A 109,884-nucleotide genomic window follows, 5' to 3' on the forward strand; every position below is an offset into this window, starting at 1 on the left:
GTGCAGCTTGCAAGGTACATGAATTTTGAATCTTGAGGCTGCTTGGAGGTTTGTAGCCAAAACATGAGCTGTTCTTACAGGTGAATCAGAGCTTAATTCCATCCTCGATGGCTGAGCGTGGGGATGCTACCTTCCCCTACCCCCCACTTCTCTGTTCTTTGTTCTCTGAAGGCAGATTTGCTGGCAGTGCATGGTTTGGTGCAGAAAACTACCACTCTCTCAGAAGAAAAAAGATGAGCCTGCTCTGTGGATGGATTTAAACTGTGCTATGCTGCCTCCTCACCTCATTTTCTTCCCCAGCCCCCCACTACTTGACCCTGGTTCAGCAAGCCAGTGTGGACCTGGGTCTGAGCCGGGCTCTGACATGGCCACTCTGCATGACCCTTAGCCTGGGCCTCATTGTCTCATCCATGCAGCGATGAAGTACAGGAATATCATCACCTCCACCTCGGTTACACAATAATGATGCTATGTGTGGCATGGATGCTCAGAGACACAGGGTCCTCTGTGCACTGACTAAGACCCCAATTCCAAGGGCCTTACCTGGGGGCAGTACCATTCCCCATTTGTGGGCTCACAGTGGCAGATGGGCGCACCTCATCCTCACACATCCCCGAGGATACATATCTGCCCACACCTGCCCAGAACAAATGCTGGGAAAATGAAAATGTCAATTAAATGGTTGCTATGGCAACCCGAGCTCACGTTTGCTGCTACATTGGCAGTGTCGTGATTATTTTTCTCCCATTGGGTTGATTGATTTCCTCAGTTGTTGCCTCCTTCCCCGTCTCTGTCACCCTTTCAACACACACGGTCACACACTCACAAGTACTCAACACACTGTACACACTGGTTTGTAACAGAGCAGATGATGCACCTTTAAAGGGCTGAGATGAAAGCCAGGAAAATGATTTTGGAACAGGCGGGCACGTTTTTGCGTTCTTTTTGTGGCTTTTTGGGGTAGTTCAACGAGATAGACTTTTCAGCCTGACACCCGAAAGACTTTCCTATGAAAATTCCCTTTTTGACCTTGCACGAGTTCTTCAACTTCTTGAGCGGGTGGTGTAGCTCTTTCTCAAGAGAACGTAATGCTCTTAGCCCTACGCGGGAGGGGAGGGAAGTCTAATAAAGATTGACAAGAAAATGCCTGCAACCTTTTTGCTCCCCTGAGGAGTGACCCACACGCTGGTCGTGGCTTGGTTTCACTCTGGAGTCCAGTTTGGCCTGGGTGAGGGGCCAAGGGCCTGGAGACAGGTGCCCGGGTTGGAATCCAGTTTTATTAGCTACGAAACTCTGAGTTAGTCTCTTAATCCCTCTGTTAGTCTATGAAACGGGGCTGACAAGAGGAGCGCTACCTCATCGGGCTGTTCTGATAATTAAATGAAATGCCATGGAAATCGTTGGCATGGAGTAAGGACCCCACAGATGATCTCTCGTTCTATTCATGCTGGTCACTTCCGGAAATCCACGAAGGAAAAGTGTACCATCCAGTTGTCATCACTGGAAGATATGTGCTTTAACTTTCCGTTTGTGTGTCCTTGCTGCTTTTTGGAATTCATTGCGGCTTCTTCGTTCAGAGCTGGTTGGGATGCAGTAGACAAACATTCATTTTTTTCTCCCTGTTGATAAATGAGTTGATTTGATTTAGTAATTTTTAAATTTTGTTTTTAAAAGAAAGTGTTTTTTCTTTTTCCTGTTGCCGAAACTTTCTGATGATGAAGTCCCCTATCACCGACTCAAATATCTCAAGTGCTGAAGTGCCTTGCAGGGAAGAGGCAGCATTTCTCCCATGACGTGTGCCTAGAAAAAAAGAGGGAATGACTCTCCCCCTGGTCTTACTCACAGGGAGGAGGGACCCGGCAGGGATCCAGTCTTGGCAAAGAGGAAAGCCAAAGAAGGAAGCTTTTTGTTGCCTTTTTTAATCCTTCTGAACTTCACTATCAGAGGCAGGTATCTCCCACCGTTTCCTAGATCTATTTCCTTGGGGAAGAGCACGAGGCTGCAGGGAGGGAAGGTCCGAGCATCGCTAATTAATTGCTGCTTCTGCGGAGCAGAAGGCAGTAGAGACACCAAAAGGTAACTAACCCCTATTCTAGATGCCACCTGCAGGTGTTTTTATTTTACAGAAATTTCAGAGTTTGAACACTGAAAAAAAAAAAAGCAAGGTGAATATTTTACTGAATATTGAATGAACTGTATAATGTGTATAACCTTTGCAGTATATTTTTTTAATGTTTAAAAAATGTAAGGGAGCACAGTTTGCTCAGGGGCAACCTGATGTTTCCTAGGCCTCGAATAGTTGAAATGAGGAGAGCTCCACTAAGAAACAGCAGTAAGATTACTTTAGCAGATGGTAACCTTTAGCAAGTTTTTATCAAACAATTTATTTAATCATGTGTGCCTAAACCACCATACGTGTATTACTTTAAAAGTAAAATGGTAAATGCTCTCCTAAATATTGAATATTATTAAACTAAGTGTATGCAGTGGGTAGGACACCGCTTTAAAACTTGCCAGTGATGCACTCCAGTTCTGTCCCCAAGCTCCCTTGGGGAGCAGAAGGGTGGCCTTAAGTTCCTTTTCAATAATTTTGGGGCCTCCCCTCCTCCCAGGTATCATCAGAGAGGGGAATTCACCCAGAGGCGGGGGCAGGGGCTCTGCTGGTTGATGTTCTGGTCTCTGATGCTGACACCATGGGTGTCCCGACCTTTGGGTCCTCTTGTGGGGTGGCGGGTCCCTGCGGGCTGCTTCCAGGTGGAGCGTGCTTGGGACAAGGACCTCAGGAAGTGGCTGGAAGCTCCTCCTTGAGGTTGGCCCTGCCTGCCTGCCTCAGTGGGTGCACAGCCCTGCTCCTCAGCACCAGGCTTGTCCCCATTGGTGAGAATGGCCAAGGGTGCTTGGACCTGCATCCCCAGAATGCTATGGCTAAGCTGTCTATGTTCAAGAGTTAGGGGAGGGGGTCCTGGTGGAGTTGAGGGGGGAGGCTGACGACCCCCAAGCTTCACTATTCCTGCTACCACATCTCACCCAAGATGGGAAGAGGGAGTTGCTGTCCCCTCCCCACTCCTGGGTCCCTGGGCTGATATTTTCATGAAAGAAAAGAAGAGTCACTCCAAGATGATTCTGCAAAAATCCCTCTTTTTTTAAAAAATAAATTTATTTATTTATTTTTGGCTGCATTGGGTCTTGCTGCGTGCGGGCTTTCTCTAGTTGTGGTGCGCAGGCTTCTCACTGCGATGGCTTCTCTTGTTGTGGAGCACGGGCTCTAGGCGCGCGAGCTTCAGTAGTTGTGGCTCACGGGTTCAGTTGCTCTGCGGAATGTGCGATCTTCCCGGACCAGGGCTCGAACCCGTGTCCCCTGCGTTGGCAGGCGGATTCTTAACCACTGCGCCACCAGAGAAGCCCCAAAAATCCTTCTTTAAAAATACTTTTCCATAAACATAAGCAGGGGAGTCCTAAGTGGGGAGGGGTTAGGAGAAGGGGTCATGGGAGCAGATTTGGCTTTATTAGAGCCTTCTGTTTCTAAAAGGAAAGCATCAGATGACTGCAATTAGTTGTCATTTAAAATCTCTGGGGCAAGAGAGCACTGAAGGGTCTTGCTACCTGCCTGAAAAGGGAGTGCGTATGTTGGGAGAAAAAATAATTAACCTTTCACAAATTATCCTGCCACTGATATTTACATTTAATTCATTTTGTACCCCATTCCCCCCCCCAATAAAGAAATCGTGAGGGATCTAATTTATAGTAATGCTACTGGTTCCTTGAATCCCAAGTTCTGGAGTGCAAACTGTTCAGGGTCCCTGGTCTACCTGGCGAAGGGCAACCCCAGGTGTCGATGGGACCAGAGGAAATTCTAGGTCCTCATCCTCGCCAACTGCATCAGCATCAGCCCAGGAGCTTGTCAGAGATGCACAATCTGAAGCCCCACTGAATCTTAAGCTGCATTTTTTTTTTTTTTTTTTTTTTTTGTGGTACACGGGCCTCTCACTGTTGTGGCCTCTCCCGTTGCGGAGCACAGGCTCTGGAAGCGCAGGCTTAGCGGCCATGGCTCACGGGCCCAGGCGCTCCACGACATGTGGGATCTTCCCGGACCGGGGCACGAACCTGTGCCCCCTGCATCGGCAGATGGACTCTTAACCACTGCGTCACCAGGGAAGCCCGTAAGCTGCATTTTAACAACGTCCCAGGTGACTCATGTGCGTGGTGCTGCTTGAGAAGCGCTACTCTGGGGGAGGAGGCTGGTGGTGCTGTCATCAGAGAAGGCTGCCTTCTGCCAAGGGCTTTGGGAACACCTTGAGAAACTCATGTTGTATTAGCAGGGTTCAGCCTCCCTGCCGTGCGCAGCTGTGGTTCTAACTACTGCACTGAACTTTGGTGTGAGACATGCTCACCTGATAGGCAGCAACGCTGCTCACCTGGAGGGAACCCTGGGTCTGCTCATTACTCACGCCAATGGTCTAATTTCATGGTTTCTGCCTGCAGTTGTGTAATCCTGGACTTGTCAGGCTAAAGTGTGGCGAAAGTCACCAGGGCTGATGAATTTCTGACTCCGGTGATGCCTTCATCGGAAGTGACATTCCCCTTTCACTGGTAAGGTTCCTTCTAAACTGTCCCCTCAAAGACCTGGAGGAAAAGGAGGCTGATCTCACGGTGTGGCCTAGGTTACGGTGGCTTTGGTTACTCAAGACCCTAGGGATGTTGGGATCAATTTTTTTTTCTTTCCCAAACAAATGAATATTCTTCTGGCTTTTACTAGTTGCAGTGATTTTCTATATAGAAAGCATTTTATTTCCACCAATTCTCACTACAACCCTATTGGGGTATGTGTATGGAGGAAGGGGAGTTGTTATTATTCCACTTTCCAGAAGGGAAAACAGAGTCAGAGAAGTAAAGTAACTTTCTCAAGGTCACAAAGCAAACTAAATGACAGAGTGGGGACCCAAACCCAGGTATGTGTGACTCTCTGTCCACCTGGGCTATACCAAGTCTTTCAAACAGAATTCCCACAGTCCAGGCTATCTATCTATTGTATTCTTCAGGTGAGGAAGAAAAGCTGGAATGTTTTTCCAGATGATCTTTGTCATTCTTCTGCTTCTCCCAGGCAGGCACCTCCAGGGGCTCACGTTCTCCCCACGAATGACTCGGCCCCTGAAACATGGCTGCTCTGTTCCAATAGCTTCTTGGAGGGCAAGAATTAAGCTTGGGCGGACTGCCCACCAGGGATAGTGACGAGTAGGGTGAGTGTCCGTGGCTGAGTGGCTGTGGACCGGTGCACACTGCAGCTCCCAGGATGGCCCTGGATGCTATTCCTTTTTTTTTTTTTTGGCTGTGCTGCTCAGCCTGCAGGATCTTAATTCCCCGACCAGGGACTGAACCCAGGGCCCGACAGCAAAAGTGCCAAGTGCTAACCACTGAACTGCCAGGGAATTCCTGAGTGCTGTTCCTTTGACACCAGGGGAGAGGCTGGACGGTTCTTTGGTAGCTCTGGCTTTAAGAGGGGATGGATCTAGGTTCAAGGTTCAGCACCGTAACTTTCACAAGCCCTAGGCACTTTTGCCTTTGTGGACCCCTTTCTCTTTTTGTTTAAAAAGAAAAATCTAAAAATATATTTACTGCGATGTTGGCGTAAAGGTAAATATTTTGTTATATGTTAAACCATTTTCTTCATCCTGAATGTTTATTTTTTTCCGTCTGATTTTAAGTGAAATTATAATATTTTCACGGTCCCCTAAAAGTACTGTAGGTCTTGGGCACTGTGTCTCCTGCACCTACTGGATATGTTGGTCTTGTTGCTTTACTGGGTTTGTGGTGAACTTGAGCTAGTTGTTTGACTTTCCTGAGCCTTGGTTTCCTCATCTGTAAGATGGGTGTAGTGACAGCGTCTGCTTTGATCCATAGCAAGCAGCTTGCATAGAAGTAGCCCCAGCCCCTGGCATCTAGTTAGTGCTCAGTCAGAGGTGCTGCTGTCCCTGCCCTCTGCTGGGGGGCGGGGGTGATGGGCTTGCTGTCAAGGCGGACTGAGTAGCTTCCCTGGGGGTGGGCTGTTCCTCAGGCACATATTCAAAGGTCAGTATGGGTGAGGGTTTCTGCCTTCAGCCCTGCTTCCCACTCCTGCATCACAAAGCATCACGGCCAGAAGGGTGGGCAGAGCCTGCCCTCTGCCCAGGCCTGTGGAGAGACTGGATCTGTCAGGGCAGAGCCGGGACGAGAAACCCAGGCTCGGACCCCAGCCCAGAGCCGTTAAGCCTCACCCCAGGCTGTCTCTTCAGGGAGACAGTTACAAGCAGATCTTGGCAAAGACACGGACCAGACTTTACTGCAAACGTAGCTCCCGCCGTCTACGTTGCAAAAGCTTTCCCCCTCCTTGCTCTGTTTCCTCAAGGCCACGTCCCCGCGTGGACTGCAGCGTGCAGTGCCCAACGAGGGCCTGGCTTTTGACCGCCAGCCTGGGGCCGAATCCCAGCTCTGCCACCGAGCTGCTGGGCAGGTTGACTTCAGGTCGGCTTCCTCACCTGTGAAAGGGACATAAAAAGTGAAAGGGACATAAACACACTTTGTACCTCACGGGGCAATTGCAAAGGTGGCACGATGACACAGGTAAAGCAGTGACAGCACACCCGGGGCTCCATCCTGAGCAGGAGGAAGGGCGTGGAGCTGTTCTCTCCTCTCCTCCCTTCTCCTTCAGGAAGCCGCTCAGGGGAAAGCCCCCAGGGGTCCCGGGCAGAGCTGCCTGAGCTACAAATCCAAGCGGGATAACCCTAGAACTCACATCAAGGGGCTGTTGGAGGGATAAAAGTGAACACACCTGGAAACGCTTATGTCGCTACCTGGTATGCAGTGAGTCCTCAGTAGACGTTAGGTAATTTTTTCTCAGTGCCTGAGCCATGGATGGCAAAATGGCTTTAGCCTTCAGGACAGAACCTTCTAGAACTTACATGGGCTTCCGGAAATGCGAGTTCCCAGTTCCTTCCTCTCCAAACTTCCCACTGGAAGGTTTGTAGCTCAGGGAGCACAGGGGAGTTCCTGACCATCCATGGCCTCCTGGCTGTTGATGAGTTCTCCTCAGGCTTGTACCAGGAGGCTGTCATCCCGACAATCCCCGGGACGGGTTGTACGGGCAGCATGAGGCTCTGCAGCGAGTTTGAGCTCCAGGAACTTTGAAGGAAAGAGGGAAGGACGGGAGGGATAACAGGTGTTGAATGCCTCCTCTGAGCCAGGCACCGGCCAGGCGGCTCTCTGGCTCTGCTCTGGATTTGTGGAAATGGCCTTGTGTGAAGCTCTGTCAGGGGAGTGGCCTGGGAGACAGTCAGCCAGGGCCCTTGGCTCTCTGGCTTCAGCTCTTGCCATGTCCTCACTGTGGACAGTGCCCTTGGCCTTAGAGCCAGCTGGACACCAGCACATGGCCACGGCCCAAGGGAAGCTCCTGCCTCTCGAGGGCCCCAAGCTCAGACCCTGAGCCCATTGACCCCAGACTCTGACCAGCCACAAGCTGCTCCCAGCTCTGTTTCCTTTTAGCTTTTCTCTAGTGGATTCCCTTTAGTCCGATGTGAATCCTCACTGAGAGGTGATGGAGTTTGTGCTCTTTGGACGGTGCTTTCCTGGAGAGACTGTTGTTAACCCAAGTCCTCATTGGCTGTCGGCATAAAATATTAATACCTAACTGAGCGTGTGAGCTCCGGAGCCTTCCAGGCGCGGGGTCTGGTTTCACATCTCGAGGCGAGAAGGCAGCTGCAGGAAGGGTCTGTGGGGTCCAGGGCCCCCGTGGCTGCTGGGAGGAGCAGCCCCGGCCCAGCACACCCATCCCACAGCCCCGTTCTGGGGAGCTGAGGTCAAGGAACATGACAAGCGCAGGAGGTATGTACCCTGGTGGACAAAGCGTGATAAGGAATCTGACTTCTGGAATTTGAACTGAACTCTGCTGGCTGTTTCTGTGTCTGTCAGTGGAACAAACTGGTGGCTTCCTGTATCATGACCAAATCTATACACATACACAGAAGCGATGGTCGGATACAATTTTCTTACACGTGTTCTTTCCCCCTATACGGTGACTTAATGTGGCATCTGAGAGCCTCCCTCCAGAAATCGAATGCAAAATCATTGCAAAGGTTTTTTTCTGGAGAGAGGATTTTTAATTTGTCATTAGATTCTCAAAGGAGTTGATGGTTCCTACCCCAAAATTAAAAAAGAAAATGCTAGCCATTCCACTTTTAGAAATATCTATGACTACTTGTAAGTGACAGCAAAGATCCAGGGATAAGAACGTTTCTGGAAGCATTGTTTGTGGTTGCAAAAGACTAGAAATAACTCGATTATTCGTCAGCAGAGACTGGATAAATCATTTGGGTGTGTTCACCCTTTATGCAACGGTAAGGGGCAAGTCTCTATGTATGAGCTGGAGGGCTGTCCAGGAGGGTGAAGTAAGAAAAGCAGTGCCCAACAGTATGTGTGCTGTGCTGACGTTTGTTGGGGAACCGGCATTTCTTAGCGTGAGCTTGTATGTGGGGACTGTCTCCTGGAAGGATCCACCAGCCACTGGTCACAATGACCATCTCAGAGGAAGTGAATTTGGGGATAGAGGCCAGGCATGAAAGGGAAACTTTCACTAGAGTTTGTACTGTTTGAAATCGTCTGGTGCAAAAACAGTCCAACAAGAGGACAACCCCCCAGGGTCGTTCAACATGCCGACTTGATTTTCTAAAGAACCTGAGCAGAGAGGCATGTGAATGGAGGAACGGATGCTGAACAAGGGGCTAATTTGGGTGGGCAGCTGCTGCTCTTCTAAATTAAGAAGGGGGCTGAGGTCAAAGGCTGACTCACAGCTGGCCCCGCAGCGGCTGGGGGAGTTCAGTGGATGGGTGCCCTCCTTGCAGGGCACCCGTTTGACAGCCTGCTGCCCTCAAGCTGGTATCCTCGTCGTAATCGTGGGGTCTAGGGCTTTCATGGATGGAGCTCAAAGCATGTGTGCAAACCCCACCTCAGAGCCCTTCAAGGCTGGGGGAGCTATAGCATAGACCCTTGGCATCTGCTGGGGAGGGACAGGAGGGAGGGGACTGGGCAGTGACTCGTGAGGACCGACAGAGGTGCCTTTGCCTTGCCTGACCCAGGAAGGAAGTCCACCTGCAGGTCAGGTCATCGGGTAACTGAGCAGCCCGGATTGCCTACGGGCCCGCCCCAGGCAGCAGTCAACCTGCCAGGCAGGCTGGGCTGTGTGAGCTGTGCTGTAGGCCACATTCCTCAGCCATGAAGTGCCTTGCTGACAGTTCCAGAGGCCTGGTGTCCATCCATCCTTCACACGTTGGGTTCCGGTCACAGTGATAGCTGAGCAGGCTTCAGCTGCGGGTTAACTATTTGCCTGAGGCTAAGCGAGCAACTGGTCAAGAGATGTCAGTGGGGTGGGGCTGGCCTCACCATCTGCTTCATTCCACTCTTGGGGCCTCAAGGCACAGAGCTACTTGGCCACTTTGAAATCTTGTCCTCTGAGGAGAGCACCTTAATTGCAAGGAGGTCACTGGCCTGGCTCTTGTTGCGTGGGATGAGGCGTCCAGGCTGCACTCTGCCCACTTGTCGCAAACCTGCCCCCCACCAAAGAGGCAACCTTGGGGCCCCCGCCATGGCAGGGAGGCCCACTGGATCCACAGAGGCCCACAGTATTCATCCACAAGGTTCATCTGGAAGTAGGCGACACACCATCCCAGTTCACACAGGACTGAGGGATTTCCCAGGATGCATGACTTTCAGTGCTAAAACCAGAACAGTCCCAGGCAGACTTGGATGGCTGATCACCCTCCCTGGAAGCCTGCCACCAGACGGACATGCCGGGACTCTCTGCATCCTTTTCTTTCTTTCTTTTCTTTTCTTCTTTCCATCCTCCCTCCCTCCCTCCCTCCCTCCCTCCCTCCCTCCTTCCTTCCCTCCTTCCTTCCTTTCTTTCCTTCCTTCCTTCCTACCTCTCTCTCTCTTTCTTCCCTCCCTCCCTCCCTCCCTCCTTTCTTTCTTTCTTTCTCTTTCTTTTCTTTTCTTTTTTCTTTTCTTTTCTTCCATAATCATAGACTTTACAGAAAAGTTGCAAGAATAATACAAAGAATTCCCAGATACCTTCCACCTAGATGCCCCAAGTATAAACATTTTACATTTGCTTTATCCTTTTCTCTCTCCCTGAAGTTGCAGACGTGATGACTTTTTACTTTACACTTCACTGTACATTTCCTAAAAATAAGAAATTATAACTTCTGTACAATGATGCCAATCAGCAACTTAATTCTGAAACAACACTACTATCTAATCGTCAGACCATATTGGGATTTCATCAACTTTCCCAATAATGCCCTTTATGGTGAAAGGAAACGCAAGCCCATGTATTGCCTTGAGTTGTCATGTCTATTTAGGTCCCTTCCACCTGCAACAGTGCCTGAGTTTTTTCTTTGTATTTCATGATGTTGGCGTTTTTGAAGAGGACAGGCCAGGTATTTTGTAGGATGAAGGACCCTCCAGCAGTGCCTGCCGTGTAACTGGCCCCCTAATAAGTGTTACCATGTATTGAGTGCCCACCGTGTACTAGGCTCTTCCCATACCTTATCTTGTTCATCTCTTCAACTACCCTTTGAAGGATAAGTGATATGATTATGCTCATTTTGCACACGAGGAAAACAGGATCAGAGAGGTTAAGGGGCTTGCCTGAGATGGTTCAGCCAGAGAGAGGTGGGCCTGGATTTTAACCCCAGAGCCCAAGCTCCTAACCGCTGGACCATCGTGGCCTGGGGAGTTTCCTTGGTATGTTACTTGCTGGTGTTGTTTCTTTTAACTTCTGGAACTCTGAGGTCAGCAAATCGTTGTCAAGGTCCCCAGCCATCCCCTACCCAGAACTGTCCCCCATACACCTATCAAGATAAGATGGCTCACCCTTCGACTTTCCCCAGGCCTATGAGAAAGGAGGGGGCAATTAGCCTTCAGAACCTTGAGATTGTGAGCAAATGGGTGCCGAGGCTTATGGGGTGAAAGTTCACCTTTGAGGCTAAAGGTGAACTTCTGATCTGAGTCCCTGTTATGGGTTGGAGCAGGATATGAACTGATGAACCCTCTCTGGTCTGGTTGCTGTGGCTGTGGCTGGAGCTGAAGCAGCAGAGAGTCACCTGGCTCCCCTTCCTGCCTCTGCCCAGAGCTGCAGCCTGAGGTGGAGCATCCTCTCACAGGGGCTGGTCACCCTCTTCCAGGAAGTCCCCCTGGCTTAAGGCCCAGCAGCCCCAGGTAGCCCCTACCTCCTTTACTCTGACCCTGTCCCTGCCTCTGCCCCCTCCAGAACAGCCATCCGCACTCACTGCACATGGTAGGTATTCGATACCTATGAATGAATGAATAAATGAATGGGCCTTGGGGGCCTACCTTTTGCTTGTCACCCTGACAAATCACCCTTAAGCTCTTACCAGCCTCTCCCTCATCTCATATGCCAGCTGGTTGGCCATGAGTTCTGTCTGCACTGCTCTTGAGAAAACTACCTCCTTTCCATGCATTTCTGCCCTTGTTTGCAGTCAGGCTGGCCCCTTGTGGCTCACACACTTCTCTCTTCTCCCAGGATTTCCCCAGCAGCTTCCACTCAGGCCTTGATCTTGGGCTCCTCTTCTCATCCCATCACAACTGTCGGCTCAGTATGTTCCCGGGTCTTTCTCTGGGTGATCCGTCTTTGATTCCACATTTCTAGAGAATTTATTCATTTACTCATTCAACAAATATCCACTGGGCATCTACTATGGCTAAGGCACTGTGCTAGGTACTGGGACCAGCAGGGAACAAGATAAAGTCCTTGGCTTCATGGCAGAAAGACGATTAAGGGGCAAACAATAAACAAACAGCAAATGCAAGATGCAATACGTGCTAAGAAGAAAAGAAAACAAGGGGATTGCATAGAGAATAACTGGGGGTTACTGACTCTGGACTGGTGGCCAGGGGAAGCCACTCTGAGGAGGGGATAGCTGAGCTGAGAGTCTAAGGATGAGGAGGCAGCACGCACAGAGTTCAAGGAACAGCATTCTTTATTTTTTTTTAAATTTAATTTATTTTTTTATACAGCAGGTTCTTATTAGTCATCCATTTTATACACATCAGTGTATACATGTCAGTCCCAATCTCCCAGTTCATCACACACCACCACCACCCGCCGGCGCTTTCCCCCCTTGGTGTCCATACGTTTGTTCTCTACATCTGTGTCTCAATTTCTGCCCTGCAAACCAGTTCATCTGTACCATTTTTCTTGAGGGGAACAGCATTCTAAGCAGAGAGAACAGCAAGTGCAAAGGCCCCGTGGCATGTTTAGGGAACAAGAAGGAAGCCTGTGTGGCTGCAGCAGAACTGAGCTGAGGGAGGTCATCAGGCCAGCACTGCAGGGCCTCGTCGGCCACAGTAAGGAGTTTGGATTCTGTTGTAAGCTTCATGGGAAGCCACTGGTGCTTTTTTTTTTTTTTTTTTTTTTTTGGCGGCACGCGGGCCTCTCACTGTTGTGGCCTCTCCCATTGCGGAGCGCAGGCTCCGGATGCGCAGGCTCAGAGGCCATGGCTCACGGGCCCAGCTGCTCCACGGCATGTGGGATCCTCCCGGACCAGGGCACAAACCCGTGTCCCCTGCATCAGCAGGCGGACTCTCAACCACTGCGCCACCAGGGAAGCCCTACTGGTGCTTTTAGAGTCAGAAGGTGACGTGGTCTCCTTTTCGTGTTAAATCTCTCTGGCTCTTGCAGGTGGGTCAGAGGGAGGTCCTCCAGGGTCCTGCCTGTGCCCATTAGCATCCCTCCCTTGCCCTGCTTGGCTCCAGAACACACTGACTCACTGGGCATCCTGTGCCTCAGGCCTGGCCTCCCTCTCTCAAATCCCTTCCAGCCCCACTCTGTCCCTTGCAAGCTCTAAGGTGCTTCCATCACAGTGGCCACTCTCAGGCTCCAGGCCTCCCTGGATGTCCCTCCTGCAGAGACCAAGACTGGGGCTCTGGACTCAAGCAGATCTGGGACCAAGTCCTGGTGTGGCCACTCACCAGCAGAGTGTGGCCTTCCTCTGAGCCTCAGTTTCCTCCTCTGGAAAAGCGGGGCTACCAGTAGCACCGACTTCATGGGTACCTGTGTGGATTAATGGAAAAAGCTTGATGGTGCCTGGAGCCATGACTGGCACCTGGATAACGAGGCTGTATCTGTGTCTCACCCCTTCTCAGCCGGGAGCAACGGGATGAGGGATGAACGGTGCCCATCTCATCTCTTGCCACAGCCCAGGCCCTGAGGCTCAGATGTGAGCTGTGAGGGCCTCATGGATTCTTGACCTGCTTTTTCTCTGCTATGTAACCACTCAAACAGCTGGCCTTGCTGCTGGCAGAGAATAGCCCTGGACAAGGGGCTGAAACCTGAGGAGGTGAATTTAAACCGCAGATTTACAATACCTTTTATGAGCTTGGCAGGTGTAGCCGAAGAGGGTGTTATCAGTAAACACAGCGCAGCCATTGATCACGCTGGGGAAATAGGCTCCACTGACTTGACAAAGCCCTGGAATGTTCCCGTTAGACCCCCATTTGGAGCCTACATCGTGGAGAGTGCTGGACCCATGTTTGAAAGACTGCCACTCTTTAGCTGTGTGACCTTGGTCAGGTTAATTAATGGAGTCTCTGTTTCCTTTGTAAACTGCAAACCAGCCCCCTCGAGATTGTGGTGGCAAGATGTGACAATGGCCAGGAGAAGCTTTGTGAACATTGAACCACTGGGCCCTGTGAGGAGGCGGTAATGAGGATGATGCTTGGGACAATATAGTGTGGGTTCTAGAATCAGACAGACAGGGTTCTGGTCCCGGCTGTGTGACTTCAGGCAAGTTGTTTAACCTCTCTGAACCTCAGTTTTGTTATCTGTAAGATGGAGATAAGAGCAGCACCAGGGTTGTTGGGAGGATTACTTGTGATACAGTAGGTTGAATAGTGTCTCCTACACACTCATGTCTATTTGGGACCTGTGAACGTGACCTTGTTTGGAAATAGGGTCTTTGCAGAGGCAATTGAGTAAGATGAGGTCATACTGGATTAGAGTGGGCCCTAATCCCATACAACTCTTGTCCTTATAAGAAGAAGAAAATTTGAACAGACACACAGAGAGGAGAACACGATGTGGAGACGGAGACAAAGATTGGAATAATCCATCTACAAGCCAAGGAACACCGAGGATGGCCAGCAACCACCAAAAGCTGGAAGAGGCAAAGGATTCTTCCCTAGAGCCTTCAGAGGGAATGTGGCTCTGCTGCCACCTTGAATTCTGACCTTTAGCTTCCAGAACTGGGAGAGGATAAACTTCTTTTGTTTAAACCTTCCAGTTTGTGGTAATTTATTATAGCAGCCACAGGAAACTAATACACGTGAAGATCCAGAAAAAGTGTCCAGTGTGGTCCCTGGCATGTACTAAGTGCTGCAGAAAGGTTAGACATTATTATTATTGTTATCATGCCTATAATTATCTTTCTTTTCTTTTTTTTTTTGGCTGCGCTGGGTCTTCGTTGCTGCCCGCAGGCTTTCTCTAGTTGCGGTGAGCCTGCTCTTCATTGCAGTGTGCGGGCTTCTCATTGTGGTGGCTTCTCTTGTTGCAGAGCATGGGCTCTAGGGCTTCAGTAGTTGTGGTGCCCGAGCTTAGTTGCGCCGCGGCACGTGGGATCTTCCCAGACCAGGAACTGAACCCGTGTCCTCTGCACTGACAGGCGGATTCTTAACCACTGAGCCACCAGGGAAGTCCCTATAATTATCTTTATTAATGGTTTAAAGTAGGTTGTCATGGCTACAGACTTGGTTGGGGGAAAGCCCTGCAGTCTCTCCACCTTAGACCTTGCTGGGGGTGAGGTCAGGTGGCTGGCCTCCTGGGAGTCACCTGGTGTGGCGACAGCCCAGGCCTGGTTTCCGGAGCCTGCCTCAGCAGATGGCTCATCAACCTGTCTGGCAACAACATTCCTCTGACCCTCGGGCAGCCGGCTGTCACTCCACAGCTCGTTGTGGTTTTGTAACTTGTAGACGAGGAATGTCAGTTGCGACTCACTTTGGCAGTTCTGAGCCCAGAGTTTCCCCTGTGTCAGTCAGATCGCTTGCCTTCTGCCCGGCTTCTGTTCAGCCACTGGAGGTGGGTCTTCTGAGGCCCTTCCTTGGCAGGAAGGCAGGGACACACAGGCCCCTGGGGTCCTTCAGACTCTCGAGGACAGATCTGACTTCACTTCCCACCCTCCTTGGGGGCCTGTCACAACTTCTGGGTCTGGGGCAAGCAGTGTCAATGTCGGGGTTTCAGGTCAGTGGGCAGTGGAGAGAAGTAGCCTCAGAATACCTGGTCTGGCACTTTCCTTGACTAACCACTTGATCTTTTAGGGCCTCGGTTTTCTCACCTATAGATGGGGATGTTTTGAGGATTTGAGGGGTGATAAGAAGTGGAGGTGCCCTCCCTCAAATGTGCCCCACCATGAATGACTGAGTAGCAGGTCGAACGCTGGGGGGTTTGACCACATCCTTTCCTGTTTATGTCCACTAATTTACATCAGGGCCGTGGAGGCCGCGAGGGGAAAAGGGACTAACCCAGCTGAAGTTCAAGGCTGTGAAAGCCTGTCTGCTGGGCAGGGGCAGCCCAGCTTAGTCCATTGTATGAATGGACGCTGGGTTGTCTGGGGCAGATCTCACCACAGGGCACAGACTTAATCCAGGCACCAAGCACTGCATGTGTGCCCAGGTTAGGCAGAGGCAAGGACAGGAATCTGGGGTCTTGGAGGTATTGGTGGTATGTCAGAAGGACACTGTGGTGCCATGAACCCAGGCAGCTTTGCCATGGGACAAGCATGGCTGGGCATAATTGAGACGGTAGATATTTCTCCCCTTCTCCCATGCCCTGAATGGAGTTTTTCTCAGGTGTGTGCCCCTCACTTTCATTGTCAGAGCCTATGTTTCCAACATCACGTGCAGCACCTTTTTAGGGCAACCCCCAGCCTCTCTGGTGATGGGGGCTAAGGTATCTGCATTGGTCTTGGAGGGAATCCTGGTCAGACAGTCAGGCCAGATGCTGATGTGGTCCCAGATCAGCTGGTGGGAATGATGGGCAAAGAACCTTGCAAGCAGCCCCTGGGGCTTCGAGGAAAAATTTGGAGCGAGGGTTCCTAGAAAACACTGGGGCAGTGGAGCTTGGAGCATGGACACACAGGGCACTCTGCACCTTTGGCCTTGAGCCGGCAGAGCCAACCCTGAAGCTATTCTGGTTACAAATATGCGCAAATTCTGCCACCAGCCAGACACCCAGGACCTCCAGAGCCTCAGTCACCATTTACCCAGGAGGCCTGTTCGCTGTGGGGCTCTGAGCATTGCAGGTCTGGTTTGGGCAGAGTCTGTTTCTGTGGGTAAAGATAGGGCTGATGGGAGAAGCAAAAGCAGGCCACCCCAGGTCCCCGGCCTCAACTATCTGCCAGCATCGGGCTCCAGAGATGGTATCATCCCAGCCAGGACAAGGCTAGGCCTGAACATTCTGGAGCGTCTGTACGGCCATGTTTCTGGAACTCTTTTCCTATCTAAGTCCCCTTCTATTTTTATCCACACTTGACTTAAACAAACAGGATTTGAGTATCTGCTGCATGCTAGGCTTTGTGGCAGAAGAAAGAATAGCAATCATGATAATGGCAGTAATCCTAACAGTAATCTCTATCTGTAACAAAGGATGATAATAATACCCACCTCCTAAGGTGCTATAAGGATTGAATGAGATCTTCCACATAAAGTACTTAGCACATAGTGCCTGGTATATAGTAAGTGCACAGTAAATATTACCCAGAATAATAATAACTATTATAATTAGGGCAGCCATTTATGAGGATACAGAGGCTCAGAGAGGTTGAGTACCTTAACCAAGGTCACACAGCATGGGGGCCTGAATCAGGGAGCTCTAGGGTAATGGAGGAGACTGATAAGTCCCCTACAAGCTCCAATCGAGTGTACTAAGGGAGGAGCAGATGGTCCTGGGGGTACCAGGAAGGTCCCATGGAGGAGATGATATTTCTACTGGGCCTCACTAGGTGAATGGGCTGTCATCATGGAGGTAACAGCACGTGCAAGGGCAGGGAGGCACGGACACATGGTAAACTCAGGGAACAGAAGGAGGGTGCCTTGGGCGGAGCAGTGGGAGAGAGGGCTGGGCAGGTCAGCTGCAGGCAGATGGCAAAGAGCCTTGAATGCATGCTGAGGATTGACACGGGGTGACAAGGACCCCACCGGCTGTACCCTGGAGAGGCTGTATGGTACAGTGGTTCAAGACCTGGCCTCTGGAGCCAGCCTGCCTGGGGTCACATCCACAGAGTGGGACCAATAGCAGCATGTGTACCCCAGGGCCGGAGGAATAAGGCAGGAACCCTCAGCCTCGGGATATATCCCCTCAGCCTCTACCAGCTTGGCTGCCAGGCACGTGGGTTTGACCCCAGGGCTAGGACTCTCAGAGGCAGTCTCCAAGATGGAATTTCCTTTGTTCCCTTATGGCTGGGCCGTCCACTGCCATTTGCCCAAAGAGGTGGGCCTAAGGGGATGTGCCTGCGTGGACGGGGGAGGTTCATCTGGGAGGAGGTGCTTCCTGGGTTGTCTGCCTTTGGAGATTTAGACGGGGAAGCTGTGCCTCTAAGACCCTCTGGGAGTCTCCTCTTTCAGCAATAAGTTGCCCTAACAGCAGAAGTGGAATGAGCTCTTCACTCTTATTGGCCAATTTTGCTCTCATTCTGGGTCCCCTTGTGCCTGTGCACCGGGTTCGGGGTCAAGTCTGGGTCAACGTTGCCCCTGGGATGGCTGCATCTGCCTGCGACTACATTGGTGCCAGGCAGAATACAACTGTACCAGTTTGAGGGGCCCCCAGGAGCCGCAGGTGCTTCCTACGCACACTTTCTGGGGTGCCACAATGTATTCAGGCCACCGACAGAGGCCCTGGCCAGCCCAGGCTCTCTGTTTCCTGGGCTTCCTTGATGGAGCCACGCCTCGCCCTGACCCTCAGGGTCTCCTCCTTGACACTAGCCCTCCTGTGGCCTCCATCCATCTTCTTGCCACCCTCCGCCGATCCCCCAACCCTCCAGGCCCACACCTGCTCTTTGATTCTTGACTCCTTCCGCCTCTGAGGTCAGAGGCTCCCGTTACTTCTGGTTGGAATCTGGAGCCATCACCTGCCACTTAGGTGTCTCCATACATTCCTTTCTGAGGCTCGGGGTACTTGGAGGAGGGGTGACTGGGGAGGCGCTGGGTGTGAGGGCCCACTCCCAGGAGGCAAATCTCAAAGGCAGCTCTGGCCCAACCTCTGTATGGTCTCCCTCCTTCCTCCGCCCCTCCCCCTTCCCTTTACTTCCTTCCTACCTTCTTTTTTTCCCTCCCTCCCTTCCTTCCTTCCTCTCTTAAACAGCTTTACTGAAATGTAATTAACAAACCATACAATCCACTCACTTAAAGTGTACAATTCAATGGTTTTTAGTATAGTTGCAGAATTGTGCAACCATCCCCATAATCTAGTTTGAGACCATTTCATCACCCCCAAAAGAAACCCCATTAGTAGTCACTCCCCATTTTCCCCACCTCCCAGCCCCTGGCAACCACTCATCTCCTTTCTTCTGCTGGCATTCATTTGTGAAGCAACTGTAAACAGTGAGGCCAGAGCCCCAGGTTCGCAGCTGGAATTACCCCTTCCTCGGGCCAGGACCTCAGGGAGCAGAACCTCAGAATCACACAGTCATCCCTTCCAACTTGCCCACTCCCTCCCTCATGGCTTTAGTACTGGAAAGTCGACCAGATCATCCTCCTCATTTACCCAGGGAGGGACGTGAGACCCAGAGAGGGGAAGAAATCTGGTCACGCAGTGGTTGGGAACACAGCTCCTGGCCTGGAGTGCCCGCCTTTCCCAGCACTCCAAGCTGCCTTCCCCTGGCTGCCCCCTACTCATTCCTGGGCCTAGCCACTCTTAGAACATAGTACCCCAGTTTTTCCATCTGTAAAATAGGAATTATAATACCCACCGCACATACTGTTGTGAGGATTAAATGAAATCCAAAGCAATCCTATACGTAGAGTTTAGCCCAGTCCCTCAGCAGAAGCAAGCTAAATCGAATTAACTTCCCACCCTGGCATTCCAGGCCCTGCACGTGCTGGTTGTTTGGGATGGGTGGCAGTCCTCCCCTTCCCCTGTGAAGATGACGATGTATGCCACTGAAACTACCAAGGTCCTAGTCACTTCTTCCCTGTCACCTGGAAGCTGGTGATGTCGTCAGGGCAGGTGGAAGGTTGAGACTTGTCGTGATGACTAATAACCCAGAACTGTGGGAGTCTGGTTAATCAGCAGTGTCAAAACTTCCCATGGCTGTTTGCAAACAAGGGCCACCCCCAGAGGCTGGGCAAGAGGCCGCAGGGCTGCCGCGGAACCTGGGTGAGATGCGCTGGCAGTGCCAGGAGGCTGGCAGGGTATTCAGGGGCCGTGGCTGCAGTTCTTGGGAAAACACAGCTGCCCTCACCCGGCTGCTGCCTCTGTGCGCCCCCCTCCTGGCCCCCAAGAATGGAAAGCTGATTGCAGATGCCAGGGTCTCTTGAGGGATTTTCTTTGTAGAAATGGTTGATTGACTTCTTGCAAGAAGCAAGAATGCAGTTGCAGGCTGGTGTCGGAGCAGGGATAACCTTAGTAATGCTGGTGGCCGCCTGAGCAGAATCTTCCAGGGCTGTGGGATGTTCCAGAACCCACCTGGGAAAGTGTCTGGGGGTTCGAAGAGCAGGCAGGGAGGGGGTGCGCTGACTCAGTGCTCTCAGCCTGGCCCAGCCCAGCAGACAGAAACCCAGCAAAGCAACCAGACACTTCCCTCCCTGACAGCCATCACTCAGGCTTTTTATATGGCTCATGCCTCACGGGGGAACCAGGCTGGGTGAGAATTCCAGATCCGAGAGAAAAACTGTAAATTAGTACGAAAAGTAGTTCTCGTCCAAAATGCTGCCAGCGACAGTGTAAAGTGTAAATTTGGTACAGCCCTTCTGATGGCAATCTGGCAACATGTTTAGAGAGTGTGAAACACAAAAGAAAATGCTCAGACTGTTCAGATTTTCATGAAATTAACAACCCCACTCACCTCCCATCTCCCACCCCCTCCCCAGGGAACGAACAGGCTGCATGTGGGGAGACGTTGCAGCAATGCTATTTATAAATGTGAAAACATGGGAGCGACTCACATAATCTGATTCCATGGAACGGCCGGTTCAGCCGGGGCAGAGCTGTTCGGAGGCATATCATGCAGCCATTTAAAATGTTTATTCTTTTCAGTCATGTTTACAGAGTGCCGGGTGTGCCCCACACAGTGTAACCCCAAGGTCGGACGGGACCTGGGCCTCATCCTCAGTCTGGAACCTGCAGTTCAGAAAAGAGGGGGCCCCAGTAGGAAAACGTAACTTGGAAAATGCTTGGCCTGTGATTTAAAGTGGGAAAAAGGCAGAGCAGAAAATTGTATCCATGGTCTGCCTTCCACTATAACCGCAGCTGGTGCGCCAGGCTCTGGGTGTCACATGTTTGCTCTTATTTACTTCTCGAGACAGCCCAGTGAGTTAGGCACTGTTGCTAGCCCCATTGTCACAGGAGGAAACTGAGGCATGGAGGAAGTGACAGAGCCAAGGTTCCAACCCACGATCATCTGACCCCAAACCCACTTTGAACCACTGCTCTATACAGTCTCCCCTTAATACAGAAATAATGTCTGTTCAAAGTCAAGTACCAGAAAGACCATCTGAGCCAATGAGAATAACTTAAGGGTGGTGGGATTTGGCGGAGAGGGGGGTGCTTTTTCCTCTCTTGATTTCTCCTGCCCTTGTGCAGGAAAAATAAAAATTAAAGTTAAAAAAAACACCTCAGCTACCTAGAATTTGCAGCAGAGGGGAAAAATGAATGGGGAAGTTGGAAAAAAAGTGGAAATGATGTTAATAATGCATGTCTTGGCTTAGAACAAGGAGAGAGAATGATTTAGAGGCAAGAAGAGAAGCCAGGGAGGGAGCTTTTGGGAGAGGGAGCCCAGGCTTCTGGATGATCCCAGGGAAGAGCTGACTCAGAGGGAGGGCAGTGGCGGCAGGGCTCATCTCCCATAGCCATCCTTCCTAAATCTTTTTATTACCTGATGCTTAATTACATTATCTCCTCGATGTTTGCATTCCTCTCATTGTTTCGACGATGGGAAATGATAACGGAAACAAACCCCGGTTTGCTTTCTACCCTGGAATGCTGCGGGCAGAGTCTCTCTGCCAAGTTCGTCATCAAGAGGTTTCAGGTGCCCCCTCACCTAAGAGCCGGGAAGTGCTGCTGGGTCCAATCTCCCTGCCAAATGCAGAGAGGCAGTCACTGTCTAGAGATTTTAGAGCAAGGTGTTTTTATGGAGGGGAGGGTTGCCTTGGTTTGGAAATGGGAGAACTGTTTCCCCAGTTAATACAGCTTTTGGAAAGAAGGCGCCCTTGGACAGGGAGGGCACAGAAGGAGCAGGAAATGGAGAAGGGAGAGAAAGGTACCATTTGTTCAAATATCTTTTGGGTACGGAGTGCCCGTAGGAGCTGAGTCTGTAGCAGAGGAGAGAGACAGGATTTACAGTGCCTCCCGGGGTTGTCCAAGACCCAACCCCTTCACGTCCACAGAGGAGTGTGGCTTCCTCAGAGCTGGCAGGTGTGAGCCAAGGGCCAGCCCCCCGATATGCTCAGAGGTTGAGGGCCTGTGTCCTGCTGCTGGTGAGGAGTAAGATGCATGCTTGCAGGGCTGGGTGCAGAGCCCCACCCGTCCCTCCAGGATCTTCCCAGCTCTCTCTGTGCTGTCTATGACGGGGTTATTTCAGGGCTACTGGAAAATGTGGCTTCAAAACAGTGGCTAATTGAGTCAGGATTACTTACTATGTGACTCAACTCCAGAAGGTATTCTCTGACTTCCAGAAACTGTTACCCAGGATCGTGCACAGATACCCTATTCACAGCTGCAGGGTGCTCCTTACCACATTGAAATAATTCCTTAAGGATCCTTTTACTTAAATTCCTTTTGATAAGACTTATCGTTAATTTACATGGGAAGAAAGTCTGTTTGGATATGCTTAATGCACCCTGTTCTCTCCCTCTAAATTATAAGTGATCTAGCTATCTATTCAGCGAAAACTGATATGATACCAGGCACCTAGTGCCTGTAGGAGCTGAATCTGTAGCAGAGGCTTTACCTGTGATCAAGCCAGGAAAGGACCCTGCCCTCGAGGAGATGATGTTGTAGACAGGAGAGGCCTTTATAATCCAGTGTGGGAGTTTCTGCAATGGGGTGAGCAGTCAGGGGACTGTGGTGTCTGGGAGGGTCAAGGAAGGTGACCTCTAAGCTTGAAGGACTTGAAGGACAGCAGGAGCCAGCCAGGTGAATGTGGGTAGAGGCAGGTGGGAGTGGGGTGAGGAGAGAGGCCTTCTGGGCAGGGAGAATGGCATTGCAAAGGCCTGGAGGTGATCGAATCTCAAGTCATTTAAACTGGAAAATCATGTAAATCTTAGGTGTGCTTTACTCGGGGGTGCTACGAGAATTGGATTAAACAGTCTGGCTTGTTATTGCCCCCTCTTTGCTGCCCTCTGTGCAGAAGAACCCTCAGGCCCTTGGCTACCTCTCAGATGGATGCCTGAGAGTTAAGGGGTTTCAAGCCCTTTGAACAACAATGGTGTTGTCCCTCATGCCTCCCCTCGAGGGATGGGGTAGATGTAGATATGGGTCTGTAGTGTTCTGGCTACTGCATTCTTGTGGCCCTCCCGGGGACCCTTATGCCTCTGCCAGGAGGTAGGCAGGAGGTCAAGGTCAAGGCCAAAGGCTGAGTCCAAGAGTCCTCACTCATGAGTTCAGGACCTCAGTGTTGAGGTGGCCGAGTTTCTGGCAAATCCTTCACTATCCGTATGGCCAGGAAGAATTGGCAGCCTCCATAACAAACCATCAGTGAAGTTTCTGGGATAGAAATGACCTTGAAGTCATTGGTATGTAGTTCCTGACATTGTGCAATCTTAAATTCCAACAATCATGAAGCAAATCGGTTTTGCATTTCAAGGCAGAGTTTGCTGGAATTCGGAAAATGCTTCCTCACATGTCTCAATTTTCTTTTTCCTTCACTGGTGCTTTGAAATTTTTTTTAAATTTATTTATTTAATTTGTTTATTTTTGGCTGCGTCGGGTCTTCGTTGCTAAGCGCAGGCTTTCTCTAGTTGTGGCGAGCGGGGGCTACTCTTCGTCGCGGTGCACGGACTTCTCATTGTGGTGACTTCTCTTGTTGCAGAGCAGGGCTCTAGGCGCGCAGGTTTTAGTAGTTGTAGCACGCAGGCTCAGTAGTTGCGCACGGGCGTAGTTGCTCTGCGGCATGTGGGATCTTCCTGAACCAGGGATTGAACCCATGTCCCCTGCATTGGCGGGTGTATTCTTTTTTTTTTTTTTTTTTTTTGCGGTACACGGGCCTCTCACTGTTGTGGCCTCTCCCATTGCGGAGCACAGGCTCCGGACGCGCAGGCTCAGTGGCCATGGCCCACGGGCCCAGCCGCTCCGCGGCATGTGGGATCCTCCCGGACCGGGGCACGAACCCGTGTCCCCTGCATCGGCAGGCGGACTATCAACCACTGCGCCACCAGGGAAGCCCGGCGGGTGTATTCTTAACCACTGTGCCACCAGGGAAGTCCCAAGGTGCTTTGAACTTAAACTCCGGCACCTATATACGTATAGTAGTGCTATATGTTTGTGTATATGTATATATACACACACCTGTTGGGTTCATATCTCAGCGCTACCACCCACTGAGTTTGTGAATGAACTTTAGGAGGCTCAGTTTTCCCTCCTGAAAATGGAGGATATGACGGTACCCACCTCAAAGGGTGTTCGGGGTTACATGAGATCTTGTTTTTAAAGAGCTCAGTGCAGTGCCTGGCACAGTGATAGCTGTGGATAAATGGTTGCTATTATGTGCACAGAGGAAAAAAAAACTGTACTAAAATGTTGGCAGCATTTATCTCAAGTGGGTGGGATTATGGTTACAATGAACATCTATTACTTTGGTAATCAGAGAAAAAGAACAATAAATGTGATTATTAATTTAAAAATCTGGCTTTGGCTTTGTTGGAAGGAACCTGCAGTTAATGTCAACGAACAGACCACAAGTAAGACATGGCCTCCGGTTCTATATCAGGACTTAAAGACAGACACTCCTACCCCACTGCCCTCCTCAATCAAATGCTAGGTCTGTAACAAAGGGAGATACTTGGTCAGAAATCTAGAGAAAATTTGCCCTCATCCAACCTTGCGGTCCCCCTAACCAGTGCTGTCTGGAGGGCAGGCAGGGGGATTCAGAGAAGGTACCTCTCAAATTATGGCCTGCTCTCCCAATGGGAGGATTATCTGGGGTTGTACAATAGCTAGAAATCTCTCTCTCCAGGGAACCATTCCAGAAGCATGACAGGCACCCTCTATTGGGCCTGCACTGGGACATCTCAGTGAGAAAATAAAACACACACGTACCCACTTGCAGTAGGGGGATTGTGAGTGTCCTGGTCTGGCATCCAGAACAATCTGAGGCCCAGAACCTTGGCTCTGTCTCTGGTTGAGATTCTTGACGGCCAGCCCGGCGCCTGCTCAGCAGCAAGAGACAGAACCACCTGGAGCTGCACGCCCCCCCCTCCTGTCCCCTCCTTGCTCCTCCCAGGCCATCGGGCCGTTGTCCCCTGTTAAACAGGAAGAGGCAGAGCGCGCCCCTCCCGGGATTGTCTGCGGGACCATCAGCCTGCACGGGGCTGGCTTCTGAGTTTCTTCTCTCTCTCCTCCTTCCGCGCCCTGGAGGGGGAATATTGCTGCTGACACTGGAGTGAAATGCCGCCTCTGTTTGGGAGACAAAGAACAGAGTGGCTCCTCCGGGTCAGCTGGTTCTCCTTGGCCGGCGGCTGCCTGGACTCCCCAGGCTTCTTCTGGGGCATCCTATGAGGAGGGCCATCTGTGGCTACACCAGGAGCTGCTGCCTGCTCCGGAGCGGCTGCATTCTGAATGTGTTTTCACTGGAATGCAAAGGAATATTTTACCTTAAAAAATCCCAACAGCTTCCCTGCTCTGCAAGACGTTTATCTATTGAGGGGGGTGCGAGAGGGGAATAGGGTGGCTGAGGAGCAGGGGGCAGCAGGTGGTGCCCTGGCTGGGCAGGCAACCTGGCCTGTGTATTCCTAATAGAGCTAGTGAGAAATGTGTGTGAAAACCCGTGTGCTAATGTGTGACAGTGCATGCCTGTGTGCACTAACTAGAGCGTGTGTGGAAGCGTGTACTGGGGTGTTAAAGCATGTATAGACTGTAGTGTGACAAAGAGTCAGAGAGCGTGTGAGAACGTGTGTGAGCGTGTGCAAGTGGATGTGTGTACTCAGGCGCATGTGCAGCATTTGTGGGAAAGCATGGGGTTAAGTCTGAGCACCGTACAGGAATGTGAGTGCACGTGGAAAGTGTGTGAGAATGTGCAAGTGTGCACACGTACTAGCTAGATTGTGTAAGAGTGTGTGTGTAGTGTGCATGCTAGAAGGTCAAGAAGACGTGTACTAGAGGTTGTGAGAGTGTGTGAAGGGTAGCCAGGGAGCACTTGTAAGTATGCCTGTAAGTAGTAACTACTGTGTGTGAAAGTTTTGTAGTACTAGGCTTTGAGGGGGTGAGAACGAAAGTGTAAGTTTAAGTGCAAAAGAGCGGGGATGTGTGTGAGAACTGTGAATGTGTTCATGTGGACTCACTAGAGCATGTGTGCAAACACGCGTGAGAGCCACGTATACTCTGTACTATATGTGAGCACGTAGAAGGTGCGTGTGCGCCAGGGGTGAGAGCCCACGTGTGCACGGGCGTCTGTGGGGCGTGGGGACACTCAACGGGAAGGTCTGAACAGACTGGGCGGCCCCACGTGCGAGTGTGAGTTTGTGCGTGTGCGCGCGCCACCACCCCCCACCTGGGTCTGAGCCGGTTGCCATGGGAACGCGCCGCGGGCCGGAGTTAATCATTTCCTGTGGAAAGTGTGCGGGAGGGGCCAGACAGGGGCGGGAGCGGGGCGGGCCGAGGAGGCGGCGGCGTGGAGCTGCCTCCCTCAGGAGGGCCGGGCCGAGCCCCGGGGCGCTGCGGCGACGCAGGGATCCTGCCTCCACCAGGCCGGTGAGTCCGGGGCTCGGGCGGGCTGAGGACGGGCTAGGAGCTCGGGTTCCGCCCGGCCTATCGTTCGGGGTGCCGCGTCCTGGATCCCCATGCCCGGCCCCGTTGCGGGGCGCAGGGAGGGCCGGGCCCCGGAGACCCGGCCCTGCGCTATCCCGCCCCCCACCCCCCTGCGCCGTCCAGCCTGAGCCGAGCAGGGCATGGGGGCGGCATGTCCCCTGGAATCCAAGCAGCCTCGGGACCCCCTTTCCGATTTCAATGGCCCGGGAAAGCCGGACACTGCCGGGGAACCGCGTGCACGTCAGCGCCGCCCCCTCCCCTGGCAGAGGTCCCTGCATCCGCAGGGCTCCCCTGAAGGCTGCAGCTTCGGGCCCTGCCACCCCGTAGGTCCCCTGGGCAGTTCACTTTCCCCTTCGCAGGGCCGGGATGAGGTGGGCCAGCCCCCGGTTAGGAAGGAGGGCCTGGGCCGGTGCCGTCCTGGGCAGTGGGCGAAATTGAGCCTTTGACAGCGGTAGCCTGGGGCGGTTGGCAGAGGGGGGGCCCGGGGGCGCCGGCGGGGAGCGGGCCCAGCAGGAAGGGCGAGCCAGAAGCCACCTCCTTCAACCCTCTGTTGTGAGTTAGAGCAGAACTCTGGCGCAGTGAAGGGCCTGGTCCTGGCAGATTTTAAAGAGGAAGCTGCATATAAATTGGTACCATTTGCACCTCCGACCCCCCAACCACCCCCAATACACACATCTGTCTCAAGGTTTGGGGTCGTGGCCACCCCTGGCCTTTCATCTTCTCTGGCTTTCTGTCTGCCTGAGGCTGAGTGAGCACATACGCTGGCCCAGGCTGTTCCTCATGCCCTTGATAAAAGTAACCCTCTCCTTGGCCAGAGAGTCATTTGCAAGGAATGCAGTCTCAGAATGGGGCCCTGTATTTGCAGTGACTGGATTTTAGGGACGCAGGGTCATGAGTTCTGCTGTCCTTATGGACACCGGGGAGCAGAGATTTTGAAATCTGGGTTGACCTGCGAAACCCAGGACGTGTGACTGTGCGGAGGGGAGGTCCGGCCCCTGTCCAACCTCCTTGACATTCTGCGCGCTCTCCCAGGGAGACCAAGCCTCCTGGGCAGCAGTCCCTGGACAGTTGTCAAGTGTGTCCCCCAGTCATTGCAGTATCCCTGGTCTGGGGCAAGGGGACTGTAGCTCTACCACCCTGGCCTAAACCCAGAGAGGCAGGTGCCGGCTCTCCTGCAGCCAGCCCTCTGCATCCACCCACCACTGGATAGAGGTCACTGAAAAAATAAAATTTGGGTATTCTTTGTATATGCCAGTATTGTTCTGAACATTGTATATATGTATTGTCTAAACTTTACACCAACCCTATAAGGTAGAGTTCTCCCCATTTCACAGATGGAGATACTGAGGCACAGAGACAAAGTAATTCTCCCAGGGTCACACATCTAGTAAGTGGCACAGCCGGGTTCTGAACCACCTTTCGGTCATAACCACTCTACTCGTATGCCCCCATAACCTCGCCCCATGACCTAGGTTTTTGAGTCTCCAGCCTTGGGCTGTTTGAAAGTCCTTGATACTTTTGACCTTCACACCCCTCAGGCTGCTAAATTCAGCTGCTTTTTCCTCTTCAGGATCTTGCACACACCCTTCCTCTTTCTTCCTGATATCTTCCTGACTGCCTCCCAACTTCCGTTCCTGAAACCAATGAAATATTGTCTCCTTCTCTCCCTGCCCCCTCGGACTTAGCTGATCCCCTTTAAAAGTCTTCTCCCTCAACTGTGACATCGACCTTCAGCGTCCTCTCCGCCATCTCACCTTCCCAGCGGCTTGGCATGCAGGTGGAGTCTGCCTCACTCCCTCCTCATCCCCTGGGCAGCTGAGCCTCAGGGTTGCTTGTGTGCCCAGCTCCGTGCCAAGCAGCCTGGAGAAGGGGACATCGGTTTCCTCCTGGTTCCTTCCATTCCACACTGCTCCATCTCCATTTTCTCAGCTGCCCACGTATTGGATTAGCCTCCACCCCACCCTTTGGCCAGCAGTCCTGTCCCCTCCCAGGGAGACTGCACCCAGGAGCCTCCTTCCTCCTCCAAGTTGTCTTCCTTAGTCCAGGAAGGCAGCGACCATGACTCCCTAGTCAGGAGCCTGGCATTCTTCCAGGGCTCAGCTCTGCGAACATCAGTCACCAGATGTTCAGGCCACCCATCCTTGTACTCTTCTCTTGGGTCTCGATGCTTCAGTCATTCCTGTCCCTCTGTTGACCCAGCATGTGCAAATCTCTCCTATGCTAAATACCACATCCTCTCCTTCCCATCCTAGCCAGCTTCTCCAAAGTGAAGGAAGTGGCAGCTTCCTCTAACCCCCATCCCCCTTGGGCCTTCCCACATCTGCCCTCTGCTCTGCCCCACTGACCTTTCTTCCAGTTTGACCTCTCCGTGGCATGGTTCCCTGGGAACTGACCATCCTCTCCTTCCCACTCACTCTCCGGTCACCTCTGAGGACTCTGCACCTGCCTGGTGCTCCTGCCGCCTCTGACCTTCCTTCTCCAGCTTTTCTTCCCACTTGGAGTGAGCTCCATCCTTCTTGGTTGCCTCTCATCTTGCACCACCTTTGGTGATTGCATTCTCACCTGTGCCACAGTGACCCCCGTCAGCCTCCCGGTTCTGTGTCTCCATCTCCAGCCCTGCTCTCTTCCAAGCTTAGGTTTGAGCTTTTGTGTGCATTCATTTCTGGGCATTCACCCAAAAGCCATCACCAGGTGTTTGGTGTGGATGTAGCTTCGCTCTAGGCTGGGTGCTGTGGGACCCACCCTGGGAAGCCATAGAGGGTCAGGGGAGATGGACACTGTTCAAACAGATATCTTTACTGCCTGGTAGAGAGCGGTCAGTGCAGTGAGGGATGAGGAAAGTGGCCTACAGCCCAGGTGGCGCCATTAGGAAGTCCTTGGGTGCCTCCAACTCCATTTTAAAACCAAAAGCAAACTCCACATTGCCCCTCTGAGCTGACTTGGCTTCTTCTGTAAATGGCATTACTTGTTGTCTGAGTCTGGGACCACAGCTTGGTGTCACCTTAAATGCCCTCAGAGCTGCTTTGCACACAGTAGGTACTCAATAAAGACTTGTGCAGTAAATGAAGTGTGTTCTGTTCATTTGCTCTGTTCATAAGGGCCCCATGGGGCTTTCTACCCAGACCAGTGTTCCCCACACCCACCCCCATTCTCCATACCACCTGGTGCCTCCCTGCATCCTGTTTTGATTGTGGAGGTTTGTTGAAGTGTTTACCTCCCTCCTGACAGGGAGATTTGAGGCCATGTCTCTCCTGATCAGAGAGGACCCCTGGCAGGTGCCTGGCACACAGCAGGTACTGGGTAAATAGTTATTAAATGAGGAATGAATGAATCTTTGTATTTCAAATCCTAGCTCGGTGTCTGCCAGTTGTAGGTACAGTGTGAAGGCTAGTTGAATATAAGAATGAGCTGATTTTAAGAGAATTTGCTATATGTAAGCCTGACGTCACGGCCACAGTCAAGGCCCCTTCTGAATAGATTCATGGAGACGCTGTTGACTGGTGCTTCCTCCGTGTGGGGCTGTGACCTGTCTTTATGCTGCCAGGCTCCGAGTGGAGGGGCTGAGATGTGGGGTCTCCGCATTGTGCTGTAGACACACCTTCTGGGCTCCCTGACCAGTTCTGAGCCTCCCTTCTCCTTAACTAGTACCCTGAAATGGTGATAGGCTCTGTTTCAGCCCGTGAGCCCAGGGGCTCCTTGGGGGACATTCGAGTTGGGGCTCTGGGTAACAGGTGACCCAGTTCAGCGGATCCTTCCAGATGGTGGGCTCCGATCAGCTTGGGATGGGGGCGGAGGGTGCCGGCTAGCGGGCTTCAATCTCGCTTTCTTGCTCTCTCCGCAGGCTGCCCGACGCCTGGAGGAGGCTGCTGAGCCCCGCCGGGCCATGGTCCCGTCTCGCAGGACGTGGAACCTGGGAGCCACGCCCTCGCTGCGCGGCCTGTGGCGAGTGGGCCGGGCCGGGGAGCCCGAGCCGGGGATGGCTCGCCCCGCCCCAGCCAGCCCGGCCGCCCGCCCTTTCCCACACACCGGCCCGGGGAGGTTGAGAACTGGTGAGTCCGCATTTTTAAAATGCCTCTTTATTTCCTTTCCTTCCTCCAGATACCAGCGATGAGATCGGGGTTTCTGGCAAGTTCCTAGGCTCAGTCAGAGCTGTCAGGTAATTACAGGGTACCGGCAGCCCGCGAGCCGGGCGTGGAGTCAGGGCGTCAATTTCGCTGGGCGCTCCTGCCCCGCGCCCGTCTGTAAAGAGAAGCCGGGGACGCCGAGTTAAACGTTAACGCAGGGGGAGAACGCCGCGGATAGCCACGCGCTCCCTGGCCCGGCCAGGTGACTGTGGCTCTGCGATCCGCCTGTCCTCGGCGGCGGAGCGCTCGTGGTCTCGCTCCGGTTTCTGCCCGCAGCCGGTAAACAAGGTAGGTGAACTGCTGCCCGGTGCCCTGCGCGGAGCTGACACTTGATTCCGCCAGGGCTCGCCCACGGTTGGCGAGGAGTGGACGGAGGCTGCTCCGGAGCATGGCCTGGCAGGGAGTGGGTGCCATGCGCTCCTTTTAGGTGCCATCTAAGGTGGCCCCGACAGTAGGTGGGCAGTGAGGGAGTCCCCGAGTCTGGGCCCCCGCTGTGCCCCTGGGGGAGCTGTCAACAGCAGCTCTCCTTTCTGGGTCATGTCCCCTGGTGCCTCCAGCGTCAAGAAGTGGGCAGCTCCTCTGATTCCCGGTGGGAGCTAGATCGTCAGGACCAGGGAGCTGCCCCATGACTATCTGCCAGCCTTGGCTTGGGTAGGTTGTCCTGTAAATGTGGGGACGGGGGGATCTTCAGACAAGATGCCTTCAGGGGTTTGCTGTTTGACTGCTCCTGACCTACGGGGAGAGGGCTGTAGATTGCCAGCCTGTCTGAGCTGGCAGAGTCCCTCCAGGACATCGGGTCCAAGCCCCCCTCTATGTACAGAAGGGAAAACTGAGGCCCAGAGAGGGCACATAGCAAACTCCAGTTCCCTCTCTCTTATCACACTTGTGCCATAGGTGGCAGCCAGAGCGCTGCCCTCTGAAGTCTCTCTGCAGGGGACAGTGAGGCTGGGGGTGACCCTGGAGGCCACCAGGGAAAGCTTGGGCTTTTGGATCAGGTAACCCCAGTTGTCTGGAAGGGGCTGAAGATGGTCTCTACCCAACAAGGTTGTCCAAAGGATTAAAGATGAATGAGCAGTATTGCTTTTCTGGTAAAAAAAAAAAAAAAAAAAAAAAAAAAAAAAAGAAAAAGAAAGAAAGAAAGCAAAAATTGAAAAAAAACAAAAACGTTCTCTTGGAAAACTAAAAAACAAAAACAAAACAAAAACACAGAAAAGTATAAGAAGGAAAATAAGAATCACCCATAAGCTTGTCACTAAACATTTTATATAGTTCCTTCTAGTCTTATGTGTGTGTGTATTGGTCTCTTAAATTAGTATTATGAGGATTATATGACCATACAGACTTTTATCTACTTTTAAAATTTAAGACAAAGGTCCAGTGAAATCGTGTGTGTGAAGTGCTAAGCGTGGTGCCTGCCACTGGGTAGAGCCTCAGCCAGTGTGGATGTCCCTGGTCCCCTCTACCCCCACCCCCCTCTTATTGCTGCCTTGAGAAGGGTAGGCAAGCAGAGGGTGGGGTAGCACATGGGACTGGAATACTGGCTCTGTGTGACCCTGGGCACATTATTAACCCTTCTGGGTCTCCGGTTCCTACCTCTCAGGGTTGTTGTGAGGATCTGATGGCCTGCATTGCTGGCTACCTTCTGTGTGAGCACTTTACATGTGTCACATGTGTTTAATCCTCATCACAGGACTGAGCTTGGTTCCTTATGCCCATTGTATTGACAAGGAAACTGAGGATCAAGAAGGGCAATACGGCCTGGAAAGCACTTGGCCCAGTGCTGGCATTCAGGGTGTGATTGCCCCCCAGGGTGGGGGCTCTGCGGCTCGCCCTGTGAGGCGAATCCTCTCTCCCGCCCCGTCTGGTCCCACAGGCTGTGGTGGTGGGTCGAGGGAGGGGGTGAATGGGGTGTTGCTGCTGCAGCCCTCTCCCCCCATCCAGTGAGGGAGGCGGTGTGTCAGAGGCTCGAGAGGATGTGCCTTAACTGGTCCTGAGTGTGTTTTTGGAGGCTGCAGGGACCACGCCACCCAGCATGGGGTTGGTCTTTATGAAGGCAGGGGAGAAATTGCCACCTAGAGGCAGCCTCGGTAATGAGGCCGCGGCCCCAGGGTGCACCTCCTGTGAAGATTAGCGCAGCCAGGGTGGCATCAGCTTCCTTCTGCTGCTGTCTGTAGAGGGTGTTCGTGGGCAGGTGCCAACCCTAACGCCACCGTGGAGGGAGGGGAGCCCGCCACCTCCCATGGGGTCTTGGGCGACTTCCTGCAGAGGATCCCAGGACGGCTTGTGGTTAGGAAGGAGCACAGCCCCTGCCGAGTGCCAGGCCTTCCCTCTGTGTAGGGCAGGCATGTGAGGGCGTGTGAGTTCCTGCTGGCAGCACCTGGGCTGCCTGCAGTGTGTGAAAGGGGAGCTCAGCCGCGGCCCTGGCCAGTGGTCCCCGGCCAGCAGTCTCCAGCCAGCGTCAACCATCTCACCTGTCTCCTCTGTCCTGGGACAGGGCGTGGAAGAGACAGCCCGGCTGGCGGCGACGAGGACTCCAGCACCCGAAGTGCAGCTCGCCCGGCCCTGGCTCAGTGCCGAGCCCTCAGCGTGGACTGGGCGAGCCCCGGGAGCCCTCACAGGCTCTACCTGACCCTGCAGGTGAGCCCTGGGGCGGTCAGAAATGCCAGGGCTCGAGCTGGGCCAGTGTGCCGTGGCCCTCTGAGCTCCAGCAGCTTCCTTCTCCGGGGAGGGAAGCAGGGAGGGAGAGCTGGGGGCCTGCCTTCTGCCTCTTGCCAAGCTCCTCATGGCACATCCACCCTGAGCCTGCCTGAATGGGGCAATTTGCTTATTAGGTTAGCTTGGGGGAAACCTCACAGGAGATGACAGCAGCTTTTCAGCCATGCTCTGGCTGAAGTGTTAAAGTGGGAACTGTGGGGTCTTCAGTGAGGAGCTATTAGGAAGATGGGCAGGTTTTTAGGGGAGCTGTTTATTCCCACTGGGGCATATGAGTCCATGGGGCAATACTTATTTACCTTTCCTCGTTTAAAGTGCGAACCTAAAGCTAGACAGAGGACTTTGCCAAAACTTGGGTTCTTTTCTCTTGCAGTTATCACTGCAAGTCAGTTATCATTGTGACTTTCAAAAGACAAACTTTACATATATATGTGCAGTATTTGGTTGTAGAATTAATACATCATGATAGCAATAATAATAGCTACTCTTCCTTGAACACTGACTTTGTACCAGGCTTTGTGCTTTGTGGCGTGTATCGTATGTCTCACATCGGTCCAAGACAGAGTTACTGTTTTATGTGAGTTTTATGGATGAAGTAAGGGAGGCTCAGAGAGGTTAAGTAACTTGCTACTGGTCACACAGCATATGTGAACATGATGAGCTTTATAACACATGGTGTAAAGAATTCACACGTGGCAGGAATATAATATCTAGAAATTGAATGTCTCCTGTCATCCTGTATCTTTGAGAAATCCACTATTAAGACTTTGGTGTTTATTTATCTTTCCTGTACAACCACTTGATTGGATTTATACAATTTTTATTCTTTATTTTTACCTTCTCTTCTGTGACTAGCTCTTTCCCTCAACAGTAAGTCTTCGTTATTTCTTCACGCCTGTCAATATATAGAGAACTACCTCATTCTTTTAAACTGCTGCATAATATTCTACTTCAGGGTTTATCTAACTGATCCTCTGTATTGTTTCTGATTGCAAAGAGATCCTTAAACAACTACCTGTGCGTTCATGCAGCTATAGCTTGAGCAATCTCAGGATAGCACAGGCTCTGCAATTTTTTAATGGATGCATTTGTTAACAGATATTTATGAAGTGCCTACTCTGTGTTAGGTGCCAGCACACAGCAAAGAAGAAAAATAGACCCAGCAGTCTAGCAGAGAGGCCAGGAGTAATCAAATGATCACAAATGTATGCGCAAACATTGACATAGTGGCCAAGGATGAAGGACCAGAGTTATCTGGGGGTGTTGCCAAGGCCCCTCCCCCCCAAGAAAGATTGTGCATGAGAGGGCCACCTTGAAGGGACACATGCAGATGGAGGGCAGGAGGAGCTGTGGGAAATAATGTGCGCTTTGTGTTTGTCCTCCCTCATGTGGCCCCAAGCCGGGTCTGAACATGGACCCCTTGTTTGTTGCTTCAGGGACAATCTTGGGCTTCTGGGGTTTTGTCAGCCCTTCTTATGTGGTTCATCTGAAAATGGAACCGAATGGTCCTTCTTTTATCTGTAAGGTCTGCGAGAAAAGCATGTTGCAGGGACAGTTAAAGAAACTGTTTTTATGTTAAAGAAACCATTTTTTATGACTTGAGCCATTGGTAGTTAAATCGGGAGGTGGTCAGAAACCAGCAGCCTTGAGTTGGGCGGAGGCTCTGTTCTTGAATTTTGATTATGGGGTGTTGGGTTGTGGTTGCCGCTGAGTCCTGGGGTCAGCAGGTCTGCTGAGGATCTAAGAAGCTCCCACCAGCAACCAGTTTCCACAGTTGTGTCCTGGGCCGTTGAAGCTTCATTCTGTTTATAGGGGCTTCAAGGTGGGCGGCGGATGTGGGGCCCAAGTAGAGACCCAGACACAGTGAGGGGATCCAGGGGATCGATCCCCTGCCAGCTTCTCAAGCAGTTACAACCTGAGTCACTCCTTTTGGAGGCTGCAGAAATTCCCAACCCCCTGGGGGCCTGTCTGCCCATCCTGTGGCTTGGCCAACAGGCCAGAAATAGTGTAACCTTTGCTCTGGGCGGCAAATGGAAACTTCCAGCTGCCTCCATTGCTGCCACCATTGACAAGGCTGCTCGTGCTGGTGTGGCAGTTGGTCACAGGGTGGAGACAAAATTAAGTCGCGGGAATTTTCCTAAATACGAGAGACTGCTCACCACCCTCCCTTCTCAAGTAGAAAGTAGAGTTGCTGTTTTAAGAATGAGGAAATGAAACTCCAGGGAAGGTAAGTAACTTGCCCACAGTCACACAGCTCACCTGAGCCAGGCTTCACACCCAGGCCTTTCCGACCCCAGGCTCTGAACATTTTTTAAACATAGCATTTGTCTTTTTGTTTTGAATAAGGTGGGCACAAAGACACGCACAAAAGTGTCTGTAATCTGCCTTGCCAGATAACTTCTGTTATCAAAGATAGCAAAGCAGAACACCATAGATGCTTACAAGGTTAAAAATGCAAATGCCAAAAAGATTCAAAATGAAATGTAAAGGCTTTCCTTTCTTCCCACTCTCTCTCCGTTAAGTTTCTTTTGATTTCCCCCAAAGTTTAAATGATGCATATTTCTCCTCTTAGCCCCTGCACCATCATCCGACCTCTCAGAGAAAACCGGTGTATATTTCCCCAGATTTTTTTTTTGGAGGCCTCTTTTATTTCCATTATCCTTAAATGGAATCGCACTTTACATGTGGTTCTGCTGCTTGCCTTGGACGTCTTTCTGTGTGAGTTGCAGGTGGTTTTCTCTGCGTGAAAGACTCTTTCTGCCTCTCCCCACCAGTTCACTGGTCTGTTCTACCTCAGCCTTCTTTGCCTTGGTTCCTCCTTGACCTAGAGACAGGGTCCTGCGGTCCCAGATAGCCATGCCGGGGGGTGGGCCACGGCCTTTCCCTGCTCATATGGACCCGTGTGCCCCGTCCTTGGCAGTCCCAGGCTGGTGCCGTCTGAAGGTGAGGGCAGCTGACATCATGGTGGGGGGCGGCGGGCATTGCCCTGAGACTGCCGTGTGCCTGGACAAGCCTGTGAATGTTGGGACGGTGCACCTGAAGCAATCAGACCACTGCAGTGGTGACTCGGGGCTCACAGGTCAGCCGAATGAGCTTCACCTGAGGGTTTCTAAGTGCCCAGGAACCTTGTTTGCTGGTACAGAGGGCTGGCTGCTGATGGGGGCCAGGAGAACGCACTGCCCCACTCTCGCTGTGAGATCTGGGCATGTTTTCTTCCAGACTCCGGACCTCGTTGTCCCCACTCACACCGTGAGGGATGGGCTGGCCGGGTCTGAGGTCCTCACCAGATCTGGGAGCGCACCGTCCTCAGGCTCGAGGGGGGTCCCCTCCCCGCCGCAGTCCCCCCCCTTCACGTGAGGATTCTGGTTGTGTCTTGGCAGCAGGCCCTGCGGGACAAGGGGTGCGAGAGCAAGAGTCAGGGGGCGAAAGAAGAGAAACTCCTGAAGAGGCAGGCGCCGGCCCCCAGGCGGGGCCGGGAGGCCCAAGAAGCTGGTGGCACCATGAATGTAGAGAAAACAGGTAAAGGAAGTCTGCCCGCTGACCCGGCACAGCCCAGGCTAAAGCCGGTGTCGGAGGGGAGGCTCTTGTCCCAGACACCGTCCTCCTCCCCTGGAGGTGGCCCCCTGGACGTGGAACTCAGAGACTGCAGCCTGCCCATCCCGACTCCAGGGACACCCTCCTCCCAGGGCCGCGGCCGCGCCACCGGTGATAAGCAGCTTTGGCCGGCATGGGCTGGGGTTGAATTTCCCCGCTTTTTGTCTTTTCCCCAGCGCCTGTCAAAAGCAGGGTGAAGGTGGCAGCCTCAAAGACGCCACCTCCTGCAGAGAGAGGCCTGACCCCCTCCTTTTGTCTCTGTGGGTCCATCAGGGACCCAGAGGCCCTAGGACAGGGCTGCGCTCTGCTGCGTCGAGGCTGGGGGAGAGGAGCTGGTGGCTCCACTCTTCTCCGGCAAGGCTGACAGGCTCTGGAAGAGGCTGTGTGCCCCCTTTGTGGAGTTCCCCGGCAAGAACCCAGAGCCCAGCAGTTACTGGGAAAGTGCATCCTCAAGGAGCCCGAGGGGAAGGCCAAGAGGGAGAGGGAGAAAGGAGCTGGCCTTTCCTCTCGTTTGCCTCCTCCTGTCAGAGCTTGATTTGTGTGTCTGAACTTGCGAGGTGGAAGGAACCACTCCCTTCTCTGAGTGGGCCCGTGGGCCCGGCACTGATTCAGGGGCCGGTGTCAGGGTCTGGCCGGGGTGTGGAAGGGGGGGCATCGTCCAGCCAATCTGGAGGACTGACTCTTGTCAGTGGGTCTGGGGATGGGACCCCCGAGCCTGAGTGTCCTTGAGGGGCCATGTCCAGGCAGGGTCTCTGAGAAAAAAACTGTCTTCTGAAAACTCGGACTGACAGCTGACCTACTATGAGGATGCAAAGGTCCCTCAGTCCCCGCCCTTAAGTGCCCCTTTGATCTCACCTCTTCCTCCTCTGCTCTTGTCCCTAAGCTTCCTCTAGGTCTTTTCTTGCCCAGCAAGCGCTCTCCGGGCCCCTCTTGGCTCCCTTGACACACGGGCACTGTGCCCAGGTCAGGGTGAACTCCCCTGGCTGTGGGCTCTGAGGGTGAGATGAGCAGTGTCCCGGGCAAGAAGGGCCATTCCATGTCCTGCTGGGTGACACTCACTCACACCTGCGCATCCCTCGTGGGTGCCAGGCTCTTGCCCAAGGTTGCCTCTGGATAAGGACCATTGTCCCCATTTTACAAAGGAAGCCCCTGAGGGGCCCTCCCATACATCTCTGAAGTGGCAGAACCAGCTCTTGGACCTGGAGTCAAGAGCATTTCCTGCCACACCACGGCAGTCTGCAGAGGGCAGAGGGCTGTGCTGGTCACATGCCGCCCATGGCAGCCCCGTGTGCAGGCCTGGAAGCATCCGTCTGAGCTCGCTTTCTCTAGAACAGATAGCAGAAGCTTGGCCAACTGTGTGTGACATGCATGCTGTGTCACATGCAGGCCGCACGGCCAGGGCTCCTAGCCAGCCAGTGATGGCCCCTGTTCCAGCTTTCCAGAGGACCTTGAGTCAGAGCCATCCCTCGGGGTTGGGAGGAAGCGAAAAGGCAGTCTGTGTGTGCGTGGCCTGCTCCCTTTAGAGGGAGAGTGGCTTCTCACTGTCTACCTCTCCTGGGCCCAGTGCTGAGATGTCCTGCCCAGCCTGGAATCAGCTCCATCTGCGCTCCCCGCTCCAGCCCAGTCCAAAAGCCAAGCTGCTGTTTTGGCTTCTGTGCTGTCTCAGTGAGCACACTTGTCACCTCCCTGTGGATTGAAGCTGGGATGTGTGACTTCACGTGCAGGTGGCTTTGTTTTGCAGAGTCTGGGATCCCCCCGCCACCTAGTCCTGCCCACACAGTGTGGCGGAGCCCAGACACCCTGGTGCTCTGAGGTAGGGTGGAGGCTCGTGGCCAGCAGATGCCCCTCTTCATGCTCACTCTTGGACACTTGGCCCCGCCTCTCAGGCTTTGGCCAAGACCCGGATTGGGCTGCCTGAAGATCCCTGCCCTTCCAGCCTCTCCTCTGCCCCACGGCCCCACCTCCTTGCCAGTTCCCCACCTGCAGAGACTGTGGCCATTCTTGGGCCATCAAAGCAAGCTGTGACAAGCATGCCAGGCCCCATTAGCAGGTCACAGGCCTTGACTGTGTGTCTCTGTCCTTCCATCTGTCTGTCTGTATCTCTTCTGCTCTCGGTGACAGGACGGTGGAAGGCTGAGGCGCCACCCACCCCTGTGTTTATCCCTTCCTCGTGCCTGTGAGGTCCCTGTGCTCAATCCCGCAGGGGTCCACCTGGGAGCGCACCTGGCTGTGTTCCTGCCCACATGCTGTGTCTGTCCCCGTGTCCTGGTCTGTCTGTCCCTTGCACACTCACACCTCCACTTGCTCCCTCTCTGTGTGCGGGTAACCACTCCCTGTGGAAGTCAGGGGGCAGGCTGGGGAGCCCCGCCTCTTATCTGTACTCTGGAGAGGGTTTGGGGTTTAAAAAAATCATGTTCCACCAAGGATAGTGTTTTCTGGGGAGAGAACAGCTGTTGCTAGAGCTCTGTCTTTCTCAGCTGCAAGTCCATGCAGGCTGGCCATGGAGAGGGTATTGCGCATCAGACCTAGAACACAGGCTTTGGGGGAAGAATCAGTGGAAGCTGCTTTCCTAAGTCCTGGTCTAGGCAGTTCCATCCCCCAGAAGCTGCCTGCTGAAGCGGCTTCCTCCTAGGCAGGCCCCGGAGGCCCCCGGCTAACCCATGCTGCTGCTGCCCCCAGCCCTTGCCCGGCTCCCTCATCCCCTCTGCCTGCATCCCCTCCCCTGCCGTGACGGGCCCCCTCTCCTCGGCCAGGCTGGGGCCTCTGCTGCCCTGCTGATCGGCGGCTACTTTGCTCATAGGTGGGCGGCTCCTTGGCAGCGGGAGGTGCTCGAGCCTGTCGGGGCCGCCATGTGCGGCCCCCATGGTACATAGGATGGTGGAGGCCATGTCCCAGCTGCAGGAGGAGAAAGCCCAGCTGCAGGAGGAGCTGGTGGCCCTACGGGAGAGGCTGGCTGTCTGCGACAGTGATCAGCAAGCCACATCCACCCAGCTGCAGAATCAGGTACCTGGGGAGGATGGGACGGGCTGAGGCCGCTGCCCACTGTGGAGCAGGTCGGAGGACATCGCCCAGGGCACCCGGAACCCACCAGACCACCAGCATAATGGACAGATGGGGTCTCCGCTCCTGGCCTGGGTGTGCACAAGAGGGCGAGGTGGCGAGAATCAGAGGCCTGGGCCTCCCATCCTGGCCATCCATGCACCCCATTCCTTGTGGTTAGCAGGGGCCAGGACCTACCTCTCCAGAAGTGACAGGCAGCGTGTGTAGGCATGAGCGGAGCAGGAAAGCGCAGGGATGTTCCCGTCCCGAGGCCAGTGCTGAGTCCACTCCATCTTCCCAGGTGCCCTGGCTTGGGCAGCCCAGGTGGACCAAACTCATTGCAGAGGTCACCCCATGGAAAACTGGCGGGAAATGAGAGGCTGGCGTGTGTGCAAGTGAGAGAAGGGAGCTCTCAAATCTCTGGAAGCCCACAGTCCCTGTGGGCTGACCCCCAGCCCTCCTCCGCATGCCTGGCTAATTCACCCTCCTTCCCATCACCACCTAGGCCGCAAGACCCCTTTCCTGGGGCTCAGCTCCCCACTCTTAATTGTCCGTGTCTGTCTCTTGTGCCTGTGTCTGACCCTCCCCACTTCCCCAAAGTCCCCAGCCCTGTCTCCAAACCGTCCCCATGTTGGAGCCCATGCCTGAGCTCCTGGGCCTGAGCTCTCTCTGGAAAGCCCTGCCTTCGGTTGGGTCAACTTCTTTCTCTGTGATTTCCCAGCATGTAGCCCTTCTACTCGAGGGAACATCACTGAATACCGTGGCTTGTTCTCAGTTCCAGGGGCAGCAGATTATTTTCATGCACTTTTTAAATGCAGCATTTTTCCAGCTTACAAGTGTGTCCTCAAGAACTCTGTCCTGACCACCTGTCCTTGGCTGAGTTGGGTGGGCCTCCTTGGGGCATCCCTAGTGCCCTGTGTCTCCCTCTTGTACAGTGACCCCATTGTTTGCTGCCTCTGGGCCTGTCTGCCCCACTAATGGGAGCTCCTCGTGGCAGGTGTGACACACCAGCTTTGTATCACTGTTGCCTCCTGTGGTGCCCGCCTGTCTTTCTGCCTCAGATGTCTGCTGGGTGCCTGGTATGTATGGGCACCCAGCTGAGCAGTGGGGATGCCCAGGTGGACAGGCACGCCCTGGCCTGCGGAGGCTGCGGTCTAGGGGAGGACAGACGTTTGTTACATGCACTTATGAAAGTTGGAAGAGTAACAAGGGCTCTGCAGGCGGGTACACACACAGGGAATGAGGGTTTCTACCACGTGCCTTTGTCGGGGAGATCAGGACCTGTAGGGGAGGTCGGGGGCAGCCTCCCTGAGAAAGCGGCTCTGGAGCTGAGGTCTGGCACAGAGCAGAGGAAGTGCATTCATTCTGAGCTGAGGGAACAGTCAGTGCAAAGGGACCGTGGCAGGGGGAGCAGGATGAATATCAGGGCGAACCAAGGCTTGTGTAGCTGGAACGTGGCATGAGGTGCTGCCCCGTGGGGCTGTGGGGCTGGTCTAGGGCCCTCCCTGCAGGACACATGTCTGGCCTGTGGCAAGAGCTCTTCCTTCCCTTGGTTTAGTTTGTCCGGGCACTTCACTTTGGAAACAAGTTTTGTTTTTTTAAAGAACTTGACTGAGATATAATTCACATACCATAAAACTCGCCCCTTTAAAGTGTACAGTTTACGGTCTTAAGTATATTGGTGATGCAGCCATCACCACTATCTAATTTTAGAACATTTTTATCACCCTACAAAGACCTACTGTCACTCCCCATAGGCCCCTTCCCCCCAACCCTTGGCAACCGCTGCTCTGCTGTTTTTTTGGTTCGTTTGGATGGATTTACCTTTTCTGAATGTTGCATATAAATTAAATAACAATATATGGTCTTTTGTGACTTTAAACAAATTTTTAAGAAACATTTTTTCCTTTAATTAGCGAAAGTGACGTACTTTTTAGAGGGGAAGTTGCGGGTCAAGCATCTCAGCCTTTTTTTTTTTTTTTTTTTTTTTTTTTTTTGCGGTATGTGGGCTTCTCACTGTTGTGGCCTCTCCCGCTGTGGAGCACAGGCTCCGGACGCGCAGGCTCAGCGGCCATGGCTCACAGGCCCAGCCGCTCCGCGGCATGTGGGATCTTCCCGGACCGGGGCACGAACCCGTGTCCCCTGCATCGGCAGGCGGACTCTCAACCACTGCGCCACCAGGGAAGCCCCATCTCAGCCTTTTTGGTGTCCTTGAGTGCCAGCTCTCCAGATATGCCTGACCCCTCCCCTCCCCACAACCTCCACGCCTCTGGATGATTTGGAGAATTCAGAATGGTTCCTGGTCTTTGCTCATATTTTATTCCTGAACTTTCTGACTGCCAGGTCTCTTCTGAAAAATATCTCAGGAGATGCACCGGAAGCTCCAGGTCTCTGAGCCACTCTTTGGAGAGTCTGACTCTGTAGAGCTGTGGCCAACCACTTGGGCCTAGAGCTGGGTTCAAATCCTGACTTTGGCGCTACTCATTAGCTGTGTGACCTTGGGCTAGTTAATTACTGCTCTGCACCTCAGTTTCCTCATCTGTAAAATGGACATAATAACAGTACCTGGTGAGATGATCCAGTATTACTGGTGTCGCCACTGCCACTACCGCCAATCATCATTACCAGGAATGATGTTGGATTTGGAATCACGTGAGCAGGGTTCTAGTCCTGGCTGTGCAGCTGTAGCAAGTCACTTCCTCTCTGAGCCTTCACTTACCAGTCTCGACACTGGGTCAAATAAGATGTTGCTTCGTGGTTATTGGGCAGCTCAATTATGGGACTGGACAGGAAAATGGATGGTAAACTGTAAAGTGCCGTGCCTTGTGAGGTGTCACTTCTGTGTGCTCTGGTCTCCTGTCAGCCTCACTGTGGTTTGGCACAGATTGACCTTTCTGGTCTTCTATATGTTGCTCTGCAGGGGTTCCAATCCTAGGTCCAATCCTAGGGTCACCACTTAGTGGTCAGGTGACCTTGAACAAGTTGCCTAACCATGACTTAATCTCTTGGAACCTCAGTTTTTCTTCCTGTAAAATGGCGATAATAATAGTACGTACCTAACAGGATTGGGGTGTTGAAAGTGATGATCTTATGAGGGCCCCCTGCCTCACTGACTCACTGACTCAGCAACTGGGGCTGCCATTGTCCCTGTTGGAACCCGGACTTGTGAGGGCTTCAGGAGTCTTTTTCAGGCCTCCCCTTGGATGTGTCAGATGGAGATGTTTATAGTTTCTGGGAGCTCACTGTGTGCCTTGTGGGGAGCACTGGGGTCAAAGGTCCTCAGTCCTGGGGCACCCAGCAGCCCCAGGCCACGTGCTGGTGGCCTTGAGCTCTCCTGTCCTCTGTGGATGTCCCTGGAGCAGTGGCCTTCACGCTTCCAAGGCTCCTACCATCGTTACACACACCCAGACTGCACCCCTCCTCTTATTGCCCCCACACCTCAAGATAGAACCTTACATTGTGAGCAGAAACCACAGGCTGGAAGACTAGATCTAGCCCTCAAATGTGCCTTGTTTGTTTGACCTGCCTTTTTCTTTTTTTTTTTTTTTAACCACTTTAAAAATTGTGCTAGAATGCACATAACATAACATTTACCATCTTAAGCATTTTTAAGTGTATAGTTCAGGGTATTAATGTATCAGATTATTGTACAACCATCACCACCATCCATCTCCAGAGCTCTTTGCATCCTGCAAAACTGAAACTCTGTCCCCAATGAACACTAACTCTTCATCACCCCAGCTGCTAGCAACCACCATTCTGCTGTCTCTGTGAATTTAGCTATTCTAGGTATTACACATAAGTGGAATCACAGTATTTGTCTTTCTGTGTCTGGCTTATTTCACTTAGCATAATGCTCTCCAAGTTCATGCATGTTGTTGCAAATGGCAGGATTTCCTTTTTTAAGGCAGACTAACATTCCATTGTGTGGCTAGACCACATTTAGCTTATCCATTCATCCATAAATGGACACTTGGGTTGCTCCCACATTTTAGCTGTTATGAATAACACTACTATGAACATGGGTGTGCAGATATCTCTTTGAGACCCTGCTTTCAATAACTTTGGGTATATGCCCAGAAGTGGAATTCCTGGATCATATGGAAGTTCTATTTAAAATTTTTTGAGGAATCTACCACATTGTTTTCTACACTGGGTGCACCATTTTATATTCTCACCAGTAGGGCACAAAGCTTCCAGTTTCTCCATATCCTTACCAATACTTGTTATTTTCTGAGTTGCCTTTTTTTTTTTTTTTTAAATAATAGCCATCCTAATGGGTATGGAGTGGTATCTCATTATGGCTTTGATTAGCATTTCCCTAATGGTCAGTGATATTGCGCATCTTTTCATGTGCTGATTGGCCGTGTGTATATAATCTTTGGAGAAACGTCTGTTCAAGTCCTTTGCCCATTTTGAATTGGGTTCTTATGTTGTTGTTGAGTTGTAGGAGTTCTTTATATATTCTGAATATTAGCCCCTTATCAGATATGTGATTTAAAGATAGTTTCTCCCACTCTGTGGGTTGCCTTTACACTCTGTTGACAGTCTTTTGATGCACAAAAATTTTTTTGATGAAGTCCAACTTACCTATTTTTTCTTTTATTGCCTGTACTTTTGACATCAAGAAATCATTGCCAAATCTAATGTCATGATGCTTTTCCCTTATGTTTTCTTCTAAGAGGTTTATAGTTTTAGCTTATATGTTTCAGTCTTTGATCCATTTTGATCCATTCTTTTGCATGTGGATATCCAATTTTCCCAGCACCATTTGTTGAAAAGACTGTCCTTTCCTCATTGAAAATCTTGGCACCATTGTCAAAAATCAATTGACCATATACATGAGGGTTTATAACTGGGCTCTCTCTCCTATTCCATTGGTCCATATGTCTGTCTTTATGCCAGTACCACACTGTTTTGATTACTGTAGCTTTGTAGTAAGTTTTGATATCAGGAAGTGTGAGTCCTACAACTTTGTTCTTCTTTTTCAAGATTGTTTTGGCTATTTGGCTTTTGAGATTTCATATGAATTTTAGGATGGATACTAATATTTCTGCAAAAAATGGCATTGGGATTTAGATAGAGATTGGATTGAATCTATAGATTTCTTTGGGCAGTATTGACATCTTAACAATACTGTTTCCAGACTATGAATGCAGGCTGTGTTTCCATTTACTGGTATCATCTTTAATTTCTTACAGCAACATTTTGTAGTTTTCAGTGTACAAGTTTTTTGTCTCCTTGGTTAAGTTTATTCCTACATGTTTTATTCTTTCTGATGCTATTTTAAGTGGAATTACTGTCTTAATTTCCTTTTTGGACTGTTCAGCATTAGTGCATAGAAACGCAACTGATTTTTATGTGTTATATCCCGCAACTTTGCTGAATTTATTAGTTCCAACTGTCCTGATTGTATGATCAAATTAGTTGCCACCATTTAAATCTTAGTTAAGTTCATATAAAAATCACAACTTCCTTTCTTTTGTCATAAAATACTGGAAGTTGTGGCACCTCTGGGCTGACATTCCCACATGGCATGTGCTGCCTGGAGCCCATTAGCAGCTCCTGCCTTTGGCAGAAGTGAGCATCCTTCAGCACAGCCCAGCCTCCACCACCTCTGCTCCCCCGTGCCCTGCCTGACCACTCTCTCACAGCCTCTGCTTCTCCTGGCCCCTCATGCATTCAGCACTCTTTCTACCTGTGTTTACTGAGCGCCTACTATATGCCAGGTACCGTTCTAGGCACTGGGGGTACAGCACTGATACAACAAATATCCCTGTCTTCACGGACTTTCATTCTAGTAATAGACTTATTACGTGCTGGGCCCTGTCCTAAGCACTTTATATATGTTACTCATGTAATCTCACTTAATCCTCCAGACCTCCTCAGTGAGGTAGCCTCATTCTACTGCTAAGGAAATGGAGAGGCACGGTGGAGTTGAGATGTGTCCAAGGTTGTCTGGCAAGGTAGGGTGATGTCTGTATTAGCAACCCGAGCAGTCTGGCCTGAGAGTCCATGTTCCCAAAGCCCCTTGGTGGCAGAAGGACTCTAATGTGAAAACTCAGCAGTGGAGGCAGGGTGGGACGGATGTAGCCAGTTGGGCCTGGTCAGTGGTCATGTACATAGGTAACCAGGAGTCAGGTCTCCCGGGAGGGGGAGTGTGTTGGGGACAGGATGGGGTGCTTCCCGGGGCTGCCCCTCAGGCCTCTGGGCTGCGTTTCCTTGGGGCCGTCTGGATCCCAGGCCCTCTCATCTTCCCAGCTCAGCAATGCCTTGGTCTTGCCACTGGGAGAGCCCTCCATTCCTCAGAAGACAGCCGATGATGGAGGGCCAGGCTTGGTGGGAGGTTGGGGGCTAATCAGCAGGTTGTCTGTGTCGAGAGGAGCAGACAGCTGGGAAAACACAGACTGGCACAGGGCAGCCGCACCCTCCGCTGAGCCCGCTTCTGCTGGGAGATGTAACTGTGGGTTTGCGTCGGGTCAGCAGACAGGCACCAGCTCCCTCTCCCTCAAGGCCCCCTGCACCAGGCTTGTGGCTCAGTTTCTCAGCGTGACTAGGAGCCTGAGCCCGGGGAGGGCTGTGGCACAAACCCAGCCTGGTCCCTTCTCAGCCCTGGGATTGACCTTGTGCTGTCTGGGGGCCCATCCTAGCAGCCGGTCAGGAGCCTGCCTGCCGCTCTGGCCTGGTTCTTTGCACTCAGGAGTAAGTACGCTGCCCCCTCGCTGTCACTTCCGTGCTCACTGAGTGTCTCCGGTGTGCTGGGCACCTCCCGAAGAGCTGATGGAGAAGGTCCCCCCGCCGGCCCCGCCCTGCCGACCCCTTGCGTACAGATGCAGGCACCGTCGCTAACTCAGAGCTGTACCGGGTGGGTAAAGGGCATGCCTGCAGGGGCCCCCTCCGCAGAAGGCCCTGCCCTCTGGTCAGGTTCACCCTCAGCTCCCCGTCTGTGCTCCGAGCCCTCCTCCCGTACTTGGTTTTGTCTCCGTCTCCTGTGCTCACTGTTTTCCCTGACCCTGAGAGACTCGCCTGTTCTCCCTCCCAGGCTGGAAGAAGTCTGCTGTCTTCCCTGCAGGCGCTCCCGAAGCTGACCCCCCGGGGGTGGAGGGCAAGGGTCCTGCTCCTGGGCAGCACGCCTCCTTAGTTCTCAGCCCCCAGTGGAGCTGGCCGGCCGGGGCGCAGGCACCGCGCACCACGGGGTGGTTTGTGCCTGACCGGACACCCTGCAGTGTCAGTGGGCCATGCTCCTCCGCTGCCCGAGACTAGCCAGGAGATGACGAGTGCCTGACATTTCTGACAAAAGGGGTCTTTTACAGCCTTTTCCTCATCCCTCCACCCCGCCCCCAGCCTGCCTCGTGGGGCAGCCGCCTCCTTTTAGGGCGCCCCTCAGAGATTCCAGACAGAGGCCAGGAACACCCAGCATTCTGACTGTGAAGAGAACAGGAACCGGGCTGCAGGCAGGTGTCAGGCAGGCATCCCGACTCCCAAGTAAAAACTGGGAAACCCCACTTGACTGCATCGGGTCTGAGTGCCAGTGGCGTTGGGGACAAGCAAGGTCCAAGCCCACCCAGCCTGGTGCCAAGGAAGCAGCCTGTCTGGAGCACCAGCTCCGTGCAAGTGGATCTTCCTGGGGTGATTCCTGAGGGAGGGGAGGCAGGAGGGGGACCCCAACCTTTCAAAAGGAGGTAGACTCCACCTATTTCAGGGTGGGAGGAGTGCAAGAGGAATATATATTCTTTGAGACTTAAAAGTTACTGCAAATCGAAAAGAATGTGTCCAACATCATTCCATAGTCCAGAGCCCTCTCTGTTTTGTATTGCATATACGATTTTGTTTTTGGATTTTTCTTTGACTTAATATGTTGAGGAGCTTTTCCCCACATCATTTAAAACTCCTGATAAACGTGAGTGTAACGACTACACAGTAGTCTATGAGTGCATGTACTGTAATCCACCTAACCATTCCCCTAATGTTGGGCATTCAGGTTATTCCCAATTTCATGACTAAGGAATGAAAGGCTGCCTTATTCAAACTGTCCCTCACTCCCCTCCAGGGCGAAGGAACTGAGGCTCCGTGTACCAGGCTTTTAACAGAAGTGGGTATTGGAGTGGGCAGAGAAATGGCACGGGCTTTGCTGCCTGGCCTGGTCCATGCCCAGCCCATTGCTAGGAAGGAATGTGCTGGTGGAGCAGGTGACAGAGGTGACCTTCTCGGGTGCAGCCCTAGGGTCACCTCCTTGTCTACCAGGAGGCCTTGGGCAGCCAGGTTGGGTCTCCCAACCCCTCTCTGGGTCTTGTGTTTGGAATCCGCCTCCCCAAGTATGAGTGAGCAGTGCTGGTGTCACAGGCCTTTGCCTTGGAGGTGGGGGTCGCACCCATGGCCCGCTTCCTCCCCCAACTTGCTCAGAAAAGCAGAGGCTGACTTGTGGTCCAGCCGCCTTCTCCAGTGCCAGGAGACGGTTGGCTCTGAGCTCGTGCTGCACACAGACGGTTGATGACATCTCAGCCATAGGTAGTGGGGAGATTTTACACACACACCCCGAAAATCCCAATGTCTGGCCTCTCTTGAAAGGTCAGAAGTTTGATGACACTGGGCCTGTGTCCCCCCCACCCCCCCAGTTGCAGTCCTCTGTCTCCTTCAGGTGGGTCTTGGGCATCTGGTCCTGCACTGCCCCTCACCTACCTTACTTGGCTGGCAGCCCCTGTAGGCGGTAACAAGAGGCCAATGCTTGTGTAAACCACACCTCCTTATCCCCCAGAGAGGGAGTCTGACTCTCCCTGTACCTTTTCCAAGGTTCCGTGCAATCAACACAGAATGTTCTGCAAGAAAAAGCTCAAACAGGCGCTGATGAACACTGGTGCCAAAGTCTTTGTCTGCATTTTGGGTTATTTCCCGGGGGGAGAGTTTCCTGGAGGTGGGCTGATGTGGAGCCAGGGTCTAGGCCTGCGGGGAGGGCAGGCAGCCGTCCTGGGATCCTGCTCTCTCTCGGGGCTGGTTTCCCCTCCCTGGGCTCTGGTTGAACCAGTCACCCTTGCCTCCTGATGGGGTGCACACCCCTTCTCTTTCTAACAGCCTCCACTGGCCATAGCTCTCCTGCAAGACTGGGAGCTGGGGTGGAGGCAGGTCCCAGATGTGCCCTGGTCCCTGGCAGGCCCATCTCCACAGACAGACTCACCAGGAACCACTCAAAGTAGAAAATTCTAGGGGCTGGTCAAGGACCGATCCAGGTTTTGTAGTGCCTGGAGTTTATACACTTTGGAGGCCCTTTAAAGAAAAAAGAATGTTAAATGACAAATACAGAAGTAGGTTCAGGCCTGTGCAAAGGCAGGCGTCCTGAGGGTCAGCCTCCTGAGTCCCCCAGCGAGCTGCCCCTGGCGTGGGCTCAGGCTCGCACAGGGGTCACCACAGCTGCACTCGCTCCCCAGACTCTCCTGTAAGCCCAGACTGGCTGGTCCTGTGACAGGAGAGGGTGCTGAGAGCTGTCAGGACCAGGCCAGGTGCTTTGCGCCTAGAGTCCCAGGTGTGGCCTGATGCTTGAACACAGGGAGAACTGGGGCTCTGGGTTTGGGCCAGAGGCCTGGGTGTGGGCTGGAGGAGAGAATCCAGGCTCAGCGTGCCCTGGCTTTGTGCTGGCAGGTGGAACACCTGAAGCAGAAGCTCATAAGCCAGGCCCAGGAAGTGAGCCGCCTTCGATCAGAGCTGGTGAGCCCGACCACGCCATCCTAACGGGGCGAGGCTGGGGGGGGGATGCTCCCCATGTACTTATCACCCCTCACTGTGCCCACGGGGTGGTGTGACCCGTAACAGGAGGGAGGTTAATTCTTATTTGCTGATGTAAAGTAGGAGTGTGAACTCTGTGTATAAATATGACTTTCCTTGTAACTTTCACACTCAGGAAAATGGAATGAAAGGGGTGGGGTGCAGCCGGGAGCAGTTCCGGTCTCACCACCCTCCTCCATCTCTCCCTCTCCCCTGCCTTTGTCTTTATCGTCTCTGGAGCCCCTCCTCTCCTCTCCATCCATCACTGGCCTTTCTTTCTCTTTTCTCCTTCTCTCTGTCTCCCCACCTCTCCCCTGCCCCTGCCCCTGCACTGTCTCTGCCTCCCCGCTCCGTCCTTCCCCCTGATCTGCCCTCGCCACATGCGTCCCAACCCCGGCTCTGGCTCTCTGCAGGGAGGCACCGACTTGGAGAAGCACCGGGACCTGCTGATGGTGGAGAATGAGCGACTGAGGCAGGAGATGCGGCGCTGTGAGGCCGAGCTGCAGGAGATGCGGGCCAAGCCGGCGGTGCCCTGCACAGGCTGCGAGCACAGCCAGGTGGGCCCAGGGCCAGGGTAGTCCCGGGGCGCTCGATTCCCAACGGTCACCCCACTTCCTCACACTGACTCCTGCCCACTGGTCTCACACCTGTCCCGGGCCCCGCGCCTCCGCGGCTCTCTGTCTGCAGGAGAGCGCCCAGCTCCGCGACAAGCTGTCCCAGCTACAGCTGGAGGTGGCGGAGAACAAAGGCTTGCTGTCAGAGCTGAACCTGGAGGTGCAGCAGAAGACCGACCGGCTGGCCGAGGTGGAGCTGCGGCTCAAGGACTGCCTGGCCGAGAAGGCACAGGAGGAGGAGCGGCTCAGCCGGCGCCTGCGTGACAGCCACGAGACCATCGCCAGCCTGCGGGCCCAGTCGCCGCCCGTCAAGGTGAGCCTGAGGCCAGGCGGCCGCGCCGCTTGCGGTGCCCCGAGCGCACCTGGACCACGCCTCAACTCTGGTCCCTGGAGCCCAGGATGGGCTGGACGTAGGAGGGGCTTGCCTTGGTGAATAAGTAGGTGCGGGGGGTTGAAGGAATCCTTCCAGATCTGCTCTCAGCCTGGCCCCTTCCCCTTCTTGCTGTCCAGGGCCAGGCCACATAGGCATCCAGCAACTGATGCTTGAGGTGCCCGCCGTGTGCCAGGCATGGACGTGATGCATCGCTAGATTCTGCCCTCGTCTTTGCCCTTCTTGTCTGCTCTGGGCCCAGTCTTGGGCCACAGCCAGGCTCCTAGTGGGCTCATTAAGATGAGAAGATTCCAGGAGGCCCTTGCAGCTTTCTGGAAAGCCCAGATCTCGGGGCTCCTCTAGTTTATTCTGCAGGCCGTTGGTGGGATGTTCCTGAGGGTCCCCCAGGGTCCCAGGGTAAGGTCAAGGCACCCACGCACCTCCATGCACCCACCCCTCCCTCCTCTCACAGTATGTCATGAAGACGGTGGAGGTGGAGTCGTCCAAGACCAAGCAGGCCCTCAGTGAGTCCCAGGCCCGGAACCAGCACCTGCAGGAGCAGGTGGCCATGCAGAGGCAGGTGTTGAAGGAGATGGAGCAGCAGCTGCAGAGCTCGCATCAGCTGACCGCACAGCTCCGGGCACAGGTGTGCATGTCTATCGGGGCAGCATGTGCATGCCGGGCCCCAACGCCAGAGACCGGCCTTTGGCACAGTGCAGCGGCTGAGCGCTTGGGGTTCGACAGACCTGGGTTTAAGTTCCTCCTCTCCCTGCTGGCTGTGTGACCAAGGGCAGGTTTCTGTTTCCTCATCTGTAAAATGATCTGATCACAGAACGCACCTCCCAGTGGGGCTTGACCTAATCACAAGATTCGCTCAGGGCCCGGCACACAGGCTCTTGGAAGGGTGCTCTAGTCAGTATCATAACAAATGCCTTCCCCTGCTCTCCTGGGGCCTGTGGCTTGTGACCTGTGTTATGTGCCGGGACCCAGGTTGGTGCTGGGCTGATGCCGGGAAGTAGCTGCACAGAGCTCCCAGCCCTTTCAGGGAGGGAGACGGCCATCCTACCCCACCTGTGTGTGTGTTCACATGTGCAAGGCGTGAGGGGCGGGGCTTCTTTCCCTGCGTGGCGCACGGCACTAAGCTTCTGGCCCTGGCCGCAGATCGCCATGTACGAGTCGGAGCTGGAGCGGGCACACGGGCAGATGCTGGAGGAGATGCAGTCCCTGGAGGAGGACAAGAACCGGGCCATCGAGGAGGCCTTTGCCAGAGCCCAGGTGGAGATGAAGGCTGTGCACGAGAACCTGGCAGGTGAGCTGTCCAGCCGGGCTCTGGCCTGCCCCACGCCACAGCCCTTCACCCCGTCTGCCTCTCACCCCTTGTGTCTCCATAGGTGTCCGGACCAACCTGCTGACGCTGCAACCAGCATTGCGGACCCTGACCAATGACTACAATGGGCTCAAGCGTCAGGTGCGCGGCTTCCCAATGCTGTTGCAGGAGGCCCTCAAGAGCGTCAAGGCCGAGGTGAGTGCAGGCTATGGGGGGGCGGGGCTGGGAGAGGCCTTGGAGCCCCTGGGCAGATGCAGCAGCCACCTAGCGCGCCCTTCCCAAACTCAAAGCCCCCAGATGGCAGCTCCTGTCCCACACACGCACTGCTGTCCCCAGACCATTTGAAAAACAGTATGGTCAAGAGCAGGTATTTGGGTATAAACCAAACATGTCACATATATCTTTATATCCCATACGTGCTATGCATATCTTTATATCTCAAACATGCTACACATATCCTTAGATGTTAGGTTTAATTTAATTTTTTAAAGCTGTACTTGTGCAGTATGAGAATAGCCAGTGTCTCTTAAGTGCCTCCTACGTGCTGAGCCTTTTATAGCCGTCAGCTCCTTGAATCTGTATGACAGCTCTGCAGGGTAGAGAGACATGTATTTTGGGAATTGAAAATAGTTCTCCTTTAAAAAATTATGTCAATAATACACGGACATGTTGAAAGTACACACCTCCCAGAAGGGCATTCAGATGAAAAGGAAAGGCTTCTCTCTGCCACCCAGCCTGCTCCCCAAAGGAGGCCTGTCTCCCAGCAATTCCCCCAAAGGGTGTTCTGAGCATGCTGAAAACTGTTGACATATATGTACATGGACATGCACTTCCCTTTCACTCAATAAAGGGGAGCAGGTGTATGTGTGGCTTGCATCTTGTTTCTTTTCCTTATGAAACGTAACTTGGAGATCTTTACCTACCAGCTCCTACAAATCCATGAGTTAGATGTTGTTATCCCCATTTTACAGATGAGAAAATTGAGGCTTGAATACATTGAGCCAGTTGCTTCTGGTCCCCCAGGTCCTCAGGGTAGAGCTGGAATTTGGGTCCAGCTGAATCATGTAGTCAAGTGCTGGTGCTGTGGAGTGAGAGCTGAGCCCCGGCTCTTTACTCATCTGCAGGGCAACCTTGAGATTGGCTTAGTCTCTCTAGGGCCCAGTTTCTTCCTCTGTAAAGTGGGCCTGTTCGCAGTACCTACCCAGAGGGGTTATTGGGAAGATGGGATGTGTGACAGTGCATGTCAGGTATCTAGTCTAGGGCAGGAGGCAGTGAGCAGACTGTTGGGGGGAGGGGGGTGGCAAGCAGCCGGGCAAGCAAGGTGGGTGGAGCTGGGCCCCTGACGGCACTGCGCACCCCCCACTAGATCGGCCAGGCCATCGACGAGGTCAACAGCAACAACCAGGAGCTGCTGCGCAAGTACCGCCGGGAGCTGCAGCTGCGCAAGAAGTGCCACAATGAGCTTGTGCGGCTGAAAGGTGACCGCTGGGCGGGCTGGGGGGTGCCTAGCGGAGGGAGCCCTGACCTGCCTCGGAAGTGATCCTGTCCTTCCCCATGACCCCCAGCACCACTCCTTGGAGCTGTGCCCTGTCATCGAGAAGCTATAGTAATTCCCTCTTTGTAGATAAGGAAACCGAGGCACAGAGACGTCACAGGGAATTTGCTCAAAACTGCATGGCTAGTGAATGGTCCACCTTGGATCTGTTCAACTCTGAAACCTTTGCCCACTGCCTATGGCAGGCTACCAGGTGGCGGAGGGGTAGGGTATTGAAGCATTGGGTGGTGGGTGGCTAGAATGCCACTTATTCTGATCTAGGGCCTGGTCAAGGTTGAGACACCACCCATTCACGGCACAAAGGTCTAGGGAGCACCTGCTCTGTGCCAAGTGCTGTTCCAGACAATGAGGATATGGCTTTGGGCGCCACAGAACCTGTCCCTGCCTTCATGGTGGTTACTTCAGCAGGGGGCAAGCAGACGGTGATCATTAATCACTCAGAAAACCCCATCACTACCCCTTTACCCAGGCTGGGGAGGGGCTCTGAGAGCCCCTGGGTATCTGACAGTTGAGGGTGTTGAGGGGGCTTCCCATAGGAGCTAAAACCAGGGCTGAGACCTGGATTGTGAGGTGGAGTGGACAGGTGAAGGGAAGGTGGGGCCATGCTAGACGTGATGGGGAGTTTTCTCTTCATTCCAGGAACTCTGGGATCCCACCCAAAGGCTTGAAGCAAGGGGGTGGCATGATCAGATCTGTGTGTCAGACACCCCTGGGGCTGCCCTGTTGCCTGTGCCCATCTCCTGCCTGGTCCTTTCTGCCCATCTGATTCCCAAGCCCTGTCCTGGCATTCACTGTGCCCTTCTAGAGTGATAGAATAAGCCCCTTGGCTTGCTGGGATCCAGGCCCCTTGTTGTGTACGTGAGGAAACTGAAGTCCAGGTGTATAAAGAGTTGTCCATTTTGGTATCCCACCCAAACTGGGTTCAGTGTCTGAGCCCCACAACTGACCTTTCCTCCATGTCCCCAAGGTGAGGATCCTACCGTCAACTGGTTTGCTCAGCAAGAAAATATATTGATACGTTAATTCATACTATAGCGTGAGTGGCTGATCAAATCTTTGTGGGCCACCTTGCCCTTGGGGCCTTACTTAGAAGGCAGGGGGCTCTTGAGCCACTAGCCTGCTCTAGATGTCAACGGACACCAGTGTGGAGGCAGTCTGGTCTTGACCTGGTCTGTACCCTTCTCTCTTCCCCCACCCAATCCAGGGAACATCCGGGTGATTGCCCGTGTCCGGCCAGTCACCAAAGAGGATGGGGAAGGACCTGAGGCGACCAATGCTGTGAACTTTGATCCTGATGACGACTCCATCATTCACTTGCTGCACAAAGGAAAGCCCGTCTCCTTTGAGCTGGACAAAGTCTTCTCCCCGCAAGCCTCACAGCAGGACGTGAGTGTGGCCCTGCAGGGAGAGGGACAGAGAACAGTGGCGGGAGGGGGAGACAGACTCACCTCACCTGTAGAGGGAGAGATGTTGGGAGCTGGACAAAAATAAGTATAAGGGAGGGCAGACAGGATGGAGAAACTCAGTGCTCCACGGTCCCTCTCTTTTCACCTCTGGAGGAGAGAAGAGGGTGGGAAGGTAAACTGAGGCCTTTGGAAGCCTCTGCTAAGAAGGGCAGATCCATGCACAGCCTAGGGCACCCACATGGCCCCACCCATCCTCACAGCCACACCCACTCTCAGGCCCATCTCACCCATGTGACCCCTCCTACCCTCATAGCCACACCCACTAACATGGCCTCTCCCACTCATGTGGTTCCTCTCCCATACTCAGCCACACCCACTCTCACAGCCCCCCCCAGTCATGTGGCCCCGGCCATCCACAGGACCCTGGCTTGCATGGAGGCAGGCCCCTCCAGCCAGGAGCACCTCCTCTATCAGTCCCATGGGTCTTCCTAGGGACTCCCATGCTGCCCCCCAGGCCTCAGGGAGGAGCCCTCAGCCTGTGCGAGCCATGTGTTCTCAGCACCCACTCTTCCCTGATCTCTGCCAGGGCCAACCTGGGAGGCCTATTTTGCCTGTGCCCTCCTGTCCCCATGCTGGGCTTTATCTTTGCCCCCGTCCTTTGTTGCTGGCTGGCAGGCAGGCCAGCCGGCCCGTGGAGGTGCCAGGCACATGCTTTCTCGGCCTTCATTTGCTGACCCACCTTGAGAGGGGGAGAAGCTGGGGGAGGGCTCCTGAGTTCCTGGGCTGGGCGCCCCCTTCCTCAGGTGCTGGTGGGCAGTACTTACTGCCCTGACTTCCCTTCAGTCTTTTGGCAATGAGGTTGCCCACTAACGCCTAGTGTAAGTGACTTATTAGTCACAGATTCCTCCACAGTGAGCTGGTTGCCCACGATAACAGGTAATGTATTAGGGGAGAGGAACAGTCAGGGGGAGGTGGCTGGTGGGGGCCCCTGGACCCAGCAGCCTTGGCAGCCCTTCACCCTCCATCCCACGTCCCCTCTGCAGGTGTTCCAGGAGGTGCAGGCCCTGATCACCTCCTGCATCGACGGCTTCAACGTCTGCATCTTTGCCTACGGCCAGACGGGTGCTGGCAAGACATACACGATGGAGGTGGGTACCCGCTGGATGGGGCAGGGATCCAGAGTGAAGACCAACCCCTTGCTGCCATTGATGGGGGCTCCCCTCATTGGTCTCGAGGTTCTGCGTGGGGTGTGTTTTGCCTCACTTGGTCTTCATAACCACCTTGGAGCAGAGCCCACAGTTACCCGTGTTAGCCCCGAGGCACCAGGCCTGCAGAGGGGGTGCCTTGCCCAAGCACCCCTGCATGGTCCCAGTAGGTATGGGGGAGGGGAGGGTGTGCTGACAACAACCTCTGGCCTCAGAGGGGTCTCGGCCTGGGCCCAGAGTCCAGGGCAGATCGCTGTGACGTCTTCAGGATTGGCTTTCATTTCACCCACACACATTTATGGGGCTCCTGTTGTAGGGCTGCCATGCTGGGCCCTGGGAGTGTCAGGATGAATGAGGGGGCGATCTCGGCCCTCAAGGAGATACCCGGGCAGTGGGAGACTGGCCAGTGAAGAGACTGGCCAGACTTGTTGTGGGGCGCCTAGCTCTTTTTTAAATATTTTATTTATTTATTTATTTGGCCATGTCAGGTCTTAGTTGCAGCAGGCGGGCTCCTTAGTCGTGGCACGTGTGCTCCTTAGTTGCGGCTCGCCAGCTCCTTAATTGTGGCATGCGAAAAAGTTGTGACGTGCGTGTGGGGATCTATTTCCCTGACCAGGGATCGAACCCGGGCCCCCTGCACTGGGAGCGTGGAGTCTTAACCACTGCGCCACCAGGGAAGTCCCGGGTGCCCAGCTCTTACCTGCAGCTCCCAGGGCCTCATCTCCCTGCCTGTGCCATGCCCCCCTCTATGGGATGTGGCTGGGAGTGGCGGGGGGGCGTTGAGAGGAGGAAGAAACTTGACTGTAGATAAAAATGGAGCCATTTCCCTGGCTCTTGAGGGGGATTCTCCAGGTAGGGGAGGGGGGCGGGTCTCCTGCTGTCCCAACAAGGGGCGCGAGAGGGCGCTGCTGGCCCAGACTGTTAGGCACCCTTTGGGAAGGCTGTCATGGTGGTCCTTTCTCCCCCAACCGGGACCTCCTTTTCCCTCAGTTCTGGGATTGGCAAGACTGGTTAGTAGGGGGCAGGCCAAGCGAGATGGGGAGGTGAAGGGCGAGGGGTGTGTGCAGCACCTCTAGGCTCCCAGCTCCGTCTTGCGTGCTTAGAGTTGACCACCAGGGGCCTCCATCCTCCAACACATCCCTGCTGAGCCCCACTGTGTATCAGGCACCGTGCCTGGGGCCTGGGGCACAGCCGTGGCCAGGGTGCCTGACCCCACGGGGCCAGCCCACCAGTGGGGAGACAGCAGTGCACACGGCAAATCAGGATGTGTCCTGTCAGGTGCTAGGGAGGAAACTTCGGCCAGGTATGAGGAACTAACGGTGAGGGGGAGGAATCAGGCATTTGGAGGGAGGAAGCCTCCCTGAGGAGGTGAGTTTGGTGCAGACATCTAAGCCAGTCACGGAGAGGAGAATGGGGAAGAGCACGCCGGGCAGAGGGAACAGCAGGGCTGGGACCACGAGTCTGGAGCGTGCTGGGGAGGACACTGAGGCCCGGCAAGGAGGCCCCAGTGGCAGAAGTGAAGTGAGGGTGGGAGGTGCCATGATAAGGGAGGCCCAGGTGAGGACTCCAGATTTCTTTCTAGAAAGGCCAGGCAGCCCATCGGGCCCCAGTTCACTTGCCAGCTCTGCCTGTGCCTCCCCTGCCTCACCCACAGAGCCTGGCTCATGGCCTACCTGCCAATGAGCCCCTCATTGTCATACACTCATACATGTCATACAATCATACATTCCCGGTGCCCCCTCCCAGGTGGCCCACCAGGGCCAGGTATGCATCAGCAGCCCGTGTGTGCAGGCCTGGGCCAGGCGCTTCACCTGGTGCTCTAAGTCTCAGGCCCAATCCTGGCAGGGTGGGGCCGTTTTAAAGGCGGGGAAACTGAGGCCCAAGGAGGTGAAGTTGCTTGTAGCTGGTGGAGGGCGTTTTGGGGGGCAGACCGGCATGCAGGTGGGGAGCTTCAGTCAGGGAGGCTGGCCTGTTAGGGGTAGCCAGAGCAGGTGGGGACCACAGATACCATGTGAGCATCTGCACGGGCCAGCCCACGTGGTGGGGGGAGGCCTGGCTCACCGGGGCCTTGATTCTGCCCGCAGGGGACCCTCGAGAACCCAGGCATCAACCAGCGGGCCCTGCGGCTGCTCTTCTCCGAGGTGCAGGAGAAGGCGTCTGACTGGGAGTACACCATCACCGTCAGCGCGGCCGAGATCTACAACGAGGTCCTCAGGTGAGGGGCCCTCAGGCGGAAGGCCCTCGAGTGGGAGCCCCTCAGGTGGGAGCCCTTAGGTGGGAGCTGAATGTACTGACTCAGCCCAGGGGATTCACTGGTCCCAGGCCCCTCCCCCAGGCTAGCAGGCGGGAGGAGGAAGGCTGTCTGAGCCCACCTGGGGTACCCAGACAAAGGCACTCCTTTTCCCCTTGGTGCCCTCACCCTACCTGCAGGCTGCACCAGGTGGTGAAGAGTGAGAGTGGGGTCTTGGGAGGACCTGCCCACAGGGGCTCAGTGCATCGTGGGGGCAGGAGTAGCAGCACCCCAGGACTTTGGGGGAACATTCCATCTCTGCCCTTCAGCAGACTGAGCGCAGAGCCCCACGGTCCAGGAAGGCTTCCAGAAGTGTGATGGTTGGGGGAACGTTCCAGGCTGGGGGTGGGTGCAGTGCGAGCAGAGGGCAGACTGAGGAGGGAGTGACCGTCCTTCCTGCTCTCAGGGACCTGCTGGGGCAGGAGCCCCAGGAGAAACTGGAGATCCGGCTGTGTCCTGACGGCAGCGGGCAGCTGTACGTGCCAGGGCTGACGGAGTTCCAGGTGCAGAGCGTGGAGGACATCAACAAGGTGTGGGGCTGCAGGGGCCGGGGGGTGGGGAAAGGCTGGGGAGACCCTGCCCACAGCAGAGCTGCCCCGGAGGACAGAATGGGGGTCAGATGCAGGTTCTGCCAGGTCCCCAGGCCTCTCTGAGCCTGTTTCCTCCTCTGGACGAGGCAGAGGGTGCCGCCCCCTCACAGGGGTACTCGGGGATGTTTGATTCTGAAGAGCCCACTCCAAACCCTGTGCCTCTCTCTGCCCTCCCCGGGCCCTAGGTGTTCGAGTTCGGCCACACCAACCGCACCACGGAGTTCACCAACCTGAACGAGCACAGCTCGCGCTCGCATGCCCTGCTCATTGTGACGGTGCACGGCGTGGACGGCAGCACTGGTCTCCGCACCACGGGTGAGGGCCCCAGCCGCCTGGCCTGAGCCACCCGTTCCCCCCGCCGCCCCCCCCAGCCTCTCCCGGGGCAGCCTTGACCTGCCCAGCACCCTCCCCACAGGGAAGCTGAACCTGGTGGACTTGGCCGGCTCGGAGCGCGTGGGCAAGTCGGGGGCCGAGGGCAGCCGCCTGCGGGAGGCACAGCACATCAACAAGTCGCTGTCGGCCCTGGGGGACGTCATTGCCGCCCTGCGTTCCCGCCAGGGCCATGTGCCCTTCCGCAACTCCAAGCTCACCTACCTGCTGCAGGACTCGCTCAGCGGGGACAGCAAGACCCTCATGGTGGTGCAGGTGAGGGCCCCAGGCGGGCTGGATGGCGTGACCATTGGCATGTAGGGGCCTAATCAGCTCCAAGAACAGGGACCCCCCACCTTCCCCTGCGGCCCAGGTACCCTCCCAGGCTGTGCAGGGAAGAGCCTCCTGTCATCAGCGGCTCCGAAGTCGTGACCCGTGGCCCCCACCCCCCGCAGCCTCCCCACAGACCTGGCCACGTGCGCCGTGTGCCTGGCACGTCCCTCCGTTTCTGCCGCCTTGGTTGGCCTCCTGCTCCCCTCCCTCAGTCTTGTCCGGGGAGCCTTCTAGAGTCCCCTGGTTGTGGGCTCCCTTTGGTGCCCCTTCCAGTTCTGCGAGGGCAGCCGGCCAGCTGGGTGGGGAGTGAGCTCTCGTGTCCCCTAGGTGTCCCCCGTGGAGAAGAACACCAGTGAGACGCTCTATTCCCTCAAGTTTGCTGAGAGGGTGCGCTCCGTGGAGCTAGGCCCCGGGTCCCGCAGGGCAGAGCTCGTGTCCTGGTCCAGCCAGGAGCATCTAGAGGTACGGGGACCACCACAGGCCTGCCTCAGGCCAGTACTGGGTCACAGGCATCTCGGTCATGGGCAGGAGGGAGGGTTTGGAGGGGAGGACAGTGTGGAGTGGTGGAGGAGGGGAAGATACCAGAGGGGGTGGAGCCAGAACTTGAACCCAAACCAGTAGCCTCTTTAGTCCAGGTGTTCTTTCTCGGCCTCAGAGGTACCTGTGGGGGTCATGAGCTTGGTCGGAGGTGGGGCGGGGGCGGGTGCTGGCTGGCACACAGGCGCTCAGTGGTAACTAGTTCACTTCTTTACGTATGCTGTCTCACACCCTCCCCCCCATGGTTATTGTACCATCATCATGTCCATCTTGCAGATGAGGAAATGGTTTCAGGTGGCTGGGAGGGGAAACGTGTGGGGTAGGGGGCAGACCCAGGGCAGCAGGCCCCGCCCACCTGCCCTTCTCTGCCCACAGTGGGAGCCAGCTTGCCAGACGCCACAGCCCTCAGCACGAGCCCACTCGGCCCCTGGCTCTGGGACCACTAGCCGCCCAGGGTCCATCAGGAGGAAGCTGCAGCCCTCGGGTGAGTCTTGAGGGAGTGGGCCAGGCTGCCCTTATCTGAATGGGCTTTTTCTTCTCTTTTTTTAAGTTTATAAAACTTCTCTAGAACCTGTTTCACAACCTTCCCTGGCCCTGGGAAGTAGCCAGGGCAGATAGTGCTGGGTCCAGCCCTCCGGGCTCCTAGCAGGGCTGCTGACATGAGGCCCAGGACACAATCCTCTGATCCTCTGAGGCTGGGCTGGCTGGGCTCATGCAAGACACACCATCCAAGGCAGGCCTTGGCTCCCAGGGGGTAGAAAGGACAAGGCTCACCTGTCCCAGATGAGGAGTGAGCCAGGCCACAGGACTAGAATACGGGGCTCCAGCCCCCAGCTTGGCCCACTCACAGAAGGGCCTGGTGAGTGTGAGTCTAAAGGGAGAGGGGGCAGCAGGGTCCCGGGGGGTCCTGGCCCAAGGCGGGCCCACCGGTGAGACACCTGTTGCTTTGATTTCAGCCTGACGGCTGGGGCTGCAAAGTCTCCAGGTGAGTGTCGGGCCTGCAGCCCAGGGCTGCCTGGCCACCTCGGGTTGCAGGGCTGTGCCGGGAAGCTGGCTGCTCAGGGTGGGGTCTGGGGTCCACTGCCTGCTGCCTGTGTGCTTCTGCAGCTCCCTCCTGCTCTGGGACAGAGGTTGACAATCCTGGTGCTGACGAACCCTCCCTCTCCCGCAGGGAAGTCGAGGCCGTTGCCTGTGTGATGGACATGTGCACTCTGCCGGACCAGGGACTGGGTCCTGACGCCTGCCTGGCCCGTTCCTACTGCAGCACCTGGAGCCCGCAAGGCAGAGAGGCCAAGAGTGGAGGCTCCTCGTTCGCCCGTCTCTCCTCAGAGATAAGAAACACGCTCAGAAGGAAATGGTGTCTCGGCTGTGGCTCTGGGCGCAGGTGGCATGGGCTGGCCCAACCCTCCCCAGCCTGCAGGGCCCCTCCCTAGTGGGTGGGCTGAGGAGCCCCCAGAAGGCACAGGAACAGTGGGAACTGGGCGGTTGGTGGGCAGCCCTGCCCCACTCTTCTCCGGCTCCGAGGGTGGAGAGTTTCTCACTGGGCGTGTATATAGTGTTCCTAGGTGTACACAGGAGCACGGCCCTTGCCGCCGCGGGCCGGGCTGTATTTATGGCCGGCAGGAGGCCAGTGGGTGGGGATCTTGCTGCTCCCCGCCATGTGCCTGGCACCAGGCTATCGCCTTGCCCACTGGCCTCTTGACATTTTCCTCCCTCTGAAATCCTATTTAAGAACTTTTGGAAGCTTAGCCATTTTTACTTATTAAAATAACCTTTTTACACAAGCATTGTCTGGAAGAGTTGGTCTCGTGAACCCCTGGTCAGGTCACAAGGGGGCAAGCAGGGCACTGGCACGTGCCATTGGCTCCCCACTGCTGGCCGGGCACCAAGTCAGGATCATGTTTTTCTGAACATTCCTGACTAGGAGAGGCCACCTCCCCCCGCCCCCATCCTTATCATGACTGACCCATACAACAGTGCTGTCACCTCCATCTTATAGATGGGAAACTCAAGCTCTCCAAGGGCTTGCCAAAAACCCAGCCGGAGTGGGCCCCACTCCACCGCCTGCCCTCTGCCCTGGCCTTGCCCCCTTAAGTGAACTGGCCACAGGTGAGTGCCACACCCCTCTGCCTCTGCTGACAGCACCCCACCCACCAGGGCAGTGCCACCCCCGCTGCTCCCCACCATGGGGGTGCAGGTTGTGCTGGCCTGCACCCGGCCCCAGCCTTGGGGAAACATGGGCAGGGCTCAGTGAGGCCCTCCCACCAAACTGGGGCAGAACCTGCCTCAGGAGCATAAGGGATGACCACTGGGTCAGGGGAGCTGTTCCAGCCAGCCAGCACTGGGGGCTCCTGCAGGGAGCGAAAGCTGTTTGGAGGATGGGGCAGCTGCCCTTCCGGTCCTATCCCTGGAGGCCTCCTGGGGGGATGGGGGAAGGTGGTGGGCCCTGGGTCAGCCTAGTGGTGGCCATGCCTGCAAGGCTGGGGTCCTGGCCCCCTGCAGTGTACACCTGCTGGCCTTGGAGGCATCCACAGGACAGCTGGGAGTGTGGCTGAGACAGAGGGGCTGAGCCCACTCCTCACCTGTTTCTCTTAGCCATGAAAGGGGGAGTTGCTGGGTCCCTCTTCTCCCCAGAGCAAGTCTGAACTTACCCCTTCCCGCCGGCCCATCGCTCTGCTGCCCCCTGCTGGCCACGCTGCCTGGTGCACCGCCTCTGGGTCTTGGAGAAGGAGGGGGTCTCATCTCTGAAGAGCCAGGCAGGCAATATGGGGCCCAGGAGAGCCTTGTGGCCAGAGGCTGCACCTCCCAGCAAGGAAAGCAGGGAATAGTTACAAATTTAATAAAATTCACCTTATAAATTACAGCAGCAGCCCCAGGGCTCGGTTCGCTGCCCCAGGAAGCAGGAGTCGGACAAAGCTGGGCAGCTGTTTCTGGAGAGAAGTTGTCAGTTTAGGGCTGTGGAGGTGGCCAGTGGGCCAGCGCCACCGCCTCTAGGATGGCCGCAGGGCAGCAGTGGGGGCCGGGCAGAGGCTCATGGGCCGGTGGGCGCACAGGGAACAGGAGTCGGGGGCCGAGGCCAGGCCTCAGGGTGCCAACACCCTCTGGGCTCCTCAGTCCAAAGTGGCCATGAGCAGGTGCAGTTCGCGGAAGGCACTGCCGTGGCGGCCGCTCAAGCCCGACTTGCTCTTGACGAGGCCACTGATGCTCCTGAGCTGCTTGTAGCAGACCCGGCACTTGTGCAGCCTGCGGGCAGAGGGGCCACGCTTGAGGTGGCTGGCCGGCACAGTCACCGTACCCCCACCCAACCTCGGAGCCTTTCCTGTACAAATCGCTCCGACCCTCCTCCTGGAGGAAGGCTGAGGCCCAGAGTGCAGGACCCACTGAGGCTGGGCCAGGGCGCAGGGCAGAGCCAGGCCGTGGGGGAACCAAGGCTCTGGCAACCCTACCCTGTGCCCTGAGCCACCATCCCAGGCACAATGACCTCTATAAGCTGTTTCAGCAAGGCCACCAACAAGCAGGCTGGGCCCCCAGGCCTGTGCTCTCGCTTGACGTGGCACCCCTGCCACACACGCCGCTGGCTCCTCACCTCTCCTCCCGGCTGATGTCCACACCCACGGTGGGCGGGGCCGCCAGCATGTCTGTGATAAGGGGCAGAAACCGCTGCAGGATCAGCTTCAGAGAGGTGCAGCCCGTCTGGACATAGCTTCAGAGGCAGGGGATGGATGGAGTCACAAATAGAAAGACAGAGAGCAAGTTACACAGAGACAAAGTGGGCAGAGACAGGATCAGAGAGGCAGCATGGACTCGTTTTCACTCTGGCCTCAAATTTGAAGGGCCCAGCAATGCTGCACGGCTACCTCACAAGGGCACCGGCCCTGGGGGTCTTTCCCATGGTCCCTCCCTGCTGGGAAGCAGGTGCGGCTTCCCCACCCGTACCTCTCATACTTGCTCTGCAGAAGCTTCTCGATCTGTGGCAGGACGGTGGTGCATAGGTCCAGCTTCCACAGGGAGCTGGGGAAAGGGCCGGGGACATGTGCCCTCAGTGCCCGGCCCTGCCCACTCCCCCCACCCCCCACAATAGCCACTTACGCTTTCTGGTTGACAATGTTAAGGAGGTCCACGACCACGGACAGGTCATTGATGGCCACGGCCGAGTCCACCGACGTCTGCAAACACAGCACCCATCAGAGGGGATCGGGGACTGAGTGGCCCTGCCTGGGTGTGGTGTGATGACGGGGTTTACTGCGGGCTGTTCCTAAGACTGCTTGGCGTGGTGACAGGGGCCGCCTAGCTCCCCGTGCCCCTCGGGTGGCCCTCTTCTCAACCCCAAACCCGCGCAGAGGTGGCACTTGCCTTGATGTCACCCGTGGTCCACACGGCCCGCACGGTGTCCAGGTTCTTGTGGCGGCTGGTGAGCACGACACACATGGTGTCATGGCCCTTGCGGATCTGTGACATGGCATCCTCGTCGACCAGCTCTGCCTGCTGGGGGATCTTCACAGCCTGCATGGGACGGGTGCCCTGATGCTGGCAGCCAAGTTCTTCCCTCATGCCACGGGCCTCCATCCGCCCTCAGCCTGGGCCCCCCACTCACAGGCAGGAAGTCGGAGGCCTTCAGTCCGATGGGCTCGTTCCGGGTGGCAGGGATGATGGCAGACTCAGCCTTGGGTGCAGGGGTGGAAGTGACGACCGGGGGCCGGGACAGGACCTCGGGCTGGAGGGGTCCGGGGCTCAGCAGGTGGCCAGCCCAAGGCCTCCTCTCCCTCCCTCCCTCCCTCTCAGCAACCCCTACCCGGCAAGGGCCGCCCCAGCGCCGATTCAGGACTCCGGCCCCTCTCCGAGCCCCACACCCTGCCCGCTCCACCTGGACATACTTTTGGCACCAGGAACTGCACGTCCATGGCTGGGCTGGGCTTTGCTACCTCCTTGGCTGTGGCCATGTCTGGAGGCGGAAGGAAAAGATCACTGGGTCAGGTCAGGCCAGGAGAAGGGACGGGCGGGCAGAAGGCAGGGCTTGGGCTGGGGCTGTGGGAGGCACCTCTAACGGGAGGCCTGGGGGCCGGGGATGGGCCTGTCCCCTCCCTTACCACCCACTCAGCCACAGGTCTGGTAGAAAGCAGGCGCCAAGCACTCTGTGTGGACAGGACCCAGGGAGCTCCAGGGAGTGGCGCTCCTGTCACCTCACTAGGAAAGGAGTGTGTTTTGGGAGGGGGGCGGTGAGTGGATAGTGGATGGTGAGTGGGAGCGCGGGACAGAGAGGCCCTTCAGGAACCCAGCCCGAGGGGCACGAGAAGATGACCCCTTGAGGAGAAAGCAGGGGAGGGAGGGATGGGCTGGAGGATGAGGGTGCCCCACCCTGCCGCCTTCTCCAATCATAAGTGAGCAGATGAGGTTTTCTCCCTTCTTAAACCCTCCAGCAGCAAAACCCCAACCCCCCGACCCGGGGCCTGGCCTCCTGCTCCCGGACCCCAAGCCCCCGCTGTCCTCTTGGCTCCCTCCCACCTGAGGCTCTTCCCTCCTGTCTCCTCACCTGGCCCCCACGCCTGCCTGATGTGCCGCCTCCTCAGAGCCTCACGGCCCCCCGGCCCCCCATCTACTCGGGCCTCAGAACCTCTCACCACTCCCGGCTCCTTCCTCCCCTGGGGCTGTCTACCGTTCGCCTTCCTCACTGGGTGTGGGCTCCTGACGGAGGCATCTACCTGCCTTTTCACGCTCTATCACCAGGGCCTGGCACAGGGCCTGGCACACAGCAGGTGCTTTTGGGCAAGTGGAGGGAAAAGATCCAGTGGGAGAGAGGCTGGAAACTGTGCTGTGGGAGGGGAGGACTAGGGAGCTGGGGACCCTGGGAGGCCAGGCTTTGCCCCCCGACTCACCATCCTCCGGGGGTGCTGGGAAGGGCTCACTTCTTCGGGGTGGCGTCCGACCTGCAGAGGTAAAGGGGGCTGGGGATTCATGTGGGTCAGCCCAGGGCTGCTGTCTGAGCCCTCAGGGCCCGGCCGGCCAGGGACCCTGGGCCCGTCAGGATGCGGCGGATGCAAGCTGGTTCCCGGGTGCACGCACAGCTGCAGACTGTGACCCGTTCCCGGGCCCCGAGCCCTCAGGCTTGCCCCTTCCTGGCCCCTTGCCCCACTGGGCCTTCCTTTGCTCGGGGCAGGCTGAGCACTGAGTGGCTGCTGGGCCTCTGCTGGGGCCTAGAGGACCTGGGAACAGAGCCCAGGCCCAGACATGGGCTAGGAATTAAGCTAAGGGAGTGCAGCAACATGGATGCCATCCCCAGAAAGGACCATCTGCCTCCATTTCACAGAGGGGAACGCTGGGGCTCGGAGGGGAGGGCCCAGGCCTCACTGATGCTGTTCTTGGGCTGGAAGATCTCATTGTAGTCCTCAGCGTTCTGGATCTCCGCCCGAGACTCCCGCTCATCCCGGTCATCCTCGCTGCTGGGGCTGCGGCGCTCGCTCTCTGAGTTCTGCTTCACCCTGGGGAGCAGGCCGGGCAGAAAGGAGGTGGGGGCCCCGGTGAGGCAGGGGCTGTGGGCCCGCCTCCTGCGCCCCCCAGCGCCCTCCGGGGCCCCGAGCACCCCACCTCTGAGGCTCACTGCCAGTGGCGCTGGGCCGCTCGTAGATGCGCCGAAGCGGGGCGCTGGGGTTTGGCGGCTGCTGCGCCGGGGGCTGGCTGTCCTGCATGGGGTCCGGGGCTACCGTGCCCGTCCTGGTGACCCGCGTCAGGTCCACCACGTAAGAGGAGACGCTGCTCTGGGAGAAGGCCACGCCTATCTGCGGGAAGCGGCAGAGCTGGGGCGGGACCCTTCGTGGTGGTGCTGGGGGACGGGGGGACGGGGGTGGTGGTGGGCAGGACCCCCCCGGGGCCGGGTGGGAGTTGGGGGCCTGAAGGGGAGGCAGGAGAGTGGCCCAGCGGAAGGGTGCGTGGTGGGCGGTGGCTCTCTCACCAGCTGGTCATTGCAGATGGCCAGGTCGGCCACCTTGCCCCAGTTGACAAGGACCACGTCAAAGCAGCGCTCGGGTTCCCAGCCGTAGACGCGCAGTGAGTCCTGGCAGCCACTATACAGGCAGCAGCCATCGGGGTTGAAGAGGACGCTCCTGGGCCAGGCGAGAGTGGGCCGTGGGTCAGGAGACACCGGAGAGGCTGCGGGGAGCCCAGGATGGGAGGGAGCGGAAGCGGAGATGGGAAAGGTCCACCTGCAGCCACACCCCACTGCCTGGGAGGAGGGCCCTGGCCCACTGCCCAGCCGCCCGCCTACCTGACAGGCCCTGGCTCCCCTTCGATACAGCTCACCACCTGGAATTTCTCCAGATCCCAGAAACGGATGGTCCTGCAAAGGAAGCCAGGCTGTGCTGGGAAGCCAGTGCCACGTGTTGGCCTCCACACAGGCCAGTGGCCAGGGGAGCCCACTTCTCTCCAGGCACCTGCCGCCCCAGGTCACGGCCATTCAGAGCAATGCCTGGGGCCAGGGGCTGGCCCTGCACAGGCAGCGGGAGGGGACTCGGCACCTGAGAGGTGAATATGGGCCTTGGATCCAGACACGCAATCAAGTCCCAGGACCCTGGGGCCGGATCCAGACATACCATGAAGTCCCAGGACACCGGGGCCAGGGAACCAGAGCTGGGAGAGAGATGTGACCTGGGTCCCATCCCAGCTTGGCTGGCAGTTAATTCAGCCTACCTGGGATCATATGACAACCTGGGACACAGAGACAGACTGGGGACAGATATACACCAGAGGACAGGGACGTGAGGGACGGCAGTGACGGGCGACGGGCCCTGCTCCTCCTCACCTGTCAGAGCTGCCAGAAGCCAGGAGGTACTCATTGGGGTGAAACTCCACCACGTTGACAGGCCCCGTGTGGCCAGGGAACTCGGACATCATCTTGCCAGCAGTCAGATCCCAGAGCTGGGGCAGGCCAGGGTGGAGGTCAGGGCCAGCCTGGCCCTCAGCTGCCCGCACGCCCTCCAATCCAGCCCGAGCTCTTTATCCACGAACCACCTCCCACTCTGGACAGGCTTGGGCTGTGCGAGCCTGATCAGGAGGGAGGTGAGGACCCAACCTGAGTGTGACCAGCAGACCCCAGTCCCCAGCCCTGGGCCCGGGTCAGGCCGGGAGCTACCTTCACCGTGTGGTCATCTGCGGCCGACGCCAGCCACTTCCCGTCGGGGCTGAACCGGAGACACCGCACGGCCTGGCTGTGCCCCTGAGGGGAGGACAGAGCATGAGCACCCGAGGGGCCTGGGCCCAGTGGACCTCTCTCCCCACCACCCGCTCCTCCCTGCCCTCCATAAGCAGTGCTTCCTGGGAGCAGGCAGGGAGGGGACTGACAGCCACATGCGGGAGATGTCACAGAGGGACACTTCTCCACATGCGGTCACGGACCCCCAGTCCTGCAGGACGCTCCAGGAAATCAACACTGCGTGGTCTGATAGTTTGGGAAGCAATGTGTCTTGTGTCTCTTTCTGGAGAGTTAAATGCCTCCTCTTAATGTCAAAGGGTCTAGAAACCCCCCCAAATAATTATTAAACCCAGTCCTTCCAAACTCATATGAACAGGAACCCCCTTCACTTAAGGACACCTGTTAGCGGCCTGCAAACCGTGGAGCACAGTTTGGTAAAGACAGCTCTGCGGGGAGTCGCGGAAAGCCGGGGGTCCAGGGGGTTCACTCCTACTCTGCTCCAGGTGCATGTTTCTCACCTGGACTCTTGTTTCTCACGTTCTCACCCAGGTTGGACAACAGTCCCCTCCAGCCCCTGCCAGGGTCTGGGCACCACCCCATGCTCCGCGCCTGCAAGGTGCTTGTGGAATGACGGACAGAGGGTGCCTTGCTTACCCTGTATCGGAAGACACAGCCTTTCCTCCTGATGTCCCAGAGCTGTGAGGAGAGAAGCAGAGGGGGGCAGGGTCAGGACAGGTCACAACCAAGGTGGGCTGGGCTGGGGAGGCCTAGCCAAGCTAGGTCCTGGAGCCTGGGTCGGAGGGCAACATGTGGCCATGAGCAGAGAGGGGCTCTGGGCACCTCCAGGTCATTATACCTCCAAGTGACAGGGGTCTGGAAACCGCTCACTAAAGCTGGGCATCCCGAGCAGAAATGTCTGGCAAACGCTTCCACATCCCTGCCCTGGGAGGGCATGGATGCTGCCTCACAGGGGGAAGATGTCCCCCGAAGAGCCGAAGCCCACCCCCCAACCCCAGACGGGACACACCATCCCGGTCCCGCTGCTTGGCCCAGAGGGAGATCCAGGGTGCAGAGTGGTGGCTCACCTTGATGTTCGTGTCCTGGGAACCCGAGGCCACAAACTCGCCATACGGGTGGAAATCCAGGCTGCAGATGTTGGCTTTGTGTCCCATAAGTGTGCGAAGGACTAACGAGGAAGAGAGCAGAGACAATGGCGTGAGAGGCAAACAGGATGGCTGGTGGAGCGAGGGCTGTTGTGTTCGTTTGTGTGTGTGCTCTCATACTGACTGCACAGAAGAACACAACAGTAGCACAGACTTTCCAAACAGGGAGAAAAATCAACCAGAGTCCTACCACCCTAAAACTAACTTTCCTATTTTCCTCTCGAGAGATGCCAGCCATTTCTGCCATTACCCGAGCCCTCAGAAAATTCCCTGCAAGCTCCCCGCAAGCTCCCCGCAGCTTGTCCCAGCATGCTCTCATGAGAGTGAAGCCCCAGAGTCAGCAGAGCCAGGTAACTACTGTCCTTGGTTCAGGCCCTGTGGATGTGGACGTGGAGCTTATGGTCTGCCAGGCATCCCACCACACCCGAGACAGTGCAAGGAGAGAGATGCAGGAGAGGTCCAAGCTGGGGGAGAAGCTGCTAGGTTGAAAAGAGAAATCCAGGGGGGCTTTTTGGAGGTGGTGGTCGTTGAACAGGATGTCAGTGGGTGGCAGATGAGGGAGGCTGCAGGCAAACCTTGCGTTTCTGTCTCAGAGTGTTCTCTGGTACCACTCAAGTTTGCCTCTTCTCTCTGGCCTCATGTGTCTTGCTTTTTATAAGATTTATAATTCCACTGTTTGAATGAAACTGTCCACCCCAGGAGTGCTGGTGCCAAGGGGTGTGGCAGTCCAGCCATGCTTAGGTTTGCGCCAAGGTGAAACAGGCTGCCTTGTGAGGTGGTGAGCTCTCTGTTGGAGGAGGTGTTCAAGCAGACCCCAGATGTAATGCCTTAAGGATAAGATTCAACCGCACCAAAACCTGAGCAGCTGCCCTCCTCACTCTCTGTAGTTGTCTCGGGGGCTCAGCATTGCCTGGCTGGCCAAGGGGACTTTGGGCACATGCTGCCCAGTCCAGGCCCTGGAGGGAGGAGACTCGCCTGGCTCCTGCCCCAGTCCACACCACCCCGGCCAGCCCACCTGCTTTGCATCCCACAAGCCAGGCTTCCAAAATCCTGGCCCGCCCTGAGAGGATGTGGCAGGTTCACATTCATGAAGCATGGCTTCCTGTGGGATCCTGAGCTGACCCACCCTCGCCCTCTGGCTGCTCTGTGGAAAGCAGGCAGGAACACGTTCTTCCGGCGTGATTTCTGCCCTTGGTCTTCTGTCCCAGGAGGGCTCTCGGCAGGCCTCCTGAGGCCAGACTTGGTCACAGGATCCAGGAGCTGCAGAGTGGAGGGGTCTCCAGGGTCTGTCTGCCCCACATGGGAATCTCTAAACCCTTCCAGCCGAGTAGTTGAACCCTCCAGTGATGGGCAACTGATGTGACAGTAAGGCAGCCCTTTAAGAACCCCTTCCTGCATGTGGGGTGCCAGTTTGCCTCTGTATCATTTCCATTCACACTGTGGTGGGTTGGGGGTGGAGGTGGGCCTGAGGTCTTAGCTCTTCCTGCCGAGGATGCTAAGGGCAAGTTTCTCTTCCATCGCTGAACCCCCCGCAAACGGCAGGGCGGACAACACTGGGATGGGAGTCTTGACACCAGGATTCGAGTCCCAGATTCCGCCACCCCCAGCCACAGAGTCTTTATCAAGTTCAGGGCCCTCCCTGAGCCTCAGTTTGTCCGTCTGTCAAATAAGGAGACAGTGCCAACCTGGCTTTGCATCAGAACCACCTTGAAGCTTAAGAAAGCCAGAGTCTGGGCCCATCCCACTACTGAGTCAGGCTCTCCGGGAGTGGGGTCTGGGCTGTGTTACAAGCTCCTTGTAGAGCAGCCAGCTCTGGGAGTCCAGGGCTCAGGAATTCCAGAGGTCTTCAGTTTCCATTCTTTGCCCACCTCAAGAAATTCCTCACATTCCCTTATGCATGGAAGTCATGGCTGAGAAATCACAGCCCTTGGCTTCTCTTTTTCCCTTGCTCCTCAGTGAATGGTGAATGGCTGGTGCCCTCCACTGGGATCTGGGTCCAGGCAGAGGCTCCCCAGGAAATGAAGCGCCTTCTGCCTGAGCCTTTCTGCTTTCTCAGCTGGAGCCCAGCCAGCCCAGGCTTGCTCCTCCCTGGCCCCTTGTCCAGCGATGCCCCCGCACTGTGGGTCCTGTGTGCGGCCAGGCAGTGGGACCACGTGTTGAGATGTGAAGCATGCAGCCCCTCTTCATTATCTAAGAGGGCCTGGGGCTCTGTCTTCTTCTTCTGCTTTTTAAAAAATAAATAAATAAATAAAAAAAAAAAAAAAAAAAAAAAACCATGTGCTGAGATGCTAAGCACTCAGCCCCTGTTTATTGTCTAAGAGGGCCTGGGGCTCTGTCTTCTTCTTCTGCAAATAAATAAATAAATACATAAATAAATAAATACATAAATAAATACATAAATAAATAAAATAAATAAATAAATAAATAAATAAATAAATAAATAAATAAATAAATAAATAAATAAACAAAAAAAAACCGTGTGCTGAGATGCTAAGCACTCAGCCCCTGTTTATTATCTAAGAGGGCCTGGGGCTCTGTCTGTTTATTTATTTATGGCTGCATCAGGTCTTAGTCGCGGCACGCAGGCTCTCTAGCTGTGGCACGTGGGCTCCAGAGTGTGCGGGCTCAGAAGTTGCGGCACGCAGGCTTAGTTGCCCCGCAGCATGTGGGATCTTAGTTCCCCGACCAGAGGTTGATCCCGCATCCCCTGCATTGGAAGGCGGATTCTTAACCACTGGACCACCAGGGAAGTCCCGGGGTTCTGTCTTTCTTAAACAGCCCGTCACTGGGTGGGCAAGCACCACCCAAGAGGCTCGGGTTGAGGTCATTTTTTGAGGATCACCTATACAAGAGCAGAATGAACCCGGCCACCAGGCATGTGTGGCCAATGGCCGCCGTCCTGCAGCAGAAGTCGAGCAAGCACCAGAGTAGAGGCCTGGAATGACCTTCAAGTCTCAGCCAGGCCAGGGGGGCATCTCTTCTGGAAGAGGCAGACTCGGCAAAATCCATGTCACCCTTTCCTCTCCTGTCCTTCAGGTAGGGGATGGCTTCCCGCCTGGCATGCTGGAAGGTCCAGACTAGAGGTTGGCAAAAAGCAGGGAGCAAACAGGTTTTACTTGAACCTCTGACTGTCAGCCTGCAGAGTATTCTGAAAAATATGGTTTTTTTAAAATTAATTAATTTAGTTATTTATTTATTTTTGGTTGCGTTGGGTCTTCGCTGCTGCATGCAGGCTTTCTCTAGTTGTGGCGAGCGGGGGCTGCTCTGTTGCGGTGCGCGGGCTTCTCCTTGCGGTGGCTTCTCTTGTTCCGGAGCACGGGCTCTAGTGCGCAGGCTTCAGTAGTTGTGGCGCACGGGCTTCAGTAGTTGTGGCACACGGGTTCAGTAGTTGTGGCTCGCAGGCTCAGTATTTGTGGCACACGGGCTTAGCTGCTCTGCAGCATGTGGGATCTTCCCGGACCAGGGCTCCAACTTGTGTCTCCTGCACTGCAGGCGGATTCTTAACCACTGTGCCACCAGGGAAGCCCTTGAAAAATTTGTTGAATTAGCTGTCAACCTTCAGAAATGGGTGGATTCCACATAAATGTCCAGATTCCCAGCTTCACTTGAAAAATCTGTATAGCTGGCAACATTGTGCCCAGACTGCTATGTGGCAACAGCCAGCAAGGCTGAGAGGCAGCCCCCGTTCCAGGGAAGGCGGGACTCCCCACTTGACCCAGAACTGAGGGCATGAGTTTATAGATCAAAAGATCCCAGTGAGGATTCAGCATAGGGATCCTATTCTGTGAAACCTGAGGACACTGGGACGAAGATCCTACAAACCTGTAAAGAGAGAGAGGCAGAAGGAGGAAAGAAGCAGGTCCCATGAAAGGGATCTGGGATGAGACGGCACTGACCTCCCCACAGCAACCCCGGAACCTAAAAGGCAACGGAGCTGCACCTTCACAATTCGGAGAGAAAAGTATTCCCAACCTAGAATTCTATACTCAAACTCTTAAAAATAAAAGGGGGGTGGTTTTAGAATAAAGTAATTTTTCAGGGACTTCACTGGTGGCACAGTGGTTAAGAATTCATCTGCCAATGCAGGGGACATGGGTTCGAGCCCTGGTCTGGGAAGATCCCACATGCCACAGAGCAACTAAGCCCGTCCGTCACAACTACTGAGTCTGCGCTTTAGAGCCCGTAAGCCACAACTACTGAAGCCCACGTGCTACAGCCACTGAAGTCCACGTGCCTAGAGCCCGTACTCCGCAACAAGAGAACCTACCGCAAGGAGAAGCCCGTGCACCACAACGAAGAGTAGCCCTCGCTCGCCGCAACTAGAGAAAGCCCACACACAGCAAGGAAGACCCAACGCAGCCAAAAATAAAATAAATAAATAAATTTATAAAAAAGAAAAGAATCATTTTCAGCCTCTAAAACTGTGCTTGCAGTGTACCCTTTCACAGTAAGCTATGAAAGAATGTGCCACACCTAAAAGAGGGGGGGAACCAAGCAAAGTGACAATGTGGGATCCGGTGTGGCAGAGTCGGAGAGAGTTCCCCGGGGAGGAGACAAGGGCCCCAGGATGGCACCTGGGCTGCAGGCCTGGGAGCTCCCAGGCCACTAGGACCTGGGGACAGAGGCTCTGGGAAGAGACACCTCAGTGATGGGATGGATTTGGGGGTAAACTCAAGGAGGAGGCTTACCCTTCTGGCAAAGAAGTTGGGGCTGGATTAGTAACAAAGACACAGAAAACACGCAGATGAAAAAAAGATAGAAGAACTATTAATTCCAGGGAAACAAAATTATCAAAAGAAAAGAAATACATACAATCAGCTCTGAATAATATCTATAGGTCCTGATAATAGAAACACTGAGTATTTAAAAGGTGATTCAGGGAGGGTGGGGGGGGAATGTGAGTGACATGAGCCGGGGTAGCACTGAGAGCTCAGTTCTCCTTTTCTGTAGGAGGAAGGCACAGCTAATGTACAAAGTGTTTTTAAAAAGAAAAGCAACTGCAGTATATCCACATTGTGTGGAAAAGCAGAGGCGGTTAGCACTCACCAGGTGAAAGGACAGAGGCTGAGGCCCCTGCAGTGGGCCGGAGTGGGGCAAGGCTTCCTCTTTCCCTTGTGACCATTTGTGAACTACCAGCATTTGCCTTTTTAGACTATGCATAACTTCTCTAAAGATGAAAACTAAATTAAAACAAACAAAGCACAAGGAAACAGAAAGTCTGGCCGCCCAGGCCCCATTCCTGCAGGCAACAGTTAGCTGGAGCTGAGTGGGGACCCCTGGGCACGGGGCACACACCCCAGTTCTCCGCACACAGCCCCCTCACTCATTTACGAGTCCTGCGTGGTCCCTGGTGGCACTTGATGTCATTCCAGGTTCTGAATCCACAGACACCCACCCACCCACGCACACATTTGTCCATCATTCAGACATTTACAGAACGCCCCCTCAGTGGCGGCACTCAGACAGCAAAATGCACGTCACTGCTGCCAGGTCAACAGGAGTGGGGGGTCGCCACACTGTTCGGTCAGCGCCCCCAGGAGAAAAGCACCAAACCTAGTGAGGACAGGCTTCCTGGAGGAAGCGGCTGGACAGCAAAGGCGAGAACAAGCACGACTGCAGGTGTGCGTGTGGGGAAGGCAAGTGTGGACACCTACTTTTGGCAGCTTCCAGGTCCCAGACGCGGATGGAGCCCGACTGGGAACCGGCCACAATGAGCTCCTCGGGGGTGTTGAGACGTACGCTCTCCACTGGGGACGTGTGACCCGTCAGGCTCTGTGAAGAGAGGGTGGCAGCTTCAGCACTCTGCGTGAACAGACCCCCAGCTATGGCCCTAAAATCTGGATCCCTGGGAGGCATGTCAAGCAGGGATGTTGTGCTAGACTGAGCCGCCCCCAGGCCTCTCGGTTCCCAGGGCTAAAAGCGGGCCAGACCCCAGTCATGCTCCACCCACCACCTGCTGTGCTCCTAACATGAACATCACCTGCAGAAGTGGCCCTGGGCCCCTCAGAGGGGGCAGCTGAACTTTTAGTCCAAAGTCCAAAGCATCGCCCACCTGGGCTGTGCTCCCCTCTCTACTCTCTGCCCAGCCCAGCCCTCAGGAGGGGAAACCACGGCAGAACTGAGGCCTGGCTCGTAGGCGGCACACACCTCGCCCCTCTGGAATGCGCGGATCCCCGGGGGCGGCCCCCTCTGGAGGAGCCAGCCATGTTCTCAGGCAGGGGCTCTGGAACCCAGGGGACCTGTGAGTGACTCTGCTGGGAGACACAGAGGCTCCCCCCAGTTCAGACCAGGCCAGAGCTGGGCAGGGCTGAGCCCAGGGATGGGGGTGGGAGGTGCTAGCACTTCCAGCTTTCTGCAGAGGAGGCTGGAATCTGAAATCCATGGTGTCTGTCACTCCCCGTACAGCACTGGCCACCGAATGCACAGTGGTGATACCATCAGCGTTTGCTAAGACCATGTTCCCATGGGAACTGGGGACAGTAGGGGAAAACTGCTCCTCAGCAGAACTACCCAAAGGCCAGACAGATACAAGCAGCTTGCCCAACTCCCCAAGTATCACCAGCAGGAGTATAAATGCATAGAAACTCCATGGAGGGTGATGAGGCAAAAATCTATCCACATTTAGAAATGCACATTCCCTGCACACCAGCCACTCCACCTTGGGGCTTACCCCACACACACACAACACACGTGAGACAACACAGACCCAAGGTCATTCTTTGCCGTGAACCTGACAAGAGACTGAAAACAATATATATGCCCATCACAGGAAACTGGTTAGATAAGCTGTGGCCACCCATGCAGTGGAATAGCATTCAGCCACAAGGATGAACGAGGCACCCTCTGAATATGGGAAAGGCTAATCTCCATGATGCTCTTAGGTGAGAAAAGGTGGAGGACAGTATATGTTGTTCGATAGCATTTGTGCAAACTAAGGAGGGAAACGGGACCAGGCATACACGTTTGCTTGCAAATGTATAAATGAATCCTGGAAAGACACAGAGGCGTCGGGAGCCACGGTTGTCTCCAGGGAGGGACGTGTGGGTCAGGGAGCTATACAAGTTCACTCACAGTCAAAAACACGCAGAAATGCAAAGACTCCCTGCAGAGGTGGTAGCGTGTGTATACACCTGAGGTGAGAAAGAACCTGGTGAGTCTGAGGCACTGAGAGGCCTGCTCTGTGGCGAGTGAGGGGATGAGGCCTGCTGGGGGCCTGCGGGCGGCACCTGGTGTAAGCGGCTTAGTCTAGAGGCCAGACCCCACGCTGTCCACTGTGCTGTTCTGAGGGCGACAGCATGGGGGTCACTTCATGTCCATTTTTTGTCAGCCTCTGTTGATTCTTTTCAGCCTCTGTATGTTACTTTGGCATTTCAGAGAGGGGAAACACATTTGAACCCCCAAAGCAAAGAGAAGCAAAACACTTTCAGTTCTGTCCTTCACCTTGGCCGTGGTTCGGGTCAGATCTCAGCTGTCCACTGGACCTCACAAGAACACTGAGCTGATTAAGTTTCTACTAATAAATATCACTTCCCTGGATTTCCCTGGTGGCGCAGTGGATAAGACTCTGCACTCCCGCACTCCCAATGCAGGGGGCCGGGGTTTGATCCCTGGTCGGGGAACTACATCCCACATGCATGCCACAACTAAGGAGCCCGCGTGCCACCACTAAGGAGCTGCAACTAAGGAGCCCGAGTGCCGCAACGAAGGAGCCGGCGAGTCGCAACTACGAAGCCCGACTGCTGTAGCTAAGACCCCATGCAACCAAATAAATAAGTAAATAAATAAATATCACCTCCCACCGCTTTTTATCTTTATCTTTACTTGGCCAAGAGTCAAAAGACTGATACTGCCCTGTGCTGCAAGGTTGTGGCGGGAGAGGACAGGCTTCTGTGCTGCCGGTGAGAATGTAAATTGATTTCCAGAGGGCAGCTTGGCAATATGTTTTGAAAGCTTTTTAAAACATGCCACGCCCACAGATTCAATGTGAAGGTCGCAGATCTGCTCAAAGATTTAGGGAGAGGGGTATGTTCCCCACTGCGGCTGAGCAGAGCCAAACAACCGGCAATGACTTCCACGCTGGCAACCAGGTGTGGCCAAGCTCATCCCTACGATGAAATACTGCGAAGCTTTTAGAAATCATATCGTAAAAGGATATTTGTTGACACAGGAAAATGCTGACGATGTTGTTATTTTAAAAAAAAAAAACAGGCTACGGAAGAGTAAGATAGTGTTCTGGAAACATACTGTTATACGTTTCTGTGTGTGTACAGGTAGGCATGTGTGCATGTGTACATACAGGCACAAGTCTGCACACAAATGCATGCGTACCTAGAAGGGCACAGACCAAAATACCAAATGTAATGGTCTTTGGATAATCAAACTACATGTGATTCACTTTTGTTATTTTTTTCCCTCCTTTACACTTTCCTGTTTTGGAAAACAGTTTTTGGCGTTGAATATAGTTGTGTACAGGGAGAGAGTGCCACTGAAATGCAGCAGGACCCTATGGGGCCTTCCTAGGACAGACACACCTCCCCGCATGTCCTCTGCCTGCCTTTTGTCTGTAGAGAAATTTCTGTCAAAGAATAAATTTAATCAGAGAAGTGAGGAAAATGCAGAAGCAGCAAGGAAAGCAGTCAAACAAGACCAAATAATAATAGCTTAGTCATTAAACAAAGTCAAGGACCTTTAGTTCCTCTTCAAGGGCTGTGGATAATAATCTGAACCATATCTTTTGAGCTGTTTTGTAGATACTGAAACTCCCACCAGGTGGAAGAAGTTGACTACATGACGACCAGACTATAGCCATGACATAAGCTGCTTCCAAGAACTGGCCTCAAAGAAATGAGAACAAACAGACCCCCGGTACTAAAGACGATGCTGATCAGACCACTACATGACCAATTTCAAGATGACTGTCAGAGCTGGCTGTGCTACTCTGCAATGGCACCCTCCCAGCACCTATATCCCCCTGAAACTCTCCTTTAAAAGTTCTTGCCCTCTGATCAACGTGGGGGAGTTGGCCATTGGATACATGTCTGCCTTCCCCCCAGCTGCCGGCCTCCTGAATAAAGCAACCTTACCTTTCAACCAACACTTGCCTCTCGAGTATTGGCTTCTAAGCTGCGAGCAGCCAGACCTAAGTTCGGTAACACTGTTAAAGAACCAGTCCTCTAATCAGGTCCAACCTTTTTGTGGAATGAGGTGGGGAATGAATCAAAACAGCCACACATGTAACTGACAGGCAAGTGGATAGGCGAGTGGGCAGGGGAGGCTCAAATTCGGGTCTGTGGGATTATTTTAGCCTTCTCACGCAGGCTCCCCAGAGTTCTGTCCCATGGCCAGGTGACCTTCCCCCCCCCATTCCTGAGGACGGGTCACTGTCCCAGCCATCAGGGCTGTCCTGGGCCTTCCTGAGCAGACGGCTGGGGAAGGCACTGATGTGCTGGGTTTCTGCAAAGCTGCCCGCTCCCAGGCCCCAACCCTGGCCTGCCCACCCACCCCTCCCCAGCCCCACCTGCCGGCCGAGCCTCACCATGATGCAGTTGGGCTTGTTGATGGACCACAGGTTGACACGGCAGTCATCCCCGCCTGTGGCCAGCAGCCGGCCCGAGGCTTTGCCCAGCACCAGCGAGGACACGTTGCTGGCATGGGCCACGATCTCCTCTATACAGGAAAAAGCAGAGGGACAAGGCAGTCAGGGACCTGACAGGCCACATGGAGGAGGGCTAGGCCTTGCCCTGCTCGACCACCAGCCCTGGCGCCCGAAGCCCAGCGGGAGGGCTCTGCCCCCTGCGGCTCCCCTTTGGTGCCCAGACACCCCCATGAGCCGTGGGACGAGGCAGAGTTTGGGCCTGAGACAGAAATGACTATTTCTCAACTTCAGTCATTCCCATCCTTCCCTTAGGCCTCATGATTTTTTTCCTTTTTCTGTATAGCCACAGGTACTGTTATTGACTTACTATGCTCAATTTTTAAAACTGACTTGCTATTTTTATTTAGCTGTGTCATTTAAGTAATAATATGCATGAAATTTTAAGCTTGATATGTTCATTCTATTTTTTCTATGATACAAAAAGAAAAATGAAAACAATTATTACAATAAAAAATATTGACCCATGTACCACCTAAGCGCCTCTCAGCCGCCGCCTGGTGTTCCTGCTTTGGGGAACACACTTTCAGAACCGTGCAGGTCAACCGCAGACGAGCCGTCCCCAGGTGAGCTCAGCCAGGGCTTCAGCCCGCAGCTTCAGAATCATGGACTGGGTTCTGGTCTGAGCTCTGCTATTGCAAGCTGTGTGGCCTTAGACAAGTTGCTCACCCTCTCTGAGTGCTGGGTTCCTCGTCGGGTAAATGGGGATAATAACAGTGCTTGGCTCACTGGGCTGCTGAGGGTTCAGTGAGGACATGCCTGTGGGCTGCTGCGAGGGGCTGAGCGCTCGCGGATGCTTGGCAGGCCAAGGACCAGACGCCATGGAGAGCGGGCACTGGGGCCCAGGAGGGCACAGGAGGGTGGGCTGGGTGAGGAGGCAGCAGGACGCAGCCGACTGAGGGGTCTAGGTATGAGGGTCGACCGGACAGAGTGGGAGGCAAGGTCACTGTGGGCGGCCACGAGGGCCCTTGGCTTGGACTGGGGGGCGGGGACAGCAGACGTATGTCTCAGAGGACATTGCCAGGGCCTCCAGGGAACAAAACATGGGCTAGGAACCAAGAGGCAGCCCAGGCCTCCGAGCCAGGGCCTGAGTAGCTCTCCTGAGAACGCAGAGGGAAGAAACAGGTCTCCCCACACAGATGAGGGAAAACCCCAACGCGCTGACGCCCTGAGGCAGCTGCGAGGCCAGCGTGGGTGACTCTGAGGGAGAGGCCGGTGCGGCTGCCCTGCAGAGGCCCCTCCTGGGCACCTGCTCTGGTCTCCACCCTGCCTGGGGGTCTCGCTTCAGACGGCAGGAAGGTTGGGAAGCTGGGCCCAGGAGGGATGCTTGCCAGGTGGCGTGGCTCACAGGGGCTGTCAGAGCTGCCCAGGGGACCAGGCTCCAGGCTCGACCTCACAGACAACACCCCACCTCAAGGCCCGGCTAGGCCAGCCCCAGCAGGGCGAGAGCTCCCGGCAGGTCCAAACCTGAGCCAGGGCCTTGGGGACCCCACCACTGGATTCGAGGAAGCTGGGCCTCTCTCTGGTCCGCACCTCAGCCAAGGAGCCTTCTGTCCTCTGGACACTGTAGGGACAGACGCCTGGATGCTCTGGGGCTCTGGTCACAGACACTTATATGTTCAAGAGCTTCTGTTGGGCCAAACTGACGGCCCAACCCAGCTAGAGGGCAAACCACCTTCCCCCTGAGCACTTGGATCCCCAGCCTGGGGTCCTCTCCCCTTCCCTGAAGACACTCCCTGCATGCGCTGCCCTGTGTGTGTGACCCACCTAGAGGCCTGACTGCCCACCCCGGCTCTCACCCTTCCCAGGCAAAGTCCTGGCTGGCCCCCACTGCACTGGGCCTCCTGGGCGCACTGCCACCCATCTCTGCACCTCAGGACTACTGCCCCCAGAGACAGCCATCAATGCATGATATAAATGTTTCCTGGGTACGTGCTCTAAGCCAGGCGCTAAGAGACAGTGGGTAGAGATAGTGATAAGGTTGTCTTCACACCCCAGCCCGATCAGATTGTCTCTGAAACAGGGCATCCAGCCTGAAGAACCACAGACTTTAGGGTGAGAAGAATTTCAAGGTTGGGCCGTTCTAGAAGGGCTCAGACCACTCCCCTGCAAGCAGCCTGAGCAGGGGACTGATTGGAACCCCTGGAGGGACCAGGGGGTGGGGTGGGGAAAGGGAGGCACACCTCAGGCACCAGGCAGAGGCCTCGGCGTAGGGCACTGGCCCAAGAGCTCCCGCTCTGGCCTGAAGGACAGCATCCAGCAATGGTCCAGGCCTGGGTACTGAATTTAAATGTACAAACAAATAAAAACAAACAAAAATCCTCACAGCAGGCCAGGTTGATGGCTGCTGCTCTACCCTGTGGCACAGGCCCGTGCTAGTTTCCCAAGCTCAGGTGGCACAACCTGGACCCCACATCCCAGCCAGAGCTGGGGGAACACTGCATTCTGGCCAGAGGCACTGCGCACCTGCACCCCAAACAGAAGACGCGAAGAACTAGGTTTCAATGACCTCACGCTGGCCAAGCATGTTCTGATCCTCCCCAGACTCTAGAGCCACAAGGAGCCAGAGGTCATTTGGGCTTGGGCTCTCAGACAGTTTATACCCATGGAAACTGCTATGCACATGAAATTGTCAGCAGATGCCCAATATGCCTGATCACAATACCTCCTACTTGAATGCTTTGAGGGCTTGGCCTTGCCCTTCAGATAAAGCCAAAACCTCAGAAGGGCTGGGGTCCTGTAGACACATGTCCCCACCAGCCTATGTGACACCACATTCTCCCCACTGCTGTGCTGCAGCCCATGGTCTCTTCTGAGACCTTCCAATGCACCAAGCTTCATGCCTCAGGGCCTTTGCACGTGCTGTTTAGGTAGCCTACAGCACTCCCCTACCCTCACCCCTCATCACCTAGTTAACTGATTGAAAGCACAACTGTTAACTGTTCCAGCTTGGAATTAGGTTCCAAGGAGAGATGGGTCAGTGTGATTATCTGATTCCTGCCTGTTGCTCTCCCCAGGCTCTGAGCCCCACTGCATAGGGACCTTGTCTATTCTGTCCCCCACTGTCTCCCCAATGCTTGGTTCTTTCCTGGTTTCTCAGGAAAAACAGCTGTTGAAGGTATACATTCATAACCCCAATAAATACAAAGCCACTCTGTCCAAAGTATACCCTCCTTGGGAGCCCATAACAGGATTCTCCCAGAACCCTAGGGCTGAGGAACAATTTGAAAATGGCCCAAACCTCTCACTTACAAATGAGGACGCTGAGGCCCAGCAAAGAGTTTTGCCCAGATTCTCACAGTTAAAAAATTGAAGGAGCCTTGCCCCAGCTTCTGAAAACAGCCCAGGGACAGCCCATAGCAGAGGGTGACCAGTTTGGACACACCAGATCTATGCCAACCAGTTATTACAGGCGGGGTACAGCCCACAGAAGCACCAACGTGTAGAGCAACAGGTCTTAAAATATGATCTGGAGAACACTGGGATCCTCACGATCCTTCCGGGGGTCCAAGAGAACAAAACTACTAAGATGGAATTTGACTTTTATACTCTCATTTGCTCACAAGAATATGGTGGAGTTTTCCAGGAGATATATGACATGTGAGGACATCAACACTAACGGCATGTTTCTGCGTTCTTGTGTTTTAAAATGTCTCAGTATTAATTTCTAACATGGTAAATATTGATAGATATGACTCCCATAAACAAAAACTCTTTGGGATCCTCAATAATTTTTAAGAGTATAAAGGTGTCCTAAGACCAAAGAGTTTTGAGCTGTCAGTATAGAGTAACGGTGGGGGTGGGTGGTACCCGGGCTCAGGTACATTCCAGAGGCTATCAGCATCCCTCTGCCTATCCTCTCACCCCAGCCCAAGATGCCCTCATCTAACGGGGGAGCTTGACTTGTGAGACGTCTGAAAACGCCAAGAACATCTTTCAGGATTTCTTGCCCCATCCCGCCTGCCAGCCTAACTGGAAATCCTGCTAAATGCTTCATTATATTCATTTTCTCACTTGAATCTCACAGCAACTGTAGAATGGAGGCGTGATTATCTCCTTGCACAGACAGGAAACTAAGCCTCAGGTTAAGTCACCCGGCCAATGTCACCCAGCTACAAAATTGCCAAAGGCATGATTTGCATCTTGGTCTACTTTACTCCAAAGCGTGGAGTCTCCCCCTGTGCCAAGGACTGGAGACACAGTTGGGGGTTCAGGCCACCCAGCAACAAACAGCTATCAGGGTAAATGGGGTGAGAAAGAAAACCACTCACGTAACTTCCAGGCCGTCTTGGTGACCACAGGGGTGGCCATCCTTCAGCTGGCTGGCACCTGAAGTTTCACCCACAGTAGACTGTGCTTTCCTTGTGGGGTGGGGGTGGATCCCCCCCAGATCCGCCAATCAAGTTGGCAGGGAGTTTCCACACATCCAGGCAGAGGGAATGCTTCGTCTTCCAGCCCCGGACCACCTCGTGGTTTTAAATCATCCACAGCAGCAGCCCGTGCGTGACTGTTGGGATCCTCAGTCATGGAATGTCAGGCTTGAGCCATCTCAGCTCAACACTGGGCTGGAACACAAACAGAGGTGATGGCTTGTTAGCAAACACTCAGCGGGAGCTCAGGGGGTCCCTGGGTTTGCAGACCTGCAGATGCAGCTCCCTGGATGACCAAGGCCACTTGATAAAGACAAACACCCACCAAAGCCACCAGAGCCAAGAGATGCGCTGCAAACTGGGTTTGAGAATCTGGAGAGGGGGTACCTCAGGCAGGGTGACTTGGAACACAGGGAAAAAGAAGGTCCTCCCAGAGGCCAGGATGATGGGAGGAGGCTCTGTTCCAGGAAGCTGGCTGCCTGAAATGCAGCAGCTGCGGTGGGGCGGGGAAGACCACATGTCTGCAGTTCAGCTAGATTGCTGGGAGTCACTGTTTGTCTGACGTATGGGAAGGGGGCGGAGTCAGAGGCTAAGTTTAGGGGCCCATCAGAGGCACCCTAAAGATAGGCATTGAAGTCTTCTCTGGGGAGAGTCTCAAAGAGGGCCCTGGGGGTCCAGTTCGTATCAAGGGAACTACACTGGGTCCCTGCAATTCCCAAGGACAGTGCTGGGAACTAGGCCTCCAGTCTGGTCGTGAGTCCGTATGACTCTTCAACTCTAAAAGGCGACCTCATGGAGCCTCCTACCCCCTTGCTCCAAGCCTCTCTCCCACGAACCCTATCCTCGCTCTCCCCTTTCTCCTGGGTTCTCCAGTTCTGACTCTATAGTCCTCCATTCACTCCTCCTCCCTGCCGCCTGTGTCCCCCCGTGCGTGCACATCCTGTCTCCTGGGCTCCCTAATTTGGCCTCTGCCTCGCCAGACCCTCTTTTCTCCCCCTTTCCCCTGCGCTAACAGTATCCCCATTCATTCACTCTCTTGCTTCTTGTGTCCCTATTCATCACCCCTCCTCCTGCTAGACCCCCGGCTCTGCTTCCGGCCTCCCTGGTTTTTCCCCTCCGGCCTCTGCGCCGGTCCCACCCCTCCCGAAGCTGCGGCTGGTCCCTCGGCCTCGCCTAATCCTCCCACTCCTCTCAGCTTACGGGGCACAGGCTCCAGCCTCCCTCCACCCAGAGCCCTCTCCGCCGCAGCCTGTCCTGGCCCCCCCTAGCTCGACCCAGCCCAGGGCTCATCCTCCCCTCGCTTCCTCGCCCCCTCGGCCCCGCGTCCACTCCACCTGCAGCCGCGGCTCGGGAGGCCGAGGCTCCGCTCCAGGCGCGACCCCCACTTGCCTCCATCCCCTGGCCTGATTGGCCGCTGCTTGACAACCGACCCTCACAACAAAACCTCCGGCTCAGAGGCTCGCCTTCCTCACCTCCCGCACCAATCAGCCGCCGCGAGCGCCCCACCAACCTCCGGGTTTGACCAATAGAACCAGGCGCTTCTGCCGCTTTTCCTTAGTGCCCGCCCCCTTATCCTGAATTGGACTAATCACGAGAAAGGAGTGTTCAAGAGCCGCCCCTCGGCCTCTAATGAACCAATGCGAGCTGCCGTGTCCTTGATCCCGCCTCCGCCTCAAGGTTTCCCTGTCCTCCCCTTTCCATCTCTTCCACGAACCTAGTTTGCATTTTCAAAATTTGAGACGCCCTCCAAGGGCTGCTGCGCCAATCCCTTTAGCAACCGTCCCGGGTTGACCAATCAGCGTCCGCATTATTGGAAAACCAATTCCAGGATAGCCAATGGGAAGGGGACGTCGGGAGCAGCGTGACGCCTCGGACCTTCCATCTTGGATTGGAGAGAAGCGGGGACGAGGCCTTAGTCAGCACTTTGCGGTAATTCCTATTTCTTACCCTTTGCTCGTGGGCGGTGTTTCCGTGCTCTGAAGACTTTGCCGCCCCTCCCTGGCTCGGACGCCGGCTTGAATCTCCCACAGGAGGCGTAGAGGGAAACGGAGTCTGATTTCGGGTCCGATTCGGTCGTGGAGCCCTGGAGGGAAACCCCTACGGCCTCGGCCTCAATGAATGGATGAGTCGGCTGAACCCTGAGGCAGACCACCAACCTGGAGCCCGAGAAAGGCCGACTTCGTTTGGGACTCGTGGGTGGAGTGGGCTGACGGAAGGGTCGTGACCCGCCGTGAATTGGGGCCGCTACCCACGGAAGTCAGAGGAACAGAGGCAGGGGTCACAAAAATGTCTTGGGAGGGAGCCACTGGAACCATGTTTAGAGGGATATCATGCCCATGAGGTCAGAGCTGGGGTTAAGACTTAGATAGTCACGTATCCTGGACAAGGTGTATTTTCAGAGCTTCCAGTTTCGTTTCTGTAAAATGAGGGTCATCGCAACCCGCCCCCACCACCACCACCACCACCATGGCTAGGGTGGCCCAGCTCACAGACTGGGAATGGCAAGCCCAAGGTGTGTGCCCCAGAACTTGGGGTCTTGACACTAGACTGCAAGGGACTGGATCCCAGCGCCTCTTCTTATCAGCCACTAATCAGCCATCTGTGAAATGGGGATGGCATTGCTGTATTAAATAAGACTTATAAAGGTGGTCCCAGGCCATAGATAAAGAAGGGAAGGAGAAAAAGGCTGGTGCTGGGGCCTGTGAACCATGAGGTACAAATGGCAAATTACAAGTGTTTATTCACAGGAAAATCAGGAGAAGCAGGAACAGATGGCTGCAGGGAGGTGGCGTGGCAGCGAGGCCAGCTGCCCAAGTGGATGGTCATTAGCTGGGCTTAGGGAGCACGTGGGCCAGGCTTTGGGGGGAGGTTTCTTTCTCTGGCAGCTTCACTGAGGCCTCAGGAGGGGCAAAGGACCACAGGTGTGGGGACTGAGAAGCATCAAACGAAGACTTGCAGTAACTCCACCAGGCGTGGGTCCTTGTAGAGCTTTTCTTCCAGAGCCAGGTACTTCAGTGGGGCCAGCTCCTTGTGTCTGAAATCGGGGGAGGAACGAGAGGTGGTGAGGGGTTACAAAGCTAGTGCTCCAGGCTCCTAGTGGGTCCTCTCAGCTCCTCGGTCTCCTCACCGATTGAGCCGCTGCTCCAGGATGCGGATGCGGAACATGGCCTGAGAGCAGTAACTCAGGTACACGTCTTCATCCTCGGGCGTCAGGGTCACCTGGTTCTCCTGATACCACCGCTGCTGCTTCTGCAGCTCCTGGGTCTCCTGTGGGCACGGGGAAGAGAGAGCAGGAGGCCTGATGACGACTGACTCTTAGCCAGGCTGCAGGCTGAAATCCCTACAAGGGTTGGCCCCGCTACCCCTACTGACAGGAGCCAGAGAAGCACAGGCCTGGAGCCACTGGGATCTTGTTTAGAGGGATATCATGTCCACGAGGTTAGAGCAGGGGTCAAGACTGAGTCATGTGACTCAGGTCAAGGTACATTTTCAGAGCTTCCAATTTGTTGTCTGCAAAACCCACCCCACCACCACAGAGCTCTTTGTGAAGATTAGGTTAGAGAATGCACGGGAACTGCGTGGTGTGTACCTGACCAACAGAAATGGGTCAAGGACTAGGAGCTGTTATAAGGCTCCATCCATCCACCCACCGCTCCCTCCCTCCCTCCCTCCCTCCCTCCCTCCCTCCATCCACCCTTCCACCCAATGAACAGGTGTGAGGAAGGACAGCTCGGTCATTTGGACACACCCCAAGCACTGACATCCTCCCCCTGCCCCGACTAGTCCCTCACAAGTCTGTGAGACGGTGAGCAAACAGCCCTGGGCCCATTTTCTGGTTGAGGATGCTGAGGTCCCCTCCCCTGCCAGGGCCCTGGCTGCACCTTTTCAAACCGGGCCTGGATGAGGTTGGCCTTGTCGATGAGCCGCTGCTTGAAGTCACTGAGGCACTCATCCTTGAGGCGCACAGCCTGCCAGCGCATCAGCTTCTCTCCCGGGGGGAGCTGTGCCAGAAACGGGGCCAGGTAGTCCAGCTGGGCCTCTGCCTGCCACAGGGGCTCCTCGTGCATCACGCGCTCCTGTGGAGAGGGGGCCGGGGAGGGGGTCCTCTTCATCAATGTGTGACCACACAAAGCCAGGCCTCAAACCCAGAAGTGCTTGAGGCCTCAGAGGGGCCTGTGCTGTCTCTTGTGGCCGTGATTATTGATAACAGCCAACTCTCGTGTCTTAAGTGAATTCACGTGTCTCTACTTGAGCCCCAGAACATACCCAACACTCAGCAGATGCTTGCTCAGTAAATGGTAATAAAGAGTGGTTGTTAATGATGTTAAATCAAAAACTGCTGGTGAGGGCTTCCCTGGTGGCGCAGTGGTTGAGAGTCCGCCTGCCGATGCAGGGGACACGGGTTCATGCCCCAGTCCGGGAAGATCCCACATGCCGGGAGCGGCTGGGTCCGTGAGCCATGGCCGCTGAGCCTGCGTGTCCGGAGCCTGTGCTCCACAACGGGAGAGGCCACAACAGTGAGAGGCCCGCGTACCGCAAAAAAAAAAAAAAAAAAAAAAAAACTGCTGGTGAGTCCCTTTTTCTCTTCCACCCTGGGGCCTTATCTATGTCCCGTGTCGGCAGCCAGGGGCCAGTGAAGTTGGAGATGTGGGGGCTGATGCCCAGCCCTGGGAGTCTGAGAATCAGACATCTGATGCCCTGTCGTGTCTCGCCAACTTCAACCAATTGGTTAGTGAAGGGGATTTAGAAGCTGGCCTCGAAAACCAAGCTGGGTCTTGCAACCTGAGGCGGTAACGTGAACGCCCTATGCGCAGGGGTCAGATAACTCAGGCCTGTGGCCAGAGTCAGCTCGCGAGGGCTACTGGCCCAGGTTGCGACCTCCAGGGGAGCCCCAGGTGGAGGTGGGCACACAAATTTCATTAATTCCTCATGCAGTAGAGGTCTTGGCTTGGCCACAGCCCCTGGAAGTGGGGGAGACCTGGCTTGCATCCTGAGTGCTCTTTGGGGTAACCCATGGAAATGGTCAGCTCAGCAGCAAGGACGACCACCATGGTTCGATAACTTCATCCCCTATAAAGGGCTTTCCGGAAGAATCCCTGATCATCCTCAGCACCTTGGAGGCGACGGAGTGTGGCTGGGGGAGGGGTCCAGGGAAAGCCAGGGCCTGGGCCAGGGAGCAAGGCTTACCATGGCCTCCCGATACTCCTTGCTCTTCTCGTTGCGCTTGGTGTCGTAGATGGAGATGGTCAGCGCATGCGCCTCCTCCTCTTCCTCCCGAAGCTTCAGGATCTTCAGCACCTGAATTGGGAAGTGGGGCAGAACGTGGTGAAGACACACCCCCACCCCTGACACCTCCCATCTGCCCACTCTCCCTTGGGATCCGACCTCCAGCTCTGACTCCCAAGCCCGATGCCTGGCCAGCTTCTCCTCGTTCTTCAGCTTCATCATGGCCTCGTACTGGTAGAGAAGCTTCTTGGTGTGCTCCATGGGCTCCACCTGGAACAACCACCACAGTGACATGGAGAAGCAGCAATGGCTGGGGTTGTAGGCAGATTCTGGAGCCAGACCTCCTGGGTTCAAATCCTCCCCTGCCATTTTCTAGCTGTGCAACCTAAAGGAAGTTGCTTAACCTCTCTGGGCCTGTTTCTTTCTTTCTTTTCTTTTCTTTTCTTTTTTTGTGCCATGGCATGAGGGATCTTAGTTCTCCGACCAGGGATCGAATCTGTACCCCCAGCAGTGGAAGCGCAGCATCCTAACCACTGGGACTGCCAGGGAATTCCCCTCCCCTGGGCCTGTTTCTTCATCTATAAAAACACAGCTAATAATAAAAGAGGAACTGGAGACTCAGAGGGGCTAAGGAATGTGCCAGGAGAGTGAGAATCTGAACCAGGAAAACCAGCCCCATGGAGGTGGTGAGACCTACTCCAGCCTTGGTCCCAGGATCTGCTCTTGCCCAGGACTGGGGGGTAGGGACAATGAGTAGTCGAGGCCAGCTGGGTTGTCTTTCTTGGTGGAAAAGAGGAAGATTTTCAGAGGCGCTCAAAGAGAAGTATCCCAGATGGGAGCTCTTGATTTTCCCAAGGGGCAGAGATGAATTTCCAGGCTGGGAACCAGGACTTTCTATCCCAGTTCTCCCAAGTTGCTGGGACAGGACAGAGGGCCCCAGGGCTCTCTCCTCACCCCACCCCCACCTGCCCCTGCCCGCCATGGCCCCCAGGCACACCTCAAAGCTGAGACACATGTCAGGCGTCATGATGATCTTGTTGCCCTTGCTGTCACCCTCCGTGCGCCACAGGAACTCACGCTTGGAGGCCGTGATGTGGTCCTCGCGGCAGTGGTAGCGCAGCTGGATGCGCTCCTCCAGGATCAGAAACACGCGCTCTGCCACGTCTTCATCCGCAGGCTTCTCAGGGTTGCGGAAGAATCGCTCTGTGATTTTCTGGCAGGCCAGAACATGCGTAGGATGGGAGGTGGGAAGGGATTTCTGTGCCTGACCCGACGACAGGAGCAAAGGACACTCAGGGATGCTGGGGTCTGGGGTCATTTGAGGGGTCATGTGGAATAACCCCTCCCAGCTAAACAATGGCTCTCAAGGCCCCAGGGGTTCTCGGTGTCTGGCCACTCCAGCCCTGGATGGTGCTGGATTTCTTCTCTAGCTCCCTCCACAAGATGGGGAGCTCACCACCTTTCCAGGCAGCCTGCTCTATAGCTAGACATCCCTTACTGCTAGAAAGAGCTTCTTTGCTATTCAGACATTAAACATAGGTTGCAAATAATTTGTAATGATATGGAGAAAAAAATCTCACATTTTAATGTTAAGAGGGTGATACAGGAATTCTACCTACACACACACACACACACACACACATACACACACACATCTTAAGTTAGAAAAGACTCTCAAAACCAAACCTATTAATATGTGGTAATATCTGAGAGTTGGCATTCTGAGATATTTTTACTTTTTACATTTTTACATGTTTTCTAAATGTTTAGTCACGAGTGTGTTTTTTTTGGGGGGGGCGTGGTATGCGGGCCTCTCACTGTTGTGGCCTCTCCCATTGCGGAGCACAGGCTCCAGACGCGCAGGCTCAGTGGCCATGGCTCACGGGCCCAGCCACTCCGCGGCACATGGGATCCTCCCGGACCGGGGCACGAACCCGTGTCCCCCGCATCGGCAGGCGGACCCTCAACCACTGCGCCACCAGGGAAGCCCACGAGTGTGTATTTTTTATAACAGTAAGGAAATAATACCTCCCTGGCCCAGCGGCTGAGGGGACCGTCTGGCATCAGACAGACCTGAGACCGTGTGTTTGGTAAAACTGGAAAGGTCGCTCAGTAAAGAAGTTTCCCCAGAGGGAGTCAGGGCTGTTCCCCTCCGGGGGTAATCTTGGCCCACCAGAGGGGGCGGGCACCCTGTCCCCAGGCCCACCGAGTGCTCACCACCATGGGCCGGGGGTTTGACTCTGCACTGTTCAGAGCCAACTTCTTGATCCGGGGCCCAAAATTGACATGGCGGTAGGAGAGGAGGTCGGGCCGCCCTTGGTAGTACTCCGTCATTGTCCTGGGCGTCTCCTCCCGTTTGATCAGGCCGTCCACGCGGGCCGTTTCATAAAACTCCATGACGCGGTCCATCTCGGGTTGCATGGACGTGTATGAGTGCACTGCCGGGAGAGGGATCGTGGAGAGGGCTGGGTGAGCACTAGGAGCTCTGGCCCCTGGCTTGATAACCCAACCCCAGGCCCCAGGGAGGAGAGTTAGTATGTAACCAGTGCCCTAGTGCTGGGTATTCAGGCTGCTTCCAACTTTTTTGCTATGATCAACACCATGATGAACGTCTGCAGTTTGCATTTTTTGTCCTTGCCTGCTATTTGCTGAGCAGTAGAACTGCTGGTCAAAAAGCCTACATATTTTTAAGCTATTATTGATTGTTTTGCCCAACTGCTCTCCAGAAAAGTTGCGCCAGTTTGCTGTCATACCAGCAGTGACAGGGATTCACTTTTTCACACCTGGTAGGACCATTTGTTTTCATCTTTGCCAACATAAGCGTTGTAAGATGGTCCCTTATTGATTTAGTTTCTTTCTTTCTTTCTTTTTTTAAATTTCAACCACCAAGCAAGGTTGGTCATGTTTTTAGATGTGTATTGACCCTATGTTTTTCTTTTGTGACTTCTTGGATCAGGTTGTTAATTCCCAGGACATGTTCTTCCCTCCCTTCCCAGCCTCCTGGGCTCGTGGCTGTGTCTGCACCTCCATACTTCTGCCCTCTGCGTCAGTCTTGTGGGGATACTTGTTGGTTTTCTTGCTCAGCATCCTAACCCCTGTAAATGTGGCCCCCACTGGGTGCCCGATCCCAGCCACAGCATAGGCTGCAGCCCTGCTTTGCCTTTCCTGGATGAACCCCGTCAACGTTTCCTCGGATTTTCTGTTTCCCCTTACCTCCCACGTGTCTGCTTTGCTTCGGGAGGCGGGGGCCCTTTCTATTGCTTGCCGCCCAAGAACCCTGTCAATACGTGGATACTGCTTCCTCCCACTACATGCCAGCTGCATGGAGGCTGCTCTAAGGAGCACGTGAGGCCCCCAACCTGGGCACCTAGCTGGCCTAGCAGTGGGGTCTACGTACCACGCAGAGCCTGGGGGTGGCCCGGCTTGAAGTAGTCGATGTTCAGGCCCGTGACCTTGTTTATGTGCTTCAGCTCCAGCATATCCTCCCGGTTCTGGAACCACTCCTTTATCTCCAAAGTCTTGGTACCTGTAGGGCCCAATGCATGCTTAAAGCAGCCAGGCCAGCTCCCTCAGCCTCCATCCCACTGCTCCCAGCACACGGAGGCCAGCAGGGCCCCCACTCACACCAAGAGAGGGGCAGTGACATGACCGAGGTCACGTGGCATGTTGGGGGACCCAGCTCTCCTGCTCCCCGCAGCCAGGGCTGCCCCCTTACACTGCAAGTCCTCATAGGTGGTGAGGCGGCACACGAGGCCGTTGTTGTTGAGGTACGGGGCCCACTTCTCCAGCCTTGCCCTCTTGTACTGTATCACCTTCTTCCCGTTTGGGCAGCGGGTCTCGAACGCTGCAGACACAGAGTGGGCTGGGGTCCTTCCTCCCCAGATCGGGGGAAGGGAGGGCCAGCCCCCCCAGCCCCCCAGCCACTCGTCAGCCTCTGTGCACTGTGCTGTCTGCAAGGCTCCTCCAGCCCTCACACCTGCTCCATGGAGGCACAGGAAGAGTCACCAGGGGTGGCTCCTGCCCTGGAGGAGATCTCAGCTTGAGCCTGACCACACCGTACTCTCACTGCCAGGCCTTGGCTGGAAACACCATCCCCTCCTGCCCTTACTGGGCTGACTTCTTCTGATCCCTTAAAACTTAGTTCCCATGACCTCTCCTCCCAGAAGCCCTTTCTGCCCCCCACCCCAGCCTCCAACCCCCTGGGTTCCCATGACACCCTCTTTACCCCTTCCTACCCTGTTGGGATGGCCTGGGCCCTCCCCGTGGGTCTAGGCACTTCCACACGGGAACCTCAGCAGCCAGCAGAGGTTGGCATGGGGCACAAGCGTGCCTGTCTCCCTGCTTTCCCTGCCTGCCCCTTTTTGGTCCTGAGACCCCCTGTGCCCTCTGGGTACTGTGCACAGTCTCCTCCTGGCAGAGTGGGGTGAGGGATGGGAACGGCTGTGTCCTGGTCCTTGGTCCTCCATCACTGGCCACACTCCATCATCCTGGGTGGGTTAACTGAGCCCTGTCCTGTATGCCAGACTGGGGTCAGGCCCCAGGCTGCAGAGCTGAGTGCGTTATGTTCAGAAGGAAGAAATGAAGAGGTTGCAGCAGAAAGCAGGCCATGGGGGCGGAAATGAGGGACCAAGGTAGCCTCTGCTGGTATCCCCCTGTCTAGTTGCCACAGACATCCCCAGAAGCCCAGAAACCAGTGAAGGTGCAATACCTTCTGGGGAGACCTCAATCTGCTCCACCCACGAGCCTGGCATGTCGAAGCTCTTATCCTCATCCTCCTTGCCCTGTTGGGAGAAGTGGGGTTGGGGTGGTGGTTCTGATCAGGGCTGGGCCGTGGAGCCGAAGTTACGGTCAGAGCCTCTGCCTCATCTCCCAGGGCCAAGCCGGGGTGGCTCGTCAGCTCCCCAAGGGGAGCCCAGAGGTCTCGAGCAGTTCTGACCTGGCTTGACCCAAGACAGGGGGGAGAGGAGGATTCAGCTCCTCCCTGTACCCACCTGGTGCCCGGCGAGGACAGCAACACCCTGCCCTGCATGCCCCACCTTCCCTCTGTCAACAGAGGCACGAGGAAAGCCACAGGCCCTTCATTAAAACTGAGGCTCGGGCTTCCCTGGTGGCGCAGTGGTTGAGAATCTGCCTGCCAGTGCAGGGGACGCAGCTTTGAGCCCTGGTCTGGGAGGATCCCACATGCCGCAGAGCAACTAGACCCGTGAGCCACAACTACTGAGCCTGCGCGTCTGGAGCCTGTGCTCCGCAACAAGAGAGGCCGCGATAGTGAGAGGCCCTTGCACCGCGATGAAGAGTGGCCCCCATTTGCCGCAACTAGAGAAAGCCCTCACACAGAAACGAAGAGAAACACAGCCATAAATAAATAAATAAAATTAAAAAAACAAACAAACTGAGGCTCAAAGCAGTTAAGGGACTTGCCCAGGACCCCTAAGCCTCAGTTTTCTAACTGTAAACTGAACCCCTTGGGAGGATTGACTGATAAATGTACATAAGGGTTTGGGACACTGCCTGGCTGCCCTTATTGGTTTTTTTTTCTTTTTGAGCCTAGTTTCCCCATCTGGCAAATAAGGCTTTGTCTAGACAAATGGTCCTCAGGTTAGGTAACCACAGAAACTTGGATAAGATTTTCTCAATTTAAAACTTTTCTCCGCACCAAATTGCTCAGACCTCTCAGCTAATCTGTTCACATTTTGAGGCCAGCAGGGGGCGCCAGTGCCCCAGGATTTACTGCACAGGGGAGGAGGCTCTCTGGTCTCCAGAGACGAGGACGCTGGCAACACTCAACACCATGTGCAGGTGGGTCTACACAGCTGTGCCAGGCACATCACACCAGTGGTCTCACTTTGTCCTCAAGCAGTCCCAGGAGGTAGAACAGAACCACCTTTGAGAACCCAGACTGTCAAATCCCAGGTTCAAATCCCAGTTCTGTCACTTACTGCCTGTGTAACTTTGGGTACGTTACTTCACCCCTCTGTGTGTAAGTCTTCCTATCAGTAAAATGGGACATGATAATACTAGTACCCACCTCGCCGGGCAGTTGTGAAGATTTAGACAAGTTAATTTAAGTTAAGCACCTACTGACACTGAGAAAGGGGCATATGCGTGTTACCTATGGGCTGCATTGTGTCCCCTCAAAATTCACATGTCCTAACACCCAGCACCCCAGAATGTGACTATATTTGGAGATAGGATCTTTTTTTTTCTTTTTTTTTTTTAATAAACATTTATTTTTGGCATCATTGCTGCACGCGGGCTTTCTCTAGTTGCGGCGAGCAGGGGCTACTCTTCAATGTGGTGCACAGGCTTCTCACTGCAGTGGCCTCTCTTGTTGTGGAGCACGGGCTCTAGGAGAACGGGCTTCAGCAGTTGTGGCACGTGGGCTTAGTTGCTCCGCGGCATGTGGGATCTTCCCGGACTAGGCCTTGAACCCATGTCCCCTGCATCGGCAGGCGGATTCTTAACCACTGCACCACCAGGGAAATCCCTGGAGATAGGATCTTTAAAGAGGTAATTAAGTTAAACTAAGGTCATTAGGTTGGGCCCTAATCCAATACGACTGGTGTCCTTATAAGAAGAAGAGATTAAAACACAGACACGCACAGAGGGAAGAGGCTGAGGACACAGGGAGAAGGCACCATCTACAAGCCAAGGAGAAACCAACCCTGCCGACACCTTGACTTCCAGTCTCCAGGGCTGTGAGAAAATAAATTCCTATTACTTAAGCCACCCAGTCTGTGGTACTTTGTTATGGCAATTCTAGCAAATGAATACATCACTTATTACTGCCATGAATGTAACCAAACCCACTCCCCCATTTCACATGCAGACGCTGAAACTGAAGCTTCCAACATTTAGGAAGTTTGCTCAAGATGTCAGAGCCAATAGTGAAGGCCTCTGGACCCCTGACTTCCACGCACAGGGCCTCATGCAGACCTGCCTGACGGCCCCTGACTAGGATATCAGAGATGACCAGGCCAATGACCTTCTGGGCTGATAGGATGGACAAGAAAGGCCTGGAAGTGTGTGTGGAGGATCATGGTGACCACGCAGGAAAGGCCTGGATGTGAGGAAAGGCTGGCCCTGGGGCTCCCCTGGCTTGTGGAGAGGGTCTTATCGCCCTCCTCCAAGGGGCATGTTCTCTAGGCGCAGGGCAACCCCTGAATGCAAGTCCCAGCCCTCCCCTGCACCACTGGGGGGTCCTGGGCAGGTCACTGGACCTGTCTGGGCCTCAGTCTGCCCATCTGTAAAATGAGGGCATGGCCCAGGCCCTTCTGCTTTGAGGAATCTATCATTGGTCTATGTGGACTGCCCCCCCCACGCAATACCCATACACGTCGTGGGGACATGTGTCAGGCTGGCCCGAAGCAAAACAGGGTGTCAAGTCCCCTCCACTCCCCAGCCTCCACCCCTCAGAAGCTCACCAGATTTTCCGCATCATCGTCATCGTTCATCCCGTCGTCCTCCTCCTCAGTCAGGGACAGGAGAGGCTTGTCGGTCCCCAAGAGCAGGTACTCCCACCTCACAGGGTCTCCCAGGTCAAAGACCAGGTCCTGGTGGAGGAGGGGATTGCTGAGAGCCCCCCCCGAGTCACCACGCCCCCTCCTGCTCCATGGGGGGCAGGGAACAGCCACGCCCGGGGGGAGAAGGCAGCAGGCTGGGTCTCAGGGGAGCAGAATGTGGCTCCAGGCCACCTCTGAGAGTCCACACCTGCCCTCCTCATCCCCACAGGGAGACCGAGGCCCCAGCGGGGCTGGGACTCCCTTCCTGTGTTGGTCTCTGTGAGAGACTTGGAAACTCTCTGGCCTGGGATGGCCTGGATGTGGAGGTCAGTCTACATTGTCGGGGGACAGTGGCACCCGGGCCGTGTTTAGAGCAAACGCAAGCCACAGAGATTGTACAGGCAGGGAAATGGCAGGTTTGAAAACACAGCCTCCTCATCGTTCTCACCCCCACCCCGTGTCAGCGGGAAGGGAACTAGACAGGCACGCAGAAGAGGGAAGTGCGAACTTCTCCTCCCTGGTGTGGGTCCTTCACCTCTTTTCAGTCCAGCCCACCTGAGCCTGGGCTCACCTGCAAAATAACTCCCAGCAGGTGGGGAGCACCCTATCCCTGTCTACCTCCCCGGGGTGGTATGCCCCCGCTCCCAACTCCAAGATGGAAGCTGCCCACAATGGTTTCAACATGAAGCTCCCCTGACGCCAGTCCTAATCCTAGTCCTCACTGTCCTGAGTCCTGGAGGGCTCAGCTGGGAGGTGGGAGGGGTACACGATGGGGGAGACGGAGTGAGGGAAGAACTGCTTGTAGATTTAACAGCCGATAGTCCAGGCTTCGTGCAGAGGAATCAAATTACACAGATGTTTGAATTTCTTAAAATCATGTGCTCCATTCTGTCACTTTTTTCTTTGGCTGCACCGTGGGGCTTGTGGGATCTTAGTTCCCCGACCAGGGATTGAACCTGGGCCCTCAGTAATGAAAGCTCGGAGTCCCAAGCACTGGACAGCCAGGGAATTCCCCATTCTGTCACTTTTGTAAGTAGTAAGCAGTAGTTAGATGTTTTGCTGCTTTATCTTAAAGTTCTATCTCTATAGAAAAAGCATAGACGAAGGGACAACTATGACATCCCAGTCTCTGAGTGGTGCCTCACTCCAAGGCCATTTCAGGGTTCTTTGAAGGGGACTCCCCTGGTGGCCCAGTGATTAAGACTTCGCGCTTCCAATGACGGGGGCGCGGTTTCAATCCGTGGTCAGGGAACTAAGATCCCACATGCCACGTGGCGTGGCCAAAAAATAAATTAGGAAGAAAAAAAATCAAGGTTCTTTGAAGGAACAAAGCAACCGCTCCTGTGCTCATGGGGCAGTAAAAGTGACAGCCAGTGTCACATCTCTTTCTTCGTGCCCTCACTTGGTGGCGCAGTACTGCCCCTCTGGCCTCACTTTCCCACCAGGCCACACTTCCATCTTCATCTCATAACTTCTATTATCCCTGATATAAATTTCCTCCACCTGACACTGGTACAGGGTGTGCTGCGGGGAGGCTGAAGGAACTTCCACCCAGAAGAGGGCCAAAGGAGGGCTGCAGCAGCCTGCGAAGGGCCGTTATCCCTCAGCGGGCTCTGACCACTGTGGCAGCTATGAGCTTGGGCTCTGGGGGAGGGGGTCTGGGCTCTGCCCCATCTGTGTGGTGAGGAAGACGTTCTTTCTCTAAAATGAAAGTAACGCTAGCTAACCTTTACTGAGCAGCATGGGATTATTCTAAGCACCTACCGAATGTTATTTTCCACAGCCCTGTGAGGTCGTTGAGGACTGGGCCACCCTGGACTCAGGGAGGCTGAGGGCTGGCTGTGTCTCCTTTGCTGAAGGCAGATGCATCTGAACGTGTATAAAATCTGCCCGCCTCCCACACGGGGGCGACAGCAGTCCCTTGGAGGTGTTCACTCCGGTATAGGGGACGAGGGGCCCAGGATCTACCTTTGGGAAACTGGCCTGGTTGTAAATGGAGGACCTTGGAAATAACAAAAGAGCACAGGACTTGGTGCCTGGAGCCTGTCTCTCTTTTGATTTGCATACAGCTCAATGAATTTCCATAAATTGGGTGCACCCAGGTTCCCTGCCCCCGGATCAAGAAATAGAACATTGTCCAGAACCCCAGAAAGTCCCCTGGTATCCAGTTACAACCTCCCTCCAACTGTGTGCACGTATTTTCAACTTCTGTAAATGGCACTGAGTTTTTTATACACATGTATGTATGGAAATTCATTGAGCTGGACGTGTAGGATGAGTGCACTTTCCTGCATGTGTATTGCACTTCAATACAACATTTTAAAAAAATCAAATGAACTAACAATCCACATTTTATAAGAATATACAAACCAAAAGAACAACAATAATCATATTGAAACGATTATGTATGGGCAAAGGAGTGGGCCCTGGGCGCTCAGCTACAGGGAAAGTCCAAAGCCCTCCTGGTCTGGTGGCCAGATCTCCCCACAGGTCACACCTGCCTTCACCCACTGTGCCTGCCATACCCGCCCAGGCCCCGCCCAGGCCCCACCCAGCACCTTGCAGCAGTTCCAACAGTCCTGCATGTTGACCCAGTAGTTCTTGTGGTTCCAGAGGCTCTCTATTCCCAGGAAGTGGTCGTCTTGGGTGCTGTAGCTGCGTGCAGTGAACGGCTCAATGAAAAAGTTCTCGGGCACCTCACGTTTCCCCGACAACACCAGGACCCAGGAGTGTACCCGCAGGCCGTGCAGGGGGTCGGTCTTTGCACTCTCCTGCTCCTGCATGGAAAAGGTGGGTGACCATGAGCCAGATGGATGGGAAGGGGGCCATCAGGGGCCCAAACATCTCCCTGCGGCTGGGGAACTGGCGAGAGGACTGAATGCTGATCCACACCGCACTGTTGGCTGGCTCTGTGACCTTGAGGACATCACCCCCCCTCTGAACCCATTTTCTTATCAATAAAATGGGAGGATCTGACTCAATCTGTGGTTTACAAACTTGACCTTTCAGAGCTCTAGGGTATCTGGGATTTACTGGCTTTCCATGTTGTGATTCTGGGTGAGATTTCATCCAAAGAAAGATAGAGGGACACCATGTGGCTTCATTGTCTGCATCCCTCTGGGAAAAGGGTCACTGTGCCATGTTTATTATTGCATCCCCAGGGCCCGGACCAGAGTAGACCCTCAATAAATACTATATGGAAGGAAAGGAAAGAAGGGAGGGAGGAAAAATAGGTGAGAGGGACGATGAGAGTCCTCAATAAATACTATATGGAAGGAAAGGAAAGAAGGGAGGGAGGAAAAATAGGTGAGAGGGACGATGAGAGTGTGGGTGGATAGAAGGAGACATTGGAGGACGGATGGATGGAAGGAAGGATGGGAGAATGGATGTAGAGTGTATGTAGGTAAATCTTCAGTGAGTCTGAACAAGGACACCAGAACTGCACAGCATAAGATGAGTTGCTTCAGGCGGCAGAGCTCTCTGATGTTAGAGCTCTATCACCAGAAGCTGGCTGACTACACTGGGGATTCCCATGAGGCCGGGCAGAGATGGGGGGTGGTGGAAGGTTGGAGGAGGGGATTTGGACCTGGGGGCCCATAAACACATCCCTTCGTGACCCGTGTCTGTTTCCCCATTCCCAGCAAACCCCCCGCTCTGGAGCTGAGTTCAAGGGTTGAGGGCTGAGGACGGCGGACCCACCTCGAGGCGCTCCCCCTGCTTCAGCCGCTTCTCCGCCTCGGCCTTGACTGCCTCCTGCCTTTTAATCTCCTGCTCCCGTTCAAACCTGCTTGTCAGGTCCCTGGGCGGTTTGACGGCGTACTTCTTAGGTGGTGCCTTTTCCTCCTCCTTGACCATCTGTCACCCAACGAGAGGAAAAGGATCAGTAGCCCTTAGTGGCCCGCCTGCACAGCTGCCCCTGGAGCCTGCTGGCTTCCTGACCCTGAACGTAGAAGGAGCCTCAGCTCCAGACCTGTGACCATGGGCCAGTCCTCCCACTTCCCTAACCACAGGCTCTTCTGCAAAAGTCACTGAGAATAATGAGAACATTTTCCCCAGGGTTATTCTGACAAGTAAAGACAGGAAAATGTCCGTCTGAGCTGCCCATCTGGGTAGGAGCTCAGGAAATGCGATTTTCCCTCTTCATTCCCCACGGCCTAGACTAGCTACGATCTGGATCTGATCTAGAAAGTGGGGCAAATTGCCCGGAGTCAGATTTTTCCAGATTTTGTCACTGCAGGATTTCACATGTGGACTTGAAGTGAGAGTTTACTGGGCTAGGAAGGAGAGCAAAGCCTTTGTGTGTGTGCGTTTGTGTGTGTGTGTGCGCGCACGAGCGCACACGTGTATATAAATGTGCGCTAGGTGGCAAGAAAAATGTCCAGGAAAGGACACCACAGAGGCTGCATAAGGGGGCTTATTATGAGGAAGAAATAGTGAATCTCCATGGTTTAGAGTCAGACAGGCTGGGCCTTAGCTCCCAGGTCCCCATTTACCAGCTATGTGACTTTGGTCACAAAAATTGTTTCATCTCGACACACTCATCTGTAAAAGAGAAGTGATAATTCCTACCATGCAGTGCTATTGAGAGGAGCAACCAAGTCAATGGACATGTGAGTTGTCCATTAGCTATTGATATCATTTTCATAATTAAAATTTTGGCTAAGAGGCCCGTATGTGAGTTCTCCGGCTTTTGGAGCCAAAAGCAGAGATGGAGCTTTTTTGTTCCATCTTTCTTGGGGAGGTGGCCCTGAGAGAGCAGGCAGGGCTCTCACCTGGTACCTCCCCCTCCTTCTCCACCAGACTGCAGCCCCGGGGGCCCCGGGTTCTCACGCAGGTGCAACACAGGTGCATGTGCATCATGCCGGATGCCCCAGGCCCCTGGATCCTCTGCCCTGAGCTGCAGACACCCACTGGGTCTTGACCCTGATCACAGAGTCCTGGAATCAATCCAGTTCATGAAAAGCATTTTCTGCCAGTAGTATGGCTATTTTCCAAATGCAAAGAGATGCTTTTATGATTCCCACAGTTAAATTCACTTAAGAGTGTTGTGTTCACAGCAGCCTCGGGTCATTATGGTGCTCTCAGTCAACTGATATAAAAACACAACCACCACCTGCTGGAGGGCTGGTGAACTTTGTACTGTTAAGAGGTCCTTTTTACCTGGAAGGGGAAATAAAAAGAAGTAAACGTCTGTCTGTTTGTCTGCATTTTCCTTATATGAAAATGGCTGGATGGATTTTTATCAAATGCATAGGATAAATTTGGAAGAATTTGGCTTAAGATATCAGCCATAAGGCATTCACAAATGCGGGGAACACAGTAGCTGAAACTGAGTTACAACAAGGCGAGCGGAGCAGCCAGTTTGGAGACATGGGCTGTGTGTATTAAGATGCCAAAGATGGAGAAATCATCAGTGGTTTGAAATACAAACTCCTGAAGGGCTGCCTGGCAATGGAGCCGGGGCAGGGGCGGAAGCAGCAGGGACAGGTGGCTTTAAGGGTGGCGTGTCTTGCGCGATGCTGAGGGCAGTACAAGCCCGGCCATACCTCCTTGGGCTTCACGGTGAGTGGGCACACCTCTCGAGTCAGGTCCATGTGGCACAGGTCCTGCGAGCCATAGCCGTAGACGCAGTAGGCATCGTAGCCGGCGCCGATGAGCATGGAGCACAGCAGTGTGCTGAAGTCAAAGCAGTTGCCCTCCTGGTACTTGAGCACCATGGTCGAGGAGTACAGGTAGGAGGGCTGGGCACAGCGAGCTGGTCAGCATAGCCACCCGGTTGCCCCCACCCGCCCTCCCTGCTCAGCAAGGGCTGGGTGCCGGGGCCAGGGGGCCGGCTGGGCCCCAGCAGGGCTCCTCCCCTTTGTCAGGTTAGGGAGCCTGTTAAGAAATGGGGTGAAAACCACAGGTCCTGTGTCCATAAAGTGCAATCCAGGCTTGCCTGTAATTGCAAGGGGCCATGGACTTCCTGACGGGAAGGACCGTCTGGGATGTAGAAGCTTCTGGTCTGTTGCTCTCTGATTGGTCATTTTATGCTTTTATTCCAGAATTACCCTCACCTTTTACCTCCCTCCTTCTCTTCTCTCTGTTTCTCAGTTCTCCACTGTGCACACATCCTCATCTCCCTCCCTCCATTCTTAATGAGATTGAGCTGGTCAGAAGCCCAGAGATGTGACCTTGGACCATGGGCAGCAGGCCCTCCCCTCTCTCTCCTTTCCCACCTCCCGAAGTCCTGAAAGGAAGACTCTGAAGTCAGAAAGAGGCAAAGGAGCCAAAGAGGTGAGAGCCCGGAGGCCAGGCTTGCTGTGTGACCTCAGGCAAGCGACTCTCTCTGCCCAGACAGACTCATGGGCTGTGTCCTGAGGCTGGCCAAGCCTCCTTCTCCCGACCTGCCTGGCTTCCCATCTCAGGCCTCATGGAGCCCCAGGTGGTGCTTACTGGCTTGAGGGGGTCGGGCAAGGGCACCGCGGACAGGAAGTCTGAGACAAACTGGGCGCAGGTGTCCCAGTTGTAGAGCTCAGGGTAGGGCATCAGTGTGGGCCGGATGGTTGTGCTCACGAACTTCTGCAAAGGGAGAAACCACAGGTCCTGGGGGGAGCACTCCACCCGGGAGGAGACCATGGTGCTCCCAGGAGGCCAGGGGCCTTGGGGTGGGGCGGCAGCGGCTCTCTGGCCTCAGGCTCCTCCTCGGTGCCTTGGGAGTTGAAGGAAAGGATCCCTCAAGGCCCTTCTCCCCAGATCTAGAATAACCCTGTGCTGTCTGGGGTGCAGTGATGTGATCACCACCGCCCCACTCGGTGCCACCAGACCTGCACCACCTCCCGATCCCCCAAGAGCCCCGTGAGGCAGGTCCCGCTAACAGATGAGGAAGCCGAGGCTCTGCGAGGTGAGCTGACTTGCTCAGGTTCACAGTCAGTAGCGGAGCTGGGTCACCCTGGGGCTGGGGGCCAGGCCTCTGGGGTCTCTCTGTGAATTTGAGGAAGGCCCCACCTAAGGGGCAGCCCCGGTGCAGACCCCACTGATGGCAGCAGGGCAGATGCAGGCCTGGGGTTACCAGATCCAGAGAAGAGGGGACTAGGGATCTGGACGGGAATGGCTGAGTTTCAAATGCTGGCAGCTAATTCCAGGGTGAAAAATCACCAGGTGGGCCAGATAAAACAGTCTGTGAGTCCCTGTCAGCCTACGGGCTGCTGCTTTGCAACCCTTGGATTCATCCCCTGCCATGCCATCTACAGGTGGGGAAACTGAGGCCCAGAGAGACTCAGGGATGTGCCCTGGGTCACAGGGCGGGAAGGAAGGAGGCCAGCGCTTGGGTCCCGGCCCATTTTGTCTTATTTCTTGGCTTTTCCCTGCATAGGGCTGGCCTCGGGGGCCGGAGACCACACTGCGTGTCTGGCTGCCCTTAGGCGGGGTGTGCAGGCTCCAAGCCACCACAGGCCCCCAGGGGTGACTCACAGCGGGCCTGCTGGGGCCTGTGGACATTTGAGTTTATATGCTGCCCCTGAAATATAAGCTTTGACCCACGAGAGGTCTGTGCCTGGCCTACCTCCCTCCACCCTCTGCTCTCCAGCCCCTGGCCCTGCCCACTCTTACAGGCACTTTGCACTCGTTCACTGGGTGCAAGAAGAGGGGCACGCGGTCCGGGCACAGGTGGCTGTACTGGCGGGAGAAGTTGTCTGCCACCTGCAGCAGGTGTTCCTCCTTGGGCGTGTTGCTTTGGTAGGAAAGGGGCAGCTTGGAGATGTCAATAGTGTCCTTGGTAAAAGTCCTGTGTCCGTAAGAGGGGTGGCATCAGTGTGCGTGAGGCTAGGCGTGCACACAGGGAGCCCTCCGTCCACCTTAGCTGCCTTCGGCTCTATCCCGTCCTCATTAAATCCTCACAACTACCTAGGAGGGAAGTATCATTCTTATCAGCTGCCCTTTTTTTTTTTTTTTTGCGGTACACGGGCCTCTCACTGTTGTGGCCTCTCCCGGTGCGGAGCACAGGCTCCAGACGCGCAGGCTCAGCGGCCATGGCTCACGGACCCAGCCGCTCCACGGCATGTGGGATCTTCCCAAACCGGGGAACAAACCCGTGTCCCCTGCATCGGCAGGCGGACTCTCAACCACTGCGCCACCAGGGAAGCCCTCAGCTGCCCTTTTAAACAGATGAGGGAAATGAGGCACAGAGAGTTTCAGTGACTTGCCCAGGGTCACACAGCTAGGGAGGGGCAGAGTGGGGACTTGGACCAGGCAGCCTGAAAGCACAGCCCTCACTCCTAACCACCTCCTTCTATGTCCTGGTTCTGCCTCCCAGCCTGGGTACCACCATTCTGCCCGGCTCTGGTCTGACTCTCACTGGGGCTGCTGGGCCAAAGCCCCCACCTTCCCCACCCCCGGCACTCACGAGGGCTTCTTCAGGATGGAGACCTCAATCTCCGACAGCTTCCTCTCCAGGTCTCTGAGCATCTCCTGCGTCCTGGTGGTGTCCTCCTTCCGCACCTCCATCGGCCTCATCATTTTCTCGGCCCTCTCGGCCCGCTCGGCCTCCTCCTCCTCCTCCACTCTCTCCTTCAGGACCTCCATCTGCTGTGTCTCTGACTGTCTAGAGATGAGGTCTCTGTAGGAGGAATAAATGCACTCTGAGTGGCCGACTTCAGACCAGGAAGGAGCCACCAACACCACCTGTGTCCCTGGGTGGAGGTTTTAGGTGGTTTAGATCACGAAGGGAGGAGGCGAGTCCCTGCTAAACTTCCTTTCCATCAAGGAGAAAGTCTCCACATGGTGCTAGCACACCTGTAACACCTTTCTGACATTTGCAAATTGCCCTTTAAATCCTACAACGCAGGTCACAGACTGAGAGCTATTGTCAGCGCAGGAGCAGGTAGCTCAGGCTTACTAACCTTGCTTTGTTTTCTGTATATTTATTCTGCCAGTGACCTTCTCTTTCTGGCAGGTGATGTTAATGCTGTATGGATAACTGTAGTATTATGAAGTTTCCTATTAAATATATTTATGAAGTCCAGTAAGTTTAAATTTAAAGAAAATTATTCATAATAGTAAGGGAAAAAAAAAGAGGTAACATCACCAAATTTGGAACACAGAGAGGGCAAGAATGGGGCTGCCATTAAGGCACCTGGATAAGGGGCAGGTGGGAGTGACACAGCCTGCACTCTCCTGGCCAAGCCCTGTGTCATCTCTCAGGGTAGAGGACCTTTGTGTGGCGGGACACACTGAGATACCATATGTGCTTGTGTGCCCTAGGGAAGCCCTTTTCAGAGCCCAGCCTCACTATGGTGGACCAAAGATCCAGTCCCGTTGTAATTTCCGAAGTGATAAGGACACCAGACGCGTCTTTTTTTCTATTGCGGCAACTCTGGGTGAGCCCCTGGATGGCTCCTGGATGGGGATATGTCACCAGAAAGACCAAGCTGTGATTAGAAGCTTGGAATTTTCAGCCCCTCCCCCATCCTCCAGAGAGGAGAGGAGAGTGGAAATGGAGTTAATAATTGACCAAGCCTACATGAGGAAGCCTCCATAGAATCCCAATAGTAGGGGGTTCAGAGAGTTTCCAGGTTGGGAAGGTGACGTCCTGGGAGGATGACACATCCCAACTCCACAGGGACAGAAGGTCCTGCACTCAGGACCTTCCCAGACCTCTCCCTGTGTATCTCTTCATCTACCTGTCCATTTGTATCCTCTACCATGTCCTTTAATAAACTGGTAAATGTAATTGTTTCCCTGAGTTCTGTGTGCCTCTCTAGCAAACTAACAGAACCCAAGGAGGGAGTCATGGGAACCCCCAAATGGTAGCCAAGCCGGACAGAAGTTGTGGGTAACCTGGGGACCGACTACTTGCCATTGGCATCTGAAGTGGGGTGGGAAGAGGCTTGTGGGACTAAGCCCTTAACCTGGGGGATCTGATGCTATCTCCAAGTAGGTAGTATCAGAATTGAGTTCTGTTGTAGGACACCCAGCTAGTGTCATGGAGAATTGCTTGGTGGGGGAAAAACCTACACATTTGGTGACCAGAAGTGTCAGAAGTGAAGGGTTCTGTGTGAGTAGTAAAGGAGAAACACAGAAGGTGGGAGACTGAACTGAGTTTTTCCATTACAGACCCTATGAGGCAGATATAATTATAATACCCACTTTGCAGAGGAGAAAATCGAGGCCTAGAGAGGTTAAGTGCTCTGCCTAAGGTCACAGAGCAAGTAAGTACCAGACCTGGGGCTTGAACCTGTATATTTCTGGCTCTGAAACCCATGCACTTAAGGGCCTAAAGAGATGGGAAAGTTCTAGAAGGGATGGTTTGTTGGAGGCAGGGTGTGTAAGGAAAGACACAGAAGGGGAGAAGGCCAAGGTGTCAGTGGGCAGAGGGGGACAGCCACTAAGATGGGCCCTGAGCCCAAGGTCACAGAACACCATCATCAGAGGTGGAGCTGGGCCAGAACCTGCAATATTTATTCCTTACACCAGGCTGCCTCATCAGCTACAGCGTAGTTTGGGGAAGGCATTCCTGCTTTACAGTTTCCCCAACTCTCCCCAGAGGCTCTCCCCACCCACAAGCCCTTCCCTGAATCCCCCTCCCCAGCCGTAACCTCCTCCTCCCCGCCCCCCCTCCACACGCGCGCGCGTGCGCGCGCTGAAAACTTCCCCAGAAAGTATGCGGCTGAAAGTCCCCCAGATGGAAGAAGCCCCCTTACCACCAGCACCCACGCCCTCCCCCTGCCAGGCTGCCAGGCAGGGTCCAGCCACCCCAGACCCCTGCTCCCATCTCACCCCTCTGAGGACAGCCTGTACAATCTGTTAGCCCGTCTCCGTGGTAACATCTTTCAAGGCTGACGGCAGGTCCTGGGAGAGGAGGCTTGTGGGAAATGTAGTCTTTTGTCACTACCCAGGTCTGGGTCCGGAAGACCCACTGTGGCATGTCCCTCAGCCAGTGGCGGGCTGGAGCCAGCTTGTGCCAGCTTGCAAGAGCTGATTTTTTAAACTTCAGGAATGTTTGTGAGCCCACTGAAAAACACAGCCATTATTAAAATTTAAATTATAAAAACGTATAAGTAAATAGATTATATTAAAAACAAAGGTAATAAATACTCAAAACTCATCACTTCCTAATTATTTTACTGCATTTTATTATTATCTAAGCTTATGAGGTCATTTGTGCCTATTGTATCTTTACAACGAAAATATTATGTAAATGTGAGCTACTCTGAATCTTTTTCCAACTTCAGTGATGTTATATTGATAGCTTAAAATTGGCCATGAGATTATTTACACCACAGAAATTGGCAAATGCTACAGACTAGGGCTTTTTCTCTCATCAGGTAGTTGTTAAACATTTACCAGGACACCACGGCTTCTGTTCCATGCATGGTCAATGTGGCCTTCTTCAAAACAGATGGAAACCAGTGTGGGTCCCGGCATGGCTGCCTGTCATAGTGGACAGAGTCAGGCTCCCTGAGTCTTGGTTCTAGTCCAGGCTGGACCGCTGGTTTAGTATATAACTCATGGGACAGAGAAAACTTATCCATTAGGTTAGTGGCCCATGAAAATGCTTAATTTTAATTTATTTTAAATTCCAAAGAAAAAATGAATAGACTGATAATGAATATATAATTATGAATCCACCCAAGATTATATTTGTCTTTGTACCAATGCAGTCACAAACTATAATTTTTTCTGTTGTTTTTAAAGGAAAGTGTCCACAAAACTTGTAATGCTGCCTTGTAGCAGGCAGCGGGGTCCAAAGAAATACTGCAGATGTCCTGACAAGGTTATATAGTTGCTGTTATTGGTGAAAATATAGGAATCACCTCATTCTCAATAATAAAGAATAATTTTTTCTTCTGGCTGGAACATTACGTAGTCATGAAAATAAAGTGTGAAGGATAAATTAGACCAAGGGAAATCCCCAGAGAAGGCATGTGGACATCAGTCCTGGAGTTCACCCTGGGATTACCTCTGTGGGGAATTCACCTGGGATGAGGCTAGGAAGGGAAGAGGAAAAGGCAAATGTGTTATGTTAGGCTGGTGGAATGGAGGATAGGCCTCATTGCCCCTTTTTTCCCACGCAACACCTAATTTCCTTTGTAAAATGATTTATTCCCCTTTACCCACTGCCATTCCCCGCCCACAAAGACATCATTCTGATGCGCTCCCCCCACCAAATGAGCATTCTTTGGCATACTCCTGGTGTTTTTGTGTTAATGATATTGTATTAATACCTCTGTTTCTTACACTTTCACTAAGAACTGTGTGTTTAAGATCCACCCAAGTTGCTGTGTGTCCATGGACCCACAATAATTACCTCTCTACTCTCCCAGCAGTGTACACCCTGCTTTGCCACCAACTCCCATTATCCACAGATAATGCCACACATGTCATCGGTGGAGTCCTTTCTAGACCAGCAAATGTTTCTTTGGGGTAAATGACCAGGAGCGGGATGGTTGGCTCAGCAGCGGCACCTCTCTTCTCCAGGCAGTGAAACCTCCACGCTCTCTACCTCCCACAATGCATGAGGGAGCCTGGTACCCTTGCCCCCACCAGCAGCTGATATTCTCTCCCTTCCTGATGTTTGCCAGTTTCATAGACGTACAATGAGATCTTGCTGTCATTTAACATGCCTCTCTCTGATTATTAATGATTTTAAATGTGTCTTCATGTGCTAATGTGTTAGTTTTAGGCGTTTCTTCCTCTGAAATTGTCTTTTAAAACCTCAGCCCATTTTTCTTTATTGGGGAAGTATGTTGTTTGGATTGCAGGACTTCCAGATGTTAATCCTTGGTTTCAGATGCTGCAAATACCTCCCCCCATTCTGTCACATGTCTTCTAACATCGCCCATGGTGACCTTCATTAAACAGAAAACCTTAATTTTGATGTAATTAAATTTATCAGGTTTTGGTTTGATGTTTTGTGCTTATGAATTTTTGTGAAATCCTTCCTTGCACTTAAATCACAAAAATATTTTCCTATGTTAACTTTATAATTTTGCCATCCCATTTAGACCTTTACTCTGCCTGGAGCCCATCTCTGTATGAGGGGTTAAGTAGGGATTTTGTTTTATTATTCCCCATACAATGAGCTAATTTTCCAATACCACCATCAGACCATTCGTCCCTTCTTTGTGATGTCACTCTTGTCGTGCATTAAGTCCCCCAGGTGTACACGAGTCTGCCACTGAGCCCTCTGTTCTGTTCCACTGGTCTTCATGCCTATCCCTGCACAGACTCCATGGTGAATTTACCACTATGGCCTTGTAAAATCTTTATATCTGCAGGTCAGTTCTTCTTTCTATGTTCTCTTTCATTAAGGATGACTTAGCTATTTGAGGACTATGTGCCTTAATATAAATTTTAGAATAAGATTTAGAAAGTCTAAAATATCATTTAGAATGTTTACTGGAATCACATTGTATTCATAGATCAATTTGTGAAGAACTCTTATCTTGTGATATTAAGTTACCTCTCTGAAAGCACAGAGCAAGTAGGTCTTATTTCCTATTTGTTAGATGGTAATGGAAAAAATACTAGGAATGAAGAAATTGAGGCAGAACAGAGAAAACCAGGCAGGAAATCACAGTGAGGGGACACTCTTCCTGCAGCACACAGATGACCACTGCAACCCAGAGCCTGATAAAGTGTCAGCCAAGGCCAAGCTCTGGCGTAGTCACATTCACACTGGGCCAGGTGGGCAGCCGTCTTAGCCAGTATCCCATTTAATCATCAGCCCTGTCGGGCAGCTACTGCCATCCCTGCTTTACAGATTCAGTAAGTG

General features: G+C 54.4%; 4 protein-coding genes across 6 annotated transcripts in view; 2 read left to right on the forward strand and 2 right to left on the reverse strand.

The window, feature by feature from the left end:
• Nucleotides 1–24,791, forward strand: part of CNGB1 (cyclic nucleotide gated channel subunit beta 1) — a gene marked incomplete at its 3' end in the record, with an annotated part of 139,418 nt that extends 114,627 nt beyond the window's left edge. The window contains exon 34 of the mRNA XM_079724051.1: nt 24,693–24,791. Coding sequence (XP_079580177.1) covers nt 24,693–24,791 — 99 coding nt within the window. The remainder of the gene's footprint in view (nt 1–24,692) is intronic.
• A 5,286-nt stretch (nt 24,792–30,077) lies between these two features.
• On the forward strand, nt 30,078–61,814 carry KIFC3 (kinesin family member C3; the record flags this gene model as incomplete). 2 transcript variants are annotated; one of them, XM_079724299.1, is made up of 21 exons in its annotated part: nt 30,099–30,264; nt 32,834–32,976; nt 36,432–36,570; nt 39,446–39,648; nt 49,318–49,383; nt 49,854–49,997; nt 50,128–50,367; nt 50,897–51,070; nt 51,586–51,733; nt 51,816–51,946; nt 53,118–53,229; nt 54,511–54,692; nt 55,756–55,860; nt 58,002–58,132; nt 58,614–58,737; nt 58,983–59,112; nt 59,213–59,442; nt 59,827–59,961; nt 60,412–60,520; nt 60,993–61,021; nt 61,208–61,814. In XM_079724299.1, 20 exons carry the CDS (start codon nt 30,099–30,101, stop codon nt 60,995–60,997), a joined length of 2,817 nt encoding a protein of 938 aa, XP_079580425.1. In that variant the 3' UTR covers nt 60,998–61,021; nt 61,208–61,814. The 2 variants fall into 2 exon arrangements, with proteins under 2 accessions (XP_079580426.1, XP_079580425.1); XM_079724300.1 differs by lacking the exons at nt 36,432–36,570; nt 39,446–39,648; nt 60,993–61,021 and having other exon boundaries at nt 30,078–30,264.
• Nucleotides 61,815–62,859: 1,045 nt separating this feature from the next.
• KATNB1 (katanin regulatory subunit B1) lies at nt 62,860–83,379 on the reverse strand. The gene is made up of 19 exons (XM_079722895.1): nt 83,305–83,379; nt 78,917–79,047; nt 75,036–75,153; nt 69,304–69,404; nt 68,873–68,914; nt 68,159–68,242; nt 67,829–67,944; nt 67,295–67,366; nt 66,983–67,133; nt 66,619–66,809; nt 66,382–66,512; nt 65,910–65,960; nt 64,911–64,978; nt 64,631–64,750; nt 64,390–64,539; nt 64,126–64,202; nt 63,973–64,047; nt 63,623–63,739; nt 62,860–63,279 (listed from the first exon to the last, which is right to left on the reverse strand). Exons 1-19 carry the CDS (start codon nt 83,342–83,344, stop codon nt 63,147–63,149), a joined length of 1,968 nt encoding a protein of 655 aa, XP_079579021.1. The 5' UTR covers nt 83,345–83,379; the 3' UTR covers nt 62,860–63,146.
• A 2,964-nt stretch (nt 83,380–86,343) lies between these two features.
• Nucleotides 86,344–104,719, reverse strand: DRC7 (dynein regulatory complex subunit 7; the record flags this gene model as incomplete). 2 transcript variants are annotated; one of them, XM_079724401.1, is made up of 17 exons in its annotated part: nt 86,344–86,437; nt 86,531–86,670; nt 87,285–87,479; nt 88,591–88,701; nt 88,789–88,899; nt 89,627–89,842; nt 90,847–91,067; nt 92,027–92,155; nt 92,345–92,473; nt 93,338–93,410; nt 96,054–96,182; nt 98,690–98,908; nt 99,831–99,986; nt 101,678–101,872; nt 102,567–102,692; nt 103,722–103,896; nt 104,515–104,719. In XM_079724401.1, 17 exons carry the CDS (start codon nt 104,691–104,693, stop codon nt 86,344–86,346), a joined length of 2,598 nt encoding a protein of 865 aa, XP_079580527.1. The 2 variants fall into 2 exon arrangements, with proteins under 2 accessions (XP_079580527.1, XP_079580526.1); XM_079724400.1 differs by lacking the exon at nt 101,678–101,872 and having other exon boundaries at nt 104,515–104,693.
• Between the last annotated feature and the right edge of the window lie 5,165 nt (nt 104,720–109,884).

Source organism: Hyperoodon ampullatus (assembly GCF_949752795.1).
Source record: "Hyperoodon ampullatus genome assembly, chromosome: 18".
NCBI classification, from domain to species: domain Eukaryota; kingdom Metazoa; phylum Chordata; class Mammalia; order Artiodactyla; family Ziphiidae; genus Hyperoodon; species Hyperoodon ampullatus.

Coding starts and splice junctions, on each gene's coding strand:
- KATNB1 (XM_079722895.1), bottom strand. CDS start 83,344: ATGGCCACCCCTGTGGTCACCAAGACGGCCTGGAAGTTAC. Junction 67,945..68,158: donor CAGATGACCACACGGTGAAG/GTAGCTCCCGGC, acceptor GGCCTGCCCCAG/CTCTGGGATCTGACTGCTGG. Junction 64,540..64,630: donor AGGCCTCCGACTTCCTGCCT/GTGAGTGGGGGG, acceptor CGTCCCATGCAG/GCTGTGAAGATCCCCCAGCA.